The sequence below is a fragment of the Lagopus leucura genome, unplaced genomic scaffold (genome assembly GCF_019238085.1).
Source record: "Lagopus leucura isolate 7727_CA_CO unplaced genomic scaffold, USGS_WTPT01 Super-Scaffold_1, whole genome shotgun sequence".
Taxonomy (NCBI): domain Eukaryota; kingdom Metazoa; phylum Chordata; class Aves; order Galliformes; family Phasianidae; genus Lagopus; species Lagopus leucura.
In genome coordinates, this window is record NW_024962250.1 from 31,762,304 (window position 1) to 31,906,482 (window position 144,179).

General features: G+C 37.6%; 1 protein-coding gene across 1 annotated transcript; it reads right to left on the reverse strand.

Moving 5' to 3' along the window:
• Positions 1–18,288: 18,288 nt before the first annotated feature.
• BEGAIN (brain enriched guanylate kinase associated) lies at positions 18,289–86,686 on the reverse strand. Its single transcript, XM_042869502.1, has 8 exons — positions 86,607–86,686; positions 84,848–84,937; positions 72,383–72,544; positions 67,704–67,770; positions 26,558–26,665; positions 22,985–23,068; positions 19,934–19,981; positions 18,289–19,814 (listed from the first exon to the last, which is right to left on the reverse strand). Exons 1-8 carry the CDS (start codon positions 86,684–86,686, stop codon positions 18,441–18,443), a joined length of 2,013 nt encoding a protein of 670 aa, XP_042725436.1. The 3' UTR covers positions 18,289–18,440.
• Positions 86,687–144,179: the final 57,493 nt, after the last annotated feature.

Consider the following 144,179-nt stretch of genomic DNA (forward strand, 5'->3'; position numbering starts at 1 on the left):
ATGTTGTTGCCTGAATTTAACTTATGTCCTGAGGCATGATTCTGGTGTCTGGCGTTTATCCTTTCTGAAACGATCTTGCAAGTATAATTTTTAAACCATTTATTAGGGAAAGAGGAAAAAAAAAAAAAAAAGACGAATTTTGATTAAAGACAGTGGAGGAAAATAAAATAAATTTATACTGTATAATATTAGAGAATATTAAATTTGGAATTGCATTTGTATTTTATTTCAAAGATGGCTGGAGTTTTAATTACTTGCGAGATTCAGCCAGCAGTTTTACAAAGGAATGAAATTATGTTCACAGCATTATCTTGTTAAAATCTCTTTCTAATATAAAACTGATTAAGACAGAGAGTGAAATTTAATAATTTGAAATATTATAGCATAGTGGTGTCAATTAAGTTTTCATTATGATTCAAAGACAAATTCTTCCTTGTAATCTTATGTAATGAACTGTAATCAAAAAATATCCACATTTCTCTATCATTCTGCAATTACCAAATACTGTTTGGGCTGCAAACAAGGATCATTATGGTCAGATGAAGCTTTTAGAATGGAATGAATTGTTGGTTAATTAATTTTATTCATAAAATTGTAATCTAGAAATGTTTGAATCTTGTTTTAGGAGCAATTTTTCTAGCTTTGTAAGGAGCTTTCTAGGGTGTTGTGTGTTAGAGCCAAGCTAGAGATCTTCACCATTTTGAAATGGTCTTAGGCTTTGCAGATAAACAGGCTGAGTTCGTTTTAATCTATTTTGTACTGTACCAAAAAGTAACAATACCAATTTCTAACATGTTATTATTTGCTACTGAAGCATTATTAATTTGGGGTATTAGATGATGCAAGCTATTCAACTGCATCTTTATCTCAAAAACCTGCTAATTAGCAGACAGCTATTAGAATTATTGTGTTCACCCAGATGAAATACTGTTGGTGAGTCACGATATACTTCAACTAATGGCTTAATGAGGAAGTTAAGGTACGGCATGACAATGAGATGAGTCTTTCTGTACATTTGGGCTCTTTCTGACAAATTTAAAGTAATAAGACTAAATTAAGAGCTGTAATACTATGTCAGAACAGAGAAAAATAAGGTTAAAAAAAAAAGTGGGATCTCAAATTTTCCACAATTCTGATGTATGTGGTTTTGAATTGCAGTCAACTGAAAATATTTGTCATGCGTTGGCTAGTCTTCAGTTTGAGCAACCCTAGCTCCTCCAGGCACTTCCTTTCATTGTTGCCATTTAATTCTCAGCTTTTCTTCCTTTTTTTTAAGCACCTTATTTTGAATAAGTATACAGTAGCCTATATTCTTATACTCTGCTCATCTTCAAAAAAAAACTCGTTTTGCGGTGCTTTCATTCCTGCTATCCTTAGAAGGGTGGCCAGAAATCAGAGAAGACTCTACTCAATTCATACCTTTGTTTTCCAGTTCTCAGAAAATCACAGAATCACAGAATGACTTTGTCTGGGAAGAACATAGAAGTGCACTCAGTTCCAACCCCTGACATGGGATGATTGCCGCTCACCAGATCACAGCCCACGGCCCCATCCAACCTGGCCTTGAGCACTTCCAGGGGTGGGGCCAATTCTCCAAGTCATTCTTCCTGTTGTTAAGTAGGGGTTATAGCTTTGCTTTCCTCGGGCTCAAATATGCAGGAAAACTGTGCCTTCATTTCATTATCCACTTCTTGCAGCGTGCCGCCCTCCTTGATAGCATAGCCCAACTAAAATGGATGCTAGCTCATTCCTCAGGAAGTTTTCAAGGACAGTAGTGGCAGAAATTGGATCAACTCTTAAGACCCATCCATCCTTTGTATTCATTTTTCTCATCTGCTGTAGCTTTCACTCTTTTGTTCACACACGTCTCCGAGTCTAGAGGGCTTTTCTTTTGCCAGTCGTTCATATTGCCTATACCCAGAGCCTAGAAAACAGCCACGTTAGTAAGCGAAAGAAATTAATCCTTTTGCTTTTGCCCTTCACAAAGCAGAGTTTGCCTTCAGGTGAGGGTCCTCCATGCATTTGCAACACTATTTGCTTTTATAATGACTAACATTCACACGAGCAGCCTGCTGCTTTCCACTCCGTGCTCCCTAGCACCACCCAGTGCTTTAAGAAGATTTCTTCTGCAGATTCTCCCTGCTCTTGCCCTCTTTTCTATCTCTTTCAATCTCCGATTGCTATTTTATGCTCTTGCAGATTTTTTTTTCTATTACAGTTTTACCTACAAGGTGTGTCATCTTAGTTTTTTACAAGTGCACTTTTTGGAGAAAGAAAAACAGAAAGATATACCCCCATCATTGCCACTTGTACTGCTTTGGCTCATAGAGTGCTCAAACTGTGCTTCTTTTGAATGAAACTGAGAGAATGGGTTCCAAGAGCATATTTAATAACTCTCAACTGCTGGGGTGAGACTAGAAGTAGTTCCAACTATCCCCCACAAATCCCAAGAAGCGTGTAGCTGAGATGCTGCGTTTTCAGAAGTTATGAGGCACTTATTGCTGTTGGGCCATAGCACTTTCTAATATAAATACTTTAGATAGTAGTTCCAGAATCTTTTGAAACAAAACCCAACCATAATTTGAGAAATGTTTGCTCTCCAGTGGTAGTACATCTTTAAGGTAAAACCAGGTGACCATGACTCAAAACTGATGGATTCTGCAACAAGTGTGAGTGATTCTGATTTAGGACAGAGTGCCATAGTCGAGTCCATACTGGGAATAATATGTTTGTAGATGAGAATATTGCTCCCTTCTCTGGCTTTAGATAGAAGTTCAAAGGCACTGGGCTTCTTTGCCTTCGCCTGCCAGTCCCTGGATGTCCTGCTCCGCAGGCTAACTTAGAGGTCTGCCAAATAATGTGTTCATTTTTATGTTTTACAAATTATAATGCTTCACCCAAATATACTCACTGCTGTATTTTCTCATTTTTTGTGTAATTGCCTCTTAAAATCAATCTAAAAATTCTCGAAGTAGTTCTTTGGAGAAGGTTGATGTTCACCGTGGTTGAAAGTGCCTGAAGTGACAGTCCAGACAGCTTCAGGTTAGATATATTTGTCTCCAGTTCTCATCAGGCTGTAAAGCTCAGGTAATGCTTCTACTTCTGAGTAGGATTTCTACCAGTGAATTGTTTGAAGTCCGTCCTTAGAAAAGTAATTTGTGTAATGTGTGTGTAATCATACTGTCCCTGGTGCAGACCTTGTAGCATCAAAAAGTCAATTTTTGTGTGTTCAGGTTGCTACTACTCTTCTGAAAACAAGCAGTGAAAAATCGCTTTGCAATATCATTTGGATTTATTTTCACCTATGAACTATGTTGTTTTTCACGTTTCACTGCATAACCACCTCCTTTGTTACCTTTCTCTTTTGTGATATAAGTAAATTGCAGAGCCAGTCTACTTCAAAAGGCATGAGGAATGATCCAACTTGGATATTAGGTAAAAAATTTCATGCCTTATATCAGAAATGGGTTATTTTGATTCTTTCCCTTTCCTCAGTTTGTTAATCTTTCCTGTTCACAAAGATAATTTCTTAGAAGTAAAGATAAAAGGTCTGGTAGTCCCATCCAGCTAATTTGCAATTTGGATGGTTAAGTTGCTAATCTTTGCTATTTGTTTCAATGTATGCAATTACTTGAAAGGCAGTAACCATTTCAAATCATGTACTGCTGTGAGTACAAAAAATGAAGGTACTCTTTATGCCATTAATCTGAAGCGTGCATTCTGTGAACTTCAGGTATGACAGAGATTAATTTTTTTTCTTGCTACAGCCTCAAATCTGTAATATATTTTGACAAGGTTTGAATCTGGGGAAAAAAAAACTGAAGAGAAAGTCTAATCTTAATCATATTCCATACCCCTAAACTCATCCACAGATATTTACTTAAAAAAAAAAGAAAAAAAAGAAAAAAAAAATCATCCTTTTAATTTCCTGATTTAACAGGATTGTATGAGAGAATTTTTAGGTTTTTTTTTTTTTTTTTCTTTTTTTTCCTCCTCGAATATAAATACCAGTGAGGGAAAAAGACACAGGGTTCCTACTGCAGTATGAAAGGAAAGGCGATCTCTGTGCCGATCACTAGTACTGATCTCAAGCTCTGTTCACTTTTGATTCTTTCTCCCTTTTGGACATCTCAGAAACGAAATGTCAGTCAAGTGAATCACATCCTAATGTAAAAAGAGATGAATCACTGCAAATGCTCTGTAGGATGCATGGTATGCACAGATTTGAAAATATATAGAAATATATATATATATATATATTTTAATCTGATACCATTTGTATTCCACTGATTGTTTGAAAAGGTTAACATTGAGTCCCCTAAATCCTATAAACTGACTCAATTCTGCAACGCTTTTACATAGTGCTCAAATAGAGCTTGTGCCTTGATTTCAGAGATGCACTCCTGGAGCAGGAGGAACAGGCAACAGCATACAGTGAGAACAACAGTCTGAAAGCTTTCGAAGAGTAATAGGAGATCAAAGGGAAAAGAAGAATGCTTGGAGAATGGGTGATATTATCAGGTGAAATGTAGTGTAAGAGAAAAGGGAGACGACAAGAGAGTTTGGCACTAGTCAAAGCATAATTTTCCTTTGGCCCACACTGCACCTACATACAATGTAAATTTGTCATAGGTTTGGGGCTTTTTCTTCAGGACAGCTCTGCAGCTGTTTAGTTTTCAGAAGGTAAACTGTCACTGCTACTGCAGTCTAGTCTTGGCTGCTTCAGTGTCAAATGAATTGCTGAATGCGCTCAAAGCTGCGTGCTGCCATGGGTAATTGGCATTTTGAGGGCTTTATGGGGAAGGGAACAGAGGCATGCATTGTATCATTATTAAAAGCAATGCTCCTGGGATTCAAGCTTCTAATGTAATTTACAATTGTACCTCTCTACTTCAGAGTTCAATTTTTAATAATCTATTTTCTTAATGATATATAGAATACTTTCCTTGTTTATTGAACATACCAGCTGAAGTACCACATTAATTATGTATCCTCAGGGATTTTTGCTGTTTGGTGCATTCTGAATGCCCTTCAGAGAAAGCAAAGTATAGGATTGAGAAGCCTGACAAGGTCTCTCTGAGGGAATCAGCAGTTTCTCCTCTTACTTCTAGAATTGCTTACATTAAGGTGCACATTCTCTTTGGTTCAAATTGATTAAATGTCAGTAGAACAACTGCAGATATGTTCTTTTTAACAAGATTAAAACACGACTCAATGTAATTCTTGGCCTAATTGCTTGCATTTTGACCAGTTCTTATGGAACTTTAGCACAAAATTTCTGTCATCAGGTTTACATGTGCTCATGGAAATACTCAACAGGCAAAGTATCCTTCTGAACTGGTATTCCACCTAATGAAAAATCCTGCTTTCTTGTGCCTGTATGGATGTTTTTTTGGTTGTTTTGGACCTTGGTACCGGGGAGAGCTGTAAGACAATGGTACAAATAACGGGTGGCAGCAGGGTGACTTTGTTTTCACTACCATCCCCTTTTCAGTATTCTTTAAAGGATGTTGAAAAATTGCCTCAGGAACTGCAGTCTCAAAGTCTCCAGAATGTTAACCTTTGTGATATATTTTAAAATGCTTTTTACTGAGGTGTCTGTCAAGGGAGACCTTTGAGAGAAATGATATGGTGCACCAAAACCCGATAATAGTGTCTTTATTCAAGCTAGAAGGCTTTTCTCAACACAGCTATTCACCAAATTCCTTTACTTTAATAGATTCCCATTAGCTTTGCATTAGTTATTTCTGAACCTGAGATCTTCATTGAAGGTAGGAACTGTATGAGACAATGTAAAACAATTTCATAAGAGAACTTGTCAGAGGAAAAATTTGGCAGTAATTTCAGCAAATTATGGCAAAAATATCAATGGTCTCTTCAAATATTTTCTAGGGTGCTGTTATTTTTCTTTATAACATAAGGGCTCATCATTTGCTACTGAAATTAATAGCTCTGTTTTTATTTTTAGTACTCATAATTAGACATTAATTTGCTCTCTAAATGCTTACGTTTCAAATTCCGCAATCATTCCCCTTTGAGCAAGTACTACTCTAAATCTCCCTGAGAAAAATTCAAGGCAATTAAATACATTTGAAGTGTTACTACATTATCTGGGAGATTTATTTTTACGTTCATATGGGGCTCAGTCCAATCCATGCTGATGTTGCTGTCAGTTGGAGACGACTCAAGAGAAATTACAATAAAGGCTTCCACATAACGTTGTGGTACAGGCCCAACAGTTATATAGATCTTTTCTTTTTGCTTTTAAATATGACTTCTCCCACTTATCCCAAGAATTGTTTTAAATGTCTTTTTTTTTTTTTTTTTGTTATTGTTAGTTTGTTATTATTTTTTTTTGTCTGTTTCTAATTATTCTCTGCTTGTCAGTCTGTGATGGCTCCTAAGAAAAAGTAGTGTCATGTTATCGTATGTATGTAGAGCACTCCTACCATTCCACTAAGACCTCTGATGTTGAACAACTTCAGCCGTCGTTTCTTCTGGCCCCTAGAAACATGCTGAACAGCAGCTGTGTCTGGGGAGTTACTATGTTTGTATCAACAGAAGAGGCATCATTTGTCTGTTTTGAGTGCCAATTGTCATCAGACAAATAATAGCATGATTTGTGAAAAAAGGCATATATGAAACAATTTTTTTTGCTCTTCCTCCAGGTGTAATTCTGAGTTTACCAGAAACTAGTCTTCAGAACAGCCTTTTTGTTCAGGCAGCTATTTACAATCATCTTCCAGTGTTATGACGTGTTCAACCGGTGAGAGGATAAAGCCTGTTTTCTTCAATATCCCTTTGACCCTTTGATAAATCTAGGATGTTCGTGGTAGCCTGAGGTTTTCTTGTTGTAACACGCTAAAGGTAAAAATCTTGTACTATTTTTTATTACACTTGTCATAGTGTAATATGAAGTTTTATTTGTAGAGGGCCACTTCAGAGGAGAAGGCATCAGGGTGAGAAGTGCAAAAAGCATTTGCCATTTCACTCTCCAATTTCTTAAGAGAGCCCCAGATGTGGGATTTCATGTCAGGTCCCTTGAGCTTGAGGGCTGTGTGTCAGAGGGATGTTCTCTGTGAGCAGAATTAGCTCTGTCTGAGCAATGCATTGTCCCTGGTTCTTTGCCATCTGCAGAGCCCTGCAGAGATAAGGGGGAACTAGATGGGGCTGGAAGATGCAACAGCAATGAGTTTTTCTCCAGAAGAGCTGATGTTTTTGGGTGCTGGGCATCCACTTGCATTCTCCTGCAGGTAAAGACTGCTGCAGGGGAGGCAGCTTCTAGCCAGCAGGTGAAAGATATTCATAATTAAAAGTCTCTCTGCTGTATTTGTATGGGAGTTCTCAAGCTGTACTCTGGAAATTTATCCTACAGGGCTTTGGAGGATTTGACAGTGGATGGTTTTAAAGGATGTGCAAATCCCTGGGTTAAACATTTAACACATGCTCACGTGCACTTGCAGAGCTCAGTCTTGGTGGCAGTGGTAATCCCCACTGGTAATGCAGTGTGAGGGCCCCAAGGTGAGTACAGTCTGTGAGGTATTTACTAGCAGCATCTCTTTAGGGAGGCTGAGAGGCTGATCTTGGCACATCCAAGCCTGTGACAAAACTGTCCTTTATCAAAAATGCTGGGGAACAGGAAAATGCATTGTTTGAGGAAGGACAGCAAGCTGCTGTGGACTTCTGTCTTTTAGTAATATTTTCAGGATAGGATTTGTACTTGTCAGTGCAATACATAAAAAATTTAGAGCAAACAGGTTGCCTGGCACCCTTATTATGAAGAGAAAAATAATCGGTAGACTCCAGGAGGCCAAAAATGTATCTCTAGCTTTTTATAATGCAGCTGATCTATTTCTCAGGTTTCACATCAAATTCTCTTGCTAGGGGGCTGAGACTCATCTGGATTATTAATATGAAGTTTCTAATAGTAAGAGAATTGTCATAATGAGTAATAACACATGTAAGTTAGCATGCATTATGGTAGAAAATATCTTCCTCGTAATCAGGATGTAGATATACATGCAAAGATAAATGATCAGCCCAGCAAAAATCTCTGCTAGTTTTCTAGGCAAACAATGTATTACAGCAGTCAAATGGAAATTCATTTGTTAAATAGAATTCAGAGCAGGTTGCTGTAGCTTCTGGAGGCTTATGCTGACAAGAATCAAGATGGGTAGTTCATCTTCAGTTTGTATTCTTATTTGTCTAAGTTCCTGAATAATTCTAATGTGATTCAGATGTGTAAAGCAATTAAATGTGATGCTCCACAGTCAGTGCGGTCTGTGAATCACCAGTAGGTTTAAAGTGAGCCTCAAAGCCTTTATAAGATTTGGTGTGTGAGATGTCCCTAGGATGGCTAGAGGCATGAAATGAATGTACTATAAATAAACTATGCCAAAACTTTCACTAGTGCACAGAGAGGAGAAGAAATGCTGATGAATGTCAAAATGATAACATTTGAATGCAGTGGGAAAGTCCTGCCTTACTGTTGTAGGGCTGGAGCAGAGGAAAATTGATTAACTCATCCAGCACAAGAGAGAAAGAGAGAAAGGTGATTCTGACAGCACCATTAATTAGGAAGAATGTAGAGAGGTAATTGAAGCTATGCTATGTGCCTTTTCACCTTTGTTCTATGTTTCCAAGTAGCTGCAGCCTCCATGTCCACTCTGCAAGTGTGGAGCTACAACAGAAGACTCAGCAATTTTTGCAGGGTTTCCCTATGAGCTTGTGGAGAAATTCAGAACTGAATATTTCTAGTAATTCAGATCTGATCATCTCTCCTCCTTTTGGGTCTCTATTGTCTGGACAACAGGCAGCAAGTTCAGCAGTAAATCTGACCATAGTGTACAGCCTGAGGATGTGGCTCCCCAGGTTTGGCTGCTGTTTTCTTCCTTGTCCTTTGGATGTATCTCACTGTTGTGTTGTTTGTTATTATACAGTGATTAGGATTGTATACTCCAAGATATTGAATGTAAACATCCATTTTTCTCTCTTGTGCTCCTGCTATATTTTTTTACATTTTTTCTTCAAGGAGCACTTTTTGCGATATACAAAGCTGGGCAGCTCCTTGCAGTATGAAACATCAAAACCTGCCCAGACAGCCTACAGTGACTTTAAAACTGATAATAAAAACAATTGTTGCTGTATGGAGTATAAAAGTGCTGTGTGGCAACTGAGAGCCTTAAGGGAATTATCCTAGATTTGTACAGTATAAATGCGATCAAAATGGAACAGCCAACAGCCTCAGATGTGCTACTGGGAAAGAGACTTTTCTTGTTGCTGTCTGCCAGCAGTTCTGCACTCTTGGGGCTGCCTCAAGACCCTCACAAATTGGCCATCTGCAGAACAAAGTGCTTTGCCACTGCTCTGCAATAAGTGGGGTGTCTCTGGAACGTCCTTCTCAGATGATGAGTGTTTCCTTCTGGCCTTGGTAACAGCTGCACCACTCCAACAAACTGCACAGCCCTACCTCCTTGAAGCCTCCCTCTTTTTATTTTTTTTTCTAGGACAATCCATTTTTCGTAAAGACTGTGAAGTGATACTCAGTGTTAAAAGATTCAAAGCAATCCATCAGTATTGATGTTTAGCTCCTTTGGATGGCACTAACGGAAGAAGGTACAGATGTGTCAAGGTTGTTTGTGACAGGAGAGGTGCTTTTTTTTTTTTTTAACAGATCTCTTGTGTGGATTGATAAACAAAACTTTGGCTTACCAGCAAGTATGTATAAGCTGGAGAATGCTAAGAAACATGATGCGTACAGTACAGTACCTGTAGAAACTTGAGGTGGGACCCAGCAACTCTCTAGTAATTTCTGACTCATAGAATCATTAAGGTTGGATAAGATCATTAAGATAATCTAGTTCAGTAGTATATGCTGATGCATTTGCTCCACTAACGCATTGTTTCAGTGTGTGGGAGTTTTCTAGGAGAAACAACCAGGAAGAGAAAGGGATGGCCAACGGCAATGCGTTTTCTACAGACACTGGAGAGCTGTCCAAATGCAATGCCATGCCCTCTGGCTCTGGGAGCTCTGGCTGAAAGTCTGCCATATTCACTCTTGATCTTGGCAGAGATAACGTGAACTGTCTGAACTTCGACCAATATGTGAGGTATGCATGGGCTTGGGGCAAGGTACCATAGCCTAAGGACTGGCCTATGAATACAGTATTTCAGATTTCATATCCAAAAGGATAAAAAGCTAAGGGTAAGAAAACATTTGATAAAGTGTGCAGGTAAAACAATATGCATAGCCTATGCAATTACAGTCAACAGACTATGTGTCAAGTACTGTATAACCAAATAATAAGAGACAATCCACCCTTCATAGGCTTACAATATAAAAATAATAATTTTTTCTAACTAAATAAATAAATGATACACAAGAGTTGGACAAGAACTTTTTTGGTAGGGATTGAGAATTGTGTATTTTTATGAATTTGAAGTTAGGTTGTTTGAGTGGGAGCAACGTTTTCTCTCTGAACAAAACAGAAATGTAAAGCTCAAAACAGAATTGGCTTAGAAGTGAGAGACAAGTGGAATTATGAGGAGCTCAAGCAAGAAATCATGTTTAATTGGTGCTGTCTGGAGTGCCAAAAAGTGCATTTCATCTTCATCATCAATAGGTTTTGAAAGAAAAATAAAAGACCATCTAAATCTATTTCAAATAGAATGTGTGTTCAGCTTGCTTGAAAAGTGTGACTTCACTGGATTTGCTGTGTTTCCCCATCTTGGCTTCCTGGGCTCTGAGATCTCAGTAATGAGGTGTTTACTAATGCTTTTTTCATTCAGATCTTTTCTTCTTGAGTAACAAGTGCACTTCTGTTGAACTAATTTAGTCTCTGGATTGTTTATCCGCACCAACACAAGTCAAATTGTTGTAGGCAGTCCTGGCAGTTCTAGCAAAAAAATTCCCATATCGCTATATGACACAATCTTTTCTTTAAAGGGAGAGGGGCAAAAAAACAAAAATGAGAATGAAAGAAAATAGTCTGCAACTTTTTTCTTTGGGATTTTTTCATAATATACCCTAAGGACTGTGGGAACGTCTTATATGTTGTGAATGGTAAGTTTGACAGCATTTTTTTTGATGTTCAGATTCAGTTCTGCATTTAACTTCTTGCAGTTTTAGGTCTCGTCTTCCTCACCTTCAGACTATTGTGGATTTTGAAAGCACAGCTAAGTGAACTTGAATCAGAAAACTATGTTTCAGTTCTTGTGCTAAGTACAGGGTGGAGAAATTAAACTTTCATTTGTTATTTCCCAAGTTATAACATAAATACCATAAATTAGACCAAGATCCTTACCATCATCTAATATTAAATAGCTCCTGCCTACTTGTTCCCATCTCACCAGGTCAGTGGCAAAGTAAGGTCCTCATAGTGAGGGGCCTCTTGCTGTCTGCTTGTCCAGTGCATGGCTTCCTCATTGTGCTGTGATACACAGCTGGTGCCCAGACTGAGAGGCTTTCTACTTTAGGAGCTGAATTAAGTGAGGGCTTCAGTGGGAACCTGCTGGAATTCATAACACATATGTGCTGAAAATACTTTTATTCCTCCTAATCTGGTTTAGAATGTCACATATATAGAACTGGAATGGGAAAGGATGCTGACTGGGTTTGATATTACAACTTTAATTAATCTGAGACTTGCTGCTGTTTCACTTCTAAATCACAGAGCTGTCATTGCTCAGCTTTGTATAGTAAATATTGCTGTGGCTCTGCAGCTCATGTGTGTATCTGCTCTGATTCATAAATTACAAAGGAAAAGTCTAGATGGGTGGATAAATTTAAATACGAATTCATTAGAGCTGACTTCAAAAATAAGAATTTCTCTGAAGAATCTTAGTTAGAATATTAGTGCATATATGTCTGTGCTGAGCATGCTGCTGAGAAGGTATTTAACTCCCATCAGGGATCTTTTCCAGCAATTACATTTTGTATCTATGCAGTTTTGCCCTTTTCAGATAAAGGCATTCTCTGTACTCTGGGTTGTAATAATTGTCTGCAGGAATGCTCTCTCCTCTTGGAGGCCAGAGGGACATTGTCACTCCCCACAGATGTAGGATGGGGGTCCATATGTATCCTGGAGAAGCTTGTATCTGGCAGAACATAGAGTGCACTTCTCTGCAAGGTTGGTGATGCAGAAACTCATGGAAGAGAAATCTCAGGATGCTCCAAACAGCAACTTTCCAAAGCCTGTATGGCAGTTTAAAGTTAAGCCCTTCGTGGTGATGACGGGTGCCTTAAACACCAAGCTGGTGCTCAAGCAGATCTGGTGCGATAAAATTTCAGCTGCTTGTGCAGTTAAAACTCAACATCTTTGTATTTCCAATAGTAAAGTCTGGCATGAAAATGATTAGTAGCTATCCACTAGGGACAGTACACGTACACTTAACTAGTTTGTGAAGGATTATAGGATATGGCTCATATTAGGCAAATTCTCATGGCAAATAATGGGTCTACAGATAATGAAATATCCTCTCAAGAAGGGCAAGATTGATCCTCGGTTGAAGGGCAGCCACTGCACAATTATCAAATCTTTAATTGCATGAAAAATTAAGTTATTCTTTTTAGCTTCAGCTGGACAAAAAAACTGTAACTAAGAACAGCTTTTCCAATGTAGTCATGGAAAATACAAAGAGAAAACAACAGTAGAGGAATGAGTGACATGTTATTAAGAATGATGAAATTGCTAAAGTTGTTTAATAACAATGAGACTTTTTAAAAAAGTTATGGATGAAAAACTGAGACAACAATGAATTTCTCCTGATAACATTGATATAACACCATGTAAACAGGATCATGCCAAGATTTAATCTAAGCAGATCATCCTGCCTAGCTCATGGTCACCAGGAGTTAGTGCTTATGTTGAAAACTGGTAGATCCTGGGCACATTTGAAAGTACCTTAGCCCTTTCCTAAAAATTGACTTAGAATTTTAAGGCTGAAAATTAAACTGTGATAGGTGACTGTCACAGCTATTCAAGCTACGGCAGGGGAGATTCAGGCTGGACATGAGGAAGTATTACTTTTCAGAAAGGGTGGTCAGGCACTGGAATGGACTGCCCAGGGAGGTGGTGGAGTCACCGAGCTGGGGGTGTTCAAGGAAAGGCTGGATGTTGTGTTGAGGGATGTGGTTTAGTGGGAGCTACTGGGAATAGGTGAATGGTTGGACTGGATGATCTTTTAGGTCTTTTCCAACCTTGGTGATTCTATGATTCTATGACTCACAGGTACAGAAAATTTGGTACTAAGGCACTTCAGATCTGTTGACTGTAAGAGGGATACTGGAGTCTGACAAACCTGCAATTGAAACCATATAAAGCTTGAAAACACACAAATTGAAGTGAGTATTCCTGAAAATAGTTTCTCAATCCTGCCAGGATTGAGAAGAATGAAAGAAGGAGAATAAAAACAGATTCCACACGACTCAAGTCTATCATAAGCAAACCCAATGCTCTTTAGGATCATCCAGCATGCTTCTGTGCAAGTGCTGAAAAACTACCTTAGTCACAAAAGGGAAGTATAGGAGAAATCCTTTCTTTTCAATGCACTGATTTTCAGGAAAAAAGGTTCTACTCTAGAAACATGGCCAGACTCACTCTTCATCAAAATGCAAACTTGCATTTTGGCCATGTGAAAATAAATTTTATTTTAGTGAGAAAATTTCTGTCCAACTACCTGTTGTTATTGAGAATATCAGCTCTGGGAAAAAAGATCCAGTCACTTTGATCTGCATATTTCTCTTCTTTCTTTCTTTGTTCACTGGGTTTGAATCCAATGTTTGACCCAGCTCAGTGTTCATATTAAAACACTCCAATTGTAGAAAACTGAAAAGGATGCTTCTTGAAAAGAATTTAAATGAATTAGAGATCTGAATGGAGTGTCTTCCAAAGAAAAATGACTGGACTACACCTACACAATTTAAGCAGTATTTAAGGAGAGATATCATAACGGTCTGTAAGAATTACAAGGTTGTAAATGTGAGTGGGGAAGAATAATTCTATAAGAAAGTCCAAAGGATGTAAATTAGTACATTAAAATTAAAGAAGAAGAAATCAATTTTAGCAGCTGTGTAATCATGTCCCGTGACAGATTTTTGAGTGGAAATTCTTTTTAATTAAAAGTGCTGGAAGGGGAAAAGATTAACGTGATACATTTTCTAGTTTGGGAGTAGAATTTAGAAACTGTTGAATTGAAAACTACGTATTTTGGGGTTTGCCATGATTTAAACATTAAAAATGCAGCTATTTATAGGGTTCTAAAAAGTTTAAAAGGAAGAGATATTTGCGATTCACATTTATTGAGAATTTGATTCATTTTAACCTTAATTTGGAGTGAGAAAAATATTCTCACATCTTAAAAAATGCATTTGCGCCTTTTAATTTCATAACACTTATATAACATTGTTTCCTAGTGAACTGTACCCTATTTCCCTCTTTTGAATTCTTATCTGTTTTTGTGATGTGATTTGCTATTCCTCACTCTGATCTTTCAACATCTGTTGTGTTTCTGTGAGCAGTGTCCTGTGTCGTGTACTCTTTGGTATCACATTGCTGTCATTAAAATGATGTTTCATATCTTCTGCTTCACTGCACTGTTGAGTAGTTGCCACTTATGCCACTTATTTTCCTCACCTTCTCTGCTTTTACTCATGGCAAATGTAATAATCGAACAAAGCAAAAATCCTGTTCTGGATAACTACAAGCCCTGCATATAGAATTTGAATGCTTTGTCATCACTGTTAAAAGTGAGGTTTTGATGTAACATGGAGATACTTTAGCAGTTTTATAATGCTTGAGAGAAAATCAGACTTTTATATCCTTTGGACAAGCTATTTTGAGGCAAATTCTCATCCACAGGAATCGGGGATTTTTCTTTTCTTTAAATGAAGATCAGTTGTTTTGTTTTTCTGGAGTTACAGTCAGAGCAGTATTGAGTTCATCAGACTGGACTTGCTTAAATGAGAAATGGAAGTAAGGTGTTCTGAGAACAATGTTTTGGATGTCGCTTTTCATCATAAAAGTCCTATGGAATGTAAGTTCTTTGAAAACACTGCTTTAATCATGTCCATTCCACTTAGAAGAAAGTACAAGTCCTTCTGAACAGGACATTATTGATTTGCTCTCCCATCTCTTCTGTTCTTAACCAGAGTTAGGCTCCTAAATCTTCAGTGATTTTTAAATCCATGCTTGAGATTTTGCCTGGTGCTAGAAGAGCCATTCTAAAGCCACAGGGAACCATGTGAGGGAAGAACTTCGTTTGGAGAGAACACGTACAGAAATCCAAGTAGCCAGTCTTAAATATCTCTGACTATATATTCCTGTAATCGGCTCCATGACAGGATTTTTGAATGACTCGCTCTCAATGTGAAAACTGAAAGTAGGCATAGAATTAAAGCATTCCATACAGGAAATTGAAATTGCTTGTGAAATGCTTTGTACCTTCCTAGCCTCCCACCTCTGGTCTCTTTAGCTGTCTCAAGAAATCAAAGCAGAATGTACCAAAATAAAGACAGAATCCTTTAATATAATCTTTGAAAATTTCTTGGGTAGAGAAAAAAAAACAACAACAGAAAATTAACCATTTTCAAACCAGTAAATCTGAGAAAAATTATTTCATTTTTTATTTTTTTCTCTTGTGTTCATAGAAAATATGCAAGCTGACTGTCAGTTGGTCTGATTTAAAGGAGTTTTTAAAATAATCAGTGCATTAAAGTTGGGTAACTAGCTATTTTGATCCCTTCGGTTGAAATTCATTCCAGGGTTGCAGATTGTTCTGTACTGTAAAAATGTTAAAGGGTTTTAGGCTATTTTATAAGAAAAACTCTGTACTAATTGGCTGAAAAGTCTGCTTTGAATTTGCATATTAATCCACATAATCTGAGAAAGAGAATGAAGTGAAGCGTAGAAACAGGCTTTGAAACTGCAACAGAAGAAAAGATAACATAACAGCATATTAAATAATCAGATCTGTAATACCTAGAAAAAGTTGTGTACAATTAACAAAATAGCAGTTTAATATCAGATGATGAATTATATTATAGAAAGGATCAGTCTGATAGTGTGATTCTGTTCATAAATATCAGGATTTATTTTTCCAGAGCTTATATATTTTTAAGGTGAGATAAAAGTTAATTTTCACCCTTGCATACAGATCCTTATATTCATTGACCAAAGAAATGAATATCTTGCCTTACACTGCCTAAATTTTAGGAACCTGAGTGAGTCAACATTGAGTGTTTTGAAGGGGAGGTAGCAGATTCTCTGGATCTTCATTTTCTATTTAGTGCAGGTCAGATTCTACCATAGAAATAGTTGGTATTTGGGAAATAATATGGTGTTCTATATATTTTTCCCCATTGACTTCAGTGGCTTTATGTGTGGTGCAACCTGCCCCAAGCTGTGTGAGAGCATAAAAGAGCAAGGTGCATAATAGCTTTCTTACAGAAATAAGCCTGACTTCAACCTTCTGTTGTGGCTTACCTGTGTGATATTATTAACTACCATTGTTCTCCTCAGCAGTGGTACAGGTCTCTGAGGAACTGTAAGAACTTAGTGCCTGATCTTCCAAATAGCACAGAATGTGCTTGCGTGTATAAATAGTGGTCACGTTTTTATGTTACTCATGAAGAACGTGAGTAACTGTATGTGAAACAGTGGGAAATATTGATGCCAAATGAATTGAAACTCCGTCTTCGTGAGTTAAGACATTTATGTAAAAGTGAGCAGTTTTAGTGTCCTGGTTCATAGTAACTTGACAAGTGGCTGTATTCAGAGAATTGGCAGAGAACAGAGGTTTTTTTTTTTTCTAATATATAATGAATGATAACATCATTTTAGCTTTATAGGTACTAGATTTTCAGATTTCCACAGTGATTTTACTGATTTACTACCACATATTGCACTATGTAAGATCCTTCTCCACACCAGTACCTGTCAGAGTCAATATTTCAAGTACAGGATACATGTTTAATGAATATGACTTAGAATGATTTAGCATTTACTGCTGTATTCTGCCTCTTACAAACAGCTGCACTGAAGCCATAAAAGAAGTCCACAGGATTTTTCCTTCCCTCTTTCTGTTTTTCTTTCCACTTTTTTTCTCTCCCTTCTGTGACTGCTCAAGTTGTACGCTCCCTAGTGATGGAATGATGAAGAACAGGAAACTGTGGAGGGAACACAAAAACTACAGGTAGAAGTACGGCTTCTCAGTGTTGAGGTTGAAATTGCTATGGGCTGCAGAAGGTCAGACTTTACTTAAATCTTAGAAAAATGTCTGTGTTTGAAATATGTATGAAAAAGGACAATTGTGGAAAATAACAGTTCTAAAGACCTGAAGAGTTGTGCCAACTACATACATAATAGAGAAGGAGGTTTAGTCACAACTTTTTTCACAACTTTTACACAGTTTTCAAATTTTTTTAGAATATGGAGAGCCTTTCCCAGTGAATTTAAAGCTATTGACAACTGGTTTGTTTTCTTTGTTTACCTTCCAAGGCTGATGAGAAGCAGTCCTTACAATTCCAGGAGCCAAAGGCTGAGAACCACTGCTCTGTGGTTTAGACAGATCCTTTGGAGAGCAACGTAAGTAGGAGCTTTTTTCATCAACGTTTACTGGACTGTTAATATCCAGAACACACTGTTGTCCAGGGTATGTTTTAACAAAGGATAAAGAACCAACAAAATATCTCCACTGGTGTCTTTTATTAAGTAATGCAAAATACAGTATTAATTATGACACTGCATGCATTTTAGACAATATAAATGCAAGCCTACAGAAAACGTGACAAAGAAACCCTCAATTACTTTTGAGGTAGTATACAAGGAAAAATAGGAAAGCAGAAACACAGTGGATTAAAAGAACAAAATATTGGTATCACTTTGTGCATACATTAGTCACTCATAAATACATTTGTATGAAATAATTTAAGATACAATTCCATTCTTTTTAAAAAATATACTTTTTCAAATTCACCATTCTTTTCAGTTTTGCTTTTTTTTCACATGAAGTTTATGGTATTTTATCAGGTGGATTGATTTTTTTTTTTTTTTTTTTTTTTTTTTTTTCACTTCCATCATCATGATTTTACCCTTTTCCTCCAGGAGTTTAGGCACAGATGGCCTCATGCACAAAAATAAATAAGAAACTTGCTTGAAGGGAAAAGAATTCTGCTCAAATATCTTAGGATAGTCTAATAAATACCATTTTGTTTATAAAAATATTTCAGGTTTATAAAAGAGGGGAGGGAATGGTCTCCCATGTGGAAAGGATGTTAAGTGAAAAGTGCTGTATAACATTTTTGGAGAGATTTCATTTCAAACATATAGTACCATTATGAATATATATTTTATAATCCATTTCTTAAACCTTACGCTCACAAGAAGTATCAAACGTGGTTTGCTTTCCTTCGCTTGTGGTCTTATTGCAGTTCTGGAAGATGCCTAATTCAGAAGGGTTCCATATAGTTGTGCTTTTGTAAGGCTGTCCTTCCGGCTCAAACCAGTACTCCCAGTCCGCTGAAACTGCTGCTGTTTGCTGTGAATACTCGAATGGCTTCCTTGCTCCATGGAAGACTGGTGGATTTCTGAAGCCTCTATTGAACTGTGATTGAGGGACTCTGCAGAGCTGTTGGGGCTCACGTCCACATATTCTCTTTTCAACACTGGGCTATTTTCGATGTTTTTGCTACTGCATAACTGGACAGTGATCCTTTCATTTTTTTGGTCTCTTAATTCTTTTGTTTTGTAAGTGGGCAGCTTGTCCTGTTTACAGCTAGTGCTGATGTCAATGTTCAGGCCACTGTCTGTTCTCAGGAAGCAAGAATCCACAAGTCTGCTTTGGCAGATATCATCTCCCTCTGAGCAGCTATCTGCTTTGTAACTAGCATAGATGGGACTTGTTCGACTGTCTCCTGTTTTCATAGGGCTGCTGTAATACTGCTCTGAAAAGCTGCAGGGTGATAGCCTGCCAGTGTTCCTGTAAGAGTATGCACCAATGTCCTCCACACTCAACTGCCTCCATCGCCCAGGTAAGTCTTCTTCTGAAAGGTTGGTGCTCCTGCACTCATTCCTCATTTTTTGATTTGCTAAAGCCTGCTGTGGTGTTATGGCTGAGAAATGAAAAGGTTCGTTTGCATAAGGAGGCAGAGTCCGAGTAAACGTGGGGGAGTTCTCGTTGTCATCAGCAAGCTCCATGTGCTGTGCAGGTTTTGACTTGGCAAACCTTGGGCTTCCCTGATGCTCATAACCTGCAGGTGACTTTCTTTCAAACAGTTCATCTCGGTTGCTCATGTAGATTGCTTGCTGGGAGGCTGTCATAGTGTTGGCTTGGGCGTTCTCCTTCTCTTCAGATGTGACGCTGAAGCTAGAATAGGAGCTGGAGGTCGGCAAAGAGGTAATGTACTCTGGGAAGGCTTCGTGAGAGAAGCTGGAATGGAAGCCATCTTCTTCAACAGTACTGTCTGTAGAGTTCTGGGACCGCAGGAACCCCACGTCTTTCACTTGTGTGTCCACACTCGGTCTCCTCTCCCTCCTCCTCTCCTCGGGGCAGTACAGAGCGGTGTCGCTGCAGTAGATGTCTGACTTGTACTGAGGCCTCTGCTCGAGTTTTCCAGCAGAGTCCTGAAAATTGAGATCCCTTGTAGAGGGGCTTGACAAGTGTGAAGACAAGCTGTTTGGATCTGGTTTCTCCAGTACTTTGGCGATGACACAGGTGGGTATGGTATCAGCATAAGATGTGCGGCACAAGGGGACAGAAAGGCTGCACCCATGTTTTTCCAGATGGATGCTGACTCTTTCCTGAAAGTCAGATGGCAACTGTAACATAAAGAGATAGCAGAGGGGATAGGAGAAAAGGATGCATATCAGTACTGGTATCTGTTTGGGTTTATGCAGCATTGACATATGAGTGCAGTTTATGATATTATGTAGCTCACCAGATATGGTTCTTTGACTAATGTGAAGGCCACAGTCTCTGTGCATTTCTGAAAACAAATGTAATCAGATGAATTTCATTTATTTACTTAGCATTTAGAAGTGTTTATCTGCTTCTCTTATGAAACTGAGATGATTCCTTCCAAATTAATTCTAGCTGGATCAAAACAATCTAAACAACATAGTAAACAACCACCTTAAAAAGGCACGTAGGGAATTAGAGCCTACAGCAACACTTTCCAGACAGTCTGTCAATGTGTGTGATTTGAAGATGGGGTGTGGAGCTCTCTGCTGAGATGAGGAAAGAAGAAGAGATTATATATATTGTGTTCTTACGGCCTTTGCGCTCCTCTTGCCTCCAGCCCACTGCCAAATTGGCTCCTGCCCTTTGGTGTCACATTTTATAAGTGATGTTATTTGAAGAGATGGGAAAGTTGGTTTCACTGAAAGCAATGGTACTTCTTGCTATGACAAGAGTGTTTCTGTGCTGGGAAAAGAAGCAAATGAACAGCTACCTTGTCCCAGCAATTGGACCACTACTTGTCAGATCGACAAACATTATAAACCTCCTCTGCCAGAGCTGCTGTTGGCTTCTTTTTGGGTTTCTTACTACACCAGCTAAAATAAGAGCTATGACCCAAAGATGCATTATGACTCCTTTGGTGAATGACTCAAAATTATTCAACAAATCTGCTGTGCATCAAAGACTGACCATTTCTGGAGAAATGTTCTGGGACAGAACACTTTGTAGTGATTTGAGATACCCTTTTGTATCTCAAAAAACCCAGCAGGTAAATCCTACACAGCCAAGCATTGTACAGGCTGTGTACAATAATAATGTAATATTTAAATTATAAATATTTAAATGTAATACAGGCATATATATATATATCTATATATCTATATATATATATATATTTGGCCTTGCTCATTTAAAATCTCCACCGCTGATCCTTCATAAAGAGTGCTGCATAACAGCTGACGCAGTTCTTGCTGAATGTCCGCGGAGCTCATGTTTGGGCTAAGTTTGTATCTGGGTTAGTAACTTTTTGGGTTAGCTACTTCAATATCTATATTGGTTTATGCCACTTAAGAAAATAGCCCCTGAATCGTTGATTGGAATCTTCTCAGATCTAACCTTTTCTTTTATGTAGAAATCAAGTTTCTCTTTACCAAATAACCAGTGGTTACACTTTTAGCCGCAACTTTCAAACACACTCCTTAACTTTGTTTCTTTAGAGGAGACAGCACTAAAAATATTGAGATGGTTGCCCTCTGCACCTCTCTTTAGGCAAGAAGAATTCAAGTTGTCTACCGCTTCTAGTGATCTCACATGGTATATAAGGTATGGGGTTTCTATTTTAACTAAATGCTTGAAGATATTTTAATGCCCCAAATTCAGTGTATTCGGAATATGATACATTGTGAAATGACATTCTTGTTACTGCGGAGTAGGATGAGTGTTTTTTTCTATGATATATTGGATTAATCATTATGTTGATAATTAGCTCATACATCTTCCACTGGAAATAAAGAGTATAAGATTGCCAATCTGCTGGCAAACAGAAATATTAGTCATAGTAAGTACAGATGCAAAAAAGATTGAATAAACAGTAAATAAATAAGGCTGCTGTAAATAGCCATGAAAGCGAGGAGAAGAAATATAGTTCATTTAATGTGAAATTGCTGTATATGGCAGCTAATATTTAGTTTCCTTTAACACAACTATTGGGTCTATTTTGTATACATTATTTATATTTGGAAAATTATTAAAATAAATAATATTTTTCTTACGGTAGTGGAAGCTGGAAATACAAAAACTATATTGCTGTCATTAATATTTTGTTCAGTAGTTCAGGTTTCTTGGTAACATGCAACACTTTTTGTGGCAATATTTGTGCTTGTGAGGAATTTATTGACCGTGACAATGTTTACACTCAGTATATTGATAAATACTCTGAGTTGAAAGTGAAGACTGCCCATTTCATTAAGTGTATAATAGTCTGTGAAATTGTGGGGAGATTCCAGTTTGTGATGGCTCTCTGTGAGAGAGCTGCTAAATACCTTTGTGATCCTAATTCTTACTAACAGGTAGGAGGCTTTTGGTATGAGTAATGTAATGATGACTCCTAGATATGAAATGTTAAATGAAGTCAGCCATTAGGAAAAAGAATGGGATCGGAATATTGGTAAATTTGGAAGTTTTGCTTCAGATAGAGGATATCATTGTCCATGTGATGAAAGAATGTTGATCAGTCCTTGTCAGATTTGTCTAGTTATTCAGTCTAGTGGCTTAGAAATGGCTGACATTTGGTTTTGCATCATTCTGTCACAGAATTGCACAAAAGGGGCCATTCTTGGGGATGAGTTACCTGATGAGAGTGATCAGGGGAAGGTTTTTCCTCTGTGACCTTCAACAAACCAATATACATGAGGAAGGTGTTATTGCTTTGAGGAGGATCCTGCATCTCCAAAGACTGCCTTGTTGATTGACACATTTGCCTCCCCTTTAAGGAGTCTCTTTCTCATGTCAGTTTCCTTGGAAGTCAAGAATAGTAATTAAAGTTTATACCTTGGAATTCAATTAGCAGTGCTATGGTTGCTTTAGAAAAGATGTTTGCCAGTCTGTTTTAAGATTCAGGTTTAGAATTAACTGGACTGGAAAATAACTTGACGAAGAAAATTGATTGTATCCTATTATGTCCCCGCTCCTTCCACAAACCCCAAAATTTTGCAGCCTAGATTTCTCACCACTTTGGTTTTGTGAAAGCCTTTACTATTTAACACGTTCAGCAGAGAAGCATTGTATTGGATAGCAGAGAGTATCTTCAAGTTCCATTACTGACTGATTTTGTCAGCACCTCCCCAGCTACACAGAATAGCAGCAGGTGCACAAAACCCCCAGGGCTGCTTAAAGGGTGGAAAAAAAAAAAAAAAAAAAAAAAGGAATAAATCAAAGCCTAAGGGTCAAACAAATTCTGGAAGTGATAAAACAGCCAGTTTTCCATACAATATTTATTTCTTCAAATATTCATCAGGTTTAGTCACATTACCTCAGAAAGTTTATGTGCCCTCTCGTAATTCTTGCTGCACTGGAGCAATTGAGCAGCTAAATTGCAGTCCTTCCTATAGAGCTCCTGGAGAAACACACACACACACAAAAAATAGGAAAAAAAAAAAAAAAGAAAAAAAATAGCCCTCTTTTTTTTTTTTTTTTTTTTTTTTTTTTTTTTTTTTTTCAAGTTTGCAAACTTGTGGCTTTCACCCATGCCTGATAAATGTTTCAGAGTTGGACTCTGGGGAAGTTTGGCACATACTTCAACTTCTAAACACATTAAGATTCTGTTATTTCTTGTGTGAGGTTGAGAAGTTTGTTCCTTTGCTCTGTGAGGGTTGATAAATTACCAAAAATTAAACACTGTAGCTATGCAGCAGTTATCTGCATTTCAGATGATGAATACTTACCATTAGGATCTTGGCTTTGTACTTTTAACATGCATGGAACTATGAGGGTGAAAATAAACATGATATTTTAAGCAGAAAGAAAATTGAAGAGCAGATGATTTTTACTGAGTGTTATTCAGATCAGCACTGAGATACTACTTTAGAAAAACTGCTGAAAAAGTCTTAAGAGACTGTGGGAGAAATTCATTTTCATACATATTGCTTTTTTTTTTTTTTTTTTTTTTAAATATCCTTTGTCTCCTCATGAAATTTTCTTGCTGGTTCTTGGCTTTCCACTTATCTTCTAGATGACTTAAATTTCACTACAAACATGCTGTGCTACAGAACATCATTTTTTTATCGGGTCAAAAACTATTGTGAGAATTTCAGAAAGAGAAAAAGAGAATTTAAACATGATGCTTGAACTAATTTGTATTGAATGGTTCCCACAGCCTGTTTAATGGGAGAATTCTGTACAGAGATGTGCCCTCAGCTCATTTTTCATGTTAATTTAGTTTAAGACATATGATTGTAACTGTATCCTTCAACCATTATCTTTGGGTCCTTGTAGGTAAGAATTAAATGTTGCTTTTGCTCAAGGTGCCATTAAAAACTAAGCTGACTTCCAAATCGACCTCATGTGTGGCAATTAGACAAATGAAAAAACATTGACCACTTCGGCCACTATTATTAATCTGTGAAAACAAGAACAGATTTGTAAGGAAAAAATGTTGAATATTGAAATTATTTGAGTTTCTTCTGCTGCTAATCTTATATCGACACATGCAGAGTTTTACCGTTCCACTTGTTTCTGTAACAGAAACTGATAGGTTTCTGTTAAAAGGAAGAGTGGAAATTCCCTCTGTTTAAAGGTATTCTGTAATAAGGTGTTCAACAAGGTGTTGCTGGGAGTCCATGAGGCATGTGGCCAGTAAAAGTACTTTATCTGTGATCATTAGTTGATTTATACCTTTTTCTTTAAGGGTCCTTAGATACTTTTATATAGGTGTCTGTGCATCTGTGTCTGTGTGAGCTCTGTACCTGATGTTTTCTGCCTTAAATTTACAGAGGAGATAGATTTCATTTATGTAAGTCTTACATTTCATGTTGGTACACGCTATCTTTATTCCTGAAAACAGATGCAAATACTAGGAATCCAAGAATTTAATTTGGAAGCAAAATCTGTTGCATGTGTGCTTGGTTCTGATGTGTTACAGGCACATTAAGCACATACAGTTTTGCTGTACAATGTATAGTATAGACAAGTCCTCCACGCGATAATGAAGTCATTCCAGAATTGAATCCTTTCTTTGAAAGCAGCGAGGCTCTGTTTCTGTGAAGTGGTTGCCATGGAGTACGAAAAGCATTTCTGATTCTATTTTTAGCTACTTCAAAAATTACTACAAAAAATTTCTTACTAGTTGGATGTGCCACATCCAACTAGTTCTCAGTACTGTGTTCTCAGTATGCAGTGACATGCTGTGTGGCTGGAGTGACTTTATGCCTATTTACCTAGGTGGTGATGAGCCACATCTATGGCATCTAGAACAGTAATCAACACTAAATTCCAAAAGCTTTTTCATGATCCAAAATATATTTTTGCATCAAAAAGTATAATTTTACATGTCCATCAAAGGGACAGGGGGAAATATGGTTGGAGGAAGCTGGAGGAGGAAGAAATATTGGCAAGAAAAATGCATGTTCTCCTCAGAATGGAGTATTCACTTTGACACAGTCTATTCTTGCATGATTTTAAATGACTGTTTTGTAGTTTTTTATTTTGAACACTGGAATTTTACTTTCATTAATGATGCTGCATATCAAAGGGCAGAATTTTTTGCTGTGAATTGAGATGAATTGTGAAGAAGTAGTACTGTTTTTTTTTATGTTCCTGGGCTGTAAAATAATAATCACCGTGTTTCACAATAATTCTGTCTTTGAGGAAGAGTACACTCTATTCTGGATCAGTCTGAGCTACCTTCTAAAAACTATCAATATTGAAAATTCTTCAAATGTAGACATAAGTCTGACTTCATGAAGTAATAGTAAATGCATTAATAGATATTGGGAAAGCTTCCCTGTTTCTTTCCATTTTTCTTTCCATTCTTTCCATCTTTCCATTTTTTTTTTCTTTCCATTTCCAAATTTGAAATAACTCTACTGATTTCAGCTGGAATTAGTCCAGACTTAAATTTGTGCTTCTTGAACCTAAAGTTAGCCCATTGCATTTATCAGGTTCATTTAGCTATAGATATTAGAGCTATGAAGCAATGGCTGTTCCAACACAGTTTCTGTAAAAGGAGATCAGATTGTGAACTCTGTTTCCACCTGGAAAGCGGTTAATGAATTTATCATAATTCACATCAACAATTAATGGGATCAGATGCCTTCTGCTATGATTAGGAGTTTCATACGAAATATGGGAAGAGAGTATGTAGTATGTTGAAGAATGAGCAATAACAAAAACATCTTCTGTAGGTGATTTTTTTTAACTGAGTGTCTAAGAATGACAAAATAATGAACTAAATATTTCTTTGCTGACTTTGTTAGGTTTGGTCATGGAGGGATTTTCATGAGTTTTGTTGCCAATTGCAGAACACATGCATGGTTCCTGTAATCTTTAATGAGATGCAAGATGATAATCACAAAATGCATTCCCTATTTAATTTCACACAGAGAAAGGGAAAGTGTGAACCATAGCTGGGGAAAACCTGACTATCTGAGTAACCAGGCTGCATCAGTCCTACCTATGAATCATAGAGCTCGCATTCCATGTCAGTGAGCAAAGACTAAAAGATCACAGAAACTGTGGGAAATGGAGGATTCTATCCTGTGCCTACAGGCTTTGTGAAGAATCTGTGATGAAGACACGTCCACACTTTATGTCTGAAGAGGCTTCTACCAGTCTGCTATATTGGAACCTATGGTAAACTAATTTATTCTTGGAATAAATTTCTCATCAGTTTTAGGTTAGACAAGGGAAAAATAATCAGTGAAGTTTCTGTAACCAGAGAACAGTCAGAATTACAAAATGGCAGGAGCATCAGATAAGGATTTTAACTATAGAGGTGGCAGTTACATTTAATGTAAGCAATAAGAAATTCCTATAATTGCATAGGAAGTGTATAGCATAATTTATTAGTGAGCATAGTCTCAAGATATATTCATAATTAAATACTTACATTGTCTTCTGACAACTTATCTATTGTCACCTTGGCCTCAATTAAGTGATTATTAAGTGCAATTATTTCATGGCTCAAAGCCCGCTTTTCTTCTTCGTAATGTTGACCCTGTGTAGAAAATGGAGTAGTCAGTATTTTTTCCACTGTCAAAATATTTCAAACACTCAAATCTTGATCTCATTCTCAAACTTAAGGAAAAGTGCAACACACCAATACATCTTTATTTCTACTTTTTTGCTATGTTCTGTTAATCTCACACTAAGCAGCACCATGGAACGCTTTAGCTAGCCTATGAAAAAGGATTCAGTTGAGATTCAGCCGTTCCTCATTCACTATACTCCGTTTCTTACCTCAAAGGGGCTTGGGCTGCTCTTGGCTTTTGCTTCAAGAATGTTTAAGTTATGCCATTAGCTCCCATACTCAATGACATGGAAGAACAGTATTTAAAAAGGAAAGTAGCTGTGTCTGAGCCAATTCTTTTTTCTCTTGACTATCCTGACTGTTTTAGAAGTCCTGTGTGTTCATTTCTTGAGGCGAATGTTTGACTGATTCCAGGGTTAGAGCATGTGCTAGCAGAAGGTGACCCACTGTGGGATAATAAGAATCTGATTCAAACTTTTTGCTGCTCACCAATTTAATCTTGTTACCAGTAGAATGTAACCTTTCATTATAAAGGCAAAGAATTTGGCCCTCCCCTTCTGTCCCATCTTTGTATTGCTGTATTTATTTTTTAGGTATGAGGTGGCATAATATTTTATATATATTTCATATATAAAATATAAAAATATTTTGTAATGATTATTTATTTATTGGCTATTAGGCTATTAGACTTACATTACTTTTAAAATGTATGGTAACTTCTGTGTGTCCTGCCTGGGATCAAGGCAACTGCTGTGCAAGACCACAATAAAAGGTTTGCCAGTTTTCTAAAGGATTGTTTTAGAAAGGAGTAGTACGATGAGAACAGAAATTAGGTAAACTTCAATGTACATCTGTTTCATTCTAGGAAATCACTCCAGTGACAAATTTGCAGTCACAATTTCCATTCTCAAATCGTTGGAGTAACTTATGAAAGCTTTTCTCCAGCAGGCTGATCATATTAGCTACTGAAATTTCCAAAATGCAATATTGCCAGGGTCACATGAAGGTCTTCTATCAGCGCATGCTCTGTCTTGTCAGACAGTTGACAGCAACAGGAGTTTGTGCCTCGAAGTCACCAAATGAATATCAAAGTTAATTATCTAGATGCAAAGCACCAAGATACATTAAAGAAGAGTGATTAATTAGAAGTGGCAACTCATCTTAAGCTGCTGTTTAAAGAAAAATGTGTTCAAAATGGTCTAAGTGAGCCCATAGCTTGCTATAAACAGTGGAGATATGACTGATGTGTTGTTGTGAAGGTCTGGCCTAACTTATTTTAATAACATTTTTAATGTCACCCTATTTTAATGCTTCTATTTTCTAGGGACAAATCTGCGCCTGGAGGCTGATTCAGGCTCAAATTTCTCCTTTTGCCAAGCTCTCTGACCACCTCACCAGTGCTCCTGCAGGTTGTCTGGGGACTGTCACTGAAAACTAAAGCATAGCTTGGAGAACTCGCAGGAGCTCCAGCCTCACTGGTTTGAACAAGGTGCATGATGTTTTAGATGCTAATTTTTTAATTAGGCAGATAGATGTGGTTTTACATGAAGCCCTAACTATCACTGGTTTTAATGAGAACTAAATAGCTAGGCACTTTGTAAACCTCCTAGACATCTGTGCACCTCTAAAACTTTGAGAGTGACTGGAGATTACAGTTACAAATGTATTTAGCTGTGTAATGAGGTAGATAAGAGCTATACTGGCACCTCCAGGTACCTAAATACTTTGGAAAAAGATGTATGTTCTGTTTTCTAAGTTGTTTCATGCTTTTAAGGGGTCCAGGTCCACTGAGTATGGAGTTAATCTTCCAAATAATTCTTTGTATTGAAGATTTTATCAATCCTTTAATTAAAGTTGTTGTCAGTGCCAGGGCAGATGGTCTGTAGGGCCTTCTTTTGCTCTGTGTCTGATTTCAATGAGTGTTGCTCTTGTCTAACCAAACCAAACTTTACTTGGCTTAATATACTTTACTATTCAGGCAAGATTGTCTATTTGAGGATTTAAAGGCTCCAGCACAGACAGAACTCATAAAAAGGCAGCAGATTCAGGCTTTGGAAACAGTGTTTTTTCACTGCACTACATAATACTGAATTGACTGAATTATGGTTTCATTTTATTTCAGTTTCTGAAGCTTTCGGGCTAACTTCTTCCAGAATTTGTACCTGACTGAATATCATTAAAAAAAAAAAAGTATATGTATGCATGTATATGTATATGTATGTCTGTGTGTGTGTGTATATATATATATATATATATATATATATATGTGTATATATATATATTTGTTGAGTTCATCTCTGTTTAAATGTATATTCTCTGTGTCAGGAGATAGACACCAAATCACAGCTAGCTCAGTAGTGCTGTGGAGGAGGGGGATGAGAAAGAATGGCTGCTCCAGTGCTCTCCACCAGTGTGTGTTAGCAACTTTCTCTTAAAAGTGCTGTTGACATAAGCAAGGAGTACATCATACTGCAGGAAAATGAGGTAGCTTAATGATGAACAGAACCCTGAAAGGATTTGGCACATTGACCACATACTTTGTGTCCTGGTGTCCCCAACTTTGAAAGTTCAGGGCTTCATCCAGTGTGGTCACAGTGGTGCACCTGAGACAGCAATGACACAGAGGCTTAACCCTGAGATCACCAACCTAAGATTCCCCAAACACAGTGCAGCTGGCAGATATGGCATGGTAGTGTTGGATCACTGCATTGAAAGAACTACTGGGAGCTGCAACTTAGAGCTTTTCATTTACAGCCTGACAGTCATTTTTCCAGCAATGAGGATAAGTGATAGAGTGGGATGGAAGGAGGATGGGAATCATGATATCAATGCTATGATTATATGTTACAAATGGAGATGTTTATTTTACTTAAAACCACCTTCTGCAGACCTTTGTGCCTGGCAGCTGTTAGATGCTTGCTGTTGGATGCTAGCTGTTAGATGCTGCAGTGCTGGTGACCTCTCCTCTCTGTTTTGGCACTGTTGTCTATTCTGCAGGTGCTAGCAACCTGCCTCCTAAAACTCAGGAACAGATCAAGTTAATGGGGTTATTGAGATGCCAATAGCTTGCAGCTGGGCTGAGGACTCCTGAAGTGTGATCCAAAATGCTTTGGGTCTTTGTTCAGAAATTTTTGTTGAGTCAGCTCAGTGCATCTTGCCCTGGCCTTCTCCCCAGCACAGAGCCAGCATAAGAGAGTACAGTGACTAATTCACCAGAACTGCAATCATGTGCCCATGTCTGAGTCAGACCAAATTCATACTGCTGGGTGGCTCCAGCAATGCACAGCTCTGATATTGATGTTGGGGAATCAAAAGCTCATGGCTTTTGCTCCTGACCCGTGTTTAGCATGAGCCTTGCTGCCTCCTGCTCAGATCCTTCTTGAGGTACTTGCTTTTTCCAAAAGGATCAAATGATATAACTATAAACTGTTCTGAGGTGGAAGGGGCACATAAGGATCATTGAGTCCAACCCCTGGCTCCACACAGCACCATCCCAAATCCAAACCATATGTCTGAGTGCACTGTCAGAATGCTTCTTAAACTCCAGCTGCTCGGGGCCATGCCCACTACCCTGAGCAGACTGTTCCCTGTCCACCATCCTCTGAGGCAGAGCTTTTCCCCAATCCCCACCTGACATAACCACCAGTGAGGCCACACAGCACTGAGCAGAGTGGGACAACCCCTCCTCTCACCCAGTGGCAGCACTGAGGGTATGGTTGGCCCTTTGGGCAGCCAGGGGGCACACTGCTGACTCAGATTAAACTTGCTATCAGCCAGAAACACAGATCCCTTTCTGCAGAGCTGCCCTTCAACCTCTTGTTACTCAGTCTGCATGGATAGCTAGGGTTGTCCAAGGGGTAGAATCTGGCACTTGCTCTTGTTAAATTTCATGTGATTGTTAATTGCCCATCCCACAATTTACAAAGATCTCCCAAAACTTTGTTTTTCCTTTAGTTTGTATATATCAGAGTTGAAATACCCCTCATATAAACAGAGATCCGGAAAAATGTAAGGTGTGACTTTAAAAACCCTTACTGTCTGGTCTCTGTATCTGTTATTAATGGTGTAAGTGGGGTGAAAGGAGTTTTGATAGAACAAAGCAGCATGAAATACTTAATAGATAATCATATTCTGGACAGATTGAAGGATTTCCCTGCGGTGTTTTTTTTTTTTTTTTTTTTTTTGTGTGTGTGTATTACCAGATCTGGAAAGCAAAAGCTCCAGCTGCAGTCCTTTAGCACAAATAGATAAGATGCGATAAAACTGGTTGTCTCATTGGTAGTGTTTTAGTATCCCTTCAGTGCTTTCCTGTATTTCAGTGGCAGAATATTTTGCAGTATAGTGATGTCAGCCTCTTGATCAGGGCCAGGATATTTGCTGTCTCCTTTGCTGTCCTGTGGGAGCTTTGGTATGTGTACAGACCTTTAGAAATCAGTCTCAGTTCTGCAAATGAGCAGTACTGCTCTATGGACATGTCAGCCTTTTCAAACATGGCAAAGTAAATCTGTTCTTGGTGTTCCTGTAAAGAACATTTCATTGGATAGCATTTCAGTGCTATCCTGAGAATAAGTAGTCAAAGCAGTGATCAAATAAGAAGGCTGGCCAGCAGCATTCCTTCAGAAATGCCTCTTAATAAGTAACACCTGAATGACAGAGGCAGAGACATGTTTTGTTACAAATACCACTAAAGTGGCACAGTTATCCTATCCCTAGGGTCTTGACATTGAAGGATGGATGTTTCCTGCAAGGTTTTTATGTGGAATACAGGCAGAACTTTTTTCTCTCCCTTTCACTCTCCCCTTCCATTCTTTTCCCTTATACATTGGAAATTTCCCACCTTAGACCAGAGTAACATTGTTTTCTCAGTGTTTTTTCACCAAGCACCAGTCGTGATCTTTTTGATACAAAAATTTTATTTTATAACCACACTCTATAATCCCACTGGAATCATTCTATAAAAACAAAACACCCACAAAACATAAAACAACACCAACAGTGACAAAAAAACAACCAGCAGCTTGTGAGGCATAGAACTGTTAGGAGAGGCTGATACCCCAGAGGACTGTTTTGCCATCCAGTTGGGAAAAATGGGCTCATGAAGTCCAACAAAGCAAAGTATATGAGGGAGGAACAATAATAGGCATCAGGACATGGTGGAGGGGATCCCAGCTGGAAGCAGCTCTGCAGAAAGGACCTGGGTTTCTTGTAGGCATCAAGCTGAACATGGATCAGCAATGTGCCCTTGCTGCAAAAAACGGCTAGTGTTATCCTGGGTTGTGAGCAAATCAAAAAGGTGATCCTTCCCTCTGCTCAGCACAGATCATGCCAGCTGTGTCCAGTTATGGGTCCTCAGTCCGGGAGAGACCTGGTGCCCCTGGAGGGAACCTAGCTAAGGGCTACAAAGATGATTAAGGACCTGGAGTACCTCACATGCGAGGAAAGGCTGAGTGCTGGGCCTGTTCAACCTGCAGATGTCTCAGGAGGGAATTCATCTTTATGCATAAATATACAAGGAGATCCAAGCCCTTTTCAGCTGTGCCCAGAAACAGGACGAGATGCAATAGGGACAAATTGAAACATTGGAGTTTCTATCTGAAACATCAGGAAGCACTTATTTATTTTACTGTAAATGTACTTACTGACAGTGCTGGCACAGGCTGCCTGGAGAGAAAGAAGAATCTCCTCCTCGGAGACCTCCAAAAACCACCAGGTATTCCTGGGCACCCTGCTGGGGGTATCCCTGCTTGAGAAGGGGCTGGAGAAGATGGACCAAGAGGTCCTTTCTGATCTTGGCCGTTCTGTGATTTCTGTGAGATTTGTGAGAAATTATGGCCACCATGCCTCATATGACTGACGTGATAGAAAAAAGAATTTGCTCTTTTAAGATATTTGATATTTTCATATTCTGTTATTAGCATATTATGACATCTGCCATGGAAGCAAATGTTTTTATTATGCAAAGAGGATTTAATATGCAGTTAATACATCCCTAGGTCCTAATAAAATAGCGAATATGTATGTGTTGAATATGTCAAGATTTCAAAGAGACCTCAGGTTAGTCTTGGTGCATGTGAATGCATGTCTTCTGGAGTCAGTGCAGCAGCATCTAATAATCACTAATAATTACACTAATAACGAGGGATGTGAAATGGGAATGTGTTATTTGTCACAAAGAAAGGGCACTCAGATGCTCTGTGCATTCTCGGTGATTATTCAGTGGCAGTATTTCAGTAATGAGGGAGGATGAATTTGCTATATAGAATCTGCCAGTGCATCTCTTATGTTGTGGTGAGACAGAAAAGCACTCATCCCATTGAGAACTGAAGGCTGGAAGAGCACGTAATAGTCTGTCCCACCAGATGTGGAAGCTTTTCATAGCTGCAGAGGGTGCTTAGTGTGCTTAGTTCAAGCTTATCTGAACTCTTCCTCCCATCCAGGTTTATCATACTTCCTGTTAGTCAAGGCACAACTTTAAGTGTATGAAACAAGGGACCTCTTAGCCTGCTGGCAGAATCTAAAATGGAAACTGGGATGTTGGTGGGGTGATTACTTCAGAGGCACATCCAAGAAAGTGAGTGAAACAAGAATGAGGAATAATCTTGAAAAACCTTTTTTTTTCCCTCTTATTCTTACTCTTAAAGTTAACATCTGTTCTATTTACAAAGCTTCCCCATAGACCATATGCATAACATATGTTTTATCAATTGACTCATAAAAAGGCAAAATATGGCTTAGATTTGCAGACATGATGAGATATTCTCTGCAGCAATTCATGTTCTTAAGCTTTGCTGCATGCTAGTTTCTGCTCTGCAGATCTTCTTGTTATGACAGATAACGGGTTTGTGTGTGTGCATTTATGAATGCTTTGGAGCTGTGTGGTTTTACATGTGAGCTGAGAGCCTAGCTATAGACATCACTACTCACACTCACTTGCACTCATGGGCAGAAACTGTAATAAAAGTCCTGAGCTGACAACACAAGAACAAGAAATAAGAATGGTCACAGAGTTTTCAATAAACGAGGAAACTGCTAGCTGAAGCCAGTTATGACAAGAACCTTGCGGAATATGTTTCAATACTGAATATTGTTGGAACAGGCTTCACAGGGAGGTGGTGAAATCACCATCCCTGGAGGCTTTCAAGAAAAGGATAAGCGTGGCACTGAGAGACATGTTATTGGGTGCGGTGGGGATGGGTTGAAGGTTGGACTAGATGATCTCAGAGGTCTTTTCCAATCTTAATGATTCTGTGACTGCTTTATAGCTCATTTGATGCCTCTCTCTGGCATTTTCCATTTTACTTCTTTGCATAACAATCTTGTTTTAACACAAAAATACGTATCCAAAAGATTTGTTCACCTATAGACTCACTGAAACCAAAGTTTAAGAATGTACATTGTTACAAACAACTAGAGAAAAAGATTCAAATGTTTTGCTAATTTATTATGTAGTTTTTTGCCAAGTTACAACCGAAGTGACAGGAGACTGTCGAGACTTAAGCAGTCTGTGGCAGCATCCTGACTACACTTCAGAATGTGACTCTGCCTCATCTTTGCTTCCCACCACAGTAATCCCCAGGACATTCATTCTTGTCTTAAATCCTCTTCAGACTGGCTTTTAGGAATGCTGTTATATTATGGTAAAGAGTAATGACTAATTCACTGTATTTATTCTATGGTATAGTAGCTAATTATTGAAAGTGATTTTCTGTATTTATGCTGCCAAGGGCACAGGCAAGGTTGTATTCTTCAGAGATGAATTGATGGATATTAAGGATTTTAATATTCTCACTTTCCTGGGGAGGTCAGAGAAAGTATGTTGATGATGAATCCTATCCCTGAGGCCTTACCTATTGCAAAAAATCAGTGTCATGCTGGAGTTCTTCCGCTCAGAGAAGATAGGGGCAACAAGATCATTCCAACACAACAGGCCCTTCTTATGATGAACACATAGTAAAAAGGAAGCAACAACTGTACGAGGCCAGGTTTGCCTCAGAAAAGGTCTAGATTTTCTGCTATCATAGTTTAGCTTTTTATTTTATTGTTATTTTGTAATTTTATCTAGCAGATTATAAAAATAATTATATAATTATTGTATAATCAGTTTCAGCTGAGCTATTAGTGATAAAAATAAATTAACATCTTGCAAAGAAAAAAAATATTATGTGAACTGATATAAAATGAGGAGTACCATTACTTCAGACTGTGCTTGGTAAAGTTCACCATTGTCACTCTACTGACTGACTATTTAGCACTCAAATTTCTAGCCACACAAATTCATCTGTGGCAACGGAGGAATTGCTGGAAACAGGTAGCTGCTTGGGCTCTACTTAAATGGACCAGAAAGAAAAAAAATGCATTAATTTCTCCAAGTAAAGAAGTAAAATGGCCTAGGAAAGCAAATCGGGAATTCTGGATTTGGAATCTTGTATTCATTTGTATTAGTTGCTAATAATTTTAGTATGCAAATACATTCCAGTTGGAATTAACTACCTAAGCAGCGACAATTTCCCAGCCAAATAAAAGTAAGGTTAGACTATTAATGATACTTTGCTCTTCCATACTTTGTTCTGCTCTAGGAATTTTTAAATTCAAATTTCCTGTCACCTTTTGATATTTTTTTCTGATTAATTAGATAGCTAAAAGAAAAATGAATGTAATTACAGTGTTAAAATAACTGTTTAGCTAAATGCTCTCTTTTGGGAATTAACATATTTCCCTGTCACAAAAGCTTGCTCTGACTGATTGCACTACTGTAGCAAGATTGAATTTTCTTCTGTAGTTTTCTACTAGAGTTCAGTTGCTCAAGACCTATTCTTGTGTGGAGCCAGGTGTTAGACTCAATGATCTTTATGGGTCTCTTCCAACTTGATTTTTCTATGATTCTATGAGGCTTGTGCAGACTCAGCTTTGCACTCAAGCACTACTATTTGATAGCTGGCTGGCACAGATCAGGGTGTTGTAGGCTGCTCTGCCTTCCTTGCAATGCTTGTCCTCTCTGAGCAGACTTCAGGGTAATCAGGATATTGGTCTTACTCCTGTTGTTAGCATCTAGGCTTCTGGCTTCTTTCTCTTGAATATCGCAGTTCACATTTAGAGCTCTTGTTCTTATTGAAATGGGAAATTGATCGGAAAGATTTGTTAAGCTGGGCAAAAAATTGTGAGTACAATACAGGGAAAAACCATAATGTACTTGAGTATTTTCTGTGTGAATCAGCTCATCCATTTTTATTAAAAATATCTTTGCTATTTACTATGCAAAATATCACACTGGATAAAGCAATTTAATTATTTTTTCCCAATCAATCTCAGCTCCTTAATAACACTGTGAGAAAATCCCCGTAATCTCTTTTCAAGGCAGAGCAAGGGAAATTGAAGTAAGATGCTCTGTTCAAATATCCAGCCTCACACCCCGCTAAACTGTGCCTTTTTGGCACAACTCCAATTCAAACTGCCAAAACCAAGCGTAATGACTATATTAAATAACTAGTTTGAAAAAAGTCTGAAAGAGAAAAAAGTCATTATGTAACTCGCTTGAGCAAAGACAGAATTTTGCTTCCAACCCAGCTAATGTGTTATTCAAGTCTCATCTGCTTCCTGATGCAGCCTTCTGCGCAAACCACCGCAGTTTTGGTGGTGGTTTTTGTAGCGCTTTTTGAAATGAGTTTATTGTTGGCTTTTCAGAATTGCTGATAAACCTTGCAGGCTTGTGCAGGAGCAGCAGGCTGAAGTTTGCTGCATGGTGTGGCCACACAAGGCTTTGCTGGGTATAGTCACGTTTGATCGTCATAGCAGGGCCACTGTTTTTGCTGCTGAGTGTTTCAGGAACAAGCTGTACTTATATAAAGAGAGGCTGCAGACTGGATCACTCAGATCACTCAGTATACAGATTAAGCTTTACCATAAAGGAAGTGCAACATTTCCTCTCCGTGTAAGCGCTGGGATAAAATCCAAAGAAAATAAAATAAGGATACATCTTTATGAAAGGATCTGCTTCTACAAGCAGACAGGAAACTCACTACTGTATGTGTTTTGCATTGCTAGTCAGGGTGGTCCTTCAAATAATTGTCTTCAGAGATTGTATAGACAAGAAAAGCTCTACTTTTCAGTCAAAAGAAATGTCACATCTTTTTCTCATGTCGTGAGTGGATTTCCACATGGATCTAATGTCTGACTTGAATTGGCTTTACTGTTCTCTCTGCCAGTTCAGAGCTATGCTAGAATTTCATAGAATTTCATAAGGAGGCTAGAATTGCCTCCTTAACTATTTTGCATTATACTGTAACTCCACAGTCCTCATTGATAAAATCCTTCTTTATCAGATCTATCCAGCTGTGCTGAGAAAACTTTATTTCCATACTACAAGACAGACTGATGACAAAGAAGCACTTAAAATGAGGAAAAAAGACAACCTTTGTTTCAGAAGAGAGGTTATAACATTATTTGCCATTAAGAAAAGAGTACATGGAGAGTCAGTATCTTCAGTATTTCCATGTGTCATCCAGAAATTTAGCTCACAGTCTGAGTATTTTCCTGTATTATCTCAAGATTAAGCTTTCTTTCACTATAGTGCTTTGCAAAAATTTGAACACCGTGATTTTTCAGTAGCATTTATCATAGCTATTCACATGGTTCCTAATAATATTAAGCCTCTAAGGTATTATTTTCACAGCAGCTAACAAATAATAGTTTACTCTTTAGGAGCGGCTAAGGCAGGCCTTCCCTTATTTGTAAGTCCAAGCACAAGCTAGTCACCTGCCTGGCTTCCATCAGTCAGCTCAGAGATTTCTTCAAAGCATGAGTGAGTTCCTCATTGTATACTGATTATTTTGAGGATGGCCAGAGAATAGTTCTCCAAAGGTGCCTGTTTCTGGCTGTTGGAGTTTGCTGAGGGTAAAAATGATTCAGATGTTTACTTGCTAAATAGACATCTAATTTTTAGACACATGAAACTAGCCATACAAATCCCATTTAGCAGAGATGAGAGTTGGATCCAAATTTCCCAATAGTTCATGACTGGAGCAATTCTCTGGATCTGTAACTGCCCCAGGGAAGAGCCGTGTGAGGGGATTATGTGCCTAGCATGAATTGAACTGAGACATAAAACTGATGGGAAGTGACCTGTTGCCATATAAGTTTTGATGAGAAAACCTCTACAAATTAAGCATGTGCTACTTCCAGGGAAAACAGCAGATCTGTGCCCCTGCATGTGCAGATGCCTGTCTCCCTCCCATTAGAAGGGGTCTCGTTCCCAAGTGTTCCCGTTATTGTTGTTTTGTCTGATTAAAAGCGGTCTGATAGTTAGTATTTCCTTCTTGTGAAGACAGTGATACAAATCAGTGTTTCTTTATCACGCTAAACAAGTGGGCTCCTCCAGTATCTTGCTGAACAAGCCTCTTTGCTTCTCAGTCTTAAGCTGTCAGTCAACTTGAATGACTTTCAACACCCTGTAAAAGATTTATATATCTGAAATTCATTCAGCGAAGCTGGATTTCCCCTTGTCTGATGTGGAAAAACCATCATTCTACTCAGTGCACTATTTCTGTGATGATACAAATGCTATGTTTGTCACCTTTGTCATGGCATGCTGCTGGGAGCTGGTGTTGAAGTTTTTAACCAGTCTGACTTACAGTCACTGTCTTTTCCTGTTACTGCTTTCCATAGTGAGGCCTCTTCCTTCCACCTTCCCTCTTGTTTGGATATGAACATCTCCAAAGAATGTACTCTTCTTGCTTTTAATGGGAAATATATTTTGACTGAATAGATACAACTTATGAATGGTACCAGTTATTCTGAGTGATTTACTTATCACTATTTAACAATGTTGCAAATCTTTCTTAATTCATTTTACCAACAATAATTACATGTTTATTTTTAGGACTCAGCTGGAACATTGATTAATCCTAAGAACTGTACTGAGCTGTCCTGATGACTCTGAACATACTTATTTTTATAACAAAAATACCCTGGTGCCTGCTAATTCTTTGAGGTGGCTTCCAATCATTTTGTAGCTGACCTGCTGACTGTTTTTGATATCGCATCATGCAGTATCAATATTGCACATTGCATGTGCATCATTTTTTAATGAGAATCATATAAGTGGTACTTGCACTTTCTTACTGAAGTCTGAATATATCTATATAACTGACTTTGCTAAAGAAAGTATGCTGTTTTTTTTAAAACATTTTTTTTTCCATAAAAACATGCTAGATTCCATTATGTATATTCCTGTGATTTAATTTTCCAGTAGCTGAAACTCGTAAATAATCACTTTCTGCTTTGTATGAACTCCATTTACCCTATTCTACCCTTGGCATGGCTCAGCCAATGGTTTTAGGACTCTTATGTGGAAGATAGCTGCTGAATTTTTAAAAAGTGCATTTTTGTGAGAATACTCCCTAAGACACATGGCTGACCATTGTAGTTTCCATTGGGTTTGGAAGTTAGATGGCAATCAGCTTAAAGTAAAAATTCTTCTGCATCAGAGACAGAAACTGCCTGTAATGAGCTTTTAGTCTCACCTTAATAAACCAGATATCTTTTTTAAACTGTGATGTTTGTCTGGTGAAGCTTCTATATGAAAGATATCGGCAGCTTTTAACTCGTTATTTTACTTTCAGACACATCTCTCTAGAAAAAATAAAGGAAGAAAAAGCAATCAACTCTTTAATTGATCCATGATGGCTCCTGAGATTATCTGTTCCATAACTTTCCCTGGCATCAAGGTGAGATTGACAGGTCTGTAGCTACCAGGATCATCTTTCTGTCCCTTTTTGAAATGTCCTCTGTTTCTCATATGGCTTTCCTTCCTGTTTCTTTCACCTTCCATTTCACGTGTTGGTCATAATTATTTCTATAGTCATAATTTTAAAACTGGGAAAACTTTTCATCTAATTAATCTAGCTTTGTCCTTAACTCTTGGTTTGTAACTATTGGCTTTTGTTTTCTGTATAATTTTCACATTGTTCTATTTGAAGGACGGTCACATCATCTACACAAGTGATATACTGCATATACTACTTCAGTACTGACATCTAATTTACATGTCAAAAGATAAAAGTTAAAAGTAGAGATAAAATTTCCTTTTCAGCTACCAAGATCTCTTCACTGAGAGAAATGTACTAATGTAGAAGGTGACTGAAGAACTCTGCTGCTTCTCACCAGTGATAGTCAACTTGTATCAATGTTTTAGACAAAATTGTCAGAAAAGCTCTTCTGTCTTATTTTTTAGCTTTAGGTTTGAATCTCAACAAACATCCTGCTCCACCCTGCCACTGCAAAATAAAAGGGTGAACACTGTCCTGTGCATGAATGTATCTGAAGTAAACAAGAAGCCAACCTCCAGGTAAGTGGATAGCTAGACAGAAAAGCTGGGCTCTACACTAGCCCCAAGGTTCAGCAGAAGTCATAGGAGTGACTCAAAGGTGAGGAGGTCAAGTTCTGGACCAAAGCCTGTGTAAATCCCCTTCTCTAACCTGCTATGACAGGGAAACTCTTTTTGAGCCCCAGAGTCCAGCTCCAGAAAAAGGCTCGAGGTGTTCAGCAAAACTACAGTGTGGTTCTGTCTCAGTTTATTGCTCTAGCTGAAGGAAAAAAACCAACTTAATATAGGCTTTTGAAATATTTTGAGGTATAATTTAATACTGGTAAATAGGAGAAAAATTTTCATTGCAGACAGTGGAATACCTATTTAAACTTCCTGACAGTCTATGTTGCTTGTGGTGATAAAGCTGGGCGCTATGGGGAGGTACAGGAATGTTTCCTACCATCCCAACATGTTCTCAAAGTTCATTATTTTCCAGCAGACTTAACACAGGAGATGGATTCTAAGCAATGTCTTAGTTGCCATTTGATAGCTAACCAAAATGCAAATTAAGAGATGGCATAAGGTGCCATGTCAGATTTTATGCCCTCTAGATCTGTTGTGTCAAAATCCAAGCATACATAAATAATTTAGCCAACCTAGTCAAAGCAATATGTTTTTTCAGTAGGTTTTACATACCAGCAAGAAGACCACTGTGATTCACCCAGCTGATCCATCTAACTCATGCTATAAGCATTGCAATCAGTAATTCCTGTGTTTAAAGAATGGTTATTACTTCTATTGCTGACTGCCCAAGGATGTTACAGAAAATCTCTTCAAGCTCTAAAGGGCGATGTGAGCCTGCCTGTTTTTTCTCGGGAAAGTGACAAGGGTCAGTTCACAACAGCTGTGGTGAGAAGAAAGGCTATCAGTGAGTGGACCTAATGTCAGGTCACTGGCATGAGGATGAAAGGACACATGAGAAATGGAAATGACAAATGGAAGTCAAATGGTGAGATGTTTAAACTGTACAACATGTTAATTGTCACTATTTATCACTGTCAAGTGACCACAGACCCGCTAGAAGTTTAAAACTGAAAGCCTTAATGTGTTCTTTATAGGAACAAAAGCTCCTGAAATATGCAGCAGGCTAAAACGTTCCTATGACAGGTGACTCAGCTACTCTATGCATAATTTAGAGTCCTGTGACATCAGTCTGCTGCTGTGTAACTGCAATTTATGTTGCCCTTTTTCACTAGGATTTCTTACAAACTCCTACTTCTAACTGTAATCACTGAAAACAGTTCTACTAATGGACTTCTGCAGAATGCATTCATCTCTTCGTTTAAGTTTGTGGCTGTCTCCAGCAGTATTTTAAATGTACAACTGAGTTGATGATGATGTTTCTAATCTTGGAGAACGGAAGTAGGAATTGTATTTGCATTTCTAATCTGAGAAAAGACATTTCAAGAGTATGTAATCTCTATTCCAAGAGATTGTCTGGAAGCTGTGGAGCAGCATCAGAACAGGAATTCTGTTCTGTTCAACTGTTCTGTGAATAGGAAGGAGAAGACGAAAGCAGCGCATTGCAAGTGGTTGAGCTAACTTCAGAGTCCCATACCCTGGTCCCAATTGCAATTTTAATGATAATGTGAAACAAATGCAGAAAAAGAACTAAGTTAAGGCTTTTCTTCAGGCTTCAATTAGAAAACCAGTGACCAAAAAAAAATAGGTCTCACCCAGCTCCTCCGTAAGAAAGATGTGTATTTCTTTCATTGCTATTGTAGTGTTGCTTAAGTATAGTGGCTCAAATATTTAATAATATAAACAGATTCTGTCTCTGGTTAATTCTCCATTATTTATGTATTGCCAAAATATTTTTCTCAAATTACTAGTATAAAAATTATCTCCTGCATTTCAAAGGGCAGTGGACAAAACTGGGTTTTAAAATACAATTGTCTTTCTAAGTTTAAAACTGACAAACATGAGTTCCCAACATGAATGAGATGCACAACATTTCTTTTAAAAGAGGATTAAAATCCAATAATCTCTTGGAAAATATTCTGGCATCAAACCAGTGGAGACAAGAGAACCATTGTATTATCACACCTCGTGAGGATAAACAGGAAATTCCAACCAGAAAGTTAAGTCTGTGTATGTTTGTGCTAAACAGTAAAATCCAACCAGCCCCACACTTTCTGTAACAGTGATTTTAACTTCCACTTCTAAAATCACTGTCCAGTTCTCCTGCAAGGGGCAAAAAAAAAGATGAGTTGTTTCTATAGGGATTGCAGTGGCTGCCGCCTCCCGACTGCTGGGATGTACTGCTGGATAGAAGTCGGAATTTAAAACTGAATTCAAACAGAATATATATATTTTTTTTCAGCCACTTAACTACATGCAGCATTACTATCAGGTCTGATTCTTAAAGATACTCTAAGTTGCTCTGTATATTAGCCTTGTGCAGGATTCTGCACTTAACACATTTTTAGCACTCTTGACTAGCAAAAGCAAAGCCTATTCCCTCAGGTTGAGTGCAATGTATCAATTTTAGTGATAAAATCTAAAAAAGAAATGATCTGAATTTTGGAGAGCTGCTCATTGCAGCGCCTACCTATACAGTGCCTACCGAGATCAAGATAAGGGAAATGTCTTTTGCTCTTCAGGAAAAATTAAAAGTAATGTCAATTACGACAGTAAAAGTGGAAGTCAAAATACAGGTGCATATGGTGTTAGGCAGATAAAAGCATTGCAAGGATGATTGCTCACTGAAAGTATTAGAAATGTATCACTGATGTGTTACTGCATTCCCTAATGCTGCAGTAGCACCTTTAAGACTTATTCACAGAGCAGGACCACATATTGAAAAAAAAAAAAAAAAAAAAAAGAAAGAAAAAAAATTGAATGGGTCCCAACATCAGAGGGATCACTGTGGTCCTCAGTGCCTTAAGTATATCTGCACTAAATGCTATATTCTTGTAGGAGATTGCCCAGTTTTGTTACAGAGCACGTCTGGAATTGTGCTGCTACATTCTTCATCACCTCTTTGGATTTATTCTTAAAGAGGACTGTTACCAAAGACTCAATTCTCAGACCACTTCTGCTGGTGGGATGTTTGGCAGGTTTCTCATATGTTGTTATATATATTCACCTACTATGAACAATACTGAAAGTGAATGAAAAAAAGGCAGAGGGTAATTTGAAGTTTGGTTGATGATTGGGGGCTGCTGCCTTGGACTGGAATACTATCATGGAGATGCTGATGTTAACCTAAAAATATGGTTATGTGGTGATATTCAGAAAAGGAGAAATTCCCTTTCATGCTTTGTTTTATGCTCTGATTTTTTGGTATATATGTTTTTTGCCTTTATCTAGGTATAATGATTCTGTATCAAAACTGAATATGTTGATAACTCCTAATATGTTCTCTCAGCTTTTGCCATTGCTTTGCTTTCCACCACCTGCCCTCCTTTTAGTGAGCAACCAGCCTGTGATGCTTCTGCCTTAGCCAGACTGAGCCTGGCTATATGGTGAGGGAAAAAAAAGAAAAAAAATCTTAGTCTACTGAAGGGTGAGCACACACAGGAGAGTGTATCGAAGGAGACAACAGCCCTGTGGCTGTAGGCCACTTCTGAAAATTTGGCTTTTCCCTCTGCAAGACATGAAGAGCTTTGAAAACCTGGCACAATGCATTGAATACTCAATGCTGAGCAAAGGCTCAGCTCACAAAGAGAAGTTCCTGAGGCCAGAGGTGCGTTGATCAAGAAAGGACCCAGTGAGTTAATAAGCCCCACTCCTTGCTACTTCAGGCACCAGTCCTGCAAATCCTAATGGAAAACTGAGCATGCTTCAGCATAAACATAAATGAGCACTGGAGTTGCCCCTAATAAAAGTTGATCTAGATCTCTGGAGGTTTGCAAGCTTTGTCTAATATTTAGGATAAATTTATTAATGGCTAACCATTTGTCATTGCAACAGTACTGTCTTCTAGTTTAGATAGCTTTTAGCCTCTGCTGTTATATCATGGTGAGTTTATAGAAAGCAATCAGAATCTCCACAACCTTAAGCTCTCTCAGGCTAAGTAAGCCAGCAACTTTTAATCTCATTTTGGAAGATAAATTCTTAATTTCCTTGATTATTGTTGCACTATTACAGACTGAATTAATCTTCCTTGCATCTGCGTACCCAGAACCACATATTGTGTTCCAGATGGCCTCATCATGGTCTTGATCCCTAAAAATGCCTCATGAGAGACATCTCAACCCAAATGGCTTTTCCAGCAATCATTAACTAATCAACCCAGAATTTTCTCCCTTTATGCAGCACACACTGGGTGATCCCTAACTCATAACAGATTTTTGTCATTAGCCTGAGGGTAATACAGGTTTGTGCTGCCCATGGGCATGTACATATCTAAGCAGTGTCAGAGCACAGGGCCCTTGCTATTTATTTGGATTGTGTAACACAGCTAGTCTTTCCAGGACACTGCCTCGTGTTTTTTACTGATGCTGGAAGTGCCCATCTTTCCATGTTGACCAGAAAAGAACAGAAATATTATGTTCCTACATTGGTTTGCTTGGTTAGGTGAGATGTGTCTGGCCAAAGGGACACTTTACATCTTGTTTCTATGACTTGGGAGCATCCATTCTCCCCCATGCTACCCAATTCACATCACAATAGCATGATTGCTAGAACTGTTCTAGAACAAGTGGTCTCTGATCATAGACAGAATTTATATAGTTTATTCTCTGACCATTAAACCACATCCTTGAAATGAAATTACAAGGTGTGTAGCAGAACTTGATGGAGTGACGGCCTTGGTGGACAAAGGGAAGGCAACCAATATCATTTACCTGGACTTGAGCAAGGCCTTTGATATGGTCCTTCACGACATCCTTATCTCCAAATTGGAGGAATGTGGATTTGATGGGTGGACCACTTGATTGGATAAGAAATTGTTGAAAGACCACAGACAGAGGGTGGTGATTAATGATTCTATTTGGAGTACTGCATCCAGGTCTGTATCCCCTCAGTACAAGAAAGACAGAGAGCTGTTGGAGAGGGTCCAGAGGAGAGCCACAAAAATGATCAGGGGACTGGAGCACCTCCCCTATGAAGACAGGCTGAGGGAGCTGGGCTTGTTCAGTCTGGAGAAAAGAAGGCTGTGGGGTGACTTAATTGCAGCCTTTCAGTACGTAAAGGGAGCCTATAAACAGGAGGGGAGTCAACATTTTGAAAGGGTAGATAAAAGCAAGACAAGGAATAATGATGTTAAGTTGAGGGAATGAAGATTTGGGTTGGATGTCAGGGGGAAGTTCTTTACAGAGAGAGTGGTGAGGTGCTGGAACAGGCTGCCCAGAGAGGCTGTGGATGTCCCATCCCTGGAGGTATTCAAGGACAGGTTGGATGGGGCCCTGAGCAGCGTGGTCTAGTGTTAAATGGGGAGGTTGGTGGCCCTGCATGTGGCAGGGGGGTTGGAGATTCATGATCCTTGAGGTCCCTTCCAACCCTGGCCATTCTGTGATTCTGTGTTTCTGTGAACTTAGAAAATGCAGAGATTCGCTTATTAGATTTACAGCATTATCCACAGCAAATGACTATTTTCTACTTTTTCCTACCATTTCTTACCTAGTTAAATCCATACTCCAGGCATTTGCATCTGTCCTAATACGCCAGAGACTGAGGAGAGAATCAAAAACTCAAGTCTTGAGCTAAAAATCCTCTTGTACAGAGAAGTTCTGGTGTCCTGGTGACATACAGCCCATTCTGGCTCCTGGGTTTCAAGTACTGTTTTAGAATAGGACACAGGCTAAGGATTTTTGTTGGCAACATATTTGCCTGAAAGTTTAATTGTTGTGTTATATCTATTCTCTCTCTCCTCTCCCTTTTTCTCTCCCCTCTCCTTTCCCTTCTCCTCTCCTCTGATGTTAAAGTTAGCACCTTGGAGATCTGGATTTAATCACCCTCCCAAACTTCAGTGAAATGTGTTTGATTTCTTTTATTTATGCCTTGGGATATTTGGCTGAAGGTAATTTTAGCTGCTTGAACAGTACTAAAGGAGGGCTGAGATATTAACTAGCCTTGCAGGACCTAATTAATAGGTCATAAACATGTCACAGAAGCAAATGTTTACTCTTAATTTTCAAAAGAAGGTAAATTAGGAGAATTTCTTACATCCTCATAGGAGGAAAACAATCTACTGCAACACCAGTTCCACGTACCTCTTAATTAGGTTATTTAATCACAATGCTTTTGATCTGAACATTATTGTTCTGTATTACAGTCTAGAGGGATGGATCAGTGTGAGATTCAGCTTCTCGGAGATAACGATCAACATTACACTGCAAAGCAGGATGACCTCTTAAAATACCTGGAAAATTCTCTAAAGAGTTGCCTTAGAACTTGGGGATTAATCTTGGCTATATATTTCAGCTCCACTTCAATTCTTTAACTGTTTGCACACTGGAAAAGGAAATAATAAGCATTTCTGGGCATTCTGAAAGGCTTTTAGTTCTTTTGCAGACATCTGTGCATTTCAAGCACATGGAAACTTGTGTAGAATACAAGCTAGTGATTTAAATAGACTTGTGGGAATAGTGCTGGGAAAGGCTGAACAAATAAAATGGAACTAGTTCATTCATCATTTTAATGGTATTTAGGTTGCCTCATAAAGGAAGTGGCAGCTTTTATTGCTCTTACAAGGACTTATGCCACTATTAAAGAGCAACATTTCAGCTGCTTCTGCTCTGAACTGCAGAGTGTGACAAACCCCAGTGGACTCAATTCTATTTACTACTTAGCACCTTAATACTAACTAATAAAGCAAAGTGAAAGGAAGATGTTTGGAAACAAAAATTGCAATATTTAAAATCTAATGGCTGGGAGAAGAGTAATACCTTAAATAAACATGTTTTCTTTGGCATGTTGAGCTCCTAAATACGTCTACATTCAAATCTGTTGACTTTTATGACTACATGTTGCATTTAAACACCGAACTGTGATAGGATCAAAGCTTCATCAAAACATGGCTTTAGATCTAAAAAAATCTTGCTAGATATGCTCCTAATTCTTCTTAAGCCTGCCACTGTTTTTCACCTAATCTTTCTTTGCAACCAAAGTTTTTAAATAAAAGTATAGCAGCACAGGCAAGCCATTTAGGCAATGGTTTTAGTTTGAAAGAGTGAAGATTTAAATCAGACATAAAGAAGAAATGCCTTACTATGAGGGTGGAGAAACACAGGATCAGGCTGCCCAGAGAAGTTATGGAAGACCAGGTTGTATGGGGCTTAGAGCAGTCTGGGCCAGTGGAAGGTGTATCTACCCATAGTTTGAACTGGATAGTCTTTAAGTTTCCTTCCAGCTTAAAACATTCCATGATTCTATGATTCTAAAAATGAAGGATGTGGGAGAGAAGTTAAATCCTTGTTTGTACCCAAAAATGTAATTTTGTGTTACCCCCAGAAAGAGGCAGTATGGGTATCCTGTGTATGCTTCTGATTTATAAAATGGGACCCCTGGATTGCTGATGTGTTCTGTAGTGTCGTTTTACTCAGAATCTCTGCTGTACCTCCTGGGAATGGTTGTTCATTCAGAACAGATGGTGCAGAGAAGTCGTCAAGACGAGGACCCAAAAGACAAATCCCTGAGACACTTTGGTGCCATTTCTGAGACAGAGAGTTCACTGAGTTTGTGGTTACAGCACAGAAGCTTTTCCATTCTTTTCAAGATTAAAAGATGAAGTTTGTCCTTAAAAATTTATCTGGGAAGAAATATAATCCGATATTATAATTTTAGTCTTCAAAAATCAGACTAGGTAATTTTGCAATGACAGTTAGAACAAAACCTTTCTACCAGGCTCATAAAAGCCTTAAAGACTTCCCTTCTCTTTTTCTACTATACTATAATTATCTATTCCTGCAGAGAGCATTCTTAGCCTCTGTCCTGGACTTTCCTAAATCGTAGACTAACTCTGATCAATTTTGTATTTTGTGCTTTTGTATTTCCCTCTGCAAATTATTGGGAATAGATGCTGAGTGCTGAACCACTGTGGTTATAATTTTGGATAGCAGTTTACTCATAGGTTAGAAAAGGATGGAGCAGGAAAAACAATTGAGAGGTGAATATAAAAAAAAAAATCCTGGTAAGGCATAAAACCATGAATGAATGAAAGCTGTTCCTCTCTCGGATTTATTTTGTTTTCAGGATTCACTCTGACCTATAGCTTGTGTCAGCTTATGCTTTCCAAAATGAGACCAATACTGAGACTTGCTGCCCATAGCTTTTGAGATATCTTGTGATTCTTCTCTCTGCCATTTCCTCTACTAAATGAAGAGTCCTATCTGTGTGTTTGCACTTTACGTGAGAGGTACTCCACATTTACTCTCATCATCATTTCCATTTGCTGTACTTATTTCTGTCTCTCCTGTATCATTTTTGAAATGGAGAAACCTAAGATGCTTACAATAGTGAGCTTACAGATGCACCATTGGCTTGTACTATTGCATAACGATGTTCCTATTTTGTTCTTTAATCCTTTATAATATATAAAATAGTCTTAAGCTGGCATTTTCTTTGGAGTATCTGTTATAACTCAGAACACTGAGAGGTGATAGCTAGTTCTGAATTTCTTGGTGAGTGTAGAGCTGGATTCTAAAGTGCTATTGGTCACTCTGCTTTAAAATCCTTTGGTGGACTGCCACAGTATCCTCAGCCCCATGTTCCTGAGCTTCTTACTGATATCAGTGAATGCTCTCATCACATTGCTCCTCTGCTTTTTACAGGTCATTTTTAAATGTACACATGCCTGAGAACATTTTTTGTCATTCACAAATGGGCCATTTGTACTTACTTTTCCTTCCTCACATTTTAATAACTCTCAGTAATGGTAAAATAGGAATTTGTAATCAGTGTAGTCTTTTATAACGTAATTCAAGTTTAACACCTCAACTCCTCTGCACATCTTCTACACGAAAATTATGTTTTTGGTTCATCAAGGTTTTAACAAGAGCACATTAAATGCCTTTATTCTGGTTACGAGTAAGCATTAGCAGGGATATATGTCGACTTCTACGTAACCTATTTCTAGGTGCAGGCACTTGGAAATAATGAGTATGAAGATTTGTATCTCAAGTTTGCTGGTTTGCTTAGACATATAATTCAATTCCTCTTACCGTACAAAACAAGTGTTTCTTTTTGTTTGTTTGTTTAGGTGAAGTTTTTTTCTTTAGCTGTAAACAACATCTTGGAAAACAAAGCCCATGACACTGGTCCTGGATCCATCATCTGCTTGACATCCCATTCTTATCAAGGATGGTAATGGTCAACTTGAAGGCTTTAGTTTTCGTGTCTTACTTATTGTTTGGTTGGAGAAGAAGTAGGAAAAATTGGCTTTAGTAATAGACAGTTCATGTCTGCTAAAGAAAACTAACACATCTATAGGCTCACTTCCTTCTGTTGTTCGTGCTGACTGCTTTATTCAAACTTGGTTTGCAGGGAAAGCTTATCTCTGGGTTCTAGCTATGAGAGGGAAAGTAAATAAGCCTAAACAATTACAGCAATGTGCGCACAGATGCAAATATCCTGTAGAAAGCCCTATTTGCTCTTGACTTCTAAAGTCACTTTAATCATCATCGTGGAGCTTAAGTTATACATGAGGATTTTGTGTGGTGCATATCTCACAAAGACTGTTCTAGTACTTCAGTTACACAGCAGAAATCATCAGTCCTGAAGACATATCTATCAGCCACCAAAATAACTCTAAGCATCTACTTGATGAGCCACTTAAGTAGTGAGTGGACATGCTGTAGAGTCTCCAAGGTCATTCCAAGATTCATAGTACTGCTCAGGAGTACTGTAAAAAATAAAGAAATTCTGATCTGCATAATTCCACAAACAATAGATAAATGCAGCAGTGTGAAGTATTTGGAATCAAAGACCTTTGAAAAACATCAGCAGTAACCTGCTAATTATCTTCTCATCTAATGAAGTGTGAACCCCCATGGAAATCAGTGTACTACCGAGATTGTTTTTACCATAATTTAATATTTTTTATAATTCTATTTTCTTCGATATTAGAATCTCCTTTCATTTGGTTTCCCTACTGCCAAGATAAAATTAAGCAGTTAAAACTGTATTGTAAAGATTTTCTAAAAAAAACACCCTTATATTCATGTTGGTGAAATTCACAATAACTGCTTATTTCTTTCTCTTGTGGTGAATCCTGAAATACCAAAGCACAAAGTGAGTGATTTATCTATTTAGGTTTATATTAGTGGTGGCCTGAGGGGATAATTTCAGGCAGAAATTCTACAATGTTTTTTGCAGCAAAGCTCTTGCTTTAGGGGCAGAAAAATCACAAGATGGTTCAACTGATGCTTCTATTCTCTGGTAGACTACAACAAAAGAGCAATTTCAGCCCATTTGTTAAGAAAAACTTCAAGTATAAGCAAATATTTGAGCAATGTGTACTTTATTTTTGGATGAAGGATATGAAAAACTGACTGAACCATAGATTTCAGGGTTTGAAGATAATGTTGTCAGCTAAAATGATCTCATCTTTAAAATAATTGATTTAATTCATCTTAAACTAAGACAAATAATATTTCTTGGCTGAAGAACATATGTAATATATGCACATTTCCTTGTACCTTCTATCAAAGTAAGCCTTGTTTTTCTCTGCTTTTTTTTTTTTTCCTTCTTCCATTTCTCTCTTTCTTTCTTTCTTTCTTTCTTTCTTTTTCTTTCTCTTTCCTTTCTCTCTTTCTCTCTTTTTTTTTCTTTTTCTTTCTTCACAACCTGGAAATCTGATTCTTTTATCACCAGTCCTTGTCAGTCATCAGAATTTGCCCCATCTTCTCCAACTCCCATCAATTTTATTCTCCTGTGCATATTACCTCCACATCTTTTTTCTTGGGCTATCTTTTCCTAGGCTGACTGGATACTACACAGAGAAGAGGAAAGAACACCATTAAAAACAAAATCTTCAGAAATAAGAGAGAAAAGCCACTATCAAAATCTGTTTTTTTTAATTCACTTTTTCCCTCTGGGAATTGAAGGCCTGTCCCATCTCTGGGTGACAAAACTTGCCAAAGCGTGTCACTGAGGCAGGTCAAATTAAATGTTCCAGCAGTAGTATGAATTCCTAGCAAAGAGAAGTGCTGGAGGAGCAAACTGAAAGAGGTTATTGACATTCTGAAGCTGTTTGAGAGTCAGAAATGGGGCGTAGTCTGTCTCTGATTAAGGGATGATTTGGCAAAGAGCATTAGGATTTGGGAAGACAAGATAAAAGAGTAGAAATAGATAGGAAGTTTTCCAGGAAGGGTCCACACAAGGATCTTGGGCCTTCTTTTCTGGACTTTCTGGAAGGAGACTCTTTTTACTGAAAGCACTCTTTTTACTGAATATTTTGCTCCGAAGACTACTGAATAAATGATATATATATATATATATAAGAGTTTAATGGATACTGGGAAAGGTGGAAAAAGACTGGGAGGAATGAGTCTGTTGGCAGTAGGAAAGCTACTCATGGGAACTGGTGAGTGAGGGTGTGATTATTCTGATCCAGTTAAGAACTTTGATGTTTAATATCCACACTGTGAAATATCAAGAAATGTTTAGAAAACTAGCATCTCCTGAAGACAAATCCCTTTTCTGGAATGAAATCTGTAGCCCTTATTTATAGGGAAAGTGCTGCTGAAGTCACACGTGCAGAAGTCTCAGATTGAATTTAAGTGAAATAATGTTAAAACCCCCATGAAGTGCAAATTAATTGGAAAGAGCTTAATTGGGATCACAAGTTTATTGGGATATCTCCCAGGAAGCAGATTTACTCTAATGAGAATGGATGGCAGTATCTGCTGATTAACTGGGAGTGTGTTATCATATGTTGAACTTAATGAGGAGGGCTCCACCAAGTTTCAAAGTGTGTTCAAGGCTTTTTCCCTACCTCGAAATAGTAAAGTTTGATATGTATTTCTGTTTTCAGAGATTTTATTTAGTAATGGGTCTCATCCAGCCTGTTTTGTATATAAATTCTTCCTTCCACTAGTATGTTCTCCTACTGTGATGTAATAAGGGATATTTATATTTCTGAAAAGTCAGACCATCTGTCTTCCTGCAATAAATACATTTAGAGATAATTATAAGGTAATTAAGCATAAAGAAGAAAGGCAATTCTGCTGTCAATGGGCAGACCAGACAAGGCAGGATTGAAAGATACTTGTGATATTTTAACAGGTATACTCCTAGACTTCTTGCTCTCTGCCTTGTTTGAGTGCTAAAAGTGATTCCTACACTTATCTTCAGGGGATTTACTATTATCTTAAGCAAGTATGCTTAGCTGAAACACCAGTTAGATTATATATGAAATTTTGCCTCCAAAGGTCCTTCAAGGGCCATGTCTAAGAATCATCTCCAGTCTCTTTGTTTATAGGGGCTTTTCAGGACATTTTCCTGTAAAAAATTATGTTTCTCTACAATTTCTGGCACACATTGTAATATATTTCATAATTTCCTACATAATGTATGCTGTGATAAATTATGTCTCTGTATCTAGTGATATAAGATTTGGTCATCCTTAATTGCTTGTAAAATTTTTTTTTAGTTTAAGAGCTTTTACTCTGAGTTTAAAAACTCTCTTCTGTACAATAATGTCCTGCTGAGAAGGTTTTGATTTAAGACCTCCCTCTGTTTTATCCTAGTTCATATTTAAATACTTATCCTGCTGAATTTTAATTCTTTGTAATGTACCCAGGGAATCAGGAGACAAAATATGGAGTTTAACAGTAATAAGAATGATTGATTCAGGTTGTACTAAAGTTGCCAGACTTGCTAATCTGTATATTTTCAATATAACTGTTTTCTATAAAATTGTCAATTAACCTGTTACAGTAATAAATAATTTTGGCTGCCACAGCCCATCTGTGCACAAGTCAGCTATACAGTTACTAAACACAGAGTAGAGGATAGCAAGAAAAAGCTTTTTGCCTTCCCCCAGCACCTTTCACTTACTGCTGGTGTTTGATTGTATTTTATGAGTTCTAGCAGAAAACCCACAAAAACAGGTTAATCTCCAGAGTCCTATCTTACTATAAAGACAAAAATTATAACACGGTTGTGCATAAGAGTTTAGCTATTCAATTTTATGGATGTAAGGTTATGCTTAAAAACAGCTATTTCATTTAAACTATGAAGAATACAATAATAGTTTTAAACCTGAACTTTATCACTCTACAGGTAAATAATTACTTGATAATAGGTTAATAATGTAAGGGTACAAACAGAAAGTTTTAAGGAAATCATTTAGAGGACAGACTTAAGAATCTTGGTTGGTCTCTCCTAATCATGTGAGCAAATTTTGACTTAGTGAGCATGAACTTCCTACCCTGAAGTACTGGAAATCTCTGCAGAAATACTTTTGGCATCTGCTGTTGATGTAGAAGGAAGGGAGATGTAGTCTGAGTAGGATGGGAAAAGATGTGTGGATACTCTGCAACCACATCACACAGTTTGGGACTCCAGAAAAAAACCCAATGAGCAGGATTAGTGAACACAAAGCTGAGCAGACATTTGGCAGAATTTGACAGAAGGAGGAGGATTGCAAGCAAAAATGGGAGCAAGTAGAGAGGTTTAGAAAATTTGTAAAAGAAGCTCTGTAGAGATGACCTTCCTCTAGGACTTCCTCCAACAGCAGAAACCTTACGAGGGAATAATATAAGCCCTTAGAGCCTCAGATTTTTGTTTACAACTCCCCTGTTACAGGGATGCTCTTCAGGTTGTGCAAATCCTTTGTTCAATCTAAATCTAATCTGTCTTTTATAATTAATTAAAACTTTTATGGCCCTTAGGCCTGTGTAAAAGGAACTGTTTTGTCTTAAAAACTGCTGTTGAAATTAAAAAGTAAAACCAGAAAAGAGTAAAAAGAAAAAAAAAGAGAAAAGTAAAAAGAGCAAAATATGAGATTTTGTAATCTGCTATGGATGTGTTTTAAGTTTTTTGAAAATCCAGTAAGTTGACAGTGAGGTTCACTAACATCTTCATTAACAATCTTGATGAGGGGATTGAGTGTACCCTCAATAAATTTGCAGATGGCATCAAGTTGGGATGAAGTGTTGATCTGCCAGAGGGGAGAAGGGCGCTACAGGGGGGCCTCGATAGGCTGGATCGATGGGACAAGTGTGTTTCAATAAGGCCAAGTATCAGGTCCTGCATTTTGGTCACAACAACCCCAGGCAACCCTACAGGCTTGGGGAGGAGTGGCTGGAAATCTGCTTGATGGAAAGGGACCTTGGTGTACTGGTGGACAGACAGCTGAACATGAGCCAGCAGTGTGCCCAGGTGGCCACGAAGGCCAATGGCATCCTGGCTTGTATCAGGAATGGAGTGGTGAGCAGAACTAGAGAAGTAATCCTGCCCCTGTACTCAGCATTGGTGAGGCCTCACCTCAAGTACTGTGTTCAGTTTTGGTCACCTCAGTACAGAAAGGACATTGAGGTGCTGGAGCAGGTCCAAAGAACTGCAACAAGGCTTGTGAAGGGCTTGGAGAATATGGCCTATGAGGAGAGACTGAAGGAACTGGGGCTGTTCAGTCTGGGGAAATGGAGGTTGACGAGAGACTTTACAGCTCTCTTCCAATATCTGAAAGGTGTTACAGTGAGAGTTGGGTTGGTCTCTTCTCACTGGTGACAGGTGACAGGAAATGGCCTCAAGTTACACCAAGGTAATTTTAGGTTGGATATCAGGAAACACTTCTTTACAGAGAAAGGGTTGTTAAGCAATGGAATAGGCTCCCCAGGGAGGTGGTTGAGTCATCATTCCTGATGCTCAGGGACATGATTTAGCGAAGAGCTATTAGAGTTAGGGTAATCTGGTTAGGTTGTGGTTGGACTCAGTGATCTTTAAGGTCTTTTCCAAAATGAGTGATTCTATGATTTGTAGAAAAAAAAGGAATCCTGAAGACCTCAATTTAATTATTATTATTATTTTTAATATGCAATGGTACATGTTTTCTTCCAATCTGGTGATTCCTGGTGATCCTCAGATTTCTTACTAATACATTTTAAAACCTCAAAATTTTATTTGCTGTGGTTGTCTCTAACATGAAAATATGTTTGTGAAAAGTTGTCGAGTTAAAACTATCCATTTTCAGAATTGGTGTTTAATATTGTCCTTGGTTACTTAGAAAATACATAGTACTTTATTTTCTCGTGTGTTCTCCTGAACACACAAACACACACAAGTCATTGTCCTTTCCTTCATAACTGTACTAAAGCCAAGGCACACTTTACCATGACTAGCAGATAAAATACCAAACCCATTTTGGTATTTCTTCTAGTTACATGCACTTCAGATGCATCATTGTATGTAAGAAGTTACAAAATCTTCTTCTGTATCTTTTTGCTTTGTTTATCTATTCCCTGTATTTCAGGACTTGTAATTGGTATTGACTGCTATCAGTTCGTCAGAGCACTTGCTACTTGTACAATTTCCTTTTTACTTAGCAATTCTTTCTTCAAGGCTTTTAATCATAACTTTCTTCTCTTTCATTCCTAAGAGTTAGATCTGCTTTTTAGCAAAATAACATGAATGATGATTAGCAAATGTTTAAAATATTTTCAGTCAGTTGGTTTGGCTCAAAGTAATTATCAGTTTTGTGAGATTCACTCTTTTTTTTTTTTTTTTTCTTTTCTTTTTGCATTGAATACATACACTGTTAGTTTGGATTTTATTTTGAATAGAAATATCAAATGCAATAGATTTGATCCCTTACATTTAAGCACCAATTCTCTTCAGTTCAAAGATAATTCTTTCTGTTAATCATAATACAAGCAAAGGGAGAATTATGTTTAATGTAGAAATCATGTTTTCATAACTGGGAGATTTTCATTATAAATTTTTTCAATGTGTTCCAAAGAACTCTATACTGACTGTAAATGACTGTTAGCATAGGTTGTTAAAGCTAAAGATGACAGCATTATTTCTTCTTGTGTGCTACCAATAGCAATGTTTAGAGATGCTGCTCATCTCCTCCTCTGTTGCAGTGTGGTTGTCTGTAGGAACACAGACATAGATGTGCTCTGCCGCTACCTCATATGAATAATTCAAAAATTATTTCTATAATCTATTTATTTTCAAGTCTAATTATATTTGAGGGGCTAGGCACAGTATAGCATGCCAGCACCAGACTCTGGAGTCCATTGATCTCTCTTAAAAAAGCTTATTTAAGCATTTTAGTCACACAAATCTTTTATGTGAGTTTCAGTCATGCTGTCTGATACTAATGCACATACATTCCATGAAATTTCCCAAATTTCTGGGTTACCCCTGGATTGCTACCACTGGCATATGGGCAAATCCAGACCATCTTTTCATACCTCTTGACAACTTGAAAAGTTTTATCTTTGATATCTTCATTTCAACAATGAATGTGAATATTTCTACCTTTCAATTCTTTTTTTGTTTTGCTGTTATTTAAGTTGATGCCCAGCTGATATAACTGTCCACTTCCATATACGGTACCTTCCTATTTGCTTTGGCAGATACAGCCAAACCAGGCAGCTTGTCTTCCTAATAAGAACTAGATCAATGCTACTAGAAGCCCAGTTCTCCTATGTGTCCAGCCATGTGCCTAGTTTTCAACTATCTTCCCTGTCATCCTACTTTCCATCCTGCTTTATTTGTAGGAGAAACACACATCTGACCAGGAATTACATGGATTGCTCATATCTTTCAGCTGTCTACTGGGTACTCTTGAAAACAAAAATCTAGTTGGCTTTAGTCTCTATGAAGAAATTGATAGTAAACTGCCTCATTCTGATTCCTGGGGCCTTTAAAATTGTGTTACATCAGTGTAAAAAAGAGAATTTGTATATAAAACGTCTGAAGAAGCGGGTAGATCCATGCTCCATCAGCACTATTTCCAAGAAGGCTTCTGGCCTATAATTCCTCTTCCTTGTGGAATATGTCACTCTTTATTTTTCACTTCTGGTTATTTACCAGAAGACAAATTCCTGGAAGCTGAGCAATGGAAAATTGGGCAAGACCATACAGTGAGGGTTTATCAAAATCACATTGCAGCAGATCAAGCCAATTTTGTGAGTTACCATGAAGGAAAGTGAGTCTTGTTCAAATAAATTTTCTCCCCCTGATGTTATATTTACTGAGCTCCTGCATCGCTGTAACTGGGAACACTGAGAAATATTAATGTAAACAGTATGAAAATTCTCAACAGAGCACAGTAGGTACTGGGGAGGCTTGACATGGCAATCTTAGTGCAGGCTGACATGGTCATATTTTGAACTCCAAATTTTTTTAGTAGGATGTTTTGGAAGATCAGACAACACCATATGCCTCACTGAGACACCTCTCAGCATCTTGAGTTGGGCATTGGTGACTCTCTATTAGTAGAAATAAAATCGATCTTTGCTTGATGCTCAGATGTCTCTGATGACCTTTAATTTTTTTTTCCTGGCACCTTACATAGAAATTAAAGGTTTTAATATATGAATGCACTATATTCTTTAGTAATTGTTTGTATTTTCAGTAGAAACCGGAAGGAAAAGATTGCTAAAATACTTACATATGAAGGAAACTTTGAAAGAAAATTTAAAGTGTCAGTTACATAAACTTGACAAACTGTTTTGGTCAGTGTATGGAAACTCAAAAGACCACATTTTGTGATGGAATTGAATTGGTTACTTTGACATCACCCAAGACTGTTACAAATTCCATTGAACTTACTAAAACTGGTGCACAAAATCCATTCAGTAAATTTTACTTGAAATCAAGCATTGAGTGACTTGGGCTAATTTTATTAGAGGTTGTAATTGTATCCTCTTTCTAGTAGTTGGGTAACTGTAAAAAAACTACTTGTTAATTTAAAGCTCAAGCATCTGACTGATGGGTGCATGCTAATGAATTTTAGATTTAATAATCACATCTTCTTTAATTGAATTGTATTTGCCCAGACAGCATATAATTAAATCAAGTATTTTCTAATCCTTCTCATGCCAGATTACAGCATGGTGCATTGGGGAAAAATAGTCAAAAGTATGACTTTAGTTCATTTACGCCCATTGAAAACATCTGTAGTCACATCATGAATGTTTGGAATATTAATCATTTCCCAAAATAAGAGGATGTATTTTTCCATATATATGTCTTACAATGATTAATAAGGGTACAGAGGCAGCAAGGCTGAAAAATATGGCTAGGACAGAAATAGTTTTAAGAAAATTCATCAGATTTATACAGAAGATAGTGAAACTTCATAATGTGTGACCACCAAGATATTTCTGACTCTCAGATGCCTTTATGGAGAAGGAGAGAGTCCCATTGTTTAGGGATGTTCACTTGCTTTTACCTGTTTGATAATGCAGAATTAAACAAGGCTCTCAGACAGAAGAGACATGAAACAAAGCCAAGAAATAGTTATGAGCTGACAGAAAAGAATAATGAGGACATACTTATTTGGAAACTTTGATGTGCTTGTGTATACTGTGTCATGTGTTCCCAGGATGCAAATTGAAGACTAAGGGTATTTCAAGACATAAAGTAAAAAAAGAATCCTGACTTAAATAAGGGGGGAAAAGGTCTTTAAAGTTGGAAAGGGATTTCAGGAGTACAAACAAAGGGAAAGAACAAGCAAGTAAGGAATTTGTAAGAAAAGAGACTACAGTGAAATTTTTACAATCTACCTTGCCCCTTTATGAGAATTGCTGCCTGAGGAGGAGGGCAGAATTTAGGCATACAGATGTTTAGTCTTCAAGCTTATTTTTTTCTGATTGCTTTGGTGGATTAAAAATACAGCAGTAGAATTTATAGTGGGATGTTCAAGTTTGTCAGTTTCTTTATTTCATGATAAATAAAAAAGAACTAGATAGGTGTTCCCAATGCATCTTCCGTGTCCATAACAATTTAAATAGTTCATTCTGCAAAATAGAGCTATGAAATGAAGCAGCATCATTTTTTCTCTGATAAAGAATGTAATCTTGTAAGTCTAAATTACTGATCTGCCTTAATTTGGCCATCAGAGTTAAATTATAGAATTTATGTTTTTTTAATAAACATCACTGGATGCTGATTAAAAAATGACCTGGGGCAGAATCTGATTTCTCTTTCTGATTTCCAAAGAGAATATTGTTATCAAAGACAATTTTGTAGGGCTATAGTAGTCTGAGGTTCTAGATCTCATGACGTATGATGTTTCACTTGAAGAATGATTTGCTCTTAATATTACATTCAACTTTGATCTAGGGAAGATCTTATAAAGATTTGTTTCCTTGACTACCCCATGTCACAGTCTTGAAATGTAATTCCATGAAAGAAAAGAACATAACTATCACTAGTGTATAATTAATAATGTATCACAGAAATAAATATGGCTAGAGTAATGCTGTCAAGTGCTGCATATGAAACAGAGGCATTTTCATTGCAAGTTATTTGTAGAAAATACGTGAAATGAGTATTTATCTTCCCACTATAAAAAAGTCTAGCGCTAGTCTGGAAAATTTCTTCGTGGGGCAAGTATGTCTTGACAGAAGTCAATAGTAATATAGCCATTCTGAGCAGGGGACACTAGTTCATACCAGTTATCATTAATGGCTGTATAGATTTGTTTCCTCTTGGAAATATGGTTGACCTGTACCACATAGGAACTGCTTGTATCTATACCTCCAGCTAGAGGTCATCATGTATTTGGTCTCGAGACTTTCACCTCAATGCATGTCCTATGTCTAACTTGAGCTCATGGTAAAGACACTTGTTTCTTATACAGGTCATTTGGAATGGAAATATGAACAGAAAAGCCATTATAAACAAGGATACTTTGTTTATCTAAATTAAATGAATGTAAACAAACCTTGTCTGGGTAAGGATCCCATCATTCTCTGCTTGGGTTCTGCTTAGATATACTAAAATATGGATCTATGTTGCACTTGCTGATTGCTTCCCCAGTCATGAACCAGTGGGCTGGCTGCTCAGTGGCACCTGTTTTACAATTACTCTGCAAGGTAAGAGTCTCTGCACAAGGGGCTGAAGTTAAGAGCATCACATCTGTACCCTGTAGCCCTGCCATTCCACCGCACCTTTTTCATTTGGTTAGGACATTGCTCCAGACACTAGACTGTGGTAAAAGGATCCTTTTCTGTTCATAGCTGTTGGGTCAGGTCAGCTCAGGGTCAGCTGGTTATAATCAAACACAATCAACTCATTGCCTGACCCTGCTGATAATGCGGGCAACTTGTTGGAAGAGGGAGGTGAGGTCTTACTTGCTATTATCTTTCCCAGCACTGCAGTTACACTTGAAAAGATATACCCATCTGTTTATGGTATAAGCCTTTCTAAGCTGACTACTCTGGGCTCTTTCTGCTCTTTCTGCTAGCAATTCAGATGGAGCTGACAAAATGTGCTTATAGTCTCTCTGTGTGTCTCCCACATTTCATATCAGTGGCAAGTCTTGTTAGGATGGAGTCCTGCTGGATAATAAAATGCTAGATAAATTACAGTTGGAAGGACAAGACATGGCATGATGAAGCAAATGTAGTAGTACCTTACAATGCCGTGTTAGTGAAAGTAGATTGAAAGAAGAGATGTGTGTTTCTGTAGAAAAACAAAGCTTACATCTCTACTGAGCAAAGAGGACTCAGCTATAGACAGAGCCATGTGTGGTAAGAAAATGTATGGAAGATCCCATAGTGTTGATGATCCTACGTGCTCAAAGCACTGTTTTGTGAGCATGAGGGATCCAAACAGAACAAGACAAGGTATAAATCAGACTCCCTCCCTCTTTCTTTTAATTTTCTCTTGAAAAATGTCATTATCTTCTTATCTGAGTTAATGTAACATTCCCTCCAGTACATTCAACATGACAGGTTCTTGAATTCTGTTGCTGCTGCACTATTTCCAAAAGGTAATTTACTTTATTTAGAAATAAACTAGATTATGAAAGCAGATGACAGAAACCACCTATGCCGATCTGGTCTAAATGGGACAATACTTTTCTTAAGTAAGTATCTCAATTTGTTGTTGGTGGGTTTTTCTTTTTTTTTCTTTTTTTTTTTTTTAAATACTCTGCCAAATCTTTTAATTTCTTACTTAATTTCTTTTTAAGTTCTAATTGGGATATAAGTCACTGGTATAAGAAATGAGGGTGAGGAGAACCTAAGACATGTTTTGATTTTTGTTGTAGACGTTGGATTTGTATAGAGAAGATCTGAGAGTTTTTTGGAAATTAGCTCTTTGCTGAATAATTTTCCTTGCTGATGACTTTGGCCAAGGCTTTTCAATCTTCTGTGCTTTGTCTTCTGCATTCATTATTGCTCTCATGAAAGGCTTTGAGATATGGAGTGCCTGGCATACAAAATATTTTCAGGCTTATTTGTTCTCTTTCCTTTTCCTTGTGTTGAATTGGCACACAATTGTGTATATGGAAGGATGAGATGCAGAGCTCCACAGCACAATCATCATTCAACAGAGAAGACACCGGAGATAAGGAGTGTCTTTGTCACTGCATGCCTTCCCAAGGTTGCTGGTACTTGTGGAGGAAGCTCTTCCAAGAGGGAAAAACAGAGCAGAGGAATAACTCTATGGCTCTGGAAAAGTCTGCACTAACTAGGATGAAGCTGGACTGCTTCATAGGAAGTGAATCTCCTTTCAAAGAGGGAAGAAGAAAGGACCAAAGAAGAAAGCGCTGCTTTGCTTTTGTGAGGCAGTTTTGTGCCCTCCAGCTTATGCAGGGCTACCAATCTGATGTATCTACTTAGTCTGAGCCTGTGTTACAGGCTGTGCTATGGAAGTTAAACTGTGGGATTCGAGAAGGTTAGTTTTATATCCTCTTTGGCAATACATTTTCTTATCTTGGAAATTAGTATTAAAAAAATCAGTCAGAGGTGGAAAAGATCTTTAATATAAAATGCCTGTAAGCATAAAAATATGATACCTAAAAGCCTCTTAGAAATGCATTTTTAACCACTATTTTTATAATTATATGTTTCTGTGCCATGCATGGTCATTTCCTTCCTTAGAAATGTTTTGCAGTTGCTTTAGTCAAGGAGGCATACAGTTTCTCTGGATTTTGCCTCAGATAACCAACTAATATAAATTTATCTTGAAATTCACAGCTGTCTTCACTGAATGTGAGCAAATGAGCCTGCCAGGTTGAGCTGACTCTAAACTTTTTTTGTCTTTGGGATGCAAATTATTTTAAGTATATTTAGGTCATCTCTAGTTTTCGTCTTTCAGTTTTGATTTGAACCATTTTGGAAGGTAACCAATAGCTTTCATGGGACTCTCAGATGTAGGCTAGTGGTGATCTTAAATTCTGAGGCTGAGCTCACTTTGGTAGTCAGGTGATTTTAATGCCTGACTGGATTTGTTCATCAAAATCCTTACACCATTCCATATTCTCTACCTTTGTTGTCTGAAAATCCAGAAATATGTTTCCTTTAAAATGATAATCCCATAACACAAATCTTCTGAGCACGTCTGAAAATTGCTGAGCTCTTATTTAATTCCTCTTCGGATTTCTACAGCTGGAGATGCTTGGGTATATTATGGCCAACAGACTGAAAGTCCCTAGGTATTCAAGAGTAGGATAAATAACTACTTATAAAATAGAGCACAAAGTATTTGCTGTACACCTCTAAATCATACGTAGAGGACGAAACCAGATAAAAATTAGTGCAGTGCTCAGATAATACAGCATTTCAGACCTGATAGTCCTAACACAAATCCCCCTGTACTGATAGTTTATATAATAATTTCTTCCAACTCTATGGCTGATTCACACCTCCCAGCTTGCCTTAATGTAAATTAAAAATCAGGCATTAATGTGTTGCAACAGCTTTCATCTTGACAGATATGATAAAATACATAATCACTGTGTACGGAGGGAGAATATTGCTTTGCATGGGGAGGGACTGATGTCCTGGTGGCTGACGGTGGTGGAGATGGAGTCCAGCAGTTCCTACGCAGCTAAACATAGGAGTCTGATCACGTTCCTGATGTCTGACAGCACTGAGTATTGCCTACAGTGCTGAGAGGTCCTGAACCAGCACTGAGAGGGAAATAACCAATGTTTTTCTTTCCTTAAAAACATCAACCTAATCCAACAGACTGGGGGAGAACCTGCTGATATTCTTTGAAGCAAAATGTTAAGGTTTTGGTTTGGTGGCAGTCTTCTGACAGATGGACTGGCAGACCAAGGAGTACTGGATGTGGTGGTTTACAGAGCACATACGCTGATTTATCAGCTAGATCCCAGGTCACCAGAGGGCTTTGCCCCTTCCCACAGGACTGCCACCCTTGCTATTCATCTCTAATGCTATCTGTGTTTATCTGTATGAGATACAAATGGCATGATTTTGAGATGATACAGGAGCTTAAATTCTGCCTTCTTAAAGGACTTTACATGTGTAAGAGATTATTCTTTTTCATCATTGCCTTAAAGCTTGCTGGGGACACAAAGGAACAAGTCCAAGCAAGTCCTGGGCAAGGGTTGAGAAATCCTTTGTCTGGAGAACACTAATGGACAAGTCCTGGGCAAGGGTTGTGAAATCCTTTGTCTGAGGGACACAGATGGACAAGGCCAGGGGCGAGAGAGAGAGAAGCTGCAGATTAATGGCCAGGAAGCAGTCTTTTGTGTGGGTTTATCTTGAGGAAGATGGCCATCTCAGGAGGTGCTGCACATGACTCTTAGCTAAGCACCCAGGAATGCCATGAAGGCAGAGGGATAAAAAAGGGACCTACAACCATGAAGTTAGGTTTTCTGGTAACAGGTTCCTCATGAAGAAGAAGAGGTTTCTGACATGAGAAGCCTCACAACCTGCCTCTCTCCCTCCTGAACTTGCTCTGCGCTCTACCTGGATGCTGAAGAACAAAGGTGTCTGCCATCAGATTCCTCACTACGGAATTCCTGCATGTTGACAAACTCTCCTGTGTTTGCTACCTGAGTCCTGCTGCTTCCTCCTGGATTGGCTCTGTGAAACTTCTTCCTGCTACCTGCTTGCTGCCCAAGGCTGGCCATGCTGCTGCTGCTCTCCTTCTGCTGCTTTTGCTTCGGACCTTCGAAACGTCATGCAGCAGGACCGCTGCTGGATCACGGTGGTGACTATCCCCACTTTATGTGATTCTTGCTTATTTCCTATCTTTTCTATTGCCCTCCTTCCCTTCCTGGTCACCCTAATCTGTAGTAGTAGTTGTCCTTCCCTTCCCTGTCTCCCTGATCAGGATTTGTAACAAACTGGTCGGACCAACATTTGAACCGTTGTTTCTTAATCTCACGCCAGGTATGAAGATATTAAAAGAACCTCCTCTCCCTCCTATAAATTGGAGCGAGACAGCATGAGAAGCTGCTTATATCACAGATGATGCCAAGCTTACTTTCTACTTACAGAATAGATAATTGAGACTCCTTCTGGGGAATAAGGTATGAAATCAGATTTTATGGTACATTCAAAATGCAGGAGTGAAATGGGTACAATTTTCATCATAATTTAGATTTATTAAGAACTATTACTGGGTATCTGTCAATTCTTCCCAAATGTAGATACTATTAATAATCTGTTTTATGTCTTTAAAGGAAAATGCAGAACTAGCCGCAACAGAAAGCCTTAAAGCTTCAGAAACTTTTTAAAGTAAGTGAGGATCATATGCAAAATATCATTGAATTAAGTTGATGAAAAGGTTATATTAGCACATGGTTGAGAAGGCTTTTATAATCAACTTGCATCTGCAGTTTGTGTGACTAGCAGGACTGTGGCCAAGAATCTGCAGGAAACTCAGACCAGTCAGTGCAAGTGAAGTATGCTGGTAACAGGAATTAGATATGAAAATACATTCTTTGATTCAACAGCCCCAAGATAGACTCATAGTAAAAAATTTAATGACTTTGCTTAGTACTTTCCTACAGCTTAATGGAAAAAAAATAGTTATAAGGCTTAATTATTTAAGAAGACAGTTTGCATATTCCCTTGATTCACCGGTGCTTAAAGGAGCAAACAAATCTTCATTTGAAGACCACGGTAATGGAAGGAACAGAAATTTATTTAAGTAATAACAGCAGGATCTGAGCTCTGTGCTGCATCTGCTGCGACAGTGTCATGTACTTAAATTTGACCACTTTAATATACAAAACTCTCCACTGATTTCAGGTTTCAGCCCTTAGCCATCACAGACACTCTGGTTTATATTTTCATTTGGAGTTCTGATGTAACAGAGGATTCAATTGGATGTCATTTTTTGTGATCAGGACTTTCAAACAGTTTTAAATATTTTATAGCCTAGCACTCAAAAGGAAGCAGAGCCTAGGAGAAAAATAACTGCTACTTCAGCTTCTTTCCTGTGCCTGCTAATGAATTAATGATTGTTTTTTACATCCTTTCAGAAGACTTTAACATTCAGGATACTCAAACATCAACAGAAGAAGGAGGCCAGACTGAAGTCCCAGAATAGTCATGATGAGCTGGGACATCTTAGTGGAAAAAGAAGAGATATGGGTAGCTTGTAAAGGCAGGGAGAAAGGTTCTTCTGGAGGCAGCCCAGATCACCACACGAAGGGAGAACACAAAATTTCTCCCCTTAATACTTTTTTGGATACATTAAAGGGTCAGAATTTGTGTACAAATTTGTGTATGTATGTGTGCATATATGCACATATATGTCAGAATAGAAAAAAATGGAAGGAGAGAGGGAGAAGGTAAACACAGCTTATATATTTGGATAAAGGTAGAGAAATCAAAGGCTTTTGATTTTATAATGGCAACCTGAATAAATTAAACCAAAAAATAAACACAGCTGTTCCTCCTAAAGAGGAAAGGGAGGGAAAGGTGTCCAAGAGCACAGCCCACCATGACCTGTTGACTAAGCAGACCAGCTGTTATTTAATTCAGCTTTCTTTGAAGTATTAAGTGTTTTGAGATGTTCTGAAAATCAGATGATTTGGTACTTTTTTTTTTTTTTTCCCCAATATGTCACTATTTTCCTTTTTTTTTTTTTTTTTTTTTGATAGAATTTCTATCAGTTTTTTTTTTTTGTTTGTTTGGTTGGTTTTGATTCATGTCTCCAGTTTCAGTGTTTCAGAAGGCAAATCAGTCTGGATTTAAGTGGTGTGCAAAGCCTGGTTGATCTTCTTCGAGTCTCTGAAGCTTCCTTCAATGACTGTCAAATTAGTGGGATAAAAAGAGGTACAGTGCACCATGGATGGAATCTTCCTTCTTTCTGAGATATGCTCTGAAATCTTTGCTTCATGTTTTAAGAGGATGCATCAGTTTAAAAATTCTTTGCTTTGATCTGAAATACTTGCTGAAAAAGCAAGGGTTTTCTGGAGTCCTTCCTTTTATATATATTTTTTGAATATCTTTTACCATTCAGAATGCCTGAAAGTTATTTCTGTTTTGTAGCATGTAATAAATATTAGGCTAAAGATGAAGATAAAATCCTGAAGTGATTTAGATAAAAGGAAAAAGAATGTAATAAAGGAAAAATGGAGAAAAAGCCACCATGAGATCAAATGCATTTTATGATTGTGTATAAACAAATATCAGCTCTAACTCAGCTGTAACTTTGCCCTGTTTCCAGCCAGTTAAAAATGCATCAATACTTCATTCATTGTCATCTATTTTAATGGAGATAAGAACAAAGTCATTTTCAGAAATTTGTCTCTGATTTCCTTGTAAAGAATGATGTCACTCGAGTATGCTGCCAAAGTCCCTACTTATTTTCAAAGAAAAATAAATCCTTCCCTTCACTCTAACCAATCCATTCATAGAAATGTTATCTATGAGACCTTGCAAGATATTGGCTTATCCTGGCTTCCTTATAGCGATATGTCAGGCCTCTGCCTGGACATCTGTCTGCTGTGTACGCTGTGCTTGCTTGGGACTTGCTAGGTGTAGGGCCAGGCAGGGAAGAGAGCAAGGAATGATCAATCACACTGATCTGGGAGAGAAGGAAGGGCAGGCTGTGCACAAGATCTTGGCCTGAAGATCTCTTGAAGATCAAAACAGTTATGTGGTTTTTCTTTTTCTATTTTTTTCTCTTGAAACGTTACCTTAGATTTCTCTCTGACTTTTCTCCTAGCAGCAAGGATGACGACCGAGTGGCATTAGCAATGAGCCAGCATGCTCAGGACGTTGCCATTTCTTTTAAACATTTTCAAACCTTTTTGAATGAGTGGTGCTGTAATTTTTGTCCTAGATGGAGACCGTAAGTGGTGCAGTGATTTCCTTACTCAGTAATTGACCTGTGACACTGACTTTGACATTGTGATTGCAGATGCATGCAAATTATGAATTTATATGCTGATATTTATAGTTTAGGCAGCGTACAAAAATCAGGCTATTCAAGAAATTAACTAATAAAAGTTAAGTGAAAATATCTAAAAAGCTTGAAAAAACCTTAGGTTACTCTATTTAAATTGGTTAATTAATGAAAATGTAAATATTTAAAACCCATGAAGTTATTAACTAAATTAGTGAGAATTATCTTAAAGTTACAATTTACTCAATCAGATCATCAGCCAATGCAATCTCTGTTTAAATTAATGGAGATACACCATTTTACACAGCTTGGGCTTTAGATCATGAAAATGATAAACCCATAGATCTTTTTCAAGCATACTGCACTTGGAGCAAATATGTTTGTCATAGGATTTAAGAACCATAAAAGCACATTTAATATTAAAAAAAAAAAAAAAAATCACTTATAACTTACCATTCTGTAAAGTTTATCTTCCAGATCCTGATTAATTCTTTGTAAGGCTAGGTAATTATTTTGTATCCTAAAACAAAGATGATATCATGTAATTGAATGTATTTTTTTGTGTGTGTTATTTTTACCTGAAATTTTCACATCAGTACAAAACCTTGGCTTGCACTACTTGAAATCTATTTGCTTACCACTTCTGTTGCCAGTCAGTGGTTTCCTTTGAAATGCAATTATCACCTACTTCCTAAGCAAACTTCTATGTCATATTTGTTTACTATATTTAGCAGCAAATTCTGTCAGGAAGTAAAAATGTGTTTGCTGTTCTGCGCTTACGTGCAGACATGCTTCACAGCATGAGAACTTGCACAAAGGGATTGTAGCTGTGCATCAGGCTCACAAATTATATGTCAGGGAGGAGGCTTGAGCTTTCTGCTTAGACACTACAGGAAGAGATTTAGCAGACTCTCCTAATGTGGAGAATTGCAGCAGAAGCCCAATGACTGCAGTAGAAAAAATGACTTAGAAGGGAATATTCCCCTTTTGACAGAAGTTCAAAGGAATTGCACATCCTTGAACCTCAGCAACACGTTCTCTTTCTTCAGCAAATAAATCTAGATATCTCACACTGAAAATGTGGGTGTTTATTTTTATTAGAATTCAGGAATGGGTTCAAAAGTATCTGCATAAATTTATGAAGGAAGGAATAGTGCAAAACAAAATATTGTTTCAGTGCTTTTCTAGCTCGATTTCTCTGTACCCGAGTCTTTTCTGCAGTACAGAGCTACATGGAGTGCATCTTACAAGGTTTGAAGATTTCTTTCCCCTGTATTTAAAAACATGAACAAAACTAACAGCAATTGCAGCCAGATAACCTATATATCCATCTTATTACAATGGCAATGCACCAGTGGTTTTAGTCCTAAGATTCTACAGACAATATTTTTCTCTCACTACAGATCACTGGAAGATCAGTTATCGCTAATATAATGGCTTTCAAATGGCAGTGTTTCCATGCAGTAGACAGTAGTTGGTTTTTGCAGTAACAATATGCTTCTCGGCTTGTATCAAGTCTTTATCACATTTTCCTGTGTTATATGTTTATCAGAAAATATTCCACAGACCCAGTTTTTGCATTGAAACCACCTCCAGCAAATAAAATGCAAACAATAAATCTAAACAAAAAATAAACAGTACATAGCAAGCTGAGCTTCAAAGAGCATTTCTGTTGAGAATGGTATGCAAAGGTAGTAAAAATAAGCATAAATGTGCACACAAATATAAGCACGTATCCAAATAAAACCCAAATTTAAATCCACTGCTCCAAAAGAAGTGGCAGAAAATGTGGATGGAATGGGGAGAAACAGACTTAGCAACAAATAAAAGAAAGTGTTAAAGGGATACAAGACAAACACGGCAATTACTGTGAAATAAAAAAGAAAGAAAAATTATTCAAACTCAAAATGATCAGAGGAGTAAATGGTAACTCTGTGTAGAAAAAAAATATACACATAGTCTGAGTCTTGTGCAGCATGAAATATTTTTGTCATAAATTTGGATTCTCTAAATAAATGAATCAAAGAGCAGGTCATCTTCATTAATCTCTGAAACCAGTTTAAGGAGAAAATTTTTCCATGTGAATTGATAAAAAAATATTATCATTTTGATGGCTTTTGATGGCTTTTTGTTGTTAAATTAATAGGGTTATATGATACCCACATACATACATGTGTATGCAATAAATGCATGTTTAGATTCCTCAGTAAATTGGATTCTTATGAAAAGTATTCTGACCACACTGAATGCCATGTATCAGAACTCTAATCAAGCAGACAATACATTTTTCTCAAAGACTGCAAAGAGAAAGCCTGCAAAATCTCTATTTCAAAGCCCTCACATGGCTCTGAAATATCTGATGTAAAACACAGGCTTGGGTTAGCCTTCTGCAAAGAAGAGAATTTCACCCTGAGTTCAGCTTAGCTTTGAAAGGTGACTTAAAATAGTAACCTTGTTCAAAAATCTTTTTCTGCTAACACGAGTTACGCTGGTTTTCTTACAGAAACAAAATACTTTTCCTCTGTTTATTCTAAAGCTAACACAGCTACCAAGTTTCTGATCTGAAAACCCCTTTAGCCCATGATGTGTCTAGCTTTTGGTGAAACAATTAAGTGCGGGGGCTAATCTTAGCACTAAAAATACGCTTGTATGGATTTATTCCTTGTGTCTTAAGATATCTCTGCTCTCTGAAAAATGCCAGGAAGACCTTGAGCAGCTGGTTCCCAGGGTGCAGTCTCAAGCAGGAAAACCAGTGTGACCTTAGGAGAAACTTTTGAGTTTCCATATTAATATTTGAATATTATGAAAATGTAATCTTTAAAAAGCCATGCTGTTCACTCTAGATAGGGGGATCACTGTGAGGAATGTGAAATTCCCAACATCTTTTCAGTCACTTTTCGAAGCCCTACTTTACGGTTAATATTTTGAAACACTCTCAGCATTGCTCCCAGTGGGTCAAAAAAGAAAAATGGAGGTCAAAAGCCTTGACTGCAGTGTCACATAGATTACTTTCTTGCTTAGGTTAAACAGTTAATTCTGGACAAATTAAGAGATCAAAAGCTTTCAAAAGGAGCAGAAAAAGATGGCTGTTCAGATTCTCAGAAAAAATTCTGTGCGCAACGCTAATGGAATTTTAATAACAGAAGTGATCTCTAGTATGCAAGTGGGATCATCGTACACACGGCTTATTTGTTAGTAGGGGCTGAATTTTTCTCCCCGTGTTGTGAATAAAGAAAGAAACATATTGTTGAAACTAATTCTGATTCCTTGTATTTCTCATGCTGGTTTTCTGATACTGGTGACATACTGCTGACATGCTTTTGGATTTCCAACAGTTTCCTTTTCCAGGCTGGGAAATCTATTTGTTTAACTTGTGGTACGCCTCGCTATTCTCAGTAGTAACATCTTTAAAGCTTGTAAAATATTTTGGGTCTCCAATGTCTCTACCTGCCTGAAACATAATTTTTCAATATATATTTTCTTCATAATATAGTAGAGTGCTCAGAGTACAGGAAAGTCAGTTCTACTAATCTGGTGTTTAGGTACTATTGCTAGACTTTGCCATGAGCAAAATGAAGAATGACTGGCCTGATTTTTGAAGAGTACTTAAACTGTCAGTGTCTGGTGATGTTGACATAGGTTATTTTTTTACTTAAGGAAAACTGTATATTGTCCCTTTCTTTTAACAAAAGTGGGATGGCCAGTCCTTCAGATAAGGATCATTCAAGAATTATGACAGCCGTGTTATGACAGCAATGTTTTGGGAAAAAAGGTTGCCAATGTTCCCTGCCCTTAGAGCTGTAATATAGTAGAACAAAACTACATCAAGTGTAATGTTATTTTCAGTATACATTATCTAAATGAAACGATGGAAAAAAAAATACCAATGGCAGAAAAACAATATGGAAAGCCTCTGCAGAGCTCTTGATAGATAAGTATAGATTTCGCAGTCATGACGCCTATAATCCACCTGCTCATTTTAGTCTTGTTTTAAGAAGCCCCAGAGATAGGAAAGAACCTAAGTTTTAAGAACACACTAGATGTTTCTTAATTTAAGATCTTACAGCCTAATTATTTTTTCAATTTACGTAGAATTATTTGGTTGACTCAGGTTTTCTTTTTTTAAAAAATTTATTTTATTTTGTTTTTCTGGCTTTGTTGTACTTCAGTTTTTGCCTTCTGCAAAGAATGATTTCTTTGGGTGTAGACCTGGAACGGTTTGTTCTGAATTTTCTTTTTACTCATTCGGTGAATTAAATCAAATAGTTCAATTATCTGTATACTTTTCAACAAAGTCTTCACAAAAAATGCAGATACATTCCTACATAAATGGGTAATAGTAGGTTTCAAATTGTTGTAAACAAATGAAAAAAATTAATACTGAGAATCACTGCTAAGTTTAGTGCCAGATTACAGACCATTTTAATCATTATCAAAAATGTCAGGAGTGCATGCTTATGATAATTTCTCATTAACATTAACTGGGCCCTTGATTTGCAATAGCACTGTACCACAGCTTCAGTAATTTTAAGTAATAGGTTTTTGGTATCAGTCATTCTATCTGGGACTGGAAACTGAATGATGTAATGTATCGTGACATAAAATGTCATAATGTTGTTTATGTTGATCTTAGTTTCAGCTTTGAGACAAATACTCTTTTCTTGTATCAGTACAGTGGAGAGTAACAACTGAAAATTTGCAGACAAATTGATTAATCATAGAATCATATGAAGGAGAATTAAAAATAGAATTAAAATGTTTTATATATATATATATATATATATATGAGATGTGTATGTATTTATGATACTTTCATATGTGTAATTTAACTAAGTACTAACCAACACATGATTACACATAAACAATATCATATACCTACCTATATACATGTTTCTATTTGCGTGTTTACTTTCAATACAAAATATGTCATGTATGATAAACACAGTTTCATATGCAGTATGTAATACATATTCATATATGTGAAATACGTATATTCAGCATGAACATAGAATGTTTAATCAATAAATAATAAATATTTGAGATATGTATTTATATTTTTACTTACATATGTCTTTAATACAGCCTTTTGTAAATTCCTCAAATCTGCTCAATTGAAAAAGTTAGTTACTAACCTTCTCAGTTTTTCAGTTACTTTCTCAAGTTCCTCCTGAGCACGTCTCAATTCTATTTCAAGATACTGACGTGTAGAATCAAATTCCGTTTCAAGCATTTCCAGTTTATGGGTAGTGTATGATAGACGTTTTCGTAATTCCCCCTTCTGTTCTTGCAAAGTACTAGAAAAGCAAAAGATCACAGCTGTAGAATTTAGCTGCTCCTGAAAAGCTTTTCATGATGCATTCTCTGACCAATTCTCTACGGTATTTAATGGCACTGAGCCAGTGAATTGTGCTTAATAATTTGTTTACTGCACTTTGAAAATCTTCTGATTTAGACAGCTGACTGTCTTCCCATCTGTCCTAGTGCATTCACTGTTAATATCTCATTAGCCACAATGGAACATTTTGTGGAAGAACCCTCATTAAAAACAAAACGCAGTCTAGCGTTTGGTTTAACACAGGAACTTTCATTTAGAGTTACCCTAAAATACAGTGACTGAAGTAGCAGATATTTATAGAGCAATGAATGTATATAAACTATGCAAAACTATTTCCTTGCCAATAGCCAAGGTTATAACATTTTCTAGAGAAATAAGTCTTTGTCTCCTTTCATTCAGTTTGCTCCTTAGTCCCACAGAGCTGCTAATGATTCTATACTTAGAGTTTCGTCATGAGAATTGAAGTCTTAATAATCAATTATTACTATGTTTCTCCATTTTCCTACCTATTGGGGAATAAATCCATGCTATTTACAAGTGTGACCCCGAATTTTTCACAGTACCTTCACTAAGAAAGAATGTATGTCCTGCTTGTAAGCTAGCTGCTTTTACGCTCCTTGAGAAAGCAGTGAATTTTTTCAGAGAGGTTTTTCACTTTTTCATTTTATTTCAGAGACAATTTAAGATAGTCTACGTCCAGGAGATAAAAGCACCACTTTTACTGTGAAGGTCAAAATGCCGTCTTCCCAAACCATGCACCTGAATTTGCAGTGATGACCCTGGTGATATTTTCCCCATCTGTGTGTTTTCAAGAGAGCCAGTCCTCTCTTGCTTCCTTATCTGCATGATGGAGCTCCTTCATCCTAGTCTACTTGGTGGTAAGTTCCTCAATCTTCTAACACATTTTCCAAGTGAATAGGAAGCTGGAGCTCCAGCTGGAACTGGTATCTCGAGAGATGACTGCACCTTGTTTCAGATTACTGCTATCTCTGCTAATATTGAGCTGATCTCTCAGCTTTGGGTGGGAGCTCTGAGACACCATAGAGCTGTAGTCTTCCACCACCTAGAGACAAAAGGGCTAACAAATGATGTGTTCTGAATTGCCTGAGTTTTTCTAAACATAAGATAAAAAATAATTTTTCATAAAAGAATGGCAAATCTTGATGCCCTCTGATGTCAAATCTGTACTGCCATCAGCATAGGTGTACTACTATTTTGGATCTTTAATAAGACAAGGGTGATGGGAATAGCAAGCGATTCCTCAAGGAAAGTTTATCTGAGCTGGCTTTAGTGGGATGATCTTCTCCTTTACCAACTACTATAGGATCTTCAGTAAGTTAATGCAAAAGCTTTACAACTGATGCTTACTTGATCCATGCAACCTATGCTTAGAAAACAGCCTAATGTTTTGCCTGCATAGTGCTCTATTTCAATTACAGGTGTTGTGTGGTTACAGTCATTTTTGGATTACCACTTGTGGTTATTTTTTTTTAAATAATATATTCTAATTCAGACATTTAATGTAGCTTTTCAGTCATTTAGTTTTTATATTTCACTTGGTGAATATATCTGCCTTGTTATCTGGGAAATAAGAATCTGCACCCATGTTGCTCATATCTGTACATCTTCATTCATGAGGTTGCCACATCACATCACATCACTTTTCACTTGCTCTTGTTCTGACTTATTGTTCTTTATATTTTTCTGCTCATTTCAAAAGAGAAGTCAGTTTTCCTTCCTGTAACTTGGCAACTTGGATTTTCTATGAAGTGTGAATTAAGGTATGAATTTATGGTTGGGTCTCCCTCCCTCCTTGGTGATATTCAAAAGCTACTTGGTCAGGGTCGTGGGCATCCTTCTCTGGGTGTACCTTCTTGAGAAGAGGTTGGGCCAGACAGATTCTGAGGTTCCTTCCCACCTCCATCATTCCAGGATTTTATGAAAACTAGAGTGGAAGAGATTTAATCTTAAATCATCTGTCAAAATCTAAGGTTTGTACAAAACCAGGAGATTTTCAGGCTATGGTTTTGAATGTTCAGGGTGCTGCTTTATGTCAGGCAAATTCAGTTAATGCAACTTTGGTGAGGTCAGGTGTAGGTACAACCTGATCCTGCTATAGAAGGAAGTTCTTCCACAGGAAGAGTTTGACCTTTGGGTTTACAGAAGGTGTAAAGAGAATGCCTGGAGTATCTAAGTCAGTAACAATCAAGTACATTCTAATGAACCAAGAAAACAATCTACGTAGATGCGCTCTTCACATAATGCATTCATATACCGCTGAAACATATAGCCACTTTTATAGAATAAAACCCACCCCCCAGTTTGTTATGAAATATGCTTTCTCTGAAAGAAAGGGAAAGCATGTTCCCTTTACTCCCTCTGTTAGCTTCTAGTGTTATCAGTTAATGCGATGCCTGAATCACATTTCTTTGTGCTGTGTTACTTCCTTTCTTGTTCTAGAAGACTGGGCTTTTCACAATCAATACTTTTGTTATGTATCAGTGTAAACTTTTGTAGTGGTAATTTAGACATATTTTAAAAAAGGAAAAAATTAAGAAGTCAAAATATGGATGAATAAGTTAATCACTTTTCCTGTTTCTCCAAGACAACATAATCCACAAACTAACCATGTTGCTTTGATTCTCTTTGTCATATAAGAGTTCATTAGAAAAGTTCACTGCACAATTTTTTTGATGCTGGTAAATCAATATATCTCAATTAGTCACTATCTTCTGTGGTTAGCCAACTCTTTTTTAATTATAGATATAATGAAGAATGCATATATTTTCAGGAAATATATTCAGAAAACAGATTTTAAATAAATATTCGCATATATGTTCCTCAGTTAAAAAGTAAGAAAATCAATCAGAAACAATACAACCAGGAGAAGAGAGAATTAATTTTCAAAGAATAAACTGGGAATAGAGTGGTGCTATGCCTTAGGGAACTCTGATCGTATATTCCATGGATTTACTGAACCACAGGCAGCTGGGGAAGTAAGGAATTACAGGACAGGCCCCAAATTCCTGCACAGTAGGACCGTTTGTATGAATGGTTCCCTATTTCTTCTACTGATCTCTAAAACTCTGCTCCTGTTTCAACAAGTAGTTTACAAGTCATTGCCTATTTTACTTCATTAAAGTATTTCTCTGAATACAAGGACAGTTAGTACAATATTAAATATTGTACTTGAATGGTCAATGTAAACCTCTCAAGGGGGGCTACTTAAAAGGTCATTAAAAATGTGTCTTCAGTCTTCCCAAATAAATATTTTTAACAATTAGCTATGCTTATTCTCATTAAAAAAAATTAAAAAATAGATAAGAGAACATACTGGAAAACAGGTTCTTGTCCAAAAACATCATAAAATAGCCAGTAATTGCCAGGTTTGAGTTCTGGAATTGTTGCCTGAAAGGGAATTTGAAGCCTTCTTCCCTTGAGCAGAACTCTTACAGGGAGACGCTGTTGAATGTGATTGCTGGATCTTGTCCTCAGCTGCAGCGCAGGGGAAATCTAATCATATGGGAGGTAGTGCTACTCAGACTACATTTAGTGAAAAGAAGTCTGTTCTATACAAGATAGACTGGAAGGCTATACATGCAAATCCAAGTACTACTGAAATACAAGTACTTTCGTGGTGTGAAGAATTACCATCCCTATGTGATCAAGAGAAAAACAAAAAAGGTTCTTGCATCCCTAATGTTACCTTTCACCTTCCTTATTTTTTTTTTTTCCACACAAGGTAGTGAGTGGTCAAAACAAATTTTTTTCCTAGAAGTTCCCCCCCAAGCCCTTGCTTCAAGATGAGTACTGGAACAACTGCACAGCCCAATGGTGACAGAAAACATGCCTATCTCAGCTTCAGCTGGTTGGTATTCATCTGCAGTGCTGTCCAGATGAGCTGTATTTATTTCACTGGAGCATTTCAGTCCAAGAAAAGATGCCATGTGGTGGTAGTTCTATTCTGAGAAAGGTGTAGTTGGAAAAAACAGATTTTCATTGTACCTGTCTGATCTCCTGCCAGCTCATCTGCCTGGCAGATGGCCTGATGGCAAAGGAGTGCTGATGTGTAAAGTTGGAGCTGCTCAGCTGTGTGGAGGCCAGAGGATTTCTTGGGATTTTTACCCTCAAACAGACCACAAAGATGATGATCCCTGGGTTTTTTCTCCCTAAGAGCTGATGTCTGTGGGCCTGCCCCATAGTTAGAGTATTCTGGAAATCCCAAGTTCCCACCTGAAAAGTCAATATACATTGGCAGCACTTTCATGATTCTTGCCATTTCAGGGCTTTGCCTTGCAGGTGGTTGTGCAATGTTGTTTTAAACTGGTGCAAAAACATAGTTTCAAATATGGAAATTCTCTCTGAGTTAATGGATGACATTAATGACACAGCTCTAGTAGCAGCTAAAACAAAATTTGGTTAACATTATTAGGACAGAAATAAATGGTGAAATAATGCAAAATGTGAACAAAATAGTGCCCTATGCAAAATATACTGAAAAACAAGGAATCTGAGTTCCTACCCTCTGGGTTTTGAGGCTCTGAGCATTGTACATTACCTTGAACACATGGCTGGTATTATATCGGACAAGTGAGTTAAGGCAGTACAGGCCTGACCTGAAGCAAATGTTAATGCGTCTGTTCAGCTGTGGCTCCCATTTTGAGTTTGCAGAACTGGACAGACAATATCAGGATGAGAGTAAGATGACCTATTTTAGAAGCCTTCTTTTAAAGGAGGTGACGTAAATCTGGAAGTACCCATTCCTTTCCATTAATTACAAGGGGAATCTAGTCAAGGAGCTCAGACGTAAATAACCACATCTTGTCAGATAACTCCCCCTCTTCCTGACTCAGTTCCCTGTATATGAAGTGAGGTAATAATATTTCCTTTCTTATCTGTTCAGATTGCACGGAGGCCCACAAAAGAAGGCGACTAAACACTTTAAAAGTGTTTATCACATCTATTTTATGTCAGTGATGTGTCACATTCTAAAAAAGGACTTCATAGGATTGGAAATTTATGAGCACTGACAGAAATTTTAAAAATATGTTCTGGAAAAGGACTGGAAAAAGCATCTTTTCTTTCTTTCTCCTTTTTATTTTATAAAATTTTATTTTATTTAGGGAACATCAAAATTGATCAGTTCTATCTAGGTGCTTGCTCTGAAAGGATCTATATAATAGAAGAGATAAGGTACTGGGAAGAGCCCAAGGACCATCTGTGAGCCCAGATTTGCTGTGCTGACTTATACGACTCAAGAAACCTAAAAGTGATGTGGGCAGCCAGAAGGCCTTGGCTCAAGTTTGTGCACTCACTCTTGTGGAAATGCTTTCTCAATAGCATGAGACTTCAGGGGAATTATGAGAAGGGATGTCCTCTTTGGCTCAAGGAGAGCCAAAAGCCACATTCCCGTTTTCATTTCTGATCTTTGAATAGAGTTTATATGCAAGTCTGATGCGAATCTAAATACCTTGGAGACATTCAAAGTCAGGCTCTGAGCGCCTGGTGGAGCTGTAAGTGTCCCTGGTCACGGCAGGGGAGTTGGGCTACATTACTCTGGAAGGTCTCCTCCGACTAAAACAATTCTATGGTTCTATCAGTAGAGAGATGAAGGCAGTTAGCTGGGCAGGACTCTGGTGGATTCTTCCCAGTAAGTGGCTAGTGAGGAGCAAGCTGGTGTCAGAGAGCTCTGGAGATTTGCACAGGTAGCAGAGATGTCAGTGGATCCTCCATGCCACTCAGTTCCTACTGACTAGAGCTGGACTGCATAGGAAACTTGATCTTGGAGTTATCGGGCAGCAGCAGCATCCATGTACATTGATCTGGATTGCCTAGGATTCCTCCTTCAAGCACAGCTCTGCTACTGATCATGGGTCACATTGGACCTGCATGCTGCCCAAGCTGGCCATGCTGCAGAAGAGGAAAGCTTGGCCTAGAAGGATTTGCTCTGGGGTAATAGTTGTGTTACTGAATCGGTGTCACCAGCAATGGTTTTTAAATTTATAGATGGGAAATAAAGTCCAAACATTTAGCCATGGTTTTCTAGATGAATGAAAGATATTTAATGAAGCAGTAAGCAGATTTTTATGTTAATCAAGTTTTGATTATGTGTGACATGCTCAGGATCACAAATTTGAGAGTAATGTTAAAGCAATCTTTCTTGTCTGCTGTTTTTTTGTGGCTAACTTGGCTTTTGCTCTATCTAATTAGAGAAATGGAATCAGATCACAAAGTCTAAATCCAGATATGTTGTTATCCAGATATAGATTTGAAATTCATTTTGTTGAGGTTACAGATTACATTGCTACACCTTGGTGAGCTCAGTCCACAAATAGTGGCTCTCGTGCTTTTAGTTCAGCAGCTTCATTTAGACCCTGACAAATACATCAACCAATTTGTATTTAACTTGTACAACAGGTCCTGGGAAGAATGTAAACCAGAAAAGAGGGATAGTTTATCAGAAAATTAGAAAATACTTTGGAAGGAAAGTGGGGAGAAAAAAAGATGTTTCGCAGTTGAAGTCCAAAGTACTATGGGAGAGATTGTTAGCATGAGAGTTCATTTACAGTACATGGAGTGCTGACATAATATTGCTGGACTTTGAAAGGTAACTTTTTAAAAATTTAGGATGTGAGTATCTGCTGAATAATTAAATTTAAAACTCATACCTGACCAAAGATATATGGTGAGTGTGTCTAAACTGTGCTAGATTTATAGGTAAGAGGTAGAAAAGAGCAATCTTTCTTATGAATCAAATGGATATTCATTTTGGTTACACTGACTTGACAGATTCATTGCAGAAGAGGTGTCTTCTATATCAACTATATGAAGCCCACAGACATATGTATCCAATAGAAACATTCACTATTAACTGTAATATGAAGTGATTAAGTAATGAAGATTCAGTTACATGTTGATATTAGGAAACCCTTAGAGGGCCAGCTGTCAGCACTGAGTTGTCTTAAGTGAATACTGTTATTGTCAATGGAACGTTGTTAGATTTTTGATATTTTCTCATAGTAAAGATATGCAAATTGTCCTTTATTTAAAATTACTGTCCATAACCTAAGGCTCTGAAAGGATTGAATAGAAATACCATGAATAAAATTACAGCTTTCAGAAATAGACACTAAAGGTGTTTTGATTATTTTAAAGGAAGCTTCCTCAGCAGGCAATTGCCATTCCCCTAGCGCGATGAAAACTCTGAAGGGCAAATGAAAATGAGAAGTGAGAACCCAACCTGCATCCAAGGAGCACATCATTGTGAACGGCACTGGGGAATGATGAGGAAAGAATGTGAATTTAAGATTGGGATTGCCCAGCATTGTTCTCCAATGCAAGGAGATTGAATAGCTGACTGCCTCCTAGAGGACTGATTTAAAATATCTGTTAACTTGATTTGGATCTGGAATTTTCAGAATATATTCCATTTCCTATTAACGAGATGGCCAATTTGGCCTATGAGACCATTGCAATTGTAAAGACCAGAATGTGGTCAGACTGGCTGATTATAAAAAATGAATGTGGTGCAATGAAAAGAGGGAAATGTGTGCCCAAATTCAAAGGTGACTGACGCACAGAAACACGATTGATGTAATAGAAATAGTTATGATCTTTGTCTTCTTCCAGGCTGCCTTACAGTTCATCTGTTAGGTTCTTTCTAAAGCCTGTGAGATCTCACTGATTTCAACTTTGGATTCTTAGAGTCAGTGACTTTTATGTGCAAACTGTTGGGTTGGGTAAGTGATCCTCGTTGCTAGAAAATGAAAGGATGAACTAGTGAGGAAAAAGAGATTTTGCAAGAGAAAAAAAAGCTCATACATTTTGATACATTTGATTCATTTTCTGGATCATTATCTGCTAGTAGAAAGAATATGTTTGTTTTCTCTTGTGAATGGAGGATTCTACAGATATTCATTCCTTACTCCAGAGTATACACGTTGTCCAAACATTGCCTTGTGTTAGATCATAATTCATCTGAAATGAATCCATCACGTGAACACGGGACAAAAGTTGCATTCTGGCATGGCAAATTTCATTCCACGTTCACCTAAGATATCAGAGACGTTGCCACTCTGACTATTCCCACAGCTGAAGGGATCTTCACACTTCTTGCTGACTGGACACTGCTCTTGACATGACTATGGAAGAAGGTTAATTTTGGTAAGTGCTTCTATTTTTTTATTTTTATTTTTTTCCAGAGGCCAGTTGGTTTGCATAAAATGTTCAGATAGAAGAAATGATGAGTTATGCAGCTTTGCAAGATACAAAAGAATAAAAAAAGCAGGAGGAAGAGAGGAAGAGATGACTGCAACAAATAGTTTTTGTTGTAACAAAAGATATATGGGGGGCTTCCTCACATAGAAGGCATCTTGAAGCTGCTGAACCATTTCCTGCCTTTTAACATTTGGTCCTTGCAGGCTGCACTGCATCTCACTAGGGAATCCAGAGTACTAAGCAGTGATGAGAAAGGAGAGGAAAAAAAAAGGAAGATATTGAGAAATGGAGGCAGCACAATTAAAGGCAAACTTCAAAGAAAGCTCTCCAGGTGACTAAGTAAGCTGCATCTGCTTGCAGCAGCTTTCCTTACAGCTCTGAGTGGCCATTTTCTAGATTGCTTTGGTTTATGGTCAAGGATAAGCACTCCCTCTGGAAATTACTGAAAGCAGCATGCTACATAATCTCACAAGCTTATAAAGTTATATTTTAATTATGTTATTAAAGCTTTCTCATTTTTGTTTTTATCTGTTTACCTTTCTGATTCGTCTGGATCACACTGTGCTGGAACAGGAATGTTGTTCCTCTTGAATTGTGTTGTATGTTCATGTTTGGATGGGTAATAAGAATGAATGAAACCTACTGACCAGAAGCAAATTGAAATTTATATCATTCTTTCTTCCAAAGAATTGAGGTTGGAATGGGAGCAGGTGAGTACTGTATAAATGTTTTTAGTAGTAGGGAAAGAATGTCAACTTGCTTCATTTTGCATTAAGCACCCAGACATAAGTTGGTGTGCAGAGGTTATAATCTCTGCACTCACCTTGGCACGTTCCTTCCATTCACAGTTTTCTCTTTCTTCTGATTTGAAATTCATCTGTGTCTGTCTCAAGGGACTCATTTTGGTAGGCTGCTTAGCACTTACCATGTGAGAAGTTATGCTAAATAGTTGGAAAAAAATAAGCTCTTTTGACTCCAGGAGAAGTGAGACACAATTACTACTGAGTCTGGGGGGAGGAATAACTACATGTGCTACTGTATTTTATGGTGGTTTTTTTTTTTTTTTTTTTTTTTTTTTTTTCATAAGCACTATATATTGTCTGCTCTGAGTAAATTTCTGATATGTCTTTTTATTATATTTGGTCACAGTTGCATTATGATCCTGTTTTGTGATAGAATTCACATGTTGAGCTCACGTTGTATCTCTAACTGAAATCCATAAGTGTCCACCTTTAAAAAATGTTGATGTTATTGTTACCAAAGAGTATAGGAGATAGAGCTGCTAGTGCTTAGAGTGAGATATAGTGCATGACACTTTCAGCCATTGGTGCAGTTTTGCTGCAGTCTCCATTCCTTATCATTTACTTCCCACATCACACGCGGCTGTATGACAATAGTGCAGTGACAAAGCACAGAGGTGAGCTGTAGGGATTTGTGAGAAGGCTTTTCTCTGACAGTAGAATAGATAATTGTTTGACTAACAAAAACAAACTGCAGAGGTGATTAAATAATGCACCTTCACCTGGTCAGACCCAAATTCTCAGCAGTGCGCATTTAATTTGTATTCTGAGGGCAACTGTTACTTTATATAGACTCATGCACAAGGTTTTAAGAAAAGAGAACTGCTGGTTGTTGTCTGTTATCTATTTTGTGTGAATGTTTCAAGATATTTTTAGTTTTCCTACAATAATAAATGATCCTCAGAGCTTTGATCAACCTGATAGTACAGCGAAAAAAGAAGAGAAGAAAGAAAGGAGAAAAAAAATGCCATCTGTCATCTTTGGCTGATTATTTTGAGCCCTACCTTCTTTTATACATTGCAGCCCACTATTTTAGGAGTTGTTAACTGTGAAGTATTCTATTCCACAAGAGTATAAATCAGTTCACCTCTATGAAGTTCATCACTGCTCAGCATGTTGAGCCGTCGCTTTATACAAACATCTTTCCAACATAATCTCAGGATTTATTAGTTCAGTCAAGTCGATTTTATCCTGCTTCCTCAGCTGAACTGGTTTGTCAGTGTAAGACTCTGCTTTGTGGTCTTTTTTTGTGAGTATATGGCAAAGGGGAGGGAATAGGGCTTCACTCCTTTTAACAGGAACATGTGGCACTGAAGGACATGGTTAGTGGGCATGGTTGATGATTGAAGTAGATGATCTTAGTGGTCTTTTCTAGCCTTAATGATTCAATGAGCACTCCTATCTCTCTGTTTTTGGCATAAGCTCTCCTGTGTTTTTTTGACTGAGGCAGTAAGTGAAGCTCTCTACAAGTGCCAAAACCTCAAATGAGGCAGCAGACATTCATCTGCATAAATGTTTGCATTATACACGTGAAAAGAAATACACAGTGCGCTTGTTCAGGGGTAACCCAAGACCTTCAACCTACCCTCAGATATAGCACCCCCGAAAAAAACACATACTGATGAAGAAGTGCCTTCCTGGGAAAGGCCCTCAAAGAGATGCTATGTTTGCTCTGTATTCAGAGGTGCAGATTATCTAAACACAGCTGCAATATTTTGCCTTATACCTGAACAACTTCAGTATTCTATTTGAAATTTTTATTGCTTCGTAATTATTTTTTGAAGATTAAGGTGCATCAGGGCAGATAAAATAGAATCTATCCTAATTCTGTAAGTGCTGAAGTTGTCATATTCATTACTTTTCATTTTCACGATAAAAAAAAAAAGAAACACAGTGTTTTTGTTTCTCCAACAAGCTGATGTTTTCAATACAATTGGATAACAAGATTCCAGATAATTTTTTTAAGTCTAGGTTTGTTAAAACAGTGTGATTAAAATTTGGATTAATAAACATGAAAGAAACAAGCAGAGATTCAGGAAATTATTAAAATTAGATCCTTTATTGCTTTTTAAAAAGTGGAGGAATAAATGAAAATGGTCTTTCAGCATCTATGTATCGTATGAAATGTCTAAATAGCCTGAGATATGATCTTGGGTTTGCGCACTTAAAACTTTGGAATGCTTGGAGAAAAACTTTTATATTGTCCTCTATAATATAAAACTTACACGCATCTGAAAGGAAGAATTACAGATAGGCTTCACTCTTCATCTCCTGGTTTTAACAAGAACATGTATCAGAACAAAGCTACTTTTACAACAGACTAAAACCCAGGTAAGAACAGAGCATACATGCAGAGCCCCAAGGGGATGAAAAATAGGAATTTAAAGCACTTTTCCAGGATTATTGGTTTTCACTTCACAGAGTGTACCTTGTGCCAAAAAATACTGATCGAATCCTATTTATCTCTCCTATGCTAGCAGCACTCTTAGCATGAAAAGTCATGACCATTACTCAAATACATTCATTAGAATGCAAGAAGGGAATATAAAATTCACTGTCTTTATTTTTTATCTAATTAATTTCTGATTTCAATTTTGAATATTTCAGATTTCATTGAAAACCAGAGGATTAGTGAATAACATTTCTACTACATACCTGCTACTTGTAATAATGTCAAGAAGCAAAGAGCAAAGTGTGAATTCATGAGAGAAGTAGAAGAAAATCTAAGCAAAATATGTCTAAATGAGTCATTATTTAAACTTATTTGCTGCATAGGAATATAAACTAGAACCAATCATAACTCCTTCATCTTGTCACATCCTCTATAACACTGAAAAAAAAAATAGTTCAGGAGACTGAAGATTGACGTAAACCTAACAAAGGGAAGATAATATTTAAACACTGGTAATTAAAATTGGAATTGGAATTAAATTATTATGGCCAGATTATTATGGCATCACATGAGAATACAATGTGCCTTTATTATAGGAACTCCATCAGAAAAACTATTAACTGTGGATCTTAAACCTTCAGTTTTTATATATGCTAATAGTCATTATAACAGGCTTGGCTGAGGCAAGCATCTAGTGTACTATAATAAACAGCTGTCATTCCCCTAGTTCAGAAAATACAGCACAACTGAACAATGAGAGACTGGAGACTGACATGAAGAAATGCAACATTTTTACGGACATCAACAGGTTAGAAAGAAAGCATAACTTCACAAAATATCACTTGTTCATTACCTGTCCCAGAGAGTAGGTGAAGATTTTGCGAGCCTGCCCTGGAGAATTCTAGGTTGCCATAGGCAGGTTGGCACCCAGGAATTTCGTACCCTGCAGCATGAATAGAGGATAAACCATGGCTAGGTATGGCTCATAAGACATACGAGTGATAACCTAGCTAGATTTGCTGCATATCAATAGGCTATGGAGAAATTTGGCAATATCTTACTTTAAAACAGTGTTAAGTCTACAAAACAAGGTAGTGTTCTGGTGCACACATTGATTGATTTTCTGGTACAATGTATATTGTAGGTCAGAATAGGCATTTAGGATTGACTTTATCATGGCTGTAAATGGGTACTACTCCACCTACTTTTATCGAGGAGTATTTGCTCTTAAGATTTTGAATTGCAAAAACTCAGATTAAGCAAATTTATGCTTCATTGAAAGGGGTCTCCAAAATTCCTTCTGAGCACCACAGTGAGAATATGTTTAATAGTTTTAATTAAATCTGGGCTGAGGTTCAAGTTCCACATACCAGGTTCCATGCACATCTACTGGCAGAAGAAACAATAGCTGCAAAATATTTGCTGGAAGTGAAAAGCACAAAAGGAAGCAATCTTAACAGCCACAAATAACACACAGCAAAAGCAGATCCTGAGCCCAAGAAAAGGCCAACAAGACAAGCAAATTAGCAATGAGATCTGTTGTCCAACATTAACATCAAGCAATGCTGGTAAGATTCAAAATGCTCTGTTCAGTCCTCAGTCAAGCAAATTGTCACTCAAGTGAAAGATTGTTTTTCCTGAGTAAAATCTGAGTAAGAACAACAGTATTAGACCACACAGAATATGCCAAATGGTATTGTTTTATTGCTTTGCAATATTAGAAATGCACATTAAATGCCTTGAAGGATAAACAAAATAAAAGGTAAGGTTTTCCTAACTCAAGCACATTCATATTTATGAAACAGAATTTTTGCATTAATTTTCCCTATGGTCAGTGATCACTGTACATGCAGAAAATCCTACCTTGCAGTCAATTAGTGGTGACCTTTCGGATGTCCCTATGAGCACATCTTTACAGACAGGGATACATTTCAGGACAAATAGCTGTGAAACAGAGAGCAGCAGAGAAGCTCCATGGTTATGAATAGAGAGAACTCTGCTACTTCTGTAAGTCCACGTGAGAATGGGTTCACCTTAAGAACTACCAGCAGCAAGACCTCTTAGGGTACTCAGAGGAAAAGAACTATGTGAATTCCAGAACATCAGTCTAGTTGTACCACCGTACCACTGAGTTATTCATTGAGAAATGAAGGACTATTCCAAATATCTTTTAACTTCTGTGCTAGACTTGGATTAAATACATGAAGAATCAAAGGGAATACAGAGAAATAATAGATGGCTTGAAGTTTAAGTGCTGTTGTCACATGAACTTACAGCAATATTAATTTAATTCAAAGTAGAGCTGAGGACAAATGTCTGAAATCTCCACTATTTCAGCATCATCAATTCTTCAGTGAGTTGTCTGTATTACTTTGCATTATGTATCTCTAACAGCTTTCATGATGTTCTCAGATGAACTATAAATCTCATAATCGATGGGTATCAACTTAATACATATCAGTGCTGTAGTACTACTCTATATATTCATTCTCAACTGAGTGACAGGAAAACTGTCCATGGTAAGAATGGATATTTAAAAATGGTCTCTATCTGGCCATCTACTTTGTATCTGCATATGGAATTGTAAACTACTCCTAAAAATCAAATCTTACTTTTGAACAAGAATGGGGAATTCAACCACAGGTTTTTCCAGAATCAATGGAGATTTTTGAAACCATTGCATTTTGCACATTTCTCCCTAGCTCACAGAGAAATCCTCCATACTAATTTCCTAACTTCCAAATTTTGAAATAGTTTTGTCTGGTTTTCAAATCCACAGAATTAATTAATGTGCTGTTCTTGAACAAAAAAAATTATCTCAGCATGGACAAATCTCTGCAGTCTTCACATCCATTACCTGCTTTATTCCATGTAGAGGTTGTTCAACTAACCTCTCTCATATCTTTTACTGATACACAGCAAATAGCTTTGGTGTAGGAAATCCTGATAGAATATTTTAAGTCTATGAAGTTGACATGATTTGATAGAGAGCGGAGGAGTGTAAATTCCACTTTAGTTGTTTGCTCAATGTTTTTCTTGACATTTTCAAACAGCAAGTCCTGTGTAATTGCTCCATAAATGAGATAATGTCGTTAAGAAAAGCTCTGCTTGAAATGCGGTGGGTCTTATAGAAGCTCTCCAAAGTGACTTAATAACATCCTGTCTTCAACAATCAGTGTCTGTGGCAGTGAGTGTAATCACGTTTTCATGTGCAAGGTTTAAAAATAATTAGTAGCTGTAAGGTTTATTTATTTGCCAGATATTCAAAAACAAAACTTGATTTCTCAGCTTTTGCAGTTTACATGGGATATTGTTTTACCACTGGCAAATTAGAAATCAGCAAAAGTATGCATATACATATATTTGTCTAAGGAAACTATGAATTTTAAAGGAAATATAAAGGAAAATTTTCCCACATCTGTCACTGTCACTCAAACAACAGTTGTAAGAAAGTTGTAACTACTGAAAAATAAAAAAAACTTATTAATTTTGTATGATTTTTATAGTCACAGTACAAAACCAGCAGTTTGCTAAAGGAAAAATATCTGGCCAACAAACGTGATAAAGCATTTCAGATTACCAAACATTAAAATGACTTTTCATTGCACTGTAACATAGTGAAGTTACTTATTTTCCTTTCCTTTCTATAGAGCTTCCTTTATCTCTCACTGATGTGATTAAGGCAGACTCCTGTGACATGTGAAGCTTGAGCCTGGACATTCTGTTGTAGTAGTCTGTTTCCTTGTCTTGTCGTAGAACATTCAGTATGTTACTTCACATATTGTCTGTGGCTTATCTGACAATAATCACAGTTGATAGCTGCATATATATAGCCAATTTGGAAAAATAAAAAATTGGATTTCTCAGTGAAATATGATCAACACTTTATTTCTCTGCCCAGAGAGGAGCAACTACCAATTCATTGGGATGGGTGGCAGAAGGCCAAAACTTTCCCCTGTGAAAACTCAGACGGATTTTCTGTAGATGGGAAAAAAATATGTCCTGGTCTGATCTTAGTTTAAACTCAGTGTGTGACCTGAGAGAGTTTTGAACGCCACCCTTAAACTATTTGTGGTTGTGCTATTATGATTCCTGTTCTTGCTCAACTTAGCCCAATTTTGACCCAGTATGAAAGATCCTAAGCAGAAGAATAGCTATTTTTGCTATTATTAACACCATGTAGCTATTTCAGGGCCATGCTTTTGTAAACACTAATAACCATTGACAGAAAAAGCTGGAAGAGCTGCAGGGACACCTTGGAACATACTGTCACGACTCTACCTCCACATTCCGTCCTCATTGAAGGAGCACGTGGTGGTCGTGCTGATTTAGCATCACAGTCACAGACTTGTGAGGTGCTGTCAGCTGCACTCACTACCTACTCTTCTACCAGCCTTGCCAAAGTAGGTAACTGGCTGTCATCTTCATGGAACAAAGGCTGGAGCTGATAAAAATGTCAAACAATCCATTCTTTGTGAGGGGGTGGCAACTCTATTTCTGGAGTTACCTAGAACTATCTATGACCACAGCATTAAATAATGTAAAAGTGCTGCAGGGACTTTAACAATATATCTTCATGAATATTTTAAATACAATTTCCTAATTGAGAAACAGGCTCCTATGGAATCATGTATCCCCCTGGTTGAGCTTATGATCTGGTACCAAAATGACATTCTCCCTCATTCTCATCTTTCTTTCTTTCTACTCCACTCTTCTAACAAGCTACTGTCATGACTTCTCTTCATCTCCAGCTTCGCCCACTTTTGTTTCTCTTTCTCCCCAGTTACTGCAATCCCTGTTCAATTCACTTCTGGTATGGCCATGCTGCTCTTGGTACTTCAGCATTAGCTTCAGCATTAAAGCTCATTCCTTTATCTACTCTTGGGAAGCCAGACGTTATAAAAAGGTTCAACTGCCACAAAGAGTCAGGGAAGAAGTTTTGCTTGGTCTCAAAAACTCTTAGCTGGAGCATGCTTAGCTGAGCTCGATCTATACAGAAGTTAGTTACCAAGCTTACATATCTCTGTTAATGACATACCTATTTTTTCAGATACTTTTAAAATGTGCAGTTCTGAGTGTTGGTAAATATGTTATTCCTAGCACCTTATAAGGCTTCCTTTGCATATTTTAGGTCTTTACTCCAACTCAAACAGCTATGAAGGCTTTTTTAATGAAGAAAATCATAGTCTATTTTTTATCTATGATTAAAACAACCGTTTTTCTTTTCAGTAGTTATATTTTTGGAAATACCTAAGCCATTTGAACATACAAATATGGCATACAGCAATCTAATTAATACAGTTAAATTTTGCAAAGTGTTAAGCATTCTCTTACTGGAAAATTGAGAAAATTGAGAGTGGAAAAACTCTGCTATCTGTGATACCAGATATTCAAAACTAACATACCTACCTATTACCTATTTATCTATATTTACAAAACTGTATGGCATTTCTCTGTGAAGTGTGCATATGTACGTACAGATGTGTATATATGTATGCATATGTATGCAATTTAAATCCGCTATCTTTAGAAAATATGTGTTGCTAAGTAGTATATAAACCCTTAGGGTTAAATGTTCATGCTTAGACTATAAAAACCCAAATGAATAATCATCACTGTATTAGGCATGTCAATAGAATGGTTGTGGTGTGTTTGAAGCTACCTGCAATGTTTTATTTTGTTTGTTGATGCCTTCAGCTACATGTGTAACTAAAAAAGAAATTATGTTCCATTCAAACACCAGGCAATAGGTTCAGTACAGCTGTTCCAAAAAGATGCAAGGATTTATGACTAAATGAATTAGCGAGCTTTGTGTTCTTAAAGTGTGAACATTTCATACCCTTTGTGAACAATTCCACAGGAGAAGACGTGAGTTAATCGGTTTTACATAAATTTCTTATAATTAGAAACTGGTTTAAGCTCTCAAAGAATCCCTGGAAGCACTTTATTTCCAAAGTTTTTACTGATTTTAGTAACTGTTACTTTACTTTGCATATGAATATCTATCACTGTCTTCAATCTAGTTAGGCATTACAGCACAATCCAAGATTATCTGAATCTTTGTAAGGTTGGCAATAACTTCTCTTCGTATCAATGTTGCATTTTATTGCAGCTATATGACTTCATATTCTGTCAGTCTTTAAACAGATGAAATATACGAACAGAACCGAAATTCAACAGCTGGCTGAGTGCAATTTTACTGATTATTAGATTTGGGAAAAGAGAAACAGGTGCAAAAACACTCCCTCCTGCAACTAGGGAAAAATATGATAGGAATTATTCATTCAGTATCTGCATGGAAATAACAATAAATTGTTAATAATATTTCATTTTGAATTTCCTACTTGAAAAGCTGATATCTGCATACTGTGAAAAGCATAAGCTAGCTTGCTGCCTTGCAGTTTAAAATATATTGCTATAGAAGAAAAGCAGTCACATTTTTCAAGGTTATAGATCATCTTTGCAGCGCAATTCAGTGACAGTTGATAGTTTGTACACTGCTTAAATGCATTCTGTTATTTCTTAAGGGAATCAATAACCATAAATATACTGTATAGATGCCAAAAATATATCCATTATAGGTAGATATTTCTCATCAGAACTATACTTGCTTACGTGTTTTATTTGTTCCATGGAGTTTTAGTTTTAGTAATGGCTCTCCAGTGATAAGATGGCTGTCAGTGATAAGAGCCAATGACTTCACTGGGGCATTTATTTTGAGGGTGAGTTTTTGTGTGATGTCAGAATCGAGCTCTCATGAGGAATGCTTTTCCATGTGTACAAAGCAAGTATCAGACTGTCCTAAGGGCTGTTCTTCCTTACATTTCTACTTGGCTCTCATCTTTGACTGGTTGAATAAGTACTTTTCATGTAATTAGGCCATCATTAACCACTTTAGCCTAATTTATTCCTATCATAAAAGTTTTCCTCCAGCACCTCAGCAGCAGCTCTAAGTCTAACTCCTTTCTATGGTTTGACTTCAGGCAAAAATGCTGCTTTAGTAGCCCTCTCAGAGGATTGTTAACAAAACCATGTTTTTTCATCATGGAAAACCCCATTTTGGGGTTGCTGGTAGTAGGTATCTGGACAAGAAGACTTCTAGAAGTGAATTTTTATGTCTTAATAAGAAAAATGCTCAGAACATCAGCTGCATAAAACCATAGCACATTAAAAGCTACCTTCAAAGTGCTTTATTATCAGCTTAAATTGTCCCTTTTGTTGGGTGTGTTGGTTTTTGTTTTTGTTTTTTTTTTTTTTCTATCTTCTTTTTTTCTTTTCTTTTTTTCCAGTATCTAAGCCTCTAAGTTTGGGAACCTTAGATCATCACTGACTCATGTTGTACTCCAGAAAATGGACTACATAAGAAGTATTTTCTAAATATATGAAAGTATTTACTGCAGACATCAGCTGTGCTTGTATGTATATTTCATACCTTTCCAAAATCCAAGATGACATTTTTAAGTAGGCATAGGAATGTGTGAATAAAATCATACTGAATAAAGAACAGGATTAACTTTGCTGAGAATAGCAGCTCTTTTGTGGAAAGACTTCGTTCTGCACTTGCACAGATCCAGCGGTCTGTGACTGATGCCTCCACAGAAACCGAAAGAACTAATAAATAATTACGAGACATCTTTTAAAAATAGCACTTGCCTTACGTGATAAGTACAATAAAGCCAACATTTCAGAATAGAATATTTTAATTGCTTCACCTTGGATGTCCTAAATTAAATCTGACAGATCAATAACTTTCATTTTCACACTGAATACACAGGCTAAAGATCTGTTTTCTGAGCAGTTCCAATAAACTATTGGGTGAGGTGTTTCAGCAAAAGAGGGAAGTGCTGTCTCTCTGGGAATACTGTCACAGTCACATGCTTTCAAGACAGGAATTCATTCTGGAAAAGACATAGGAAAAAGCATTTTTAGGAGACTTTAGAGGTATGTGAGAGAAAAAAACTCAAAACAAAGGGGCTTTAGGTCAGTTCACAAAAAGGAAGACAGAGAGGATTTGTCCACACTTTTAAAGACAAGAGGGAGGAGAAATAATTATTTCTTCTAAAGAAAAGTGTTGGCTTAAGAACAAGAGAGCAGAACTGTCCATGATTACACTTTCGTTTGGAAATCAGAAATTTTCTAATGATGGAACTACATGATTTTGGAACAGCTTTGCAATAAGAGTAACTGACAAAAAAAAAAAAACCAAGCCCAACACTTAGAAGATAGAGTATGCTGTTGCCTGTAACTGCAGATAACTGTTTCAAAATGTCCATGCTCTTAAATGCTTTTTTCCTAAATTGCTTTTTTCACAAAATGGTTATTGTCAACAGATTTATTCTAACAATGGATCTCAGCCCTTCCAGATCTTACTCCCTTCAGTCAAGTAAATCGGTACTTGTGGGAGACCAGAACCAAGCACCAGCTCAGAGCTGCCAATGGCAGGATTCATAAAGAGGGGAAGCCCTACAGAGAAGGCGCCTTTCATTCTACATTTCAGAAACTGATGCAGCTAATTAATTTGTCATCTGATTTCAGCTAGCAAACCATTTATCAGTCCAACACTTTCACTTGTATACAATACGAATGCAGTGAAACAGAGCGGTTGTATTTTGAATTGAGCATAGTATGATTGAGCATTAAAAAGATAATATCTAGAGAAACATTCCGAGGTTGCTTCCAGGCAGCTTAAAATCAATAGAAATGCTGAGTATTCTACATCTCTTCAGATTTTACTTCGCTTTGTCTACACAACCCTTATCTTTTACCCCTGAAGAGAATAGGTGCGTTCCCTGTGGATAAATTTCAATATCCCTTTTGCTGAGAAAATTAAGCACGGAGTGATCCACTTCAGAAATCTGCTTTCTGGAGAGCTGATAAACATGCATGTAAGCAACAGCCCTAAAGGATCTGAAATATTTCTATGTTGTACTTTAGAGGTTAGGTGAAGGAATTTAAAAAAAAAAAAAAAAGAGAAAGTAGATTTCACTCCAGAAATTGTTTTTCTTCTTCTGACTGATAGGAAAGCAGTCAGGTCCTCCTCCCCTATCTGCCACCATAGTTTTAGGTTCTTTATGTAAACTCAGTTCTTAGAGAAGTTATTCGTCTCTGACCGTACCTCTGATGAAATAATTCAGTGGAATTTCCTGGGTCGATTGGCATGGAGTTTATCTCTTGTATATCCATAGAGGTTATTTTAGTCCATCTAATACTCAGTGGGGCTATTTGCAATTGTTTCTTTCTAGTTTTACATGTCTTCCATTATTTTCGGTTTCTTAGGGTTTGCTATTCAATTTAAAGGCACTTATCCATGCCATGCACTGCTACGTTGGACTCTTGGGTATGTCAAATAAACAATTTGGCTCCCTATGTAGAGAAAATCACTTCTATCATTTGAACAAGTCTCCTACCCATTCCTTTTCTCATCTATTTAAGGTACTAGTTCATTGAGGGAGGTGCAGTCTCATAGGATTTGGGTGAAACAGCACACAGTGCAACGACTCTTTATCCCAGTATGGGACTCCAAGAGACAACAGAAAATTTGAAAAAGATTCTAGGAGGATCATTAGAGTTGAGAATCTTTTGCAAAATCAAAAAAAAGGAAGGAAAAGGCAACATCTGAAAGATGCAGAATTTGAGGTATGTTGAAAACAGCCCAATACTCTTGGATTTGTCTGGGGTTGAATTTCAGACTAAGTAATGGGAAGACTTGAAAATTGTTGTATTACCCTGAATACCATTTAAAGCCTCAAAAATATCAATTAAAATGTAGAATCTGGAATATACAGTAGCCAGACCAAGCTCAGAACTAAAGGCAATGAAGATTTTCACCTCCCCATGGATGAGTGCTGCCAGAAGAAGGGGCAGTGCTGGGATGGAGAAGCAGGCATGGTGCCAGGGCCAGGGGCAACAACTGCTGCTTCTGCAAAGAGATTAACAACAGTTTTCAGCCTACTTCCAGCAGCTTTTTCGTTGGCAATAGCAGTGGCAGGTTTCTGGCAGAGGCAAATCAGACAGACACATGCTCCTGCAACTGCATACTTTGTCTATGTCTAGAGCTGGCTCTGCAAATCCCATTCTATTTATTTTAGAGCTTGAAACATATAGTATACCTGGCACAAGGTCCATTCTATGCTTAGAATGTGCTTTGGGGAGAAAAAGTAACAGTGCAAAATTGCCAGGTGTGAGCAATCAGAACACAATTACATTTGTTATGAATTGAATGAATTATCTCCTTAAAAAAAACATATTAAGCATTATAGAACATGTCTCATTTAGCAATTAAAAAATGCATATGTTCAGGTGAGTCTACTCACTACTTGGCTAACTCCTGCCATACTTCTTACACTTCCTTTTGAATGTCAGAACTGAGTCTGCTGCACAAAGCAGACTCAGTCTTTATGCAGAGTCATAGGCACGGGACTGTTTTATTCAGTACTGACAATGTCAGAGTAAGGTAACAAACTAATGTATACTTTTAAAGCTGCAGAGATATAAATGCAGATTGTGGAATGGTGAGAATTCAAAGATACAGAAAAGACCTCTCATATTCAGAGCATCAAACTTTAAAGGTGAGACAGGCTCTGAAGTAGTACTTGGCTGAAGTTCAGATGCCTGCCTTCAGTGGAGGAATACAGAAGGGTTGTTTTCTCCAACCAGTCCTACAGTTGCCTACATTTGGGATTTTGGAACTCAGTGGGAGTCTGGGAAGATACAGAACTGCCTGGCAAAGATGTACCCAGAGACGACTTCTGCTCATTGCAAGATTGTACTGAGAGTGGTGATCAATGGCTCAATGTTTGGTTAAGGACATCGGGTAGTGAGATACTGGCACAGGTTTCCAGAGAGATGCCCTGTCCCTAGAGACAATCAAGGTTAGTCTGAACAAGGCTCTAAGCACCCTGGTCTAACTGTAGATGTTCCTGTTCATTGTAGGGGAGTTGGGCTAGATAGCCTTCAAATGTCCCTTCCAATTCAAACAATTTTATGACTCTATGACACTTGAGGAAATTAAGTGACTGCATTTTGTACCCAGAATATGATTTGGGTCAAATATCAGAAGAGCAAGAATGTGCGACTTTAGGTGTAGTAAGCTTATGTTATCCAGGTATATTCTGTTTTGGATTTGGCTGCCAAGTGCAACTGATAGCTAATTGGACCCCAGATTTGTAACATATTAACTTCTTACACAACAAACATAGAAACAAAAAGGTCTGATCTGGTAGCTGATCCCCTTCAATGAAACAAGAACACTTACAGAAAGACATTAAGGCAAAAATTACCGTAAGATAGAAGGCCAAGACACCTGGAAATCTGGTTCTTTCATTTGCAAGGTTTAACGACTCTAAGTGATTAGAATCAAATTCCCATCTCAGCCAAAAGTTAGCACTGTAATACTCCCCAATGTAGACTGAAGTTCTGCACAAGTGTTAAGGGAGTTGGAAAGTATCTTGTAGCCCATATAATCAAATTTTCTAGGGATGCAGAGGTCAAGTGTTGAGGTGAGCTATTAAAAGGTGAACCCATAAATACAAGGTTGTACTCTATTCAGTCTCACGTGATTATAGACACTTTTAACTTTCCCACAAACCCTGCTAAAAGGTATCTCTTTTGCCAGAAATGTGCTACTACTTAGTAGCTGAGTAATGCTTTTTGTCTCTTTGCAAAGCCCCAGGCTACTGCCTGTTCCAGACCAAAGCCGCAGCCTCTTGGCTCCCACAAACATAGAAAGCAATGGTTTAAACCAGAGTAGATCAAAGACTTGTATCTAGCTAAAGGAACTGCTTGAGTTTTTATCTGGGGAAGGCATCCTGTCTAATAAACAGACACCACAGCTCAGCTCAGCTGATAAAAATTTCAGGGACTGGGCAACATTTGGTCAACAAGTAGGCGTTTCCCCTCCAATTATCCGGCAGTGTCCTAAGCAGTGCTTGCAGAAGCTGGTGACTACTTATTAATGTTATTACTGTCTGCAAGGGACTCCTGGGAATAGGAGATAAGAGAAGAGAAAGAAGCACTAAGCAGAAAGATGTTATGGACATGATTAAGTTAGCTCAGATATGAAAACAGTGAGTCCTATATTATGAGATAGGTTATCCATAACAATTTGGGTTGTTTTCTTTTCATTGTGGCATGTTTTCTTTGCTTTCTGCAAAGAGAATTTATAGAGCTGAAGGCTTACTGCTTTCCAGCTTCATTAGTGTTACTCGTACATTGTTCACCCATCCTAACATCTCTGTGATCTCCTCTGCATAATTAGAGCTATGAGTACAAAATCAAGAAAGGTTTAACTTTCCCATGCTTTTGTATTTCTTAAATACAGTGCAAGGTCACAGAAAGGACTGCAATTCGTGTTCTGCCTATGTAGTAGCTATTCTGAAGAAAGGGTTGCAATCTTGACTATCACCAAGGGCTGCTTTGACTCGTAGCTAACCACGGCACAACTGATAACATCTGAGCTTGGTATTAGAATTCAGATGTTTTTCTAATGTATTCTTCTAATTTTCTGCCTCTGAGTATATGTATACATTGCATCTTGTTAGATATTTCAGCAGCTACTATTCACTTTCCTTCAATCTATCAGTATTTAGGAAAGAAGCTGCACTCTTCCATTGAAGAGAAATGAAAGGGGGAGGCTTTCTTCATGAAAGGGTGAGGCTGGATCTTAGCAGCTGTTCTACACCCTCAGATCCTTCAGATGGTCTATCTTAACTATTCACAAGAGTATCCAGTTAATGTCATTATAGGTTGTTCTAACAGACCTTTTTCTTCCTGACTCTCTTCCTCTTTTGCAAAGTGTATTTTAGCATCGTTTCCAAACTTCCTACTGGCAATTCTCTCCTTGCTGAGAAGTGACATCCTTTCACGGTCTAACGCCCAGTGCCTTGTTCCTGTCTTGTTTTTGTATGTTTAACAGCTCCAGACATCTTGGCAGGAGGACCAGAACATGCTCACTATCTGTATTTCTTGGCCTCTTTCTGATAAGACTGAGAGTTCCTTTGCTCTCTATGGACCTTTGAGTGAACAAAGCAGAAGGGGAATGCAAAATCTTGCTCTCTTCCCTTACTGTGATCAAGTGCAACAACAATGGCAGTTCCTGTACTTTTGGGAACAGACATACTGAACTGTTCAAACAGCAAGCAGGGCATGAGTCCAGGCCTAACATTTACTTGCAGTGCTGCTCAACATCTAAGAAAGATCCATGGAGAGTCTTTGGATGATTAAAATTTAGGATGAACTCCAGTTTTGGTGAATTTAGCCAGTAGGAATTTTGCTATGTGTTTCTTCTGATTTATTGTGATTTCTTTGAACTATGGGCCACTTCTATATTCAAAGTGTAAGGGTTAGTGTTAGGGTTAGGGCTTTGGTTTTATCCCCTGCAGAGACATGAACTACTACTTTCTGATGAAGGCTACCCCAGGTGATGAATGATCATCTCTATTGCCTCACATTAATCAGAACTGAGTTAGCAAAAAAACAAAAATTAACAAAATAAACCCAACAAACTAATCAAAACCAGTTAAAGTGCTCTGATATTTACACTTTTTCATTGTTTTTCTTTCTCAGAAGCTCTTCTCTTACACCATTTGTTTCAGGGAATTAAACTCAGATGAGGCTACAGAAGTGAGAACTGAGAGAGAAAAAGGAAAACTTTAAAATTGACTAGTGATGAGTTCAGTAAACTCTGCACATTTCTGTTTTATAACATGAGTTAAAAAGAATTAGTACACTGAGTGTCAGTAGTAAGCACGGGAATAGCTTGTTAAAACAAATGTGTTTTTTATACTCCCTGTCAAAAGTTGTGTGACCATTTCAACTGATGTTAAATACTTCATTAAAGATTATGGAGGTTGAATGATTCCAGTACAAGTGGGAAAAAAGATTTTAAAAGAGCAGAGGTCTCTCTGGATTTCTATAAATGCAGGGTTTATTTTGTGATGTTTGGCAGCAATTTTTTTGTATGAATTTCAACACTTTTCTATTCATTTGGACCTCACAAGGTAAATCAATACTAAAAGTGAAACAGGAAAGGTGGAATACAAATAAAATGCAGTTATTGGATTTATTGAGACCACTTGATAGTGCTGAAATATTTTTTGATTATTTTTATGGCTATTCATTCTGTTCAGGTTTTGTAGTATATGACAGATACCACATAGGTGAATAAAGAAGCAAATCTTTCTTGTGTGTTAGTGGAAATGACATACTCTAAAATTAACTTGTCTAACATGGCACAGAAATATATATACTGGGAACAACTGGTCCCCTTCTCTGGAAATTGAATTTAAATACAAATGAAATATGACAGCTCTTAGTTAAAATGGACAGTTCCATTGATTAGAAGGTGGAAATACAAGAATATCCCAACTAAAGACAAACAAGGAGCAGGAAGTTGAATCACCATCAGTGCTGGGGAGGTATCACAAGTGAAAGCATTCTGAGATACATTCCCAGCAGTGCCCACTCTGAAGGCAGCAATGAGTTTTAGGAGGGTTTTGCTAGTACGCCTTGACCTGCAGGTCAGTGCAGGTGGGCTGTGAGCACTGAGCTCTACCCTTGTATTTGTTGAGTTCTATCTGAATCATGCATCAGAGACACCAATGGCACTAGGAGGATGAAGAAAGAGGTGCTTGATATAGCTCCTTAGAAGGTAATTGGAAGTGTACAGCATGTGCTTCTCCAGATAACCTGTGATGGAAAAAGTTCTGAGGAATTTACATTTAGAGAGGCTGGACTAGAACACAAAGGTTAAAGAATGTTTGACACAGTATGGAGACAGAAGAGCACACCTGTTCCTCTCTTCATCAGTTTTCTAGGCAGTTGAGCCTCCTCACACACTACAGCTATTTGTTGTCTGGGGCAGCCACAGACTCCACCTGGGGCTCGTTTGCCCTCTGCACCATGGGAAACCAGCAGCTGAGTGAACTCCATTTATCACTCTCACCCTCCTAAAAAAGAAATCTATTTCTCCATAGAGCTTGCTAGAATGAATAAAATCTAAAACCAAATTTCTGTACAGACAGACTTCAGGCTAAATCTTCAACTTGTGGGATTAACTTTGTTGAACCTACAGCGATTGTACTAGGTAAGCTTTTGACTTAATGATATTTCATGCTATGTTAAAAATAAGGATTGTGTTATGTCCTGGGGTATTGTTCCTCATTCTGTTTGTTTAGTGTTACTATGAGTACTTGGAAAAATATGAGCTTGAAATATTTTAACTATCTGCATGCTTAGAAAAACAGAGTGAGGCTTCATTTTTGTGAAATAATCTATTATGCTACTTTAAATGAAAAGTGTTGGTTAAATTTGGGTGCTTAAGTGAAAGGGTATGTGTAGAATTGTGGATAAAAGCTATGTTGTTGGATGAAAAATACTTTTCTCTTGGTAAATGACAACTACAAAGTCTTTCATCAAGTAATGTGCTTTGGACCATTATATTTCAGTTGATATGGTCTTACACTTTATTGAATCTCTTTTTGTGTTACATAGCAAGAAATCCTTCTGGTTAATAAGAGATGTGGAGTAGCAGTGTTTTTCTGTTGTAGCCCTGAAGTGCTTTGTGTATATGCTAACGCTAAATAAGCAACCTGGAGTGCTTTCAGATATTTGTTGTGGTGAATTGCTTGTAAATATTCTTTGCGCCAAACCACCACTGGTGCTTTGGCCAGTGGATGAGTACATTGCTGCTATAAAATGAATACTGAATGGTGTATTTCCTTTTTTTTTCTTTTTTTTTTTTTTCTCAAACAAATAAGTGTTTCATAATTGCTAAGTAGCAGGTTAATGGGTGTTTTTGCATTATAATATGGAGAAGTGGGTTTTATTCTTGTAATTCAGGAGACAGCTGTGATATCACAGGTGGTATTTGCAGAATGCAAGTAAGATGCTCTGCTTTTCTAGTTTCCAGTATTCTGTTGAATGTAAGGCTGTAGAATACAGAACCACTGTAAGGAAGGCAGACTTCAGGTTTCTAAAATATGGGTATCTTCTGACTCACTGTTTTGCATGGATGAGGCATGGCAACAAAACTGTAATGGACATTCACTATTAAATTGTATGGGTTCTGCTGCAAGTCATAAAGGTTAATGGCTTATTGCCCTCATTTTCTTCCTTCCTACTGTTCAGTGATAAAGATCATACTTGAAGAAGTATTGGATGTCCCTTTTAATGTGCAATGTGAATAGACTATGGGCTATACATATGTATAATTTATCTTCTACAGTAGATTGTCTGCCCTCCTGTACCTTTTATTTATATATATATATATATATATATATATATAATCTTATCCTTCAGTTTTTCAACTAGCCTTAAAATCTATGAAGATGAAATCTAAACAGAAAATGAGGCACAAAGAAACACAAAGTTTCACAAATTTTACAGTAGTAATAGACTGAAATAAGTATTATGGGCCCCAAGAACTTGTTCCATGCTATCATGCTTTATAATCATTTAATCAACTGATCAGGATTTTTCCTAAAACGAATTGCATTTCAGACTTTAGCCCTACTTCGATAGTTACGATTGCAAGACTGAACATATGCCTTCTCAGTTCATGCTTCTTTTTATGCCTGTGCTGTACCTTAGTTTCAAGTGTTTATCTTTGCTTGTTTGTCTGTAATTTCTTACCTACTTACATATGACAAAACAGAGGTGGGTGAGAGAAGGCAACCAGGAAAACAGGATGGGGATAAACAAGACCTAGCAAGAAATCTCCTGGCTGTGGAGGTTTTTTCAGGCTTTGGAATCTGACCTTATCTTGTTTGCTCTAATGCTAATAGTATTGCTGTATCTACTGATTCATGAGATTTGGTTCCAGGAATGGCAGAAGTTCAGCTGAGGGAAATGTTAGAGAACCCTAACACCCAGTAGGGGTTGTATGTGACTGAGCACATCTGGATTGTTTGCCCAGGATATATGTGAGATAAAGGGAACTTTTGCTCTGTTACTACCCTGAAGACTGATCCTTATCTGTTTGAACTCTGGATTATTGTTTTTACTCTTAAGCAGGTTTTAGATAGGTTATATATTACATATAGACATATAATATATGTCTATAATGTCATAGTTATTTTAGCAGTTTTTAATGTTTTGGTTGCCAGCACCCTTCTCTTGTGCTGTACAAATGAAATGATGAGATGTTTGTCTACTGCTCCCAACTTCAGAGTGCTTTCATCACTGCAGTAACAAGACAATTAGGTTTTAAAATGCACTGTATCTCCTACTGAGGATGAGAAAACTGAACCAAAGGGATTTCAAGTCCAGTGCCAGACCCTGGTGGGAGATGGATTCTTCTTGGTTGCCTGTGTGCTGTTGGTGTGCCCTTTTCCCTAGGTGTGTGGTTTTGCCATGTTCTGCAGGTGGGCCTTTGGGGCTGGCAGTAAAAAAAAAATTGGAAATCATTCCCCTTAAGCAGAAATACATTCCTTGAAAAGCAAGGCTGTGTGTGTGCTGCCCACAGAGGTGTCCCTCCCGTGGTTTAAATTGAGGCCCTTCCAAGCAAGAGGCCTATGCTATAGCAGAAACATATATATGTTAAACATTAAATCACCAGAAAACATGTTTCATTTATAGTACAGGATGCAACTATTTTTTTTTTTCCAAGTAGTATATCTCAGCTGAGAAGCTGACAAAGGGATCTGAGATTTGTTTTTTTTTTTTGTCTTGCAGGTACTTTCCGTATGACTTAATCTCTTCCAGTCCTATGAAAAAGCTTTAATCTTGTGATGTATTCTTATGAGCTACCCAAAATAAAATAAAATAAATTTTTAGAGCTGTGACTTTTGTTAGTGTGAAGCCCTCTGGCTTCAGTGGTCGAGTGAGGTCCTCCAGGGCAGATTCAAAACTCTGGCAGCCTTTGGCTGTACTTTTTCACTTTGAGGGTCCTATTGACAGCTGGACTCAGTTACGACACTCCCCTTCAGTACCAATTATTTTCAGGCTACTCTCTGAAATTCACTATCGCTTGTTTTCAGCATCGTGCTCAGAGCTCTTCCAGGTTTACGGAGCCGCAACCAAGTAACCTTCTTTCCTCTTGTAGTATAAATCCAGCACAAGGATGTTCAGACAGAAAACATTTAGTTTGCAAATGGGGAATGGTGTTTTTGGATTTTGTGAGGTCAGAGAAAACAGGGAATGTTCAGGACAAAAAATTCAAACTAAAGACTTGTTTCAGGCTGTGTTGCAAGTATGCTGACTGGAGTTATGTAAACAAATTAATGGGGATTTTTAAGATGTTCTCACAAAAACAAATCAACATACACTACTGTGAGATTTACTTTTTTTTTAGGAGGAGTTTGGAGCCTCTGACTTCCTGAAGTGGTGCTCTTATATGCAGAAATATATTTGTGAATAATGTAGGGTATGAAGAAGCAGTGATGGAAATGCTGATTACACTAACAGAGAGACTTGTTGACAGTGCATCCAGTTTTGCATGTTTAATTATTTTCCATTTTGTTCAGCCTGCTTTATAGCCTTGACTTGAAATGATTCTTCATTGCACACGTGGACAATGAAGTAAAAGTGAAGCTCACTGAACAATTACTGACTCAAAGAAATATCATATACTACTGTTAATAATCTTCTGGGTGTATAGCTTGATAGGGTTTTTTTTTTTTTTTTTTTTTAAATCATTTTGTTTTGCAGCATTGGGTACTTAAAAACTATACCATGAACCATACTATTTGTGTGCCTGTTGTAAAACATGACAGTCTTCTCTCCTATTAGTAATGACAGTGCCTTAGCAGTGGTAGCAGAAGTAATTGGAAAAGCTGTCTGTGTTGGAATGAAGAATGTCAAAGCTCAGTTCCAAGCAAAAAAAAAAAAAAAAAAAAGATTTTATACAACTGCAAGCCAGACTTCAATTAATTTTCTCTTTAGCTTTAAGCTGTAGCTAATCTATGCACTTGCAGCATACCTATTACAGCAACATTTAGACAATTTCAGATTTGCTGCTTAGAAGTGTTTAATATTTATTTAACTAATTGGAGAAAATACAGGCTACCCACTTCCATGAATGAAAGGGCAGAAATTAATCGAGGAGTAACTACATTCTGAAGTACTAGATCAACCAAGTTAAAATGGAGTTTTGCACTAAGATTAATTATGCTCTCTGCTTCCTGTTCAGTAATTATATTCAATAAAAATCATTCCATGCAATTCAGTGCAAGCTACCATTTCAGTGAGTATTTAATGGCATGTGATGGACTGAGATGTATAAAAATAAATCAGGGTATACAAGTAACTTCTACAAGTTTGTTCCATTTGCTGACTGAGAAGCGGCTTGTTTGTGATAAATGTGGGGCCTAGCTTTTGGGGGGGGGGGGGGGGGGAAAAAAGGTACAAGAAAGTGCAGCAATTTGCTGGCAGCTGTGAAATAACTCTCAAATGGAATCCCTTTCTATCCCAAGTGACCACATCCTGAGGAAACAAGTGTTCCAAGGATGGGATGGTTTGCTGGGAATGGACTGGGAGAGATGATGGCATCAGGAAAGAGATGGAGCATGCTGGTGAGCAGGAGTAAGGGGAATTGAGACACTGACTCTTCTTTTGGGTAAAATAATATACTCCATTACTCTGGGTAAATGCTGACCTGTAATCCTCTAGTAGTTCTGAGCACTTTCCTTAAGTACAGTTGTTGTCCCTTTGCAATTTTTGTCTAGTGACCTGGTGATATCAAGAAGAGTTTAGAAATATTTAGAACATCTTTATGAATCTTAACACCAGATAAGACCAACTAAGGAAAATAAGTATATATGCGTTCCCCCTTCCCAACTTGGTTTCCTGTGGTTCTGGAGAAGACTTCTTTGATACTTCTGATAATATTTCATCATTTAGTTTGTCGTAGATATGAATGCTGTCTTGGGATCAGCAAATTCTTTTGCTGAGCCCTCCTGCTGTAAGTGGATGTTGCCCAAAGTATCCACTGGACCTTCCTATTCCTGATTGCTCTAAACAACTGGGGAGAGAGAAAACTGGCCAGAAGTTGTTTGCTTTCCCCACAAATCTTCCATGGTGCTCCTCACTCAACACCATGGTAACTGAATTGCTAGATGTTCTGCGGAAGTACACCCAAAGAGTGGTCCAATTTGTTGTAACTCAACACATCTGATTTTTGTTAAGCAACCCATATTCTGATATTTTCTGTAGAGAAAACTTTTTTTTATAGTTGTTCTGATATTCACTTATCAGGTTCATACGCTGGTTCTTAAATTCGTTCTTGCATAAGACCTAACGCTGGTATATTCAAGGACGAAGGTTTCAAAACCTCTCTAAGCAATCTGCATCACCCTTCCTCTCCTCTATGATCTAGTTTCCTACCATTGTCAAAGGTGGTGGAACTAAACCAGGCTAAAATACACGTGAAGAAAAATGCTACATAGTAATATATTTGCTTAAAAAAGACATCAAAATAAAGAGACCCTCACAAAAATTAATGATTCTACAATATAAGTTTTCCACTCATGCTGTTCTTAACAAGTAAAGGGAGTACAGGATGACAGTGAAACACAGAACATGTTACAGAATGGCAGACTGCAGGACTCCTTTGCAATTTCTAGTGGAAAGTTTTGTTAAACTTCAATTCTTGATTATCCTTGAGAGCTAGATGTGCCCACCTGATGACTCACTGAGCAGACCCAGCCTTTTAGAACAACTTATGTGGCTTTTAGCTTGTCTTGGTTTTTTTTTCCTTTGTCAATCTGCCAGGCCTGGTGCTTCTTTCATTCACAGGGGGTTGAATGGCTGACTCTTCTGTCATGGGATTCCATGCGCATTGTTCCATTTTGTGATAGAAGAACAGCTGCTGGGATACAGCAGCAAAGATATTGATGAGAGCACCACTGGAAAGGGAACTGAAAAGAAATTCCTGCATGCTTGTCTGTTTAGTGCCTTGAAGAGAATTTGACTGATACGTGGTGAAAGGCTGACCGCTTCCATTTTTCTAGATTAATGGAAAATTTCTTCATAGCTTTTGAAATAAATACATTGGTAAGGAAAAAGTACATCACAGAGCCATAGATTTGCCAAGCTTGGAAAAGACCTCCAAGTTCATTCAGTCCAGCCACACACCAACATTTCCCCACTAGACCATGTCCCTTAGTGCAACATCTAGATGTTCCTTGAATGCTTCCAGGGGCAGTGACTACATCACCTCCCTGGACAACACTTTCCAGTGCTTGACCACTCTTATGGAGAGGGAATTTTTCCTGACATCCGACCTGAATCTCCCTTGGTGCAACTTCAGTCTGCTCCCTCTAGTCCTATCACTAGTTACACAGCAGCAGAGGCTGACTTCCACCTTACCACAACTTCCTTTCAGGTAATTGTAGAGAGTGATAGAGTGACCCCTGAGCGTCGTCTTCTCCAAACTGAACAATCCCAGTTCCCTCAGGTGCTCCTTGTAAGACTTGTGCTCCACACCCAGCAGTAAAAGCCTAACATGCTGTTACAGCACTGACATGGCTATGGCTTCAGGAATGGTCAAGACAACAATATTTCTCCCAGCTGTGTACTTTTTAGCTAACTCATCTCAGGGCAGCTGCAGCATATAGTCGTTCTCATTCCAATCTTGTCTTCCTCAATATTTTTTAATTGGATGCATGACACCTTCTCAGCTAAAGCAACATGCCACAAGCAAACAAGGTTCTCAGTTGTGAGGAAAAGCAGCCTGATCCTTCAACCCCACAAGCTAGAGTGTGGTGTTTTTTTTCTATTTGTTTTGATTTTGTGTTGTTTCTTTTTGTTTCTTACTCAAGTGAAAAAATAAGTCTTTCTGGCTTAGCATAATGTTTAGGAAGAACTTTTAAAAGTACATTTTAGAATCTAAATGGTGGTTGGGAATGACAGCCTATATAAGCATATGCACATATTTGTAATGCACCTCAGCCTGTGCTCAGTGCTGAATAGGTGCAGCATTAGGACTGTTTCCTTCAGAGAAACCACAAGAAGCTATAGAGAAAGGTGGGCATCTAATAAATGTGAAAATGAAGAAAAGAAACCAGGAGTGCAGGATTCCTGTTGTTAAACACCAAATCTGTTATGCCTGTGGGCTGCCTGATAACTATGAGCTTGGAGTTGTCCTCCATAAGCTCTTTGATCCTGGGCTAGGGTTGCTGCAGTTGCTGAGCTTATTCATGTAAGCTCTGAATGTTTTGTTTTAAATTACACGCTTAAAATGTCCATTTGTTCCCACTTGAATATACTCCATTCAAACTTGCCAAGATGTATGTTCTAAAATGGGAACTGATGTCCCATTCTTTACAATCACTGTATTATCACTCAAATAGTCTTCCTACCCAGCTGGAGAGTCTTTTGAACAATCATAGTACCTAAATATGGGAATTCCATATTGAGAATGCAGTATATAATGTAGAAATTCAAGTTCAAACAATACTCCTGAGAATGGGGGCGAAAGATACAGAGATAAAAAAAAAAAAAGTTGAAGTAAAACAAGGCTTCTTTCTGAATCACAGAAAACAACGTAATACCATATTGATCTAAAAAAATGTGCTAGCTTTTAATGACGTAGCATCAAATAGCAAATATTAACTCATTACGCAATGACTGTTCTGCCCATCTGAGTTTTCATCTGGTATAGAACTAATCAATAAACTCCAGGGTCCCACCTTCACCTGCTCTGTTTGAGTTATATAACCACTGTATGGAGGAGCCTGACAGCTCTCTCTATGCTTAATTCATGTTGCCCTTTAAATTGGGGAAAGTGATTTGTCATCTCCTTTTTTTCAGACGGGTCTGAGTCTCAAAAATTTTAAAGGTTAGATACATACAGTCATTCTGACCTCGAATCCCCTCTGCAGGATCTATTTGCATTTCTGTGGTTTTGAGAAGTGAAATCAATTTCTAAAACTTGCACATTTCCAAGGGTTTTGTTTTAAATATGCCTCCAGCCTGTGTACAAAATTCCTTTTTACTAAACAGCCCCCTTGTTTTCTTTCACCTTAACTGTTCTGATCTGCAAGGAGTTGGGATGTTGCACTCTACAACACCAACAAACACCCATTGCTGAACTGCTGCCTGGATACAGCACACCTCACTGTCATCATCTGGGCAAGAGAAATGCCATAAATTTTCCTACAGTTCATTGTAGGAATTTCTTTTGCTTTGTTACAGCCCTATAAATCTCTCCTTTAGTAGTTGGTATCAGAAGAAAAGGATCTGAAATTCTTAGATATCTCAATCTTTCTTTTTTTTTTTTCTTTGGCTGCCTAGCTTCTGTCACTGATATTTTGCTTCTGAATGTAATGAATAAGGTTCCACGCAGTCAATCTTCTCCTTTAACTACAACTCCTTTCAATGTATTAATGACTGAAAAGTTATGTTTTCATTTAATGTGAATTTGCACAGCCCTCAGATAATGAGTATCTCTAATGTTCTGACATCACTAAAGCTATTAGAAAAATAGATAAAAAGAAAATTCTCCTGATTCTGCCCATACAGGGTGGAAAGTTTTAGGGCGCAGGTCCTAATGCTGCGATGATACAAAACAACAATTGTCATAAGATGGAAAGAGCATAGAAATGGTAGTTTACTCTGTAAAACTGCCAGAGGAGGGGAACAACGTTGTTGAAGTTGTAGTCCTGTTAATTGCCTTTATCTTGTACCATTTAATATTCCTTAGTGCTTTTTATTATTATTATTATTATTATTTTAATAAATAGGGAAACATCAGAATAAATTGAAGACATTACTTCTAGAAACTGCAATAACTGTTTTGATCTGAATGCAGTCAAGCCTGCTCATGCTAGTAGATGTAGCTCTTTTAAAAACCATTGGTTATACTTTGCTAGCAATAGCATATACACTGATGCTTATACAGTGTCCAAGAGTCATATTAAGAGCCTTTACCTGTATAGTGAGTAGCACCGATTTTTGCGGGGTTTATTTTTACTCAGGGCCACAATAAGGACTAGGCTGCGTCTCTGGATCCTTCCTCGTAAATAGTTCTATGCTACCACGCTGTTGAGAAGAAATAGTGGCAAGGAGAAAGGATTTGTGATAGAATCTTGTTGAAATCCTGTGTCAGGCAGCAAAGAAGTGAGCAGTGCCATGAGAGACTCGATTTGGCTGAGGGGTGTTTACTTTGGATCTTGACCCTCCTCAACCAAATGGAACTACTCATTTCAGACACAGGTATTTTGCTCTTGGGGCAAAGATTTTGTTCTCTGCCCTCTCTGTCTTAAGGCACTTAACTTGCATGCAATCTCCTGGCTTTGACAGGAGCTCCTCAAAGATTTTACAGAAGTCACTTAAACGTTAAAAGTCTTAAAATATAGTGCTTGCTGGAGCCATGGAGTTGACGAGGGTTTAGTTGACAACTAGAAATTGAAAATGTTTTCTTGCTGAACAAACAAACCTACACAGTGCAGAGACAGAAAGTAATGATTTCAGATTTCTCTGAAATTTCCCTGGTGCTTCTTTTCTTTGTTCACTGAGGGGTGGGCAAGGAAGGCAAGCTTCATATTTCTTGTGCATTACAACTCCAATACAACATGGAACAGCTTTGTCTTGCATCTTCTTTTTCTCCCATTTATATGTCTAATGCTTTGCATGCTGGCCCAGTATTGTTTTTTGTTGTTGTTGTTTTGTTCTGTATGAATATTTAAGTACCTATAACCTACATGCCTTGTTATGCAGTTAAGCAATGTCCCTACTGTTCAGTGCAGATAACGCTGTGCAGTTGATGAGGCTCCAGAATAACTGTTAGCAGCTTGACCTTCCTGCCTGATTTGTACTTATAAATCTAATAATAAATAATCACATGTGGAAAAGTCAATAGAGAAATAATGCAGCACACTTCTTTTAGTACTCTAATTCAGCAAAATAAGCCATCAGAAGTATTTCAGTAATTTACTATAGTAAGTGCTCTCAGCAGCTTCTGTGTTTCAGTTGTTTGGTGCTCCAGCATGAAGGTAATTAGCTTGGTAATTAGTTATATTGTTATTTAATAGTCCCTAGACAATGTTCTGTTTTTCAAAGGAAAAGGCCTTTCTTTCTATTCCATTTTTACCTGTTTAAAAATAAATAAATAAATCTAAAAATCTTTCCCTTTGCCGAATATTTTTGTCTTCCTTGTGTACTACTTTCACTAAGAAGGGTCAAAAAGACAGCTTCTGCCCCAGCCTGCAGTGCAGCTGCTAAACCACAGAACTGTCCTTTAAATGCTAGATTTTTTTTTTCGTTTTGACCCTTTTAGGGAAACAGGCAAAGTGAAAAGATTGGTGAAATGGGCTGGGATTGAAGAGAATGGTCTCTTAAGTTTGAAAATGAATTTCTGTTAAACTTCATGAGCGTAGGCAGGAAGTTTTCATCTGTTCCTGAAGTTAGGATGGTGAGAAACAACAGTTGGAGGGTAGAAATTAGGATGAAGAAGAATAAACTACTTCCTGGGAGGAGTTGATATTTGGTAGTTAAATAGGATATTAATCTCCTTACAGTTGCTGGGTGGGAAATGTACTTAGCTGACAGTCTGCAGATCTAAGCCACCATTTGGGGAGGAGGAGGGGTGGTCCTCCTGATGGAGGACCAGAAGGATCCCTCCAGAAGGTGAAGGGGAGGCAAATGCTGTGAGAAAGGCGTAAGGCCAGAGAGAGATGTGGAGGCGAAAAGCTGAAAACTTTCAAACTTGTGTAGGTGGTCATGACCTCAATAAAAAGAAACTTCTCCTAGTGTCACCCTCAAGCTTGAAGTGATTCTTAGTCCCATTTAAAAGGAACAGATTGTCATCTCTTTTTTCTTTCTGTCTTCCACTGTTGCCTTTGTGGTACTATTCCTCGCCGAGTTAGCAGGAAATAGCTGGCTTGCATACACTTCTTATAATAGTTTAGCTTCTAGTTTAATACATCCAGATTTCATGTTTCCTGAGTAGTGGCCTTGTTGCAGTCATCCTTTCAAACAGCTTCAGTTTTAAGAAGACAGGCTTTTCTCAGCAGGATTGTAACTGTAACAAAGATGGACTTTTTTTTTCTTTAATTTACTTAGTGACTCAAACTCCACAAAGTATCATTCCTACTTCTCGCCAGCTGGTGGTCCATATGTCGCTGTATCTTTACTTTTGTAAATACAAGTTTGAAGTCATGCTCGCAGATCAGATTTTTGGTGGTTAATATAGAAGTATGGTAAAATGTCAAATGATGCAGAAAGTGTAAAGAAAGACTTGGAAGGCAAAGGGAAAAGCAGCGGTCTGTATTTATAAAACTTTATTTTTAAGGTGCTCCCAGAGGTTTGCAGACATCAATGGATTTCTGCAAGTCTGGGGTCAGCACAGGACCTGACCCTGTAGATTTGGGATCCGCAGCATCTTGAGATAAGCATTTCTAGTTCCCAGCTCTTCAGTGTTGTCTACCAACATGTTTAAGCTCTAAATTAGGAATGAAAATTACAATTTGGCATATTGCCCATGAAGGATTGCCAGTTTCCTGCTGAAACTCTTCATTACTCTAGAAAGGATGGTAAGTGTTCCCCTGGGGAGATGAAAGTTTTGTTTTGTGATTTATGTGGAGTTTTTGAAAATAAATAAATAAAAATCCTTGGAACACTGACAGTGCTCCAGAGAGAATCCTAATGGCTGTGGCTGTTACATCTGTCTGCCAAACAAGAATGTCAGATCCTTCAACACCTTGCACCTTGCTCAATATTTTCAACACAGTAGTGGCAATGAATGCCTCCACCACCTGAATTTCAGCAGATGCACAATTCTGACCTGTTATATTTCCTTTTACCATTACATAATTGTCCTTAATTTCAGCAAGCAGGGCATGACTCTGCAAGCCAATGCCCTAATTTCTAATGCTGAAAAAATATTCAGGGTAAGAATAGAAAATGCAGCTAATAGCTTTGTGTGAAAGAACTGCCACTTGTAAAGGGATAATGGCTTTTGTTGATTTTCCTGATTCTACACTTAGTGTTTTGTGGAAGTTGTTAACTAGTCTACAGTTCAGTGGTTCATAATAAAAAGGTAAGGTGTTTCCTTTGTAGTTAGATTTGGAAGACGTTATATAGTTTAAGAGCTCTGCGCAGTGAATCCATGCTGCAGGTGTATGCCAATGGTTGTTCCAATTCATAGAGACTTCTATCAGGCAGCATCGGAGACATGAATGACATCATGTGAGCTCTTTGTTATTCATGTGAATATGAAAAATGTACAGATAACACAGCTTTTTGATTAGAGAATATGTTTCTTTCATGACTTTCTTTCAACAACCTTTCTGCAAAACTAGTTTTCAGCTACTGTGTGGTCTGTGCAAGCCAATAACATAATGTAACTAATCTGTGCATAATGGGGTAGATAACACTCAAAAAGAAGTTGTAGTTCTGGGGAAAAATTGGAATCCTCCAAGGATGCAGTAATGGATTCCTCCAGTTACTTAGAATTCAGCGAACAACCATCTCCATATCTATTTATATCTTAAGATGCTTTCCCAATGTTGTGTATATAGAGATGATGAATAAAGAGATGGGATACTCTACAAATCTAGGCAGGCAATTTAAGCAGAACTGTCAGCTCTGTATGCCATGATAATTAGTAGTTCAGTACTATAGGAACCTTAAAATGAAAATCCTGGTAAACTTTGTATTTACCGTGCAATAGAAATTGGAGAGCTCTTTGGGGTATGGAGATGAGAATGCAAAGCAACAGCAAGGTGTCAGGAAAGCAGCCCAATCTGCATGGTACTACAAGTAATGCATTAATTAGAATTTTACTGTTTACTGTTACTATAACTGGAACCTTCCAAATTCCTTTAATCCAGATAACATGCAGCTTTTGTCACTTGTTTGCTACATATTCCTAGGTTGTAATGAACACTCTTCTGAAAGAAACGCCTCCTATTTTAAGATGTCCCACAATGCTGGAGCTGGATGTTGGCAGTAGAGGTGGAACCTTCCTGCCAGTATCTTATTACATTTTATATTACAGGTAACAGCAGAGGGGCAGTCTGACAAAATGATGTCTGACATGGAAAAGAGTATGAAGCAAAAGTTTGTCACTGAATTCTTCCATGTGGAAAATTACACCCATTGACATTCTTTGGTGTTTGCTGAATGTTTATGGAGACAAAACAGTGGATGTAGCATAGTTAGGTGGTAAACAGTGCATTTCAGCAATTCAGCGATGTGAAAAACAAGCCACGTTCTGATTGACCACTGGATTGTTACTTGCAGGCTTTTTGTCCATTGCTGGTGAAAATGTAATGCTAATGGTAGTGACTGCATTGGAAAAAAAAGAGTGTTTTGTAGGTGAGAATCTGCTCTATCAGTAAGTGTTACTGTACTATTTATTGTAGTTTCCATAGAAATTAATAAGAGGTACTACTTTCAGAGTGAACAACACAAGTTGTTTTTATACAGTGGACCATGAGAAGGCTTTCGCTCACTAAGAAAATGCTTTTAGACTAGAGTAGATGTCTTCAAAGCAAAACATACCAGGAAAAAAACATCTGTGTTAGCACTGTTTATCTCAAATGTTTCTAAGTGTACCATGGAATTAGCAGGACATCTGAAAGGTGGTCGTGGTGGTTGTTGTTGTTTGTTTTCTTCAATCTAGATGATATTCAGTCCTGGTTTGGAAAGGAGAACTTCTAATAGATCTTAGCATGTGAAACTAATCAGTTCTTGTCACTGAATCTACTGAGGCTGTGTCAAATCATAAAGTGTAACACAACTAATGGAAAGCAAGTTCAAGACTAGTGTTGCTGTAAAAATCTGCATCAAAATTTTGTCAAGATGGAAAAAATATCAACCGTTATCTAAGAAACTTAGGTCATCTGCAATAAACAAAACAGTTTTCTCTCCTGAAGTGATATCTGTTAGCAGACTACCTGCTTAGTGCTATAATTACATATACTTTTAATTTTTCAGAAAAAAGCTTCTCACAAGTTTTAGGTTGAGGTTTTCTCTTGTAGGTTGACGAAGGAATAGGAAAAGGGGGATTACTATGTTGCCAAACTGTATAGGTCAACTAAATTTGGCCCAAAGAAGCTCATGTCATTCTTTCCTTTGTATGACTCATTTCCTCCCTTTCCTGCCCATATGCTCTGTTGCCAGAGCTACCTCTTCAGTTATACAAAAGGCTGATTAACTTTTCTCTTGAAAAAATCTGGACTGTTGATTTTGGCTATCCCTTCACATGGGACTGGGGAGGTCTGCGCATCTCCTAAAATAGCTAGAAATTTTCTGCTGTTGGTTCCTCCAGTAGTGAAAGCTCAGTGGTGTGCAGTTGATATGGGGGACAAACAGACTGCATCTTGTGAATAAATAAAACAGGATCTGTGTTTTCTTATTTTCTCCTGAGTTATTATGAGATGATTATATTTTAATGTGTGTTAAGTTATACCATTCCTCTCCAAGAAGCTTATTTAAATTTCATTGCTGCTCTGGCTTTCTCCACTCTACTCCTGTTGCTTTAGACTAATTTTCTGGATGTCTCTTATTCACTCAGCATATATGACTCTCACTTGATCTTTCAATTTTTAATTGTCGGTCTTGCACCAACAGGAATCAAAATGTAGATGTGTTATTTCTATACACAAGCTGAGAGTCAAAACTAAGCATACAATTTATTCTGAATTCAAATATAACTATTCCATTGCTATAGATCATATGTCTGTAGTCTAAAAGCTGTGTTTCTTTACAGAAAACAGCACTTTGAGCATCATAAAGAATATGACTCTGCCCGTGAATGTACTTTTTTACTAGCTCCCTGTTGAGGTGCTATGAATAGTGAGCCAGACTACAAAATGTATATTTCAGCACTCATGGATCTGAATTAAATCTTGGAATGCATTTGGTACAATCAGCCTGAACTGCTCCCAGTTAACTTCTTGATAACACTACTTCCTTGTTACAGGATAGAGATAGGATTCGTACTATGAGGAAAGGACAGGTGACACAGGAAATACAAATTCAGTTAAATGTTTGAGCATAAAGTCATTTGTCATGCATTTGCTGTTACATGAGTGCTATTTCAAGCACCTGCATCTGTAAGACTTGGCCAAAAGACCAATTATGTAGCCATATAGACAATTTATTTTTCTATTTGTAGTCTAGTCTCTACAGGCAGACCACTGAAATCCATGTCACTTTGTGCAGTACCTTGGCTAAGCCAACATCTTGGAGCAAATGACAATACAAAGATTTAGCATTTAAAAAGAAATGCACGGAAAGGGAGTTCTGTTTGCTTAGCTCTTCAAATTGTCTACCATAAGAATGAGCTGTAAGGAGATGGCTGAGAAAAAAAATTAAGTTGCCATTCACTGCTGGAAATTCCAGTATGACTCTCAGAAGGCCTTAATAATGGAGCAACTCCTTAAACTGATCTCCCTGTCTAAATGGCAGTTAAAGCTAACAGAACACATAACACAAGAACATCTCTTTGACTTGATTTGGATGGACTCTTCAGAATTAAAGTCCTTTGCCTTGATACAGAAGGGAAACTTAGTCTTTCCTAAGAGGATGACTCTTTGGAGTCATGAAAGCTTCTTGTGAATGTGAGAGTCTTTTCAGTGCAATGAAGAACTCCATGAGGAGTTCAGTGACTTCCAGAAAAGGTTTGAAGCTCCTCTTTTCTTCTTGGAGATAGTCCTCCTTCTCTGCCTACTCTCTCTTTCAAAGATATGTGAAATTGACATGAGGAAGTCAAAACTTGCATTTTGCTCCACTTAGCCTAAATGTAATTTGTGTACGATGTCCTGGTATGTCACACAACTAAATTAGCTACTGCAATGTTCCCCTGCTTCTCTGTACTACTCTGTAGTGACGTTTGCATTCCTAGATGCTAGTCTGCTGTGTGAGTTGTGTGTGTTTTCTCTTACAAGTTAGAGTTTTGCAAATGTGGTGGTGGCTGGGCAAGTTCAGGAAGTCAGCTAGATATCTCTGTGCCCCTGAGATTTGTGAATGCATGTAGAATTATGCTATGAGAGACAATATACACACATGCATTGTTTCTGACTCTGTCTATAAACATTAATAAAATGAACTAATGAGCAGAGACCATGCACTTTTCAATGAGACATATCTTGTTCCTTTAAGAGCTGAATAAGGGGAGTTGTGTGGTTCACACAAGTAGTAGGATGGTCACACATGAGAGAATCTAGCAAGGACCTACAGCCACTAATGATTCGTCTACCCCACTTGAGAGTTCTGTAAACTATACAACCCTCTTATTCATTAATTTCTAGAAGTACAACTACTGCTCACTATCTATGTTTAAGTGCATTGTAATTCTAGCTAAGGTCATCATTAAGGCAATTCAGACCCTTAGATTTTTACTTTAATTTTAATATGATAAGCGCAGCATTTTCATGTACTTCAGATAATATTCTTTAAAAATCAAAATTGAATTATGTCTACTGACAGAATTCTTATTTGAATGTATTTGCAAATCACTTGTGTGTAAACGAAGAAGTGATTGGTAAACAAAATTGCCTGAGTCCTGCCAGCAGCAGCAGCAGTTGCAAAAGCCTGTAGAGAAGTGTTACAAACAAGTTATTCTCCTTCCTCAAAGAAGTGTGCATTCAAGTTGTACTTGATTTCACCACAGTCAAGTGTGGTTCACAAACTATGCTGATCTTGAACACTTTTTGGTTTGCAGCTTGGAAGCCTTTATACTCTTAAGCTTGTAAGATTGTTTTGTTACTGAGGCAGTCATTGTCTCTACTAGCTACGTTCCTGCTTTTGCTATTTAGCCCACTTTCCTGGTAGCTTTGGTCCAAGTGCTTACATAACTGGTCTAGTTGCTATTAGCAATAAAAAGAATGTGAAGAGCATCCAATTGCCCACCTTTTTTTTCCTTTTTTTTTTTTTTTTTTTTTTTTTTTCTGACAATCAAGTATCATTGCATTTTTGAGAAAATGTGTTCTGGAAGCTTTAATCCCTGTGTCACAAAATTTGAATTAATTGTGAACACTATAATAAGTAGACATTTTTCATTAATGTTGTCAAATTATCCTATCTTTTTTTCATTTTCCTGAGTACTCGTAGTATTGCTCAGTGCTGCACTTCACCTTACAGGAAAAGGGTAGGCAAAGCATTATTTGTAAGCCTCGTATCGCCTAGGTCCAGCCTCTCCCCCATGACTCACTGCAGTTCCCAGTTTGATGGCGTGGCTCATCTCCTCCTACCTACTTCCTCAGTCTCTTCTGATGTTTGCTCAGCTCCCACTTGTCCCTGCAGGCCACTTTTCTGTGCTGTACCTGGTTTCCTTCAGTTTGAATCTATTCTGTTCTCATTTCTTGTCATGTTTCTTGTTTGCTGGACACTTCCACTCTACTGACTATTTACCTAGAGCTAGTAGATGTAATGCAACACTTGTTACAGCATGTGACTGGAGATTATTCCTTCCATACAGAAACTCCTGTTTTTTTATCTTTTTTTCTAAGGAACAGTTAGAGGTTTAGGGCATGGGGTGTAGGGCAACAAAACTCAACTGTGTCAGAGTTGTAATGGTTTGACTGACTAGTACTTATAACAGCAGTTGTGAAAACGGATTGGACTCGTATATTAACTACAAAAGTATATTGTGCCCATGACAGTGTCAATAAAACTCCTTGAACTGATGGCTCTGTGTTCCAGCTAATCCCCACTCCAGCGTTATGGTCTCTTGAGTATCCATTGCTCCTAGTTCTGTGGTTGGCAGTCACCAAACTTAAAGCTAGTTGTGGTCTCTGAGGGTGAGAGATTCGCAGTTCAGCTGTGCTGCAGTTACTGTCTTGGATGACAGGGTGAGCAAAGCAGGTATGCTGCAAACAACCCTGAAGGACTGTCACTGCTTTTGGGATTGTCTGGGCAATGGAAGCAGCTTGCTGAGCAGAGACTTGTTTGACTGCAAGTAGTCTGCTCTCTAACTATGGTTTTTCCTTCTGTATTTGAAAACAGACCCAACATACACTTAGTTATATGACTCTTCTACCATAACCTCTAATGACCCCAAACTCGAGGTCTTTTCATGCCAGCATTTTCCTATGCTCTATTTCTCCTGAGCTTTCCCCGTGCCATCTCTTTTCCCACATCCTCAGCTGGAGTTCCAAGCCCCAGCATAGGACACTGCTGAGCAGATGCTGGAGCTGCTATTTGCACAGCTCTACTGTCGTGCCTCTGTGCAGGCAGAGGCTCTCATCAGGGCAGCTCTGGACGCAAAGGCAAGACCTAGTATAAATCAAAGTGTTTCTTGAATTAAAAAAAAAAATCCCCTGTGTTTAAGTAACCGTGGTAAAATTAACATAGATACAGACTAAAGAAGGGAGGACAAGGTGGGAATTGCAGGAAATTGCGATGTGTTCATTAGCATATGAAGAGGGCTTTATTTATACCAAGTGGCAGCATGATCTAGTGGGCATTAAAAGAGGTATTCACTTACCCACTCAACTACCATAGAAACTTTTCCCCACGGCTGCACGTGCCTTTGATGTTCCTTTTAAAGAGTGATTTTTTTTCCTTTCTTACCGCAGATGAACTCAGACATGCTTGAAAAAAGTCTTAGGTCTGAAAATTCAAGAGACTTGGATTGAGTTCCTGACTTACTACCAGCTGTGTGTGTGAAACAGATTCCTCTCACACGCTCTGAAACAAGGGCTATAATGAAATAAAGATGTTACCTCACCAGTCCCTTGTGAGGTTTGAATCACTTTGATCAGAGATCCATGGATAATGAGTGGAGTGTCACTACTGGTGCTGGTAAAATAATCCTCAGCTGGAAGATAACACAGCTACACTGCAGTCTGGGATGCAGAAAGTCCATCTTCTTGTAGGCACGAATTATGTGTATCTAACAGTTCACAGTAGTGATATGTACTGTCCTGTGTACCTTTAGTTGTACAGTTCAGCATATTGTGAATCTTGAAAAATTAGACAAGATTATTGATTTATAGAGTTTCTGATTTGTCACTTACATTTTAGGAACATCTTCATAAAAAGAAAAACTTTTATTGAACAATATCTACAATTTTAACTGGTATCTCCTATGGAGCACAAGAAATACTGAATCTGACCAGAAATTGTGTATGAAAATGTCAGGAGGTCTCTTACATCAAGCTTCACAACCTTTCACTTGAAAGGCTGAATGTATTTAATTCAAGCAGGATTAAATGGAAACAGTGAAAGAATGACTGAGTGAGTTTGTACTGGAATTGCTGTGGAACTGGTAGACATCTTCCTTTTGCAAGTCTATCCATGCCAGGGAATAAATTTGACTTGAAGGAGTGGTTTCCTGAGCATTTATAATTTAGTGAGCCGGCCACTGCTAATTGTCTGCAAGGCCCAAGGCTTGGGAGGTATGTGCTCTTCTTGGAGAGAGACACACGAAACAGCACAGTGCTGAGTGAAAGAGACTGTAGCCATAAGTAATGTTTAAAATGATCACTTAACCATACAGCCAAAATACAGCACAGATCTTCAAGGGATTTGTGATTAGTAGTTAGACTTAATTCCTGCATCATATATTGGTATGTTGAGATGTTATAAACATTATGCAATGCTAAGAACTGTTCTGTGTGAAGACTTCGTTGTAGCTACTTATCCTCCTGATCAAGCTTTCAGTACAAAAAAGCATATTTTCAATGTCTTTCCCATATCAGGCTAGATATTGATAACTGCCCATTTCTGCTTCCTACTGTTCCTTCCACCTGTCATGCTGTTGGATTCAGCCACCTTCCACCTGGCTGAAAAAGACATGACATGATGTTGCATGCTGCAGGGATCCCTTAGCCTACAAGGGGAATTACCACTGTTTAATATGAGATTAATTTCATCTTTCCAACCAGACTCTGTGTGAAGGAGCAGAATGCTGAATTGTGTGTCTTAACTCACAGCACCACTGTTGTGCTGCCATGGCTCAGCAAATTTGTTGTTGGTGATCAGTAGATCAGTTTTGCAGCCTTCTGTGTCTGACTGTCTCATGGGCCTGGCCACCTCCAGTCTCAGTGCATCTGGACTGTCCCAGATGCACTGGGCAGCAAAAGGAGCACAGCTTGCCTGACAGCAGAGCTGCTGTAACATGTCTGAATCTGTGGGTCAAGGGCTACAAGCGTGGAGCAGCTCCTTTCAGAAGTTCTGCACCTGTTCTTTATGCTTAAAAGGTTTCCTTCTCCCGAAGCGTGCTGTGGACTGCAAACCCAGGTTTCTCTAACCCTGGGAATTTTCACCCTGCATGATTCCTGCAGATGTAGTTTGGGGAGTTTTGTTTGTTTTTTATCTTTTTGCTGATTCCAGGCCCCTTTCCTGTTCCCTCCTTCCACGTGTACCTTCTCCATGCCTGATTTATGCCTGGCTGCTGCAGGATGGAACATCCTCAGCTGGCTGCAGAGCATAGAAAAGGAGCTAGGCCTAGTAGGATGTCTTCAAGGATTTTTTGTCAGTGGCTTTTCCTGTGTTGTAATACTGGTTTCTACATCTTACCCATAACAAACAAACAAAAAAGCTACCACCTCTTTCCTCCACCACCTCTTTCCTTTCCTTCCCTCATTATAATACTTTTCCTTCCCTGATTTCAGGCTCTCTCCTCATGGCCTCTTTGAGGCTACTGTGCCAAAGAGATGAGCCAATTTGCCTTAATCTGGGTGTCAGGCTTGGAAGAAAGGCTTAGGGAAAATGAAATTCTCTCAGGTCCGTGAGTTCAGCAGGCATTTAAAATAATGACTCCAGTCTTTATTTCCATTGCCCTGTCAGTTTGCCCCAGGACAATAACTGTGGACACTAGCCCAGCAAAGTTTGGATTGGAAACAGCACAACTTCTGCAGTCAAAGAATCAGAGAAAATGCTGAGTTGATAGGAACCCATAAAGATCACTGAACCTAACTCCTGGTTCTACACAGGACCGCCCAGAAATCAGACCATATGTACTAGAGCAGGTCCTGGTGTAGCTTCACCATCTCATCTTGCTGCTATCTTTGGGCAGCAGCTTGAGTGATAGGAACTAACTTCAGTCAGAAGCAGTTTTTATACACAAGAAGTCTAAGCAGAAAACTTCATTAACAACTGCTGACACAGCCTGACCCTTCTCTTGTTTGAGTTTAGCTATTAACTCCCACCTTCTTCAGTGGAGCACTGTGAGATTTCTATCTGTACAAGTGCTCAAGAAGTACTGAGGTAAGGACTGCTGCATGTCTGACAGCTGTAAAACTAGGTTGCAAGGCAGATGGAGCTTTATGACAATTTACTCTTCTCATAGAAAACTCTCTCCTTTTCATTAATTTCCTGAGCTTATTCTCATGGACTCTGCTGCCTGTTATTGCAAATGTGGCAAGAGCAGAAGCCAAAGCATGTTCAGAGAAGTATTAGCATGTGTTTGTGCACACATGCTTATCAAGTGAACACGTATCTACATGTTTGCTTGCATCTGCTAACAGAGTAATTCACGACATGAATGTGCATATACCGTCTGAGATCCTGTTTAGAATTTTTAGTAAATGCAGAACCACATACTGAGGTGTTATCTCAGTCCTTACTCAGGAAAAAAAAAAACAACTCACAACAGTAATATATAGTTCCAATTTACATGCAAAACCACAATATGTTGCACAGGATTTTTTCTTTCAGTTCAGAAGTTACTCTTTCAGTGACATGAAAAAGTACAAAAATGTACAGCTGAAGTACGTATTGACATTAGAAACTTTCAGTTGTGCATCTTCAAGTCCACTGTGAGAGAGAACCTCCTTGTTTTTCTCAAAAGAAAAACAGAATTTCGTTTCCAGCCCAGGATTCATTAAACATCTGTTTTTTTTTTTTGTTTTTTTTTTTTTTCCTCCACGATTGCCATTGTTTATTTTAGTTATTTCCAGAATTCTAAAACTTCTCTGTGTTTCCAAAAACTCAGAGTAGTCATTCCAACCTCAAGGGATCTAAAAAGTTGTGCTTGAACAGTAGTTGCCACTAGCCAAACTCAGTTACCAGCTTGAGGAAGGAATTTAGACTTGTCCAATAAAACCAAATAAGAGCAGGGCGAGTATTTTGGGTTATCAAAATGAGCTTCAGAACATATTTAAGGATAAAATAAAAAGCTCAACTTTTTATTTTGATAATAGTATAATTTTGATAATACTTGATTTAATGAATAGACAGAATTTGATTTGAAATTATTTTTAAAGGGCTAGAATGCTTTCTTTTTTTTCTTTCTTAATAGCATACACAAAAGCAATATCCCCCAAAGCAGACTTGCATTCAGATGTGAGATGAGAAACTTGTATTTATAAAAGCCATCTCTTTTTGCTTTAAGCAGTGAGATGTGCTGAGAAACTGGTACAGTATGACAACATTTTAAACACGGAGGAGATGAGATTTGTCTGTCTGGTATACAATATAAAACAAAAATCGAACACCAATTTTACAACATTATACTGAAACAAACCACAGTAATTAGATGCTTTGAAGTCAAGCCTATATTTTCTTCAGCTTTTTCATGAATTATTGATCCACTTTCCTCACTAAATGGATTGGTAAGCTCTTGCAGTAAATGGACAAGTGACTACAACATTTATATAATCGTATATCCTCTGCATCTGGCAATAAAACGTGTTTGTGTATAAAACACCCCTTCTGAATTGACATGTCTGCAAAACAGATTTACTACTATAACCACATTCCTTTTCTTTTGTCTCTAAAACACAGCTTTTCGTACATCGTCATGCAATCCAGTATTTTACTCTGGTCATATTAGCAACGTATTTTCAAAGAGCCTGTATTGTCCTTTGTGCAGCAGAAATAATGAGATGTAAATAAACTGTCTCACTTACCTTATTTTCTCCATCTCTGCCGCAGCGGCCTACAAGAAATCAAATAATAGGAGCAAGTGAATGAAAGGAAACATTCACTCTGCAGATTTATGCATAGTTAAGCTTTCCAAATGGTTTTCGACAAGTGTCTACAAAGCGACGGTAAGCAAACCCCACATCTGCATTACCGAAAATAACACTGAGAGATTAACTCAGGAATAATGCAGCACGCTGCAGGAGTGCTGTGTATACCCACGAGCCATGGGCAACAGAATGACTCAGTTGTAGCACTGAGGCAGAAAATGGTGAGAGAAAGAGGAGGGAAAAAAAAAAAAAAAAAAAAAAAAAGAAGAAAGCAGCAGCAAGTAACAGGTTACTGTGCCTCCTGGATTTCAGATGAAAAGTTGAAATGCAGTGCTACCCTCTGCGCAGTGGGCATGGCAGCAGGGCTCGGCTGGCTGGGAAATTAAAGTGACTTCATCACATGTGAATTTGGATTTGGAGTTCAATTCACCGTGTTTCACGGAGCCTGACTGATGGAGTGGACACAGGCTGGCATCCTTCATGGGAGTTTCAAATAGTCAAATTACTTTCCTCAAGTAATACGCTATCTTGACAATTAGCATCTCAATGCGTATGGGCTTTTTGTTAACCCTTTCATTGCTACTCATCTGCAACTCCAGTACCTACCCAGTTCCCTCTGCTTGCTATGTAAGCTGGGCTCCCATTAACCCTTCAGCAGCTTCACAGCACTTCTGTAGCCTTGACTCTTTACATGCTGGTTCAGCAGTAGGTGGTAATTTCATTAATCTGCCTCATTTCTTTTTTACCATAGAGATGCTGTGAATCCTACTTATCTGCAGCACAGAGACTCGTTAATCTCTGCCAGTACTTATACGAAAAGCAGACTCCTGTTAACCCTTTGGATCTTTTTTCGTCATTATCTTCTGCAGGTCCTTAATAGCTGCTTCCATTTTATCTAATCATCCCACTGGCACAGAATCTCATCAATTCTCCTGGTCCTGTTTTATTGAATCTAAGGGATGAACACTTGGAGCAACCCTGCAAGCTTTAGAGCCAGATAAATCCCAACGTCTCAGAAACTCTTATTTATACTAAAAGCATTGCCCATTAATCATGAACACTTTAAACCCTATTGATTAATGAGTGACGATCATATTTGAGTATGAAATAAATTAAAGATTAAAAATAGGGAAATTCTAATCAGTTATGCAGCAGGAAATTTGTCAAACTGCCTAATAAAACATGCCAAATGACAAACTGTTGGTTTCTCGTCATGTCATTTCCCCCCCCCCCCCCCCCTTCCTCTTTTCATTTATTTTTGATTTGTCTATTAGATAAGTTGTCAGTCAGGACAATGTTTGCATGATAATTTCTGATGATATGTATTAAAGATGGTAGGCATTCACCAGAACTTGGTATGCAAGAAGCCAGCTGTGGAAAAACCCTTCCTCATTTTCCCCAGGAGAGGATGTGATCCACATTATGCGCTCTCTGCTTACCTACTGGGAGCATGGGGGTTGCCTGTTGTAAATTCTGGATTTTAAGATTAAAGATCTAACATAGGGACCTCTCATTACTTTCTCTTATTTCTATCTCTCCGTTGAATCCGTGAACATTCTAGAGTGTATAGGAAATGGTTTAAGCATTATTGATTGGAAAATGAACCTTGTGGGCTTTTTCTAGGTATAGGAAGGCACTGGCAGCCACATGGGGCTTACCACTTTGGTTTTCCTCAAGTATACTTAAAAAAAAATTGCCATAATCATCGTGTTCCTGTCATTCTGAAGCTGGGTATAACTTTCACTGGAGCTGTTGCATTGTCTTGAACTGCAGGAGCCACCTGAGAAGACTGGGTACTTATTAGTGCTTTTGTTATGGCAACAATATAAGGGGAAGCTATCTTAACCTTGTTTTTGCTTAATGCTTTAAATGTTGCTATACTCATGGTGTCAGGGTGAAGGTTGTTGCAAACAATTTAAATGCAGGATGGAGAAGAGAATCTGTAGGATGGCTTTTTGGCCATACTGTTGACCTCATCTATGAATGCAGGTGAGTCATTGCCTGCCAATCCATACTGGAAATTCATAGGAAAAAAAGCACAGAAAAAGCTTACACCAAAACAAACCAGAAAACTACACCAAGTTGCAATTTCATCAGTCTGATTATTATTATTATTTATATTATTATTGCAACTCTTTTATTTCCTTTCCTCACAGTAAAATTTGTTTTCTTTGTGCATGAAGGGGGCAATTATCCATTGGACCTCTGGGGATGTTATCCTCTGCCTTTCTTTGACTGTGAGGTCAAAATGTAGAGTGCTCCTTGTCTCTTTGACTGATGATAGGAGCAGTGGCTTCAGCTTAGCCCTTCTCAAGGAAGATGCCCTGACCTAGGTCAGAGCCTTTCTAGGCCATAGCACTACAATGCTGTTTCTCTTCTTTTAATGGGAACCTACTCTCAGTAAATAAATAACAGCAGATGAGAGGACTAAATCTCATATGTTCATCACATGGATGGCCTAGCTTACATGCTAGAGAGCCAAACAAACATGTAGGAGCGTTTGCTGGTGAAAGCAAAGATAAGATTGTCCATATAGTTTTCATATGAAGCAGTTTGTCTCAGATAACTATGTTCCTTTGGAAGATCTTTTTTACCCTTTTCTCCTTTCTGACTTCCTTTTCTTCTTTCTTTTCTTTTTTTCTTTTTTGTTTCTTCTCTTTTTTCTTTTCCCCTCTTTCTATCTCTTTCCGAAAACCTTAGAAATTCAAAATGATTTTAAAAGTTTGGTTTTCTGAAACAGATCTTTTCTCAGAAGGTGGCAATTTTGCTGAGGCAAAATTGTTTCCTAGCCAGTTCCCTGCCATTGCTATAGCCTGTGGAAATCTTAGAGTCTATATCATCCTTAGACAGCTCCCTACGAAGGCTCCCACCTGAAATGTCCTAACAAATTGAGTTTAAAACATATTCTAAATGGCTCTGAATTACTCAATTGCAGGGAATCTTATGGGATTTATCTCAAGTTCAAAGACTGAGGTTAATGTTGGTATGAGGATGTCCTTCATGATGTATCATTTATGAGTTGCTGCTTACTATGGGGTTGGTCTATTGTAAGTGCTTCATGATGCCTGAACTGAGCGCTGTGATTGCAACCTTGTGTGATTTTTTTTTAATAATATTTTTAATTAAGATCAGTAATTACCTTTAATTATAAAAATATCAGATGTAATTTAATTACCTTTTTTAAAAAAATAATATCAAGGCAGCATGTCTAAAGCATTTTAAATGTCTAAAAAAAGCAAGTTTTCTCTTAAAGGGAATCATCAGCTTTGATAATTTAATGTCCTATATTTCCATATACAGACTTCTCCATAAAATGTGGAGACTGGCTTGAAGATTTTCCTTTCCGTGGAAGTGTTTGGTACAGTTACTTTGCTTATGAGCACTACCAGGCAATGTCTAATAGTACTAGCAGACAAATCTCTGTTTCCAAGTATCTGAAGAATGCAAATATGAAACAGAACAACTGACAAGACCTTTGTTCTAATAGCTGAAAGCACCTGAATATATATTTTGGGACAAGTATTCTAAGGCTAAGGTTTTTGTTGCTGTTTTTGTTTCCGTTTTTATTTTCTTACACTTATACTGAATGACTTTTTGATATTCTTCATTGCTGTTCAAGAATAAAATCTCTCATCCAACTGAAAGAGAGAATGCTGTTAATGAAAACTCCAGGATATATTACTGTGGGTTGTTGGGTTTTTTTTCCTCATTTAGTATATTGTTACTGCCTTTCAGTCAGCATGACAAACTCAATTGTTTTCAAGTCAGTAGAGCAAACAAAAACCACTGTGATTTTCTTTCTTTCTTTCTTTCTTTTTTTTTTTTTTTTTTTTTTTTTTTTTTTTTTAAATCTCCCTGTGTTTAATTACAGAGTTAAGCAATCACAAGACAATGGGAGAATATTTTTAATCATTTTTGTACTTAAACTATGTCTGTTGACTGAATTCTTTGATTTTTCTTTCTTCTTACACGACTGGAGTTTATAACGTAGATTTTTTTTTTTTCTGAACAAAAATATCTTTTAATAAGGTAGAAAGTTATGCTGACAGTCTATCTATCATTCTATGAAATTCACATGGTGACAGCATTGGTAAAATATTGGTTCTCTTCCTTTTTTCTATTAGCATTTTCTGAAGGATAAGAAATCATGAGATTTCAAGCCTCTCAGCTATGTAATGAAATTTCCTTTCTGTAATATCTTGAGGTCAATTTTTACAGATACAGATGTATATACGAAAGAGGAAGTGCAACTTCTTTTTGTTTTTGTTTATTTGTTGGAAAGAGGTACTTCATTTTAGGACAATCAGCCTCAAATTTTAGCTTAGTACTCACCAGTCTTCCCTCTGAGTTTAGTGGACTTTGAGTTAGAATGCTGTCTAGCTGTGAGCAAATGTATAAAACAAGAAATGGCAACAGAAAGTTACTGCCTCTCATTTAGTCTGACTCTTCTTATTCTGACTTAATCAGTATTGTGGGAGGTAATTTTACTTCTGTGTTGTGGAAAGCTGTAAATGAGAGTTAATCCATAGATAAGGGCTTCTGAGTTCCTAGAACACTCGTAAGCTGCCACATTTTCAATTACAATAGTTTCACTTGTGCGTTTCTTTCGTACTTGCGGTATTACTAAAGTTTGAGAGGAACCAGTGTAACTATATTCCTTGTTATGGACAAGGATTAGTCCATAGTTATTGTCCACAAGTTATTATTAGTTTATGGACTACATAATTTGATAGAGTCAGTCTTTAACTTAGGCTCTTAATCCCTTTTTAAAGTATAAGCTTCAATATACTACTAAAATGATGTTTGAAAAAAGGCAAAAATTTATAGGAAATTTCATGGAGTTGGAGGAAGCATCTTGCTGCATTTGATTTGGCTTCATGTGTTCAAAGGATCTGTTGTTTGGTAGGTTTTTTTTTTTTTCTTTGACAAAGAAGAATAACATTTTTGTAAAACTCTTGCATGTAATTGTCATGGAAATGCAAAGAAAATTCAGTCCAGTTCGCCATGGTTAATAATGGAATAGATATTTTGTTCAGAATAACCCTCCTCCATGTACACCTCTGCACCACAGGCCATGGAATACCTCCACTATTCTCAGACAGTCCACAGGTGGTACATAAAAGTTGAAGGGGCAGATTAATTCACTGAGAGGAGAAGGCAAAAGTAGTCAAGTTCTTTCATTCTCGCAGTACAAGAACATGTACTATATATATAGTACATATGTATATATATATGTATATATATATATATATAAGGAACATGTTGAGATTATTGAATATTTTCCCTTGGAAAGAGGAACATCATGTATACTACAAAGAATGCAAATATTTCATTAAACTATAAGGTTTTGAAAGTCTGACATGAGGAAAAGTATCTAGCATTTAATTTAGACGTGAGTAACCATGACTAAGACATGCCAATTCTCTCTGTACCACCAAGACCAGTATGATTGTATCCTCCTAGCATACCCTCCCTATCTGACACCAACATCCGATGTTTCATATGGTGAAGAAAGAAACCCTCCAGCACCAAGTTAGATAATAAATAGAAGCTCAGCCCTTTGGAACTAATGGCATACAGCAAAGATATGCTATGAAGAAAACCACCTCAGTAAGAAAAAAGAACTACTTCTAAAAGAAGTAGATGTTTTCCTCTTAACTCTTAGAGGTGAGAACTAAGTTCAACATCCAAAATCTTCACATCGCACCTGAATGTACATCTCCAAATTACTACTACTCTGTCATGCAATATCTATCAGCCTTCTACACTCCATTTGGAATGATTTTTTGGTACTTTTTTTGCCCTGTGTGTTACTGAGCGCTTCCAAACAGATGGAAATCAGAGGGTGATTCCAATTGTGCTGTATTTGGTATGGCCAGTTTATCTATGTTTAATCCTGTAACAGTTTTATGTTTAAATTTTTAAGGCAAGCAACTCCCACCTGTTTTTAAATTCTGACAAGCATTTATGGAGAGATGTCTTATCTGAGGGGGAAAACAAGACTGATTCTTTGACTTCTCTCAGAAGATTAAACTTATTCCTTCTGTCATTTCGGTGTTACTCCAAATTATCATAATCTCAATTGAAAGCAGGCAATCAGAGCTTTTCATCATGTCAAGATCTCACCCATATCTTGTGTAATAACAAGAATGCTTTAGTACCTTATAGGAGAATATACAAAGGCTGCTCCAGAAATAATGCCTCCTATTTTATTATGTTGGTCTGAGGTGGAAGTTGGTGGTATGGCAGTAAAGGTTGAACTTTCCCACCAATATTCCATTATATTTTGTTGCTGTGTGATAGATGACAGCAGAAAGGCAGTTTGATAAAATGGCATTTGACATACAAGTGTGCATGAGGCAAAGATGTGCCATTGAATTTCTCTGTTGGAAAGAATGGCACTCACTGATATTCTCCGATGTTTTCTGAACATTTATGGAGACCAAACAGTAGATGTGAGCACAGTGAGGTAGTGGGTGGTGCATTTCAGCAATGGAGACAGCAAAGTGAAAGACAAGCCACATTCCTGATGACCATGCAGGTATTTATGAGCAGGACATGAAGGCTCTTGTTCATTGATGGTGAAAATTATAGTTGTGGTGACTATGTTGAAAAGTAGTGTTTGTAGCTGAGAATGTGCTCTATCCAATAGCATTCGTGTACTCCTCATATCTGTTAGTTTCCATGGGAAAAAAATCATGAGGCATTACTTTCAGAGCAGCTTGAATATCTGCAGTACATCTTATGGTTGTCTCAGATTTCCAATATTTCTGCTGAACGGGAGCCTTATATGTATTTTAGTCTAAAAATACACCTAGATCTCTATTAAATCACTTTTAAACAACAATTCTCAGCTGAGCATTTTATGTATTGCTTCATGCAGATCTAGGTAGATCAGGACATATTACATGAGTAACAAATCAGTTCTTTAGGCAATTTTAGCAAAAATATCTTTTTGTGTTTTTTGTTACTTCTCTGCATCCTTGCCTGCTCATTTTAATTGGTAGTGGAAGCTTTCACCTTCCTTAGAGTTACATTTTCTCTTTACAGTTAGAGTACAACATATGAACCAATGCACCTAATGAAAAGCTTTTGCATCTAGACTTGCTACTTCATGTACCAATCAATCAAAATATTGGGTTTGGGATTACATCCTTGTATCAGCACAGTTAATGGCTCAACTTGCTCTCATTACCTATTTTAGTTACTGTCATGCATTCTTCTTTCTTAATCAGATTTCCTAAAATTGTTCCCGCATTCATAATCTCTAATCTGAAAGATTAGAAAAAGTACCCCTTTAATATTTGAACCTCTTCTAAATTACCCTGAACCTCTCTCTGACCTTCAACATACACTGGATTTTCCTTTTTTTTTTTTTTTTTTTTTTTTTTTTTTTTTTTCCCCTTCATTTTCTCTTTCTGTTTTTATGGTTGAATATATTCTTAGAACTATTGTTGGAAAAATCTTTAGCAAGGACTATTTTCTATGAAGTTATGTCTGAAAGAGACTGGGAAATATCTGCAATAAGAATAAGATAGAAAAATTGGGTAGTTTTCTCAGTATAGGCCTTAGAGTCCTCTGTAGCGTGTACTGCATATGTGAGCATGTATCAAATAACCACAAATTAAAATGAAAATATTACCTGCAGGCTTCTCTTTTGCATGCTTGGGAAAATGTAACATTATCAAGCTGGTTTATTTCCTAATATTTTAGGAAATTTTTTTTTTATTCCTTAGTTTCATTTTTCATTCTGTAAAGTCTCAGAGCCAGCTTCCTAAAAGGGGTAAATTAGCAGAGCTCTGGTGAAGTCAAGCCTTGCTGACTGATACGCTAGAGGCTCTGCTCTTAAATGGCTGTTCTGGTGAGTCAAGCTGATTTCTGTCATGCCTAATATTCTCAGCTGGCATGAAATGCTGTAGTCCTTCTCAAAAAACAGTCCCTAAAGAACTTGCACCTGTTCTCTGTGTCGCTTGGCAAACCATCCAGTGCAACCTGAACAAAAAAAAACTGAAATAAATTAGGCTGCTCTGCCTTAAAATGGTAGTTAGGACTCCAATTGCTCAGTATGTTCTTCTATACTTTTTCTCCATTAAATGATCTGAATCTGTGCGCTCTGTTCATGTGATTAGTTACTTGTACTGTAGATATCAGAAGAGACGAGTGCTAGGAGCTGTGCAGTACATACTCATATGAAGAGGAAAGCCTTTCTATGATAATCTGAGTGGATGAAAAAAAAAAGTAGATCTGTGCAGTATTGTCTTTCTTCTTCTTCATTTTTTTTTTTTTTTGGATGATTCTAAGATACAGCAGCTCTTCTGTTCTGTGAGAATAGCACTATATTTTCATAACTAACAGTTCTTTGGCATTATATGATGCCACATAATTACAAAATGTTAGAAGAAAGAGGTGAAGTCAAGCTGTCTGTCCAGCTGAACTTCTGTATCTTTTACTTCCAGCTAGCTTGACTCCAGTGTGACCCCATTAGGTACTGTACATCAGCAAATACTGTAGGTGAGTGGAGGCTGAGGAACCAATATAATATGTAATCTTACTAAGTGAAATCTGTCTCAGACTAATACATGGCAGTACCTACTGAACAATGCCACTGCTTTTATTGATGTGTCTATGTTACAGACAAAGCTAACTGTAAGGGTAGACATTACATGAAGTATTTAACCACTGCATTTGCCACTTAAGCTTCCATTTATCAATAGAGAATATAAAGCATTATCTGATGCACTGACTTCTGTCTTGGTAAGGGTGGCCTTGTATTGAGTAGGACTAAAGCTTGGGTCATCTCATCAGGAGACCTTATGGACTACAAATTCTAACACAGTTGACACAACTTTACACCTCTGCGTGTGTCTCTGCATACTGGAGATATTTTCTTTGTGAATGTTGGCAATGGAAAATGGGAGAGAAAGATGGGAGGGGGAGCAGAACTGCAAAATTCCAACATCCTACACACATAGATTTTTATGTTGTTACAAAACATGCATTTTCTGCTCTAACTACATCTACTTCTACCTAGGTGATGGAAGCTATAATACATGGGCCTGTTATATGAGGTTTTAACATTTAATTTTTCTTATTGTACTCACTATCTCTGTGCCCTTCTTTCAGCACCATCCATCCCTAAAGGGGAGGACTCAGTGTAAGACAACAAAATTGCTAAGAGAAGTGGAAAGCTACTAGCCAGAGCAGTATTGATTAAGATAGCTGTTTTCAAACAAGAGAAAGTTATCAATAAAGAAAAAAGGAGTGAACCATTTTCTCTAACCACTATGGACTGAGTAGAAAACAATAGTTTGGAAGCATTTAGGTACAACTTGTATTTTATAGGGCATTTTGTAACTCATGAACTAATCTGTGTGCAGAGAAGTTTAAGATAAGCAAGATGCAGTGATACACCCGGACAGTATCACAGATATTTCCTTAAAAAGAAAGCCAGACTTCAAAGATTTCACTTCTCCTGTCACACAGCGCTGGTGGGAAAAAAATATCTGTTTATTGATTTACCTTCTTTTTTAATCCCACTTCCATCCGATGTGTGTGGTGTTTCAAAGTCGGGATACAGTGGGGCTGTATCTATTCCTGGAACAATGGGTGTTCCAAGTGAATAAAAAGCCATGGCCTATGATAGATCATTTGGATTTATGTCTGTAATTGTTTAAGAAGGAACTTTACTTGAGCAATAAAAGAATGAGGCCAGAGAATAATATTAAGAATATCTTTGATCTTCCTTTTTCAAGCCAGTCTCCCTTCACCAAAGGAATTGGATCTTCAAATAGTATTATGGATGAGATAAAAAAAAAGAAAAATGTCCCCAAATCCACATTGATTCTACTTGACTGAAAATAACTGGTTCTAGCCACCAGTTAACTTATGTTCAAGGAAAATATAATCATAGTGAAGAAAAGAGCTGGTCATATTCATTAGAGTGCTGTTGGCTGACACTAGATTACTTTATACCACAAAAAGCTGTACAACATCTCTTCTGTACACTTGAGCTCCCAATGGTGGTAGGGTGCATGAAAACCATCTCTAAAATCAGCATAAAAGTTGCGTCTCAGTCTCTTGCTATTAAGGTTATAAATTTTCTTCTGCTATTTACCTGGAGGTCAAGAGACTATGGGAGAGCAATACATATTTATAACAGATATGTAGATATTTTTCTGAGTCTCAAGATACTTGGATATTAATTATCATTATAGTATCTTCAAAGTATGCTGAGGCTTATAGAGGTATCTGTTTCATAGAGAATTCGAACTCCTTAAGGGAGTCCCAACATGATACATTGATGTCATAAGGTAAAAGAAACTTGAACCTTACACTCCCAAGTCTCTAGCTAATTTGATAACTACTTAAACTATGTCTTTCTTCATCCCTTTTTTGGCAGGGTATAAAGATGAGAAAAGCTGCTTTTGTCTGCTTCTCTCTGCAATCCAGCATAATAAAGCAGATTCTTACTACAACATCGTCTAAGTAAATAAGGCAAAATACTTCCTAAGCTGCAGTGACTTGGATTTCTGCAGAGCTACGGCATTACTAGTCTGTGTCAGTGCTGCTGATTCCAGTTGTGTCATTGTAGTGATTTGAAGTATAAGTTGACTTCTGTGAAGGACCTAGATAGTGTTTTAATTGCTATAGGGTCGTAAGAGGTATTTTCTTTTTATATTCACTGAGATCTGCATTAACGTTCTTCTCAAGGGTTCTTTTCTGCAAGTTTAAAGACGTCTGTTCTTCCTCCTACACAAAATGTGGAATTGTTAGGCTTTACTGTGGAGACATTAAATCAGACTCTGGAGATTCCTTTGTAGAAAAGGAAGTTGTATTGTTAAAATTACATCTGGCTTTTGCACGTGTCATATTTCACAGGAGCACTGAGCCCATATTATCTAGTGGCTTTGCTTGCAGTCTTTTTTTCATACAGTGCTAATTTTAGATTTTCATCCTGTTGAAATTCAATAGTCTAGTTGTCAAGGCAAATAAAAGAAGATGCCTAAGGATAAATTTGTCAATGATTCAGCCACGTTTGTTGCTACTATTACTATGTAAGTGTACCATAGTGGGGGACAAATGCCACATTAAGGGTATAAAATTGCATGGAACTGTAGGCTTTTAGACTGAAATTATCAAATGTTTATAATTACAAACTGTGTTTGAATCATTACAAAGTAGAAGACTGCCAGAAGATTCTGGGGGAATTTGTAGTTTTCTTGAAATTAATGTCCCCCTTGCTTTGATGTCTGCTGGTATTTTACCATTTTTCCCTCCCCTTTTCTCCTTATCTCTCCATGGACACTGTCTTTCATATACCTTTAGTGTCATAGGAAGGAAAAAAGAGATTGGCTGTGATGTCAGATGAGGACAGTGAAGGATCCAATCAGAACATTATCTTATCCAGGTGCAGGATAAGAAATGGAACATCTGCAGTTAGAGGGAATCAGGGTCAAAATCCACGAGAAAGCTAATTCTAGTGTAGTACAGATTATGATTTAATAGTGACTTTACACAGAGCAACTGAGAAGTCCTGAGTGAGAAAACAAGCTCAGTTCTTAATAGGTGAATACTTTTGTAGCATATACCTTTTTAAACAGTACTAATGGCAAACAATCAGAAAAGCACACAACCCATTTGCTGTGCATAGTGGTAGTTCACTGAAAACGGTGTGTTCTTGTGTTTTGCATATCTCCTGAGTCACAAAGAAGAAAGAAATTTAAAGACCATCAAATTATAGCCCTTGGTGATGTCTAAGATTCTTACTGTGCGTTCTCAAACATTGTGATGCTGGTTTAGAAGAAAGAGGGTATTTCTTTCAGTGAAGTTAAAATTTGGGAATGCTGTCACAACCTCCATGAGGGCACTCCTGTTACTGTGTGTGCATATCTTGAGATTTTGATGTGCTCAGGAGTCAGCTGCAATCTTCTCGCTGTAGCTGCAACATGGGAGGCCAGAAAGGTACAGGGAGATGTAGGGGATGAAGGTGCTGGTTTGAGCTTCTCAGGTCATGTTCTGCCCATGTAGGAATGGAGACAGCAGGACGGGGGGTAATAAACCTCTTGCTTTGAACTGTCTGAAAGGAGCTCAGCACTTCATACACTGTCTGAAATCTGCCAGGACACTGGGACTAAGTTTCAAGGTACTGGGCGCCCAATGTATTGATTAAAGAAGGAGTTAAGGATAGTATATCATATAAACAAGATAAAATAGCTGCTTCCAGAAATCCAAAAACTCTTAAATTTTCGTGTTTTACAAAGTTATGTCTAGATAAAAATTTTTAAACAATAAGCCATAAACTTCAGTTTTTTTAGTGCTATCTGGCAAGAAAACCTTATTATTGCCAGTTTGCTCTTTGCAGTGTGGAAGATTTGCAGGACTGAAGTACTAGTCTCCTAGCAACCAGAGATTCTTGAAGAATCTTCTGTTTGATAGTCCCTAAAATATGTTAATGCCACTAGATACTGCAAAATAAACCACTGGGACCCACACCTAATGAGATAAGGAATTTTGATTTATATCTTCAGTCCAGAATAACAACACCACTGCAAACAGTCTCAAACTATAGCACAGTTTTGTTGATGACTAAACATGGTTTGGATTGCTAACCATTTCTGGTTTGCTTTATTAAATTCTCATTACCAAATCCCACCAGTGCAAGTGGTTATACTATAACTGTGTACATGAGCAGTCCTGGTGAATTTGGTGTGACTATTTATATGTTTAATTACTTGCTGGACTGAAGATTTACTGTCTGATCTTCAGCAGACAGTATTTTAAAAGTAGTGCTCTTTTCCCCTGCTTATCTACATGCATCTGATCAGGAGATTGTTTTCTGACAATCTGCTACACATATGCTGAGAAATAGAGAATTTAAATCTTGAAAGCAAAGTTCAAAGCTCACGTTCTCATGGGATATTTTGATTCAGCAATTATGTTGTCCTCCGGGCATCCACAGAGTACCTCACTCTCTGGAGTGCAGTAAATCTTTCAAGGTACAACCCTGAGAGCAGGAGGGGAATAAAAAAGGAGCGAGCATGTTAATCAATTCAAATGCCTACTACAACGGACAGCTGCAATGGTGTGCCAAGAGACATCAAAAGAGCTACACAAATGTAAGTCAGCCCAGGATGCAGAAGTCTGCATTTAATGTCGAATCCCAAAGGATATATTCATGTTGCTGCATTGCTATTTTTAATGAATGAAGCAGGAAGGACTGTTGTGCCAGGCAGAAATTGTTGGTAAGGACAGAACTTACAGATTTCTGAAAAATATGTAGGAGAGTTCACAAATTTTTCCTTTTTGAAAAAAAAAAAAAATCTGCTTCAACAACTACTTTATGAAGAGATGAAAGGAGTTCAAAGAAAAATAAACTGTACAAATTAGATTCTTACACTTTTTGGAATTAGCAAAAATGGATAACCCCCAATGGAACTGTGCTATAAAGAATGGTCTCTGAGCAAGGCCTCTGTAGGGCAGTTATGGTAATTACACAAAGGATAGCGTTTCTCATCTGCTTCTACTGATTATTGTTTAAGTGCCATAGAATCTCATTAGTTTGATCTTTATTACATTCATTATAGAGGCTTCACCATTAAGAAAAAGGCTTCCCTGTATTGCTAAACATAGGCAAAGGACAAGTGACTGTTTGTGGTCAGGACATCTGATTGGCTTCTTTTAGAGTGAAAAGAGAGATGATAGGATGAAGATGAAGGAAGTGTCTGAGAGGCAGTGTCACGTCTGTCTCCTCTAGAGCAATATTTTCAGAGCTCTGTGAGTTCAACAGGGAAGGGAACTTTCATTCTATTTAAAGAGCATCTATTTGCAGTAAGCTAAAAACAAAACAAAATCCTGTCACTAATTTTGATGTGCATAATCAGTAAGCAAATCTACAGTAGCATCAGAGGGGATCTTCAGGTAATGAAGTCCACTGTAATTGAGGACATAAACGGACTTAAAATGTTTCTGTACTTTTACTCTACAGTTTAACCAGCAGAAATTATGATAAAATTTCATGACTGAAAATAACGTCTTTTTCCTCTGTTAAACATGATTATTTCTTTCTTAATGCTTGCATCAATATTTAACCCAACAAAAAATACTTGTCCCCACAACAAGGAAGTTGTTTGATTTCTTCTTGTTTGGCAGATACTTAATACAGACTCTCCTCTTTTGTGACTTCTGATGATTTCTGAGCCACAGACCATACGTGAAGCAGCGCTATTGACTGAGGTCTGACTTCTGTTTGCATCTCAGGTGGCTGCCAGAGAGACAAGAAAAGGGGAATGAAACATAAGGAGAGCCTGCTGAAAGGCTATAGAGAAGGAAAGAATGGGAGGTATCAAATAATGACAGCCTACACCTGCAAAAATGCCATGTTGCAATGATGAAATTTGTGAAGGAAGCATTATTGCCTTAATAATGCATCATCCAGTGCTTTGCTGGGCTAATGGTTTTATGATGAGCAAGGACAGGTCAGGAATAGAAAGGCTCTGGCCTTCCCGGAGGAATGGAGCATCTGAGCCATTAGAGAACTTCTCTCTTTCACCTGACGTAACAGAGAATCACCGTCAGAATTGCTATTCTGAGGGTGTTTTTCTTGGTGGTTATAATTTCAGAAGCACCTGTAGAACTCTGTTATACCTATTACTACTAGGAAAATGGCAGGTTTGAGCATTGGAAGGGCAAATGTGTGAATATGAACAAAGACAGCCACTTGTGGAGACTCAAGGGTATTGCATTGGTTTGGAAATACTAGGAATGTCTCAGTGGGACTAATGAATTAAACAGTTTTCTATAAATAGTGTCACTACATGCTGGCTTTCCAGTCAAGGTTAAAATAAGAGAAAAAAATCTTCCAAGAAGTCAGATGAAAGGGGAGAGTTAGTGTTTGAAACAGTAGAGGGGATGGTGGCCTCAGTACCTTCATCTAATTTACATTTCTTCTCTGACTTTCAGGAAGCCTTTTGCACTCTGTTACTATAAAAATATCATACTCATGTTTGGGAGCTTGAAGCCTAAACCTCAATCCATCCTATATCTTACAGTGTACCTGTGCTATAAATGTTATTGTTTCTTCTTTGATATTTATGTAGCATACAATGACAATTGCAAACCAAATCCTATTTCAGTTAGGAAAACTACACTACTACTGCAGTGATTTGATGAAAAAAGACAGGAAAAAATAAGTGACAAAAATTCAGATTGCTGAACTCTATAGTCTGATGTATATTTAGCATCTGTTAAAAGTTTTCCATTTAAATTGATATATATTTTTTTAATTATCAAAGAGGGAAGATGTTGCTATGGTTCAAGACTCCTTTTCACCTAGCTTTTCAAATGTTCCTTTTCAACTAATTCTTTATGTGTCAAGGAGACTAGCTGGAAGATGAATTTGTGTTTTAGTCCCTTTGTGAAGAGGCTTTCTCAAACAATGGTTGTAAACAGCTCTGCCCAGTATTGCAAATATACAAAGAGAAGAAAAGAACCAATGACTGTGAAATCTTCAGAGACAAAAGGAGGTGAACTCAGTGAAATATTTAGAGTGAGTGTCATATTTGTAAAACACTTATGTTTGACTGTGGCAATGAAACAGGGCATTAAATTAGGTATAAACTAAACTGAATGCACTTGAATATTTGTAGGGATCTTTGGTGTGAGAACACAGTTGTGAATAACAAGAAGAAATAAACAGAGGAAAGCTATGCATTTATCAAATGCTTACAGCAAAGTAGATGGAATTTTAGTGCTGAAAATCTGTTTGAGAAATTAGTCAGCCCAATAAAATGGGGGGCATGGAGACCAATGAGCAACAAAGCATGTAACCAACTACTTAGCATATAAGGGTATTTTCTTAAAATAACTTTCTGGACATGCAGAAAAGATTCACAATGAGAATCTGAATCCCAAGTTAGGGTACTAGCTCTTATAAGGGTGTACATTTCTTCTTTTAACAGTGTAAATGGGAGGCACTGAGGAAAGAAAATCAGGAAAGATATATTGTCATCAGTATGATAAAGAATCCATTGAACCAAAAAAATCATATGAAACATAAAAGGGAGTTAGATTGCTCAAATAGGAAGGGTGTTAGAAAGTGTGTATGTAGAAAACCTAAATATGTGCTCAGCAGTCAAAATAAAATTTTGAATTTATAACATTAGCATCACCGCATAATTACAATCAACATGAAGTAAACCTTTTATTGTTCATATGTGCTATAGGAAAATGCCCGAGCCAGTCAGAGGATGACCATCCTGATGTCCTTTTTCAGCCAGGGAAGGATCTAAATTTAATCGAAAAAAATTCTGGCTCCACTGATCTGTGTGTGATTTTTGACATTTGATTCAACAGCTTCCAGAGTTTCATCCAACAGTCATATTCCTTTGGGGTAGAGAATTCATTTGAACTTCCAGTACTTATCAGGGAGAGGATGACATCACTCTCCTCTCTATTAAACCAAAAAGGATAACAAGGATTTGCCAGTAAACCTGTACTTCAGACATCACTAGAAAGGGCTGCTAGGATCAGCTTCCCTCTATGCTGCAGTGAGGTCAGTCTGGCAGCTTGGCTTATGAGTACAGAGCCAAATGAGCCCTCAGAAAGAAATATTTCATACTGTCAGGTCATTCTTTCACAAAATGAAGCTTTAGAGCAATAACTGGAAGGTATAGAAAGAGATAGTCTAGTTTTATAGGAAGAATTAATATATTTTATTACACCAGTTGGTACGTTCTGAGAAGCAAACAGAAAATCCATGTTGTTGCCGAAACTTTATTTGGAAGAAACAAAGTTCTTAACACATAAAGAGGCTGCTTTTGTTGTTGATTTCTTTCCCCAGCTGCATTTTTTGGTTCACTAGAAACTCTCTTACCCTCAGAACATTGTCTGTTTATAATATTATTAAAGCTAGAATTGTCCTGCCAAAATGTGCGGTATACCAATGTATAGTGCCCTCTTTGGACTAGTGATGACCTAAACACTCTACTAATCTTTCATGTCAGTGGTGTCCAGAGATGCGTTTTGAAATTTATGGCTCCTAGATACAGGGCATCGCTACTTTTCACAAGAAAATGGATTAAAGAACTCACTGAATAATTATGAAATTGTCTGTAAGTCGGAACTAATTTTCTAACCCCTGTCAGGCAGGACTTGGTTCATACTTTGTTGTCTGAGGATCTATATGCCTTCAGATATATGTCTAACTTTAATCTGATTCCTACTGATCTTTTAGACCTTGATTGTTTTGCGACAATGAGCTCCCTATACAATTTACTCTGTGTTTAAAAATCACTTCTTTGATCATTTTTTGAATTTGTTGCCTTTGTGTGTCGTGTGAGTCCTTCATTCTTGAGTTATGAAGGTAGAAAGTGGAACAGCTGAAAATCAATTTTACTACCCCTGCTTTTTATATGCTTCTTCTAAACTTAATCCATTCTTTCGTTGCTATCTCTTTCTAAAGAAGATATCTATCTTTTGTTCCTTTCCTAAATGTTTTCTGTTTCTGTCTGGTGTTGGTGAAATGAAGATCAGTTCACTAGGCTGGAATGATGTAGTCACAAAAGTTACAGTTTCTCTTCTTTCTCTGTTTTTTCTTTCTTTCTTTCTTTCTTTCTTTTTTTTTTTTTTTTTTTTCTTTTTCTTTTTGTTTTGTTTTTGTTCTATTACCTCCTCTTTCTCCCCTTCTTCCCTCGCTGTAGATTTAGACTGCTTGCCACCAAGCACACTTGGATTTGTCAGCACTGAATTTAGCCTTGCTGTACCTTCACCCAGCTCTGCTAGTTCACTTTCAAATCTATCATCTCCTGATTTTTCCCAGATAATTGTGTTATCCTTATCCTTTTATTGTTGATAATACATATATTTTTTTTCTGAAAATTGAGATCATTTTGCTCTAATCTCATTGTAATATTTGCTGCGCTGTCAACTTTTATGTTATCCATGAATTAATAATTGCTTTAAAAGTTTACTGCGCACTCACCAATGAAAAGGTTTAATATTTTAGGCTTAAGTTTTGGGAATCTTTTAAGGTGATTTCCTTAGAAACTTCCCTTTTGAAAGCTGTTGTTCTGGTCTGCATTCAATGAAAAATTGTTTTATGGCTGTTGCATTGTATAGCTTCATACTTCTTTAAAAGGAAAGCATCATGTCATATTAAATCAAGTACCTTTCAAAGGCTGTTACAGTTGCTCTCTTAAACTCATCCTTGGGGGAACATTGGCTAAAGAACAAAGCTTGTGTTATGAATAGGGATATAAACTGCACAGTACTTATGTTTGTAGAACTTTTGAAAACAATACTTCCAATTCCTCCTCCCAGTCTGCTGTAACTATGCAAGACCCAGACTGAGCAACCATGAGTGTGTCCTTTAGTTCTGGTCCCTCTCTGTTTAGACTGGGACCATAAGTATAGCATCCCGTGATTTTTTTCTGGAATGGACAATCTTTCCTCCCATATAGAAAAATGGCAAGGCAGTGGTAGCAGACAGAATGCAACTTGAAATCTTGCAGGGCATAGAATCATAGAATCACCAATGTTGGAAAAGACCTCCAAGATCATCCAGTCCAACCAACCATCCACCACCAGTATTTCCCCAGTAATGATGTCTCTTAGTACAACATCTAAACATTTCTTGAACACCTGCAAGGTTGGTGACTGAACCATCTCCATGGGTAGCCTCCTTCCACACATGACCACTCTTTTGGAAACAAAATTTTCCCTAATATGCAACCTGATATCTGGATTCCTGGAGACTTATATGTAGGCACAGGAGAATGGAAATTTGACTGAAATTAGTATCAGGCAAAGTAGGACATCCATTTTTCCTACTTAAATATGTGGCTAACATAGAAGGAAAAGCAGGGTTTGAGAGAAAATGTTAAAATAAAACCTGAAAATGTGTAATCAGATAAACAGATTGAAGGCAAAAAGTATTAAGGAATAACTACCAAAATTCCAATTCAGAATACTTGAGAAAGTAATTCCATCTTAAAATAAAAAGAAATATGAAAGTAGAAACAGGATAAAGGCCTCAATAAAACAAAGAGACTATTTTTTTCCAGCAGAAGAAAATGGAATGAAATTGTGGCATTAAAAAAGAAAAGCAGCAAGGATTTTTGGAATATTTTTAAACCAGATATTCCAAAAGATCGCTAGTCACAACTGATTATTAACTTACTCAGATGGATTTTTAAACAAGCTGTTGCTTTGAAGTCATTCTTACCTCTGTGCTAAGTAGTTTAGCTAAATAAATGATCAAATATAAGGCTTTGAAGTTATGAATGTTTATCAAGATGTTTTGAATCAGTGCTGTCCAAAATATTAATAAGCAATAGGAGCGAGCTATTTTTAACCAAAGGAAATTGTTAACATTCTTTATCATCGGGAATTAAATAATCTGTGTAGATTATTCTGAAAATAATGCCTCCTAATTATCAGTGCAGTGTTCATTGCAACATTGGTGCTGATGAAAAGAACAGGGAGCGCAAGTGTCTGATGGCAGGGGTTTGGGGCAATCTGCATTTGTTTTCATAAGAGAGTTGAATTTGTGAAGGTTGCTGCGGGCTTACCAGATTGCCAGGTGACCAGATCTTTGCCTTTGACTTTACATCTGAGTAATGAAAAGTTCCATTGTGGACATGGTGTGTTATATATTGCTAATAACCACACAAGAATTATTAGTCTTTTCTTCTTACAATAATAATCATAATGTCATAATCCTCAAAGCATATTTTTCCAAAAATAAGTTAATCACTGAAAGCCCAGTGATAGGTAATTTCAGGCTTTTATGCCAAAAGTCTATGAAAAGCTGTAACTTTTTTTTCCTTTTTTTTTTTTTTTTTTTTTTTTGGTGCATTTGGTGGTTTTTAGTTTTTTTGTTTTTTTCCGTGTTCATTCTGTTTTGAGAGGCAAGCTGTTAACATAATGAACAAACAGGGCAGTTGCTTAAGTTTTAATGTATTCATTAACTGGGGGTAATGGAAATAATAAAAGAGAATTTATTTGAAGTACTGTACTCCACTGTAGCAGCTGTAAATATACAGAATAGAGCAAAAACCAGAGTTGTGAACATGTCAACTAGATCCACTATTTTTTGAAAATTCAGAAGAAAAGTGGAAAATATTTTTATGGTGTATTTCATGGAAACAACATAATCAGTAAGTAGATTTATTTCTGACAGTAGTAAGGTCTGCTGCACTTGTTCTGAAGTTAATAGTTCCCAGTTAATCCAGACATAGTAATTTAACTGTAAAACTGTATTACAGAGGGTTGAATGCTGTACTTGACATAAAAACACAAGATATTTTTAACTTTGAGCTATAAAAGGAAAGTGCAAATATAGCGTTTGAGCTCTGTCTGAACTTCATCAGCCTTCAGTTCAGAGAAGCTGGTGAGTTGGGTTTTGCTGGAGCAAAAGTCACCAGCTGCTGGAAGATTTAGGACAAACCTTAGATAAGATGTCTAAATTTGCCATGTCATGAAAGTCATTGCACATTGGACAAGGTTTTCAGGGGTTGACAGCGCACTCACATGTAGATATTGCTGAGAATTCAAAATGTTGAAGGAAACAAGAATAAGGATAAACTGAATCAGGCAAGGGTGGTGTTGAATTAATCTAATGTAAAGATAATTACATAAATCATAGAGTATTTTGCAAATTCTTTGGGAGAATCTGAAAGCATCAAGTTATTTATGTCCTTGAAAAACAGAATGGTAACAGAGGCCAAATGAGTGACATTGCAGTAGAAGACAGATCAATAACTAGGAGGCAAAGAAAACAAGGCTATTTTAAGTTTGATGTCAGATTATGAGCTTTTGCTGTTCAGAAACATTGTTATCAGGACATTCACAAACAATGGAAGACAAACAGTTAAAGACAGAGGTAATGCATCTAGGTACCCCATAAAAAGGAAGCTGATGTTCTGTTGAGCCAGGCAACCGTATTCCATTATCATGTAAAACATGGTGAGTCATTTGCTTTGTGGAAGAATTGTTAAATGGATGAAAAAGGACAAAGATTCAAGACAAGTGAGGAAGTGTTTGAGGATGATTGCTGGGTGGCAGGGAAGTTCAAAACAGCACACAGAGAAATATCCAACTAGTCTGCCATTCATGTGCCTGGGAAAAATCATGTGTCAATATACATGTCCAAGGAAGACTTAGATGTTCTAAGAATCAAGAATGATTGAAGGAAATATTTGACAGCTCATTATTGATGAGAAAATGGCTTGATTTAATTTTGGATACCTGCAGACCACTCTGGAATTATGACACATGCTCTAAAAGTAATGCTTCTTATTTTATTCTGTTGGCCCATGATATCAGAAGCAGATGGTGGTATGGCGGTAGAGATTGAACCGTCTCATCAAAGGCCATAGTATCAGAGGATGATCTTAGAACAAACCTGCTGGAGTTCAAGAAGCATTTAGACAATTAGTTCTAATTTTACAGTTGGTGAAAGGGATACAGTTTTAAGTTTACCAAAGTTATACAATAAATCAATGCAGACAATTGTATGAAAAACATTATGATGCCCTCTGTTGCTTTACCATCTCAGAAAAGTTTTTGCTGATCTCACACATGCTAGCAAACCCTATAAATACATGACCAGTTTTACCTATATTTTGCAACAATACATGTCTAGAAAAAAAGCTGTTCATATGCAAAGCAGCATTCAGCACTGGAAAAGCTGTGGTCTTAAATGTTCAACAGAAAATAAGGATTTAAAATACATATGTCAGGTAGCTCTTCCTGACATATTAAAGGTGCACATACACCTCTGTAAAATTCCACTACAGCGATGAGGACACATGCTAGTATTTATTATAGCTATTAGGCTTCATATCTTTGAGAACTGCAAGAATCAAACTATTGATCTGTGGCACTAAAATAACCGAATTACTAGAAGAGCTCCTGTTGTTTTTCTTCTGATGATAGAAGTCCAATAAGAGTGGAAAATACATAATGCCTAGATGTCATGATGTTTAGCTAATTATTACATTATTAAATAGTGACTCAGCCAGAAGGGCGCATTTGTTTCTTCCTTCTGAAAGAACTGGAAATTTTATGCATTGAGGAAATGAAACCTGAAAGTTTCTTCTCAGCATCCTGTTCTTTGTCACTAACATTTCCCAACATGGGGGAGAGATTTATATCCTTCAAGGAAGGAAGGAACATTTAAGATGTGAATGAATACAAGAAAAGCAGGAAACCAACTGCAGCTGTCAACACACAATTTATAGAGATGTAACACTGCTGTGGTAATATCAGACAGAGACACAATAAACTGTATAAATGATTCCTGCAGACTTGAGCTCAGAAATGAAACTAGCTATGTTAGTGCCCAGCATCCGTTCTGAAGGCCTGGTGCTTGAGGAACAAAGCCTC

Bases quoted from the DNA above. Each gene is read 5' to 3' on its own strand.
- BEGAIN (XM_042869502.1), bottom strand. From the start codon at position 86,686: ATGTGCAAAATGCAATGGTTTCAAAAATCTCCATTGATTCTGGAAAAA. The intron at 84,938-86,606 runs GTAAGATTTGAT...TTCATGCTGCAG, and splicing joins TTCCCCATTCTTGTTCAAAA to GGTACGAAATTCCTGGGTGC. The intron at 67,771-72,382 runs GTTAGTAACTAA...TCTTTGTTTTAG, and splicing joins GTAACTGAAAAACTGAGAAG to GATACAAAATAATTACCTAG.